The 144179-nt window shown below is 44.3% G+C and overlaps 3 protein-coding genes and 1 pseudogene across 5 annotated transcripts; 2 read left to right on the forward strand and 2 right to left on the reverse strand.

The window, feature by feature from the left end:
• The first annotated feature begins 26908 nt into the window (after positions 1 to 26908).
• LOC101417689 (ferritin light chain pseudogene) lies at positions 26909 to 27806 on the forward strand (annotated as a pseudogene).
• A 25364-nt stretch (positions 27807 to 53170) lies between these two features.
• Positions 53171 to 70591, reverse strand: ATPSCKMT (ATP synthase c subunit lysine N-methyltransferase). The gene is made up of 5 exons (XM_023583456.3): positions 70282 to 70591; positions 64793 to 65082; positions 62235 to 62372; positions 60903 to 60953; positions 53171 to 54024 (listed from the first exon to the last, which is right to left on the reverse strand). Exons 1-5 carry the CDS (start codon positions 70295 to 70297, stop codon positions 53818 to 53820), a joined length of 702 nt encoding a protein of 233 aa, XP_023439224.1. The 5' UTR covers positions 70298 to 70591; the 3' UTR covers positions 53171 to 53817.
• A 47-nt stretch (positions 70592 to 70638) lies between these two features.
• Positions 70639 to 86519, forward strand: CCT5 (chaperonin containing TCP1 subunit 5). The gene is made up of 11 exons (XM_004474419.5): positions 70639 to 70837; positions 75396 to 75456; positions 75820 to 75984; positions 77265 to 77463; positions 78886 to 79078; positions 79163 to 79312; positions 82085 to 82204; positions 82854 to 83039; positions 83609 to 83746; positions 84259 to 84439; positions 86160 to 86519. The coding sequence occupies exons 1-11, from the start codon at positions 70733 to 70735 to the stop codon at positions 86285 to 86287; spliced, it is 1626 nt and encodes a 541-aa protein (XP_004474476.1). The 5' UTR covers positions 70639 to 70732; the 3' UTR covers positions 86288 to 86519.
• A 15012-nt stretch (positions 86520 to 101531) lies between these two features.
• On the reverse strand, positions 101532 to 125569 carry CMBL (carboxymethylenebutenolidase homolog). 3 transcript variants are annotated; one of them, XM_004474420.4, is made up of 6 exons: positions 125380 to 125569; positions 112034 to 112269; positions 108720 to 108827; positions 105437 to 105579; positions 103670 to 103761; positions 101532 to 102239 (listed from the first exon to the last, which is right to left on the reverse strand). In XM_004474420.4, the coding sequence occupies exons 2-6, from the start codon at positions 112246 to 112248 to the stop codon at positions 102060 to 102062; spliced, it is 738 nt and encodes a 245-aa protein (XP_004474477.1). In that variant the 5' UTR covers positions 112249 to 112269; positions 125380 to 125569; the 3' UTR covers positions 101532 to 102059. The 3 variants fall into 3 exon arrangements, with proteins under 3 accessions (XP_004474477.1, XP_004474478.1, XP_012373435.1); XM_004474421.5 differs by lacking the exon at positions 125380 to 125569 and adding an exon at positions 120883 to 121016; XM_012517981.4 differs by lacking the exon at positions 108720 to 108827 and having other exon boundaries at positions 125380 to 125538.
• Positions 125570 to 144179: the final 18610 nt, after the last annotated feature.

Consider the following 144179-nt stretch of genomic DNA (forward strand, 5'->3'; position numbering starts at 1 on the left):
CTGTGTTGATTTTTATTGGGATTGCATTAAATCTATAGATCAGTTTGGGTAGGATAGACATCTTAAAGATGTTTAGTCTTCCCATCAATGAACAGGGAATATTCTTTCATTTTTGTAAGTTTTCTTTGATTTCCTTTAATGATATTGTGTAGATTTCTCTGTATAAGTCATTTACATCTTTAGTTAAATTTATTCCTAGGTATTTGACTCTCTTAGATGCTATTGTAAATGGGATTTTTTTCTTGATTTCCTCCTCAGATTGCTTATTATTGGTGTACAGAAATACTACTGATTTTTGTGCATTGATCTTATAACCTGTGACTTTATTGAACTCATTTATAAGCTCTAGAGGCTTTGTTGTAGATTTCTCAGGGTTTTCTATGTACAAGATCATGTTGTCTGTAAATAGTGAAATTTTTACTTCTTCCTTTCCAATTTGAATGTCTTTTATATCTTTTTCTTGCCTAAGTGCTTGAACAAGTACTTATAACACAATGTTAAATAGGAGTGGTGATAGTAGGCATCCTTGTCTTGTTCCCAGTCTTACCAGGAAAGTTTTTAGGACTTGACCATTGTATATGATGTTAGCTGTGGGTTTTTCATATATATCCCCTTTATCATGTTGAGAAAGTTTCCTTCTATTCCTATTCTTTGCAGTGTTGTAATCAGGAAAGGGTGCTATATTTTGTTGAATGCTTCTTCTGTAGAGATGACCATGTGATTTTTTTGTTTTGATCTGTTTATATGGTGTATTACATAGATTGATTTTCTTATGTTGAACCATCCTTACATTCCAGGGATGAAACCCACTTAGTCATGGTGTATAATTCATTTGATGTGTTGTTGAATATGATTAGCAAGTATTTTGCTGAGGACTTTAGCATCTAGTTTCATTAGAGAGATTGGCCTGTAATTTTCCTTTCTTGTGGCATCTTAGTTTAGCTGTGGTATAGGGTAATGTTGACATCATAAAATGAGTTAGGCAATGTTTCTTCTACTTCTATTTTTGGAAGAGTTTAAGCAGGATTGGTGTTAGTTATTTCTGGAATGTTTGGTAGAATTCACCTGTAAAGCCATCTGGTCCTGTGCTCTTCTTAGTTGGGAGGTTTTTGATGACTAATTCAATCTCGTTATTTGTGATTGGTCTGTTGAGTTCATCAATTTCTCTTTCATCAATGTCGGCTGCTTGTGTTTTCCTAGGAATTTGTCCATTTCCTCTAAATTATCCTTCCTGTTGGCATATAATTTTTAAAAGTATCCTCTTATGATACTCTTTATTTCTGTGGGGTTAGTAGTGATATCCCCTTCCTCATTTCTTATTTTGTGTATTTGCATCTTCTTTCTTTTTTTCTTTGTTAGTATAGCTAAGGGTTTCTCAATTTTATTGATCTTCTTGAAGAATGAGCTTTTGGTTTTGTTTATTTTTTCCAGTGCTTTTTTCTTTTCAATTTCATTTAGTTCTGCTCAAATCTTTGTTATTTTCCTACTTTCTACTTCCTTTGGTGTTAGTTTGTTGTTCTTTTACTAATTCCTCCAGGTGTGCAGTTAAAGTCTTTGATTTTAGCTCTTCTTTCTTTTTTGATATATGTATTTGTGGTTATGAATTTCCCTCTCAGTACAGTTTTTGCTGCATCCCATAGGTTTTGATATGTTGCATTGTCATTTTCATTCATTTCAAGGTTGTTACTGATTTCTTTTGTAATTTCCTCCTTTACCCCCTGTTTGTCTAAGAGTGTGTTGTTTAACTTCCATATCTTTGTGCCTAATCTGGTTCTCTGGCACTTCCTGATTTCCAGATTCATTCCATTTTCGTCAGAGAAATTACTTTGTATAATTTCAGTCTTTCTGAATTCATTGAGAGTTGTTCTGTGTCCTAGCATGTGGTCTATCTTGGAGAATGATCCATGTGCGTTCAAGAAGAAAGTATATCCCACTATGTTAGGGTGTAGTATTTTGTAGATGCCTATTAGGTCCAGATCCTCTAATGTATTATTCAAAGTCTTTGTTTCTTTATTGATTCTCTGTCAAGATGTTCTGTCTAATGGTGATAATGGCATATTAAAGTCCTCCACTATAATTTTAGAGGCATCTATTTCTCCACTTATTTTTCCCAGTGTTTGCCTCATGTATTTCAAGGTGCCCTGGTTAGGTGCACAAATGTTTATGATTGTTCTTTCTTCTTGAAAGATCACCCCTTTTTCTAATACATATTGTCTATCTTTGTCTCTTACAATAGTTTTGCATTTAAAGTCTATTTTGCCCAATATTAGTATAGCTACTCCCACCCTTTTTGGTTGTTGGCTTATAAAATTGTTTTACAGCCATTCACTTTCAACTTCCTTGAATCCCTAGGTCTAAGGTGGGTTTCTTACAGACAGTATATAAATGGGTCATATTTTCTTATCCATTCTACCAATCTGTGTCTCTTGACTGGTGAGTTTAATCCATTAACATTCAGTGTTATTACTGTCAAGGAATTACTTATATTAGACATATTTTCTTTCAGCTTATGTATGCCCTATGTTGTTTTTTGTTGTTGTTGTTTTGTTTTGTTTCTTATACTCTCCTCCAACTCTCTCTTCCCTGTTTTTTCCTTTCAACCTGCAGCACTTCCTTTAGTATTTCTTGAAGGACATGTTTCTTATTGGCATACTCTCTTAATTTCTGTTTATCTGTGAATATTTTTAATTAACCATCATTTTTTAATGCCAGCTTTGCTGGATAGAGAATTATTGACTGACAGTTTTTCCTTTTAGCACCTTAACTATGTCATACCACTGCCTTCTTGTCTCCATGGTTTCAGATGAGAGATCAGCATTTAATCTTATTGAGCTTCCCTTTTTCTCTTTTGCTGCTCTCAGTATTCTTTCTTTATCTTGAGCACTGGACAATTTGAGAAGTACATGTCTTGAAGTAGGCCTGTTGGGATTTATACTGTTTGAGTTGCGCTGTGCTTCCTGGACATGTACATGCATCTCCTTCATAGGGTTGGGAATTTTTCAGCTATTATTTCCTCCAATACTCCTTCTATCACCTTTCCCTTCTCTTCTTCCTCTAGGATGCTATAATGCGTATGTTTGTGCATTTTGTGTTGTCATTCAGATCCTTAAGTCCCCGTTGGATTTTTTCTATCTTTTTTACCATCTGTTTGATTTCAGATGTACTATCTTCCACATCACTAATTCTTTCCTCTGCCTGTTCCAATCTACTATTATGTGCTTCCAATGGTTTTTTTTTTATTTATCTCCTTCCCCTTTGAGGCTTGCTTACTGTCTGCTCTCTGTGTCCATTAGCTGCGTGTTCTTCTGTTTCTGCTTGTCTCCCTTTGTTGCATCATCTTGCTGCACTAGCTCTCTGTGGGCACCAGCCATCAGCTCTTTGTGGGCTCAGGCCGTCAACTCTCTGTGGGTATGGGCTGTCAGCTGTCCATGGGCATGGGCCATCTTACCTTCACAAGGAGGCCCTGGGACGCGAACCCAGGGCCTCCCATATGGTAGATGGGAACCCAATCGATTGAGCCACAGCCACTTCCCTCCAGTTTATTTTTGATGTCTTGGATTGTGTCTTTCATCACCATCACATCCATTATCTTTTTATGTATGTTTACAATTTCTTCAGTATGTTGTCCCAGTGTCTTCTTAATATCTTTAATCTCTCCCTTCACTTCATTAAATTGGTTCATGATAGTTGTTTGGATAGCTCTGCTTAGTTGTTCCATGTTCTGCATCACCTCCTGGTATTTATTTGTTCACTGGGTTGGGTCATGTCCTCCTGTTTCTTAGTATGGTTTATAATTTTTTATTGGTGCTTAGGTATCTCTTTATCTTGATGGGTTTATTCAGTTGATTAGTTTCTCACTCCACTCTGGGGTTTTATTTAGTTGCTCTTTGTGTGTTTGTGTTAAGTTTTCTCTTTGACACTTTGTTCCTCTTATTCTATTTCCTTGCTTTTGACTATGTTCACTTGAAAGAAAAAGATTAGGGCCAGAGAAAGGGAAAGTGGTAAGAAGAGAAGAAGGATAATAGTAATAATAACAGTAAAAGGTAGAAGAGGAGCCATATAAGACCTAGGAAAATGAATAATTAATTCATGTAAGAAGTGCAAAGGAATAAGAATTTTTAAAAGTGGGGTACAAACAATGAAAGGAAAAACTGAATAGAGAAAAATATCTAGAATGAATTAAAAGGCCAGAATAATAATAAAAGAGGGAAAGATAAAAGAAAAAAACAATAATAATGTTTAAAAAAGAAAGAAAACAGAGAATAGAGGAGATAGAAATAAAAATAAGAAAAATTGAAGATTAAACAAAGAGGGGGAATGTAAGATCAAAAACAGAAAGCAGAGGACAGGAAGATGAAGGAAAGAAAAGAAATAGTGTAGGTAGTCAAAATTGGTATACAAAAAAGGGGAACCAAAGGAAAGGTGAAGCAAAGCAAACAGGAAACAAGACAGCAGCACTAATTTTAAAAAACTGAGTGGGGAGAAAGGGCGGTGGGGAGAACAAAAAACAAACACTCAAGCAAGCAACCAAACAAAAACTTAGGATAAACAGCCTTCCCACTTAGGCTGCCAGTGTCCATCAATCAATTACCTTGCAGCCTGCCCTCTGCAGGTTTTGAATCAGGTTTTATCAAGTAAACTAAATTAAATTTTTTTAAAAGGAGCCTTTTTAAAGAAAAGTCGAGACCCAAGAGAAGCTAATACAAAAATACTGTCTTTGTGTTCCCTGTCCTAAAGTATCAGCTGGGTGTTTGATAACCCGGTAGATCACTACTCTAAGGAGAGACAGGAATCAAACCAGGGACCTCGAATATTCAAAGTGGAGACTCCTCCACTGAGCTAAGCTTTCTCCTTAGGTCAGTTAACTAGAGCGCTCCAGTCACTTTCCCTAGGGCAGATTTGACTCTTTGCAGTTGGGTAGATTCCTGCCGATTAGGAGCCTGTCTGTCCCTGCCCTCTTTCTATTCTTATTGCATTCTCTCCCAGGGCAGCAGGACGTGATAGCCTGTGTGATCAGATCCCTCCTCACCTCTCCTGGTCAGGTTGAGTCCCCTTCTCAAATTCAAATGGGACTCTGGTATCCGAAATCACTGCAGAGAAATGACTCTCAACCCTCTTTCAGACCTCCCCCTCCTCCCAGAGGACCCTAAATTGGCCCTTGGAAGGTCTTTAAGTGGCTTCCAACTGCCCACCTCCCTTAGAGGACTTGGAATTTTGATAGTTTTCAGCACAGGACCAGTCAACTGCCTGATTCCACCCTCTCCCAGCCTAAGTTCCTCCCTCCCTGGTCGGCTAGGTAAATGAGGCTGCTTGAGCAGATTCACCTCTCCTCTCTTCCTGGGGCCACCTCTTGTCTGTTGGTATGCTTCCTAAATTTGAAAGGGGGTCCAGGTAACCAAACCCACAGAACGGAAACCCCTCTCCTCCCTTCACCAAAACCCTCTTACACCTGGAGAACACTCCCTCCTGTTTGGTGGCTGGTAGGAGTCAGGGGTTCGCAGCAGCTTTTTGCCTTGAAGGTGGGGCTTTGCTCCCTGCTGTTTCCAGCCACTGGGGGTGGGAAACTCATGGTTTTCTCTTTTATGTCTTTATTCAGTTCCCTCCAGATTGATGCCCTGAAGCCTCCTGCTCTGTGGGTTCCCACTCATGCAGGATTTTGCCTCTTCTCAACCGTTTTTTGCAAGAGAGGTGGTGAATGCCATCTTGCTGGATCTCCTCAGTTGGCCTTTAGTGTATATAAAACTTAAAATAGATTTTCTTTTCTTCTAAAGCATTGGGTAGCCAGGTGACTTCACTGGAGAATTCTACCAAAAGCTTAAAGAAGAAATAAAACCAATCCTTCATAAACACTACCAAATAGTAGAAGAGGAAAGAACATTTCCCAGCTCATTCTTATATCAGAACCAAACAAAGACATCACAAGAAAAGAAAACCACAGACCAATATCCCTTGTGAGCACAGACACAAAATACTTCAACAAAATATAGCAAACTAAATCCAACAACATAAGAAAAGAATTATTCACCCTGACCAAGTGGGATTTGTCCCAGGAATGCAAGGGTGGTTCAACATAAGAAAATCAATCAATGTAATTCACCACACTATTGAAATAAGACACAGAACACACATGATCATCTCAACATATGCAGAAAAGGCATTTGGCAAGATCCGACATCATTTCATGATAACGACACTCAACAAACTAGGAATAGAAGAGAACATTCCTCATCCTGATAAAGTGCATCTACAAAAACTCCATTACTAACATCATAGTTAAGGGTGAAATACTGAAAGCTTTCTCCCTAAGATCAAGAGCAAGAAAAGGATGTCCGCTCTTCCCATTTCTATTCCACATTGTGCTAGAAGGTCTAGCCAGGCCAATCAGGCTAGAAAAAGAAATTAAAGGTATTCTTATCAGATGGCATGATCTTGAATATAAAAAATCCTAAGGCATCCACAACTCCTAGGAATAATAAAAGGGTTCAGCAAGATTGCAAGATACAAAATCAATATACAAAAATAAATTATATTTCTATATACTAGCCATGAACAATTTAAAAATGAAATTAAGAAAACAATTCCATATACAATATTATCAAAAAGAGTAAAATATGTAAGAATAAATGTGACAAAGGAAGTGCAAAACTTATGCTCTGAAAACTAAAAAACATTGCTGAAAGAAATTAAATATGGACTACAAATATGGAAAGACACCCATGTTCATAGATCAGAAGAATTAATACTTTTAGGATGGAAATACTCCACAAACTGTTCTACAGATTCAATAAAATCCCTACCAAAATCCAAGCTGTTTGTTTCAAAGAGATTCACAAGCCAATCCAAAAATTCCTATGGAAATGCAAGGACTCAGAATAGCCAAAATAACCTTGAAAAAGAAAAACAAAGTTGGAGGACACACACTTCCTGATTCAAAATTTACAAGGATACAGTAATCAAAATCGTGTGGTACTGGCTGAAGGATAGATATGTAGATTCGTGGAATAGAATTGAGAGTCCAAGAATAAATCTACACATTTATGGTCAATTGAATTTTGACAAGGTGCCAAGAGAATTCAGCAGGGAAAGAATAGTGTCTTCAACAAATGGTTCTGGGACAACTGGCTATCCACACGCAAAGGAATGAAATTGGAACCACAACTCACACAACATACAAAAGCTAACTCAAACTAGATCAAAGACCTAATGTAAGAGATTAAAACTATAAAACTCTTAAAAGAAAATGTAGGAATTAATCTTTGTGACCTTGGATTAGGCAATGGTTTCTCGGATATGACACTGCAAGCATAAGCAGTAAGATGAAACTAGATAAATTCGACTTCATGAGTATTAAAGACTTCTGTGCTTTTAAGGACAGTCACCAAGAAAGTGAAATGACAGTCCACAATATGGGAGAAAATATTTACAAATCATATAACTGATAAGGGTTTGTTATCCAGAATATAGAGAGAACTCTTAAAACTCAATAATAAAAAGATAAATAACACAGTTTTTCAAGTGGGCAAAGAATTTGAACAGACATTTCTCCAAAGAAGATACGTAAGTAGCCAATAAGCACATGAAGAGATTCTCAACATCATTAGTCATTAGGAAAAGGTAAGTCAAAGCCACAGTGAGGCACCTCTTCATATCTCCTAGAATGGCTATAATCAAAAAGTTAGACAAGAACAAGTTGGCAAGAATGTGGGACCCTCATATAGTACTGATAGGAAAGCAAATGGCACAGTCATTTTGGAAAACAGTTCCTCAAAAGTTATACTTAGGGAAACGGACTTTGGCCCAGTGGTTAGGGTGTCCGTCTACCACATGGGAGGTCCGCGGTTCAAACCCCGGGCCTCCTTGACCCGTGTGGAGCTGGCCCATGCACAGTGCTGATGCGCGCAAGGAGTGCCGTGCCACGCAAGGGTGTCCCCCGCGTGGGGGAGCCCCACGCGCAAGGAGTGCGCCCGTGAGGAAAGCCGCCCAGCGTGAAAAGAAAGTGCAGCCTGCCCAGGAATGGCGCCGCCCACACTTCCTGTACCGCTGACGACAACAGAAGCAGACAAAGAAACAAGACGCAGCAAATAGACACCAAGAACAGACAACCAGGGGAGGGGGGGAAATTAAATAAATAAATAAATCTTTTAAAAAAAAAAAAAAGTTATACTTAGAATTACTATATGAGCCAGCAATTCCACTGCTAGGTATATACCCAACAGAGTTAAAGATCTATGTTAACACAAAGGTTCATTAACTGATAAATGGATAAACAATTGTGTACTATACAGTGGAATATTATTCAGCCGTAAAAAGGAATGAAAAACTTAAAAAAAAAAAAAAACATAGGACTGTACAACACAAATAGTGAACCATAATGTAAATGATAGACTATAGTTAACAGTACAATTATAAAAATGTTATTTCAGGAATTCTAACAAACGTACCACACTAATGGAAAGTGTTAATAATTAGTATATGGACCTTAGTATTTTATGCATGATTTGTCTGTAACCCTATAGTTTCTCTAATAAAAAAAGAAATGGCATTCTGTTGCATGCTGCAACATGGAAGAATCTTGAAAACATTGTGCCAAGTGAGAGAAGCCAGACACAAAAAGCCATATATTGTGACTCCACTCATAGGAGATATCCAGAACAGACAAATCCATAGAGATAGAAAGTAGATTCATGGTTGCCAAAGGAGGAGGACGTGGGGAGAGAATGTTAAGTGACTGCTAATGGAGTTGGGGTTTATTTCTGGGGTATAGAAAAATATCTAGGAATTAGATAATAGTGATAATTGCACAATTTTGTGAATAGACCAAAAGTCACTGATAGGTACACATTTTTATAAAAATAACCAATGTCCTGTCAAAAAAGTACAAGTTCCTTTTAAAAAAAAAGCATCAGGTAAAATACTAAGACATGTAAATAATATGATTATGTCCAAAAAATTATATCCAAGGTCAATAGCAACTAAAGAAAGATGGTGGTGTTAAAAAACCATATTTTGCTTTGATCTATTTCCTTTAAACAGAGAAATAAATTTTATCATTACTTTTCTATACATATAGTGTTACTATAAAAATATGTTATACCGGGAAGTGGATGTGGCTCAATTGATAGCGCTTCCGCCTACCACATGGGAGGACCTGGGTTTGATCCCTGGGGCCTCCTGGTGAAAAAGAAGAAGAGAAAGCGTGCCTGCATGGCAAGCCAGTGCCCATGTGAGTGCCCGCGTGGTGAGCCAGTGCTCAGCTCAAGTGAGTCATGCAGGAAGATGATGTCACATCAAAAGAGAGACAAGGAGAGAGTCAAGGTGAAGCACAGCAGAGACCAGGAACTGAGGTGGCACAATTGACAGGGAACCTCTCTCCCTATCAGAGGTCTCCAGGATCAAATTCCGGTGAATTCTAGAGGAGAGAAAATGAGAAGAGAAGACAACAAAGACAGCAAAACAACAGGGTGAGAGGAGGGGAAGGGGAGAAAATAAATAAATAAAACAAATCTTAAAATATATATATATATATATGTTATAGCAAAGCCACCTTGAAAGGGCAATGGCTAATAAAATTATCAAAAATCACTGTCTTCCTTTTCATTTGGATAATCATAATAAAATATTCCACAATGGCTGTTTTCGACAGAAGGCAAATCACATTAAATCATTGATCATGCTCTGTTTTCACCCTCTCTTCAACATATTTTACATTTTTACAAAATATTTTGAACAACAAAGCTTAAATAAAGCACCAGCCATAGTTACAAACACTATTTCCTGCTCATAAGCTCTTTTCCTTGGCCTCAGCACTTCGCATCTGCTATTCATTGATTCACCAGAAATTCACCTTTGCCCCATTCAGAATACTGTGTGTATGTCTGTAGTGCATGTGTATGTTTAATTTTGGGGGAAAATGATGGCAAAGAGCTCATGGAAATAAGTATAATCTAATGTCATTAAAACGGGGATCGATCTTAAAAGATAATTATAGAGAAAAGTTGTAATTATCTCATAGCCTCAGATAAAATAAATCAATCTGCAAATCTAAAGGCCAATTTGCTGTTCTTTACCAAATGTCAATGAAAAAGACAAGAAGGGGTCCTTAAGGTTTAAAACACTGAAGGATAAAGTTTCTGTTAAGCCTAGCATAATTCTAGTGCCGATACTGTGGATCTGGTCATCGATTTTAGAGGGAACTGATCATATTGGATTTGAATTATAATCGTGAAATATATCAATTGCTATCTTAATAGATTTACTGATTAAAATACATTATAATGATAATGGTCATAATACCTTTCATATGAGAAGACTGTTTTTCAGAATTATTTCACTAATCCAAGGAGAAGTTGAGAGAAAACAGATAGTTATATCTTTATTTCACATATTGAACTAGAGAAATAGAAATGTCACCTGTTATTGCAAACATTTTTAAGAGTAGACCAAATTAGAGTGAGAATGAGCAAAGTAAATTAAACCATTTGGCCCTTATCATTTAGGAGCAAAAATTCCTACTCTAGATCAAAGGTTTTCCAAAAAAGGTTGAATGTGAACGTAACAGTAACAAAAATTATATAATCAACTCTATATCAAGACCTCACTTATCACAATTAATTCAAAGAGGATGAAAAACCTAGAAATATCTCTTTGAAATTACAGCAATAAAAAGATGGCGTTCCTGAAAATTTTAAGAAAAAGATGTTGTTCAGAAAGATCTCAGATTGTCGACAGGAGACAGGATACTTTGAAGGGAAAGGAGATAGCACCTCATAGCTATTTTTTCTCCATTTCAAGTATAGAGACAAAAAGAGCTTTATTCTGCCCCGGGAAATTTTCGCACAGGCTGGGTGAGAAGCAGAAGCAGCTCTCTCAGGACAGGGCAGCGCCGGGGATCAGCTGGAACTCAGCTGCCCCGTGCTCTCAGGAGCCCCACCACCTCTTTCCCCTTTTTTTTTTTTTTAAGATTTATTTCTATTTATTTCTTTCCCCTCCCCTCCCCCAGATGTCTGCTCACTGTGTCCATTTGCTATGTGTTCTTTTGTGTCCACTTGTATTCTTGTCAGTGGCACCAGGAATCTGTGTCTCTTTTCATTGGGCCATCTTGCTGCATCAGCTCTCCGTGTGTGCGGCGCCATTCCTGGACAGGCTGCACTTTCTTCGCTTGGGACGTCTCTCCTTGCAGGGTGCACTCTTTGCACGTGGGGCTCCCCTATGCAGAGGACACCCCTGCGTGGCACGGCACTCCTTGAGTGCATCAGCACTGTGCGTGGGCCAGCTCACCACACAGGCCAGGAGGCCCTGGGTTTGAACCCTGAACCTCCCATGTGGTAGGCAGACACTCTACCCATTGGGCCGAATCCACTTCCCTCTTTCCCCATTTTAAACTGCCACATGCTGGCAGCATCTCTCACGCTGGGAGGCCAAGTCTGGAGTCGGTCTGTGCCCTCCTGGCTCTCAGAGGAGATTGGAACCTCATCTGCTTCCTCCATAGCTACACACTTGTCGGCCAAGACCGGGGTCACTCCGGCCCAAGGCGCTTTCTGCCTTGGCTTTCTGCCCCAGACAAGCAAGCGATGGCTCCCGAGTGCCTGCTGGTCTCTTCAGATGTCCCTTGAGGACTGCCCTCCCTGAGCGACGTGGACATGGGTGTCAGGGGAGAACACTCCTGGTGTCCTTTTTCCAGGGTTTTTACGTGTAGCTTTAACTTGGTTAGATGAGGGTGCGGTGAGAAGGCAAGTTGCAGGGCTGGCAGCTGCCTTCTCTTTTCCTTAAAGGGAATAATGGGTAATTTGTCAAGAAAGCATTACTTTGGCGGGGAAGGGGGGGGTAAAAAAAAAAAATGGCATTGTCAATACTGTGTAACTTTCACCAGGCTCCACACTATTTTCATCATCTCAAACCAAAACTCATACCCATCTAGCAATAACGCCCCATTCCCACCTCCCCCACTCCCAGTGACCACTATTCTATTTTCTGTCTCTATGAATTTGCTTATTCTAAGTATTTTATTAAGAGAAAGCATACAGTATTCATCCTTTTGCAGCTGGCTTGTTTCATTCAACAGGATGTCTTCGAGGTTCACCCATCCCATAGCAGGTACCAGCACTCCACTTCTCTTGACGGCTGAATAAAATGCTATTGTATTTAGTTGATCCATCATCATCAGTTGATGGACACTTGGTTTGCTTCTACCTTTTGGCTATTGTGAATAATACTGTGATGAATATTGGTGTACAAGTATCTGTGTGAGTCCCTGCTTTCGATTCTATTGGGTATATCCCTAGGATTGGACTTGTATGTCGCTCTTGAGAAATCTAAAACCAGTCGAGTTTGTAACTGTATTAATTAAGGTATTACTTACCTTTGTAAGTAATATAGTCTCGTTGGAGGAAGGCACTGGGGGATGTTTTCTTTGTCTTTAGGATTTAATAGTTTTACTAGAAGATTATAGCCCCAAATCATTTCAGCCCATTGTCCCAGACACACTGTGCAACATTTCAATACTTCGGTTTAGTTTTTCTCTCATTTCCAGGAAGTTTTCTTAAGAAATTCTCTTAGTACAGTTTTAAGTATTATTTCTATTCTATTGTATTGTTTTTCTTCCTTTCAAAATAAAGTTTTGTTTCTTCTTCTTTCTTGAAATACAGTTTTAATATTAGTTTGGTTCCTTTTAGTTTAGTGGTCTTCTCTTCCCCCTCCTCCTTTCCTCTCCCTCCCTCTCCTCCTCCTACCTCCTCCTCTTCTTCTTCTCCCTCTTTTCTTCTGCTTCTGCTTCTACTTTCTCTTCTTCAGTTATACACATGTTCATCTTTTCCCTCTCTTCCAATTAAGCCACTTGCTATATAACTCTTTTTCCTACCGTATTTGTCTCATTTTCATTTTCTTGGTTGTTTTTTTCATCTTCCTCCAATACCTTTATGAACTTTTAAATATATTCTCCCTTGGGTGTCTTATAGTTTATTTTTCATTTACGAAGTGGTTTTGCCCTTTTAAAATTTTCTTTCCTTTTCTATCCTCTTCTCCCCAGAACCATCCTTCTCCAACACAATTTCTCCATCCCTGCTCACTTTCAAGCCTCCCCTTCCAGTCAGTCCTGTGAATTACCAGCCCCCAGACTGAGTGCAGTAGTTTCTCACTTAGTGCTGGAGTTTCTCGTTCAGTGGTACTTTGGTCTGTGCTGTCTCTAGAGCCTCTACACCCTCGCCTCTTTTCCATGCAGTCTTTTAGGACCCGCCTCCCTTCCTTCCACTCCTGTAGGACTCTAACCGTGGCTGAAATGCCAGCCGTAGTTTTGCTGGAATTCTGGTGTTTATTCACTAACGGGTAGTTTGAAGTGCTAGTCTCTGCCTCCTACTAACACTGAAGGTGTGGGTTGGATAGCAGTGATCTTAATTTTTTTAGACAAAATAGTGATTGGAGAATTCACATTCAGGTATTTACCACCACCCTATGTCCATGCACTGGTTCTTACCACATTTTAAAATATATTTGCATATATAAAATTTATAGTTATATTTACCATAAGTAATCAAACTAGTTTATGTAATTTTTTTTGCATTTGATTCTGTTAGCTTATTAATTCATAACATAATGGCTATGCATTTATAACATTCATAGTTTATAAATTTATGGCTTCACCTGATGTTTTACAATGTTCACACATTTTGTATTTGAAGGGTATTTAAAATGTAGTTCAGGGAAACGGATTTGGCTCAACAGATAGAGCATCCACCTACCACATGGGAGGCCCAGGGTTTAAACCCAGCTGGCCCACGCACAAGGCTAATGCGTACAAAGAGTGCCATGCCATGCAGGGGTGTCCCCCGCGTAGAGGAGCCCCACATGTAAGGAGTGCACTCCATAAGTAGAGCCGCCCAGCGCAAAAGAAAGTTCAGTCTGCCCAGGGTGACACCGCACACACGGAGAGCTGATGCAGCAAGATGATGCAACAAAAAGAGAAACAGAATTCTGGTGTCACTGACAAGAATACAAGTGGACACAGAAGAACACACAGCGAATGGACACAGAGAGCAGACAACTGGGGAGGAAGGAAGGGGGGAGAAATAAAAAATAAATCTTTAAAAAAATATGTAGGGAAGTGGATGTGGCTCAATCGATGAGCCCCCATCTACCATATGGGAGGCCCTGGGTTCCTGTCCCAGGGCCTCCTTGTGAAGGCAAGCTGGCCCATGTCCACGGAGAGGTGGCACAGCAAGATGACACAACAAGGGGAGACAAGCAGACACAGAAGAACGCGCAGCAAATGGTCAGAGAGAGCGGACAGCAAGCAAGCAGCAAGGTGGGGGGAAATAAAATAAATCTTTAAAAAATATATGTAATTTCATTGCTTTTTAGTAACCTTTTTATTGAAGTATTGCTTATGTACAAAAAGCACAAAACTCGTTAAGTATTCAACTGAGTAATATACCTATGTAACCAGCATCCAGATCAAGAAATAGAAACTTGTCAGCAACCCAGAAATCTCACTCATGCCAACCTCCAGCCACCACCCTCCCTGGAAGAGACTATGCAGCCTTGTATTATCATGGATTCGTTTTGCCTGATTTTGAACATGATAAAAATGGAATCATTCTGTGTGTATTATTTTGTTTCTGCCTTTTTTCCTCATATAATACTTATGGGAGTCTTTCTTGTGTTCGTGGGAGTCATTTTCATTGCATATACCAATAATTCATTCCTTATTATGGCTACAAGAGTAAGTGATCAATTATGCAAATATAAATGCTTATTTCATCTACTATTGATGGATATTTGGGATGTTTCCAGTTTGGAGCTATTAAAAATAATGCCATGAATATTCTTGTATGTGTTTTTTAGTAAACACATGTACACAGTTTGCTCCACTTCCTCGGAGCAGCCATGCTGAATCAGAAGGGATACGTCTGCTCAGCATTAAGCTGATACTACCAAACAGTTTTTCCAAAATGGTCATACCAAATTTATACTCCCATCAGCAGTTATTGAGAGTTCTAGAAGCCCTCTGTTTTTGGCCAACACTTCTTCATTTTATCTATTCAGGTGGATCTATACTAATATCTTATGATTTTAGTTTGCATTTTCCTATCAAATGATAAGGTTAAGTGCCTTTTCATATATTCATTGCCCATTTGCATATCCTCTTACTTAAATTGTCTGTTCAAGTGTTCTGTGCATCTTTTATTAGGTCATCAGTTTGTTTCTTACTGATTTGTAGGAATTCTTCATATAGTCTAGATATAAGTCATACATCATAAACAATTTCTCCTATGCTGTAGCCTGACTTTGTCTTAATGGTATATTTTAATAAAGAGAAGATCTTCATTTTAATGTAGTACAGTTTATTTTCCTTTATTGCTACCACAAAGTTAAAAAAAATATTCCCTATGTTTTCTTCTAGAAGGTTTAATATTTTATCTTTCACATTAATATCGATAATCCACATAAAACAGGTCTGGAGGGTCAAAGTTGGGGTCAAGATTCAGTTTTGCCATATGGGGATCAATTGTCCCAGTACCATTTACTAAAAACACCATTTTTTTCTCCACTGCATTGTCACTTTTTTTCATTAGTCAAGTAACTGTACATATGTGTCCTTGTTTCTGGATTTGCCTTCCTAATACTGTATTCTGTTGGTATAAACGTCCAGCTTGGTGATTCTTCAAGAAGGCTGTAGCGATTCCTAGCCATTTGTGTTTCCATATAAAATTTAGAATAAGTTTGGCAATTTCTACCAAAAAAATTTTTTCTGGGATATTGATTGACATTAAACTAAATCTATAATTAATTTGGGGAAAATTGACATTTTTACAATATTAAATCTTCCAAAGTAGGAATATCATATACCTCCATTTATTTAGATCTATAATTACTCTCAGTAATAATTTGTTTCTTTGTAGAGGCCTTGCACATCTGTTGTGTTGGATCTAGATCTGAGATTTGATGAATTTTTATTCTATAACAGATGGTATCAATTCTAAAATTTCATTTTCTGTTTGTTGCTGGGTAGATAGAAATACAATTGATTTTTTAATATTGATTGTGTTTACATGGACCTTGTAAAATTACATATTAATTCTAATATTGTATCTCTAAATGCTTTTTTATATTCTTTGTATGAAATCATGTTGTTTTGGAATTATGATAAGTTTATAGAATTATGACTGGGAATTATGTCTGCGAATAATGACAAACTGGGAATTATGACAAGCTTTTCAAACCTCATGCCTTTTTTCTTGCTTTGTACTGGCCAAAACACTGGTTGTATATTGTTGAGCAGAAGTAGAAATAGCATGCATTCTTGCGTCAATCCCAGTCTTAGGGAGATGCTTTCAATGTTTCACCATTAAATGTTTGCTATAGGGGTTTTTTTTTGTAGATACTCTTTATCAGACTAAGGAAGTTCCTGTCTATTCCTAGTTGCAAAGAGTTTTTGTTTTTTTTTTAAAGATTTATTTATTTATTTAATTTCGCCCCCTCCCCTGGTTGTCTGTTCTTGGTGTCTATTTGCTGCGTCTTGTTTCTTTGTCCACTTCTGTTGTCGTCAGCGGCACCGGAAGTGTGGGCGGCGCCATTCCTGGGCAGGCTGCTCTTTCTTTTCACGCTGGGCGGCTCTCCTCACGGGCGCACTCCTTGCGCGTGGGGCTCCCCCACGCGGGGGACACCCTTGCGTGGCACGGCACTCCTTGCGCGCATCAGCACTGCGCATGGCCAGCTCCACACGGGTCAAGGAGGCCCGGGGCTTGAACCGCGGACCTCCCATGTGGTAGACGGACGCCCTAACCACTGGGCCAAAGTCCGTTTCCCGCAAAGAGTTTTTTATCATAAGCTGGTGTTGAATTGTATCAAATGTCTGTTTTGCATCTACTGAGATTACTGTATAATCCCCCCTCCCTTTATTGTGTCACTGGGAGAATTACAGTGATTGGTTTTCAAGTGTTAAACCTTGCATTCCTGGAATCAACCCAACGTGATCATGATGTATTTTCCTCTTTATATGTCAGTGGAGTTAAGATTTATTATTTGTTTGAGATTATTGCATCTAGGTTCATGGGAGTGATTTTCCTTTCTTGTAAATATCCATGTCAGATTCTGGTATCAAATCTTATAGAAAGTACTGGGAAATGTTTTCCTTTTTGACACCCTGGGAGAATTCATATATGTTTGTTTAACATTAACATTTCAGGGCATAACTATTTCACTATGGGAATGTTCTGATGATCTATTGCTGCATAACAAACTACCTCACAACCCAGTGGCATAGAACAACTATTTTATTATGTCCATGATGATGTGGTCCAGGGATTTGGAAAAGATTTAGGCAGGCAGTTCACTGTGAGGCATGGAGCATCAACCGGGATAGTTGAGGTTGAAAGAGCCCCTTCCAAGGTGGTTTCTTCATGCAGACCTCCGGTGCCTCGGTGCTCACTGGCTTCCCTCCCTCTCTGTTTACCAGTTTGGCACCTCATTCTTCAGTGTCTCTGCCTGTGCTTACCTTCTCACAGCAAGGTGGGTTCATAACAGTCCCACTTCTTACCTGGTGACTGGCTTCCAAGAAGCAGGTAGTAGAAGCCGCCAGGCCAATTAAGAGCTGCACCTGGAAATGGCATGTATCAGTTCCACTGTATTCTGTTGGTCAAAGTAATTTCGGGGTCACACAGATTAAAGAGGGGGAAAAAAAACTCCACTTCTTTATGGGTGAGTGGAAAAGCGACGTGGCTGAAGAACATGTAGAGTGAGATTGTTGTGTTCATCTTTAGAAAATATAATCTGCCCCAAAGAAGACTTTTAATCACAGATTCCATTTATTTAATAAAGCTAGTTCTACTCAGTCTTCTATTTGTTCTTGTATCTATTTTGTTGAATTTTGTTTTCTGGGGATTGTGCCCATTTTATCCAATTTTTTCATAATATCCTCTTACTGTCTTCAGAAGTTTTGTAGGTTCTGTTTCATGCCTGATATTGACAATTTGTGCCTTCTCTTTTTATTTTTCTTTATCAGTCTTCATAGAGTCAGCACTGTCCAAAAGAACTTTCTGCAATGATGGAAGTGCTCTGTTTGTGCACTGTCTAAATGGTAACCACTAGCAACATGTGGCTGTCGAGCACTTGAAAGGTGGCTACTGCAACTGAAAACTGAATTTTTAAATGTATTAAATTTTTATTAATTTAGACCTAGTCACACGAGGATAGTGGTTACTATATTGAACAGTGCAGTTCTAGACATCTATCAATTTTATTCATTTTATAAAAACCAACTTTAAGCTTTATTTTCTCTATGTACATTTGTTTTCTATTTCATTGATTTCAGCTCTTATTTTATTATTTCATCCCGTCACCTGTCTTTGGGTTTAATTTACTATTGTTTTCTAATATCTTGAAACAGAGTCTGAGATTATTAACTTTCAGCCTTTTTCTCTTCTAGTACACATTTAAAGCAATAAATTTCTCACCAAGCAGAGCTTAGGCTTCATTCCACAAATTTTCACATTGTATTTTAATTATCTTTGGGTTCCAAATATTTTTCAAGTGCCATTGTGTTTCCTTCTTTGATCCTATGTGTTATTTAGAAGTGTATTCCTTACTTTCCAAACATTGGTGATTTGCTAGTTATCTTTTTGTTGTTGATGACTAGCTTAATTCACTGTAGTCAATGGAATTATTCTTCACTTGTTCATTAATTATAAATTAAGACATGCTTTATAGCTGAGCATATGGTCATTTTTGGCAAATGTTCCATGAACACTTTAAAATAATGTGTATTCTGCCACTGCTTTGTGAATTGACTGTTAATTGTGTTGTTTAGAGTTTTTATTTCCTTACTTATTTTTGGCCTGTTTTTTCTAACAGCTATCAAGAGAAGTGTATTAAAATCTCCATTTATGATTCTGTATATGTCTGCTGTTCTTTTTAGTCATATCAATTTTTCTGTATTCTGAAGCCATATAATCTAGTGCATAAAATTATAATTGCTATATCTTCCTAGTGGAATGGCCCTTCTATCATTATGAAATGTCCCTCTATCTTTAGTAATGCTCTTTTCTAAAAGTCTACTTTGATATTTGTATAGGTACACCAAGGAGGAATTTACTCTGTCATTCACAGAAATCTCCCTGCTTTGGTCTCTCTACTATCTGTTCTCCTGAAATTGACCTGCCTTCAAGGAGTCACATTGACTTAGTTTGCCAGGCTGCTATGACAAATACACACAATGGGTTGACTTGAAGAACAAGCCTTCATTGTCTCTCGGTTTTGAAGGCTAGAAGCACTACATCAAAATGTTGGCAGAGCTATGCTTTCTCCCTGAGTCAGTAGCCTCCTGGTGACAGTGGTCCTCCATCACATGACGATGTCCTGGGTCTCATCCCGTGGCCTTCTCTGACCTCTGGCTTCTCCTTATTAGGCCTCCAGTAATATGGATTAAGACCCACCTTGATTCAGTTTAGCCTCACATTAACTAATTATAACATCTTCAAAAGGTCCTCTTTACAAATGGGTTCACAGGAACCCATGGGAACATGGAGTAAGATGAAGATCATGTCTTGTGCTGGTGTACAGGATTCAGTCTACCACACACATAAATGAAATACGTGTTACATGCATGTAAGTTCTGAGGGAGACAGAGAAGCTTGCTCCTTTCCCTTGCAGTCACCAAGTTTTCCTCTCAGTCTACACTATCCCCTGATCTCTCTGGCCTTTGCTTTGTTCCCCAAATTCTAAAATCCAATCTCTACTGAGAGAGCCATTCACAATTAGCCCTTATTTCCACACTGAATGGGATGTTAGCAAGGACAAATTCAGAACAAAAATATAGTATTATTTCTCTATATCTAGATTGAATCGTGTTCCCCACAAAGACATGTTCAAGTCCTAATCCCTGGTCCCATGGATGTGGACTCATTTGTAAAAAGAAACTTTGAAGGTCTATTTGGATGAGGCAAAATTGAGTCAGGGTTTGGAAGCAGATGTGACTCAAGTAATTAGGCCTCCACCTACTATACGGGAGGAGGAGGACCCAGGTTCAATTCCTGGGGCCTCCTGGGGAAAAGAAGAAGAGAAAGCATGCCTGTGTGGTGAGCTGGTGCCCACATGGCAAGCCGAGTGCCCACGTGGTAAGCTGAGTGCCCATGTGAGTGCCCACATGGTGAGCCAGTGCCCATGCGGCAAGTCAGTGCTTGCACAGTAAGCCGAGTGCCCGCGTGAGCACCTGCTTGGCAAGACAAGTGCCCACATGGTAAGCCAGTGCCCGTGCAGCAAGCCAGTGCCTGCACAGTGAGCCAAGTGCCACGTGAGTGCCTGCATGGCAAGATGAGTGTCCACATGGTGAGCCAGTGCCTGCGTGGCAAGCCAGTGCCCACATGGTGAGCCGGGTGCCTGTGCAGTGAGCCGAGTACCCATGCGGTGAGCCAGTGCCTGCGCAAGTGAGTCACACAGCAAGATGATGAAGCAACAAAAAAGAGAGGTGAAGGGGAGAGTCAAGGTGAAGCACAGCAGAGACCAGGAACTGAGGTGGTGCAATTGACAAGAAAACTCTCTCCACAGCAGAGGTTCCCAGGATCAAATCCTGGTGAATCCTAGAGGAGAAAGACAAGAAGAGAAGACAAAAAGAAACAGATTCAGAAGATCATGCAGCAAATGGATACAGACAGCAAAAAAAAAAAAAAAACACAGCAGGGCAGGGAGGGGGAGGGGAAGAAAAAAAATTGAATCAGGGCATACTTCAATCTTATGACTGGAGTCCTTATAAGCGAATAAAATTTGGACATGGAAGTAGAAGCCAGAGGATCCAGAAAGAGACAGATCACCATATGATGAAGGCATGAAGTCACAAACAGAATGCTACAGTCTTCAGAGAAGGCATGGCAGGCCAATACCTTAATTTTGGACTTTTTTTTTTAAGATTTCTTTCTTTCTTTCTCTCCCCTTCCCTCCTCCCCCAACCCCCAATCCCGGTTGTCTGTTCTCTGTATCTATTTGCTGCATCTTCTTTGTCCACTTCTGTTGTTGTCAGCGGCATGGGAATCTGTGTTTCTTTTTGTTGCGTCATCTAGTTGTGTCAGCTCTCCGTGTGTGCAGCACCATTCCTGGACAGGCTGCACTTTCTTTCGTGCTGGGCAGCTCTCCTTACGGGGCGCAATCCTTGCGCGTGGGGCTCCCCTACACGTAGGACACCCCTGCATGGCACGGCACTCCTTGCACACATCAGCAATGTGCAAGGGCCAGCTCCACATGGGTCAAGGAGGCCCGAGGTTTGAACCGCGAACCTCCCATGTGGTAGATGGACGCCCTAACCACTGGTCCAAGTCCACTTCCCAATTTTTGGACTTTTAATCTCCAAAACTGTGAAACAATAAATTTTTCTTGTTTAAGCCAACCAGAGAGTGATATTATAGCTTCACACTATGTTATAATACTCTCTAAGAATTAAGACCTCTCTCAAGCTTCCTTTTCCACTGAGGGTGGCAGACTTCAGCTTATCAGTTCAGGGTAACTCAGACACTTGTAGTTTAAATTCAGTTTCTGGGTAAATACCAGTCACATCATAATCTCTCCCTTTTCCTTCTATAAATGCCTTTTTTTATGCCCAGAAAGGATTCTAATGTCCTGAGTGTTGAGAAGTAAACTTTTACATAATCCTGCATTCTTTGCTGTAAGACCTCTTGCTACTAAAAGCCTAAGTTTGTAACTCCAAAAGCAAAACTTTTCCTTAAAAAAATTTTTTTGCATATGCAAATAAAGAGATTGGTTTTCAAATCTAGTGTCTTCTGCTGTGTTTTATATATCCATTGAACTAATGAATTTGCTTCATAATCCTGAGCTGTGTCCACTCTCTGAAGCAATGAAGGTCTCTCTCTCCATGGGCAGAGGATCAAGGGGCAAAAAAGGAAAGGTGACAGGAAAACCATAGCATTGTTCTGCCCAGTTACTGCCCCTGTGTTATATCTATGCCTCCTTCACTGATAGGCTTAGTCCTGTAGGATTATGTCTAATTAGAGCTCTGCTTCCTGGATCACCTGATTGAAGAGAGGCTGGGAAGCACCGTAGGTAAGGAGTGGGTAAGAACTTAGACTAAATCTATGGTGTAGGGATGAGAAATTGGGCAATAAAGAGGAAGGCAAGGACAAATGCAAATCTAAGCCTTGTTCAAAGACAATGGCTAAGCTGGAAGCAAACTAATAAATCATGTCGACTTCTGACCACCATCCACTGTAGAAAACTTTTCTCTCTTGGATCTTTCTTCTGTTTTCCTTCTTCATCACCCTTGCAATTTAACTAACTACTCATTTTTCTTTCAGCAAATGTATACAAATTGCCTGCTATACTCAGGACATTTAGACTTTCTAAACTGCCAGTAGCAAAAATCCTTTATACATAGACAGTGTTACACAAATAATAAATTACTATCACATATTTCCATTATTTCACTTGATCTTTATAACCAGAGTTAGGCAAATTTCATTTGCCCAATTTAGAAGTGAAAAAATTAATGTCTAAGAGAATAAGTACCTTGTCTAAAGAGAAGTGGTAACTCAATACTCTTTCATGTATAAAACCAAAGTCTCAGATGTCACCTCTAAATCTTGCTTTGAGTTTTTCTTGACTTCCAAGGCCAAGAAGGTTGTTGACATTGAGTAAAATGGATTCCAAATACATTTACTCACATTAAACATAAATGGGCTGCTGATGAATCAACAGAACACCAAACATTAATATAGTGTTAATAATACATGGCAGCAGATAAAATGTGAAAGTACTTGGCTTTCACACATTGATCAAGAAAAAAAGAAGGTACATATCACAAATATCAGCAATGAAAGAGGGAACATCAGTATAGACCTACAAACAAAAGGATACTAAGGGATTATTACGAACTTATGTCCATAAATTTAAAAACTTAAAAATGGACAAATTCAACTTGGATAAAAATGGACAAATTCTGGCAGCGGACTTGGCCCAGTGGTTAGGGCGTCCGTCTACCACATGGGAGGTCTGCGGTTCAAACCCCGGGCCTCCTTGACCTGTGTGCAGCTGGCCCATGCGCAAGTGCTGATGCATGCAAGGAGTGCCCTGCCACGCAGGGGTGTCCCCCACATAGGGAAGCCCCACGCACAAGGAGTGTGCCCCGTAAGGAGAGCCGCCTAGCGGGAAAGAAAGTTTAACCTGCCCAGGAATGGTGCCACACACACGGAGAGCTGACACAACAAGATGATACAACAAAAAGAAACACAGATTCCAATGCCGCTGACAACAACAGAAGCCAACAAAGAAGACACAGCAAAGAGACACAGAGAACAGACAACCAGGGTGGGGGGTGGGGGGGAGAAGGGGAGAGAAATAAATAAATAAATCTTTAAAAAATAAAAAAAAGTGGACAAATTCCTTGTAACTCACAAACTCAGAGCTCACTCAAGAAGAAATAGATAAACTGACTAATCCTAAATCTATTAAAGAAATTGAATCATTGGATTTAAAAAAGCCTCCCAGAAAAAAAAAAAAAAGAGAAAAAGAGAAAGAAAAATTCCAGGTCCAAAGGCTTTGCTGGTGAATTCTACCTAATATTTAAGGAGGAAATAATACTATTTGTGTGTTCAAGTCTACACAAACTCTCCCAGAAAAGAGAAGGTAAGGGAACACTTTTGAACTTATTTTATGAGCTCAGCATTACCCTGATAGCCAAACCAAAGACATTATAAGAAAAGTAAACTCAATATCCCTCATGACTATAGACACAAAAATATCAGCAAAATATTAGCAAGCTGATTGAAGCAATTTTAAAAGGTATACTACATTACAACCAAATGCAGGCTATCCTAGAAAAACAAGGATAGTTCAACATGCAAAAATCAATTAATATAGGGGATTGGGTGAAGTTCAGTGGTTTGAGCACCTGCTTCCCATGAGTAAGGTCCCGGATTCAATCCCAGTACCTCCTTAAAAAAATAAATTAATATAATTTATCATATTAACAGAATATGATCATCATGACAAAAGCAGGAAAAGACATTACAAAAATCAACATCAATTCATAACTTTTTAAAATCTCAGCAAACTAGGAATATAAAGAAATATATTCAATCTGATAAAAAGCATGAACAAAAAAGCTACTGTTAGCATAATACTTAATGGTGAAAGACTAAATGCTCTATCGCTAATACAGAAAGAAGTCAAGGTGTCTACTTTCACTACTTGTATTCAACATCACAGAAGAGGTTTCAGCCACTACAACAAGGCAAGAAAAAATAGAGTGTAAATAATAGAAAGAAAGAAAACTATCCCTATTTGCAAACAAGAAGAGTATCCAAACAAAAACCAAAAAGAATCTACAAATGAGCTATTAGAATCAATAAGTGAGCCTAGTAAGATCATGGTCAATATATAAAAATCAATTATACCTCTATGTACTAGCAAAAAAAAACCAGCAATTGAAATTTTTTAAAGTAACATTTACAATAGCACCCAAAAATATGAACATATTTTGTTGGATCTTACTAGGCTTACTTATTGATTCTAATAGCTCATTTGTAGATCCTTTGGGGTTTTATTTGGATATCTTATTTTTGCAAAATGAATAGTTTTCTTTCTTCCCAACTTAATCTATAGATTTTATGCAAACCCTTCCAAAAATCTTGTAAACTTTTTGGAGACTTTGGCAAGCTGATTTTAGGAAGGCAAAGGGACAAGAATAGCCAAAACAATTTTTCAAAAGAACAAAGTTGAAGACTCAAGGTAGCAGTTTGATACAGTTATGAATTCCAAAAGTAGATATTGGATTATATTTGTAAACCGGTCTGTGTCTGGGCATGACTAAATTATGAGTAGGTCTTTGATTGGGCCATGTTAATAGGGCGTTGAGTCCCCACTCACCAAGGGGTGGGGACTCACAGATAAAAGACATGGCAAAGGACAGAGTTGGAGGTTTTTTGATGTTGGCGTTTGATGCTGACATCTTAAGCTGGAGCACCGGGAAGCAAGCACACAGAGGAAAGAGAAGCAAGTCCCAAGAAGAGAGGAACCCTGAGCCTGGAGATGAGCAAGCCCTGGGAAGAGAGGAACCCAGGAAGCCTGAACCCTCATAGACATTGATAGCCATCTTGCTCCAACAGGAAAAAGTAGACTTTGGGGAGGGAAGTAACCCATGCTTTATGGCCTGGTATATGTAAGCTCCTACCCCAAATAAATACCCTTTATAAAAGCCAGCAGAGTTCTGGTATTTTGCATCAGCACCTTTTTGACTGACTAATACACTCACCATCCAATTTTGAGACTTTCTTATAAAACTGCAGTACTTAATCCAGTATGGTATTGAAGAAAGCAGAGACACCTAGATCAATGGAACAAAATAGTCCAGAAATAGTCACGTATATTTGTTCAATTGATTTTCAACAAAGATGCAAAGGCAATTCAATGACTGTGGTGGCTTGGAGTTATCTACCCCCCAAGAAAAAAATATGTTCTTAATCTTAATACATTCCTGTGGGTGTGAACCTGTTTTAAATAGGACCTTTGATAAGGTTACTTCAGTTGAGATGTAGCCCAAATGAATTGGGGTGGGCTTTAATCGGGTTTCCTAGAGTCCTTCATAAGCAGAATTAAAGTCAGTCAGAGCGGAAGCCCCCGGGAGCAGCCAGAAGTTATGATAGAAGTCAACAGAATCCGGACGAGAAGGAAGAGTTCTTCTCTCTCTTCTTCAGCCAGCCACCTTCTCCTGAGGAATCTACTGAAAGTTTCATCATAGTTCCCAACTCACAGCCTGCCCTACGGAATTCAGACTTGCCAATTCCCATGGTCACATGAACCAGTTCCTATAATAAATCTTTTAATAGTTACATATTCATGTCTATATATATCCTGTCAGTTCCATTTTTCTGCTGAACCCTAACTAATGGGAAAAAAATTTGTTTATCAACGAATGATGCTGGAACCATTGGATAGCCATACACAAAGAAACAAACCTTGATCCATAGCTTACCCACAAACAAAAATTAACCTAAAATGGGTCATAGACCTAAATGTAAAACTATGCAATTTCTAAAAGTAAACACAGGAGAAAATCTGTGACCTTGGCAAAGATTTCTTAGATATGAAACCCAAAGTGCAATTCATACAAGACTGATAAAATTGGACTTCATCAAAATTTTAAACTTCTGCTTTGCAAAAGGCAGGTATGTGACTGAAAAGAAGAGACATAGACTGGGAGAAAATACTGACAAAGCACCAGTCTGATAAAGGACATGTGTCCTAAATATATAAGGGAGTATCAAAACTCAGTAACAAGTAAACGAACAACACAATTTTTTTTAAATGAGGAGATTTGAAAGGGCACTTCACCAAAGAAGATAAACATACAGCAAATGAGCATATGAAGAGATATGCAATATCATTAGTCATTAGAGGAACACAAAATGACACCATAAAAAAACATATACCAAGCTGTTAGGATTGGGAGGGGGAAACTGAGAAAACTAAAAGCTAGTGAGAACGAAGAGCATCTGGAAATCTCATACATTGGCAGCAGGAATGCAAATTGGTACAGGCACTGTTTGGCAGTTTCTTATAAAATTAACACACACTTACCGCACAACCCACAATCTTACTCCTAGGGATTTACCCAAGTTAAATAAAAACTTATGTTCACATACGCACACACAAAAAAATCCTGAGCAAATGTTTTCAGTAGCTTTATTCATAATCATCAAAAACTGGAAAAAAAATCCAAATAACTTTTCACTACTCAATAAATAGTCAAACTGAGGTAAATCCATGCAATGGAATTCTACTCAGCAAAAAAAAAAAAGAGGAATAAACGCATAACACACATTACACTAAGTGAAAGAAGCTGGGCTCAAAGAGCAACACCCTGTGTGACTTCATGTCTGTGACGTTCTATAAGAGGCAAAGCCGACAGCGCGCCTGGTTGTCCCGCGGATCTGTGTCTTGCTTCAACAGTGTTTGAACGGAACAGACCCGGGGACTCTTCCCCACACCCTCAGCTTTGACCACCTTGCAACTGCTTCTCCAGTTGCAACCTCTGGGACCAACTCCTCGGCCATCCCCCGCTGCCGGGACCAGCTAACACCGCTTTTTTGTGGTTAGCTCCTCATTGTCGACCAACCATGAACTCCCAGATCCGTCAGAATTATTCTGCCGACGTGGAGGCCTCTGTGAACCGCCTGGTCAACCTGCAGCTGCAGGCCTCCTACACCTACCTCTCTCTGGGCTACTATTTCGACCGGGACGATGTGGCCCTGAAGGGCGTGGACCACTTCTTCTGCGAGCTGGCGAAGGAGAAGCGGGAGGGCGCCCAGCATCTCTTGAAGATGCAAAACCAGCGTGGCGGCCGCGCTCTCTTCCAGGATGTGCAGAAGCCTTCCAAAGATGAGTGGGGCAATACCCTGGACGCCATGGAAGCTGCCCTTGTCCTGGAGAAGTCCCTGAACCAGGCCCTTTTGGATCTGCATGCCCTGGGATCTGCCAACACAGACCCCCATCTGTGTGACTTCCTGGAGACCCATTTCCTAGATGAGGAGGTGAAACTGATCAAAAAGATAGGCGACCACCTGACCAACCTCCGCAGGCTTGCTGGCCCGCAGGCCGGGCTGGGCAAGTATCTCTTTGAAAGGCTCACCCTCAAGCATGACTAGGAGCCTCCGGAGCCCCGAGGCTGTGGGGGAGGGCTCTATTCCCCCATCCAGGCTTCTGCCTGAGCCCCTCCAGCCAGGAGGCATCTTTCTAACTGCCATCTTGTAGCCCTCTAACAAGCCCTGAACCAAGTGTAAACAATAAAGCTTTTTGCAGCAAAAAAAAAAAAAAAAAAAAAGAGGCAAAGCCACAGGGATAGAAAACAGCAGTGATTGCCATGGGGTAGCAAGGGGGGAACAGTTGAGTACAAAGGATACAGGAACTTTGGAGAGGTAATGGGATTATTCTGTCTTGTGATAATGATTATGTGACTGTGTATTTTTCAAAATTCTTGGCACGGTACACTAAAAACAGTGAATTTTACTTTATGCAGATTATACCTCAATTTTTTTTAGTTGTGTGGCTTTCACATTCTCTCATCAACACTCAAATATTAGGTTAAAACAGTTCTGCATAGGAGTTACATAGGTTATAATCATTGGCCTATACTCTGAAGATATTTCTATTTCTTAGGCCAGAATATTGATTTTTCTGAACAAAGGGTTGAAAATTGAAAGAAAAATATGATTCAGTACATTTGGAAATTTTGAAACTTTTCCTGCCATGGGGAGAAAAATAACTGATTGTTCTTCATCATCTCCCTTCACACACAAATGGAGAAATAAAAACCTCTTTCTATTTTTAATTCTAGCAATAGTTCATTCTCTTTTGGAAAAAAATCCGTCGTAATCAGTCTGAATTATTCTCATGTTTGCTAGCAATTTGCAGGATTTCACTGATATTTATACAAATTATTTGAAATATTTGTTTGTTCATATCAGTCAAAACATGATCCACTGTGTTCTGGAGCAAAGTAATTCTTTCTGCATGGAAAAAAAATCAGAACCTTTCGTTTTAATGGAAACTCCTTATATAGGGTCAAAAACTCATGTCTTAAAAGGCCTCAAGTAAAAACCAACCTGGATAAATAATCACCAAACTACTGCATATACAAAATGCCCAAGTGTGAGCCAAATTGTAAAGCAGAAGAAAATGCAAAACCATCACGTACTTATCTCAGAGAACTGCTGAGCACTCAAGCTTTTCTCCTGTTTGCCGAAGTCCTAAGCGGGTGGAAATGTTTTCCTTTACTTACTGAAAACAAAAGTGATGCTGGATCAGCATGTAAGCTACGAAACAAATGCGGGCAAAATAAAAAAGACAAAAGGCTTCATTAGGGCATGAGCTTTGCCATCAAAAAGAAACCTGCATTCCGAAAAATAAAAATGTGAAAGGAGAGCCTGTGCCCCTTTTCTTCAAGGGCAGAGAGAGCACACAGAACAGGCTGGAGCGCAAAGGACCAAAGATGTGAGAGAGGGGCAGCAAAGAGCTAGGACACTGTCATCACGAGGAAGGACAGAGCCAGCCCAGCCCACCACTGGGTGGGAAACTATTAAATAAAAAGAATCTCTGAAGTTGTCAGTGAAGAAAAACTAAACGCAGAAACATGTGGCAAATATGACATCCGCTGCTCTATATTTGGAACCACCACCCCCAAAATACCCAAAATGCTTTATTCTAACTGATGTTATCAATGAAAAGTTGTTAGTAGAGGGACACGTTCTCTCAATTAGAGAGAAAACTTTTTCATTGAAACTTCCTAATTTAGCCTAATTTGTTCAGGAAGAAACCAACACTGGTAGATTTCCACAGTTATAAAAAGCAAGAGAAAGTTTAAAAGAACAGAACAGATAGGAAAAGGTGATTCCAACTCTTTTTATTTAATCTGTAGAGAGGGGGCCACGCTGGATAACTGCTCTAAATGAATGCAGTCCCCGAGCACATTTGGATGAAACGTTGTCCAGGAAACGGAGAGACTGGGGAGTAAGGCACCAAACCACTCCTGGGTAGTTGGAGAGATGGTGACACTTAGGAGCCAGGGGTCCACGCTGGTGTGCAAACCCTGTTCTAAGTCTTGCAGCAGTGCTCAGAGATGTATTCACCAAATGCAATGAATGTCTCATGATGATGGAGGAGATTGTTGTTATGGGGGGAGGAGTGGGGTGAGGGGGGTGGAGGGTATATGGGAACTTCATATTTTTTTAATGTAATATTAACAAAATAAATAAAGACAAAAAAAAAAAGGTGAGGAAGGTCAATTCTGGAAACTACAGGCAAAAGAGGGCTTGACCAAAAATGTTTAATTTTAAATATGTAAAAAGAGAGAGCTTGACGTTAATCTCGGGCAAGAGGCAGTCCTGAAATGTCTGTGCATGCCTGCCAAAAGGACGCAGAAACCACGGGACGCAGTGTGGATTTACTGGGAACAAATTGCCAGCTTTGTTATGTTTTGGGTACATAGGTCTGGGGTAAAGGGAAAACATGGTGTAGCTGGATTTCCTTCAGTGAGACATTTGGTCGACTTACCCTTCACTCATCCATTTAGCCAGCACATTTTTATGGGCTGCCTGTGATGCACCAGGCACTGCTCTCTGTCCTGCCCACCGGAGCTGACCTGCTGGGCCTGGGGATAAATTCGGTGGGCGGGGAGGGCTGGAGAGCCAGGTGTCAGCTGTATTATGAAGACGATTCTACCAGGGCTACCTTTCCAGTGGTGAACCGCTGGTCCCTGCAGCACTGGCGCAGGAGCTCTGGAGCCACAAGAGAACATTTTAGAGGGGGCTTGGTGGTTTGTTTAGAGTCTATAATCCTAAAGGTTCCATTTGTGTGAATCACTGCTATCAGTCTACCCAGTATGTCCTTTTTTAGACAATATAAAAAACAGAAGTATCCGACTTTTAGCTTGCTGTCAGAATCTGGAATGGGGCATAACCAGTTTTAAAGTTAGCCTCAAACTTTCAGAGAAGGCAAGTGAGAAGGCTGAAGGGCAAGGCCAGAGGGAGGGAGGCTGACCAGGACGGAAGCCTCAGGGGCCAGAGCCCGGAGGAGGGGGAGGAGAGGGGAGGCGTCCCTGAGGGAAGAAGCCCTGCTCCTAACTCACTTTCCCCCTCACGCCTCCTCCTTATCTTTCAACCTCTTAAAAGTTTCAGTTCTTAAAAGCTGCTGCCCTAATTCTCACAAATCATGTGTTGCTCTCTTTCCATTTTATTATCGGGGAAAAGGGGGAAAGGCTTGGGGTTCAAAAATTCAAGAACTGACAGAATGTAACCAATCGAAATCACTGAAATCCAGTTCTCCATCAAGTTTATCACTGACTACAGAGGGAGTTGCCTTGAAATTCCCCTGCTCTCAACTTTCTAGAGCATTACTTACCAATGTATATTGTCAGCTGCGCAACGTATTTCAGCCCCACACCACCTCCAAGTTTCCATCCCTTCTTTGTGTATTTTTTAAAATGGCATCTCATGGATGAATTGAAATTTATCTTCTTGTACATGGAAATTTATATGCAAAAAACTACAAAACACTGCTAGAAGAATCAAAGAAGACCTAAATAAATGGAAGGGCATTCTGCCTTATGAATTGGAAGACCAAATGTGGTTAAGATGCCAATTCCATCCAAAGCAATCTATAGTTTCAAAGCAAACCCAATCAAAATTTGCAGGATTTTACTTGGAAACTCATGTTCTTCAGTGTGACAGAGTTGAACTCAGTTGTGGTTTCCCTACACATGGCTCTTCTGCCCCTTCTATTTGAACCGATAGTTAGCGGTAGAATTGATAGGTGTATGTCCAAGAGACTTAAATTTTTGGGTTGTCCATGTGCCAGCTGGGCCCTGAAACTCAACAGAGTTGCAGCCTCTACTCTCCAGTTCATTGGACTCACCCAGGACAACTAACAAGGAGATGATGTTGGACAACGACCATCCCAAGGAGCAGAGAGAGGCTACAAGTGCAAGAAGATAGCCCCATCCCTCTGTCCCATGGGATCTAAGGCTCCTCTCAATTACAGGTGGAGTGGGCATCACCATCCCAGAATCCTCAGGATTGGGGAATGAACAATGGACTAGAGTAGACTTACTCTTATTACTATAGACTTATTGTGATTCTAGCAATGGGAGAACTTTTATGATTCATGTGGAGGCAGTGGCTCTTGGAGGTTCTGAGGGGAGAGAGAGGGAAAAACAGGTATAATATGGGGACATTTTCAGAACTTGGGAACTGTCCTGAATGACACTGCAATGACAGATACAGACCATCATATATCTTGTCATGACTTACAAAATTGTGCGGGAGAGAGTGTAAACTACAATGTAAACTATAATCACACTTAATGGAAATGCTCCAAAATGTGTTCATCAATGGTAACAAATGTACCACACTAATGAAGGATGTTGCTAATGTGGGAAAATGTGGCAGGGGTAGGGAGCGAGGCATGTGGGAATCCCCAATTTTTTTTTATGTAACATTTATGTAATCTAAACTTTTTTCAAAAAATTAAAAATATATTTTAAAAATTTGCAGGATTTGACTGAGCCAGGACTATAAAACTCCTAGAAGGAAACATAGGGAAACAACTTCAGGACATTACGCTAGGCAATGGTTTCTTAGACTTTATACCTGAAGCACAAGCACCAAAAGAAAAAATGAAATAGATGAATTGGACTTCATCAAAATTAAAAACTTTATATATAAAAGGACTTGATCATTGGAAAGTGGATTTGGCTCAATGAATAGAGCATCTGCCTACCATATGGCAGGTTCAGGGTTCAAACCCAGGGCCTCCTGACCCGTGTTGTGAGCTGGCCCATGTGCAGAGCTGATGCACACAAGGAGTGCCCTGCCATGCAGGGGTGTCCCCCATATAGGAGCCCCACACGCAAGGAGTGCGCCCTGCAAGGAGATCTGCCCTGCGTGACAAAGTGCAGCCTGACCAAGAATGGCACCACACACACACAGAGCTGATGCAGCAAGATGCTGCAACAAAAAGAGACACAGATTCTGGTGCTGCTGACAAGAATGCAAGCAGACACAGCAGAACACACAGTGAATGGACACAGAGAGCAGACAATGGGGTGGGGGTGGGGGTGGGAGTGGGAGTGGGGGAGAGAAATAAATTTAAAAAAATAAATCTTTTTTCAAAAAAAGAAGATATACAAATGGCCATACACACATGAAAAGATGCTCAACATCATTAGCTCTTAGGGAAATGCAAATCAAAACCACAATGAGATACCATTTTACACTCACTAGAATGGCTATCATTAAAAAAGCAGAAAATAAAAAACGTTGGAGAGGATGTACAGAAATTGGAACACTCACTCATTGCTGGTGCGAATGTAAAATGCTGCAGCCTCTGTAGAAAACAGTTTGGTGGTTCCTCAGAAAGTTAAGTATAGAATTACTATACAACCCAGCAGTCTCACTTCTAGGGATATACCCAAAAGAATGGAAAGTAAGGACTTAAACAGATATTCGCACACTGATAGACATAGTGACATTATTCACAATTGCCAAAAGATGCACACAACCCGTGTCCATCAACCGCTGAATGGATAAATAAAATGTGGTACACAATGGAATATTATTCAGCCATAAAAAGGAATGAAGTCCTGATACATGTGACAACACAGATATACCTTGAAGACATCATGTTGAGTGAAATAAGTCAGACAGAAAAGGACAAATATTGTATGACCTCACTGACATGAAATAGAATGAGCAAGAAACTAGTACACAGGGTACCAGGGGCTGGGGTGGGGGGAGGGAGTGGAGAGCTGACTCCTCATTGGTAAAGAGTTTCTGTTGGGGTGATGGAGAGATCTTGGTAATGGGTGGTGGTGATGATAGCAAAGCGTTGTGAATAGAATTAAGAGCACTAAATGACATATTTGAATGTGATTACAAGGGGAAATTTACCTTGTATATATGCTACAGAAAAAAAGTTATTTTTAAAGGGAAGTGGTTGTGGCTCAAGTGATAGGGCCTCTGCCTACCACATGGGAGGACCCGGGTTCGATCCCTGGGGCCTCCTGGTGAAAAAGAAGAAGAAAAACCATGCCTGTGTGGTGAGCCAAGTGCCCGCATGGTGAGCCGGGTGCCCGCGCAAGTGAATGATGCAGCAAGGTGATGGTGCAACAAGAGAGATGACGGAGGGGAGAGTCAAGGTGAAGTGCAGCAGAGACCAGGGACTGAGGCGGCTCAGTTGACAGGGAACCTCTTTTCACATCAGAGGTCCCCAGGATGGAATCCCAGTGAAGCCTAGAAGAGGAAGACAGAGGAGAAGACAAAAAGAGAAATAGATACAGAAGATCACACAGTGAATGGACAGAGACAGCAAAAACAGCAGGGCAGGGGGACGGGGAAAATTAATTAATTAATTAATTAACCTTTAAAAAAAGCTATAGGACTCTACAACACAAGCAGTGAACCCCAATGTAAACAAGAGACTACAGTTAATAGTATAATTATGATAATATTATTTCATCAGTTGCAAAAAAGTTGCCACGCTAAGGCAAAGCATTAACATATGGTAAATGGGAACTCTTGGTTTCCTAAGTGATTTTTTTCATAAACCTGCAACTTCTCTAAAAAAAAATAAATGTGAAAAAAAGAAAAAGAAGTGACACCTTAGGTGAACTACTTTTGCTTATTACATATGAACTTTTAAAATTAACTTTGCATTGAAAAGTCCTATACGTACACATGGCAAAATGCGAAGAATATTAAAAATATACGAGCACTGAGGTCCCAATCTTCACCACCCTTCCCAGGGGCAAACACCAGTTTCTTGTCTGTTTTTGTTCCTTATCCGTTCAGATTATTTCTGGCAGGATATGGAAGTGTTGTGGGGTGTGGGTGTGTGTACACGCGTATTTGAGCTCATGCAGTCCGTTTCTGCATAAATATAAGCAATCATCAGACTGCTGTGCTCCTTGTTTCCACACATGACAACAGGCTGCTCTGACACAGCCCCCATAGCTGTCCCTCCAAGGTGCTCACCCACCAGGGTGCACGGGAGAGTGATGTCAGAACAACCTGGAGCTTTCGTTGATTGGTGTGCGATTTTGCCCCCACCAGAGTAGCCTAGCTGGAACTGGGAGAGCAGAGTTGTAAGTTTAAGCAGGAAAGGAAGCGGCTCTCAACCCGGGCCCCTTCCAGCTGTCCCGTAAGACAGCGTCAACCGCGTGGTGCACCTCCCCAGAGCGGGCACCCAGGCTGGGTTCCAGGGGCATCAGGTTCTGTGCTGTTGTCCCCGAGGCCGGCGTTCCCCCGCTGTGGTCTCTGGAAGTTTTTATTGTCCCCGGGGCAGACTCCAGCTCCGCAAAGCTGCTTGCCCGGGTGCCAAGGACCGTTTCTGATAATGCTCTGGTAATGGTGTGCACCTGCTCTGAGTGGTCGATCACCCCCCCTGTATATCCCGTAAGGTCAGCGGCGTTTAATGTGCATGGTGAAGCAGAGAAGCCTGGATCCTGGAAATCCTGCAGGTCTCAGTTCATGTTGCTCTGCCTCAGTCTTCTTCACAGCTGCGCCATATGGGTATACTAAGAAGAACTTAACTAGGACCTCACTAGTCTTCAGTGGCACATTTAAGATGGGTCCGGTTACTTACTGCTGAAAAACATTGCCGCTTTTAACTTGGTAAACTTGTACTTTGAAAACAAAAAATTTTTTTTCAAACATAGGTGTGTTTGCCCTCACCTGCCTTTAGGTGGGGTAGAGTGGAAGGCGAGGGGTAATTCCATTCAGCTTAGAGGACATTACTTCATATACCCATTTCCAAAGAGGTAGAACGATTCTGGAAAATCTGCTGCTTTACCCTGCTCTCAGGCTTAGGCTTTGACGTTGAGGACCACGCCCTCCTACCAAAAAAAAGTTAAATTAGCTCCGAGGGTCATGAACCCCGAGCCTGGGAGTGCCTCCTTGATCATTAATACCTAAGCTAAGTGGTAGATGGATGGATTCCGGAGCAAGAAGCGGTTTCCCGGGCCCACGCAGGCGGTGAAACAGGGGACAGAGTGTGAGCACTGGTGTCCCGCAGGCGTCACCAGATGGTTTCTCTCCATGAATTACTCTCCAAATGCCTCTGTTTACCCAACCGAGAGGCAGCCTAGCTAGACCGCTGTCACCGTGAGAACTAGAAACAGTGTATGCCAAAGGCCGAGGACCCAGCAGGTCAGGGGCAGCTTCTTAGCGCAGGCACCTCATCATGCTGACGCTGGCTGTGCTTTACCACCACGTGGTCTCTTGACCCCATCGTGTTTCCCACGAGAAACCCTGCAAAGCCATGTTGACAGCCAGCACGGTCAGACCACACCCCTCAAATGCACCCACCACTTTGGGATATATGTGGAGTTTTGTGAAATTATTCTGACGGTTGGATTGATTTTTATAAAAAATAGTTTTGCTGCCTGGTTTTTTCTCCTTCACTATTACAGAGAACTACCTTGCTTCCTCTCGCCCATCCTTGAATTAAACCTAGTGATCAGTGAGCTCTAGTTTTGTCAATTCTTCTTAGATAATGGGTACACCATAATATTAAATTAGAAAAATAAGACATCTAATTTCCCTCCCCTGTAACAGTTATACGACCTTTTTGTTCATGTTCAATTTGCTCCAGTCCATTGAGTCACTAGTGCACCAATTCCAATATAATCATAATGTGTAATTTTCACAGGAGCACCTCATTCTAAGGAATCAGGTGCTCTGCCTAAGAGGATTCCCAGATGACTCGAGTTTTCTATTTGACCGCAGAAACTTTATTGTGTTATTTAAATTTATCTAAAATATCCATGTATCCATTTAAAGATGTGGCCTGTACCGCCGCTGGGAATGAGGTCCTTCTGCTTGGTACCTGCTGTGACAAGTAGTATTTTCATTCATCATAAAATCACCTAGTTCATGAACGGTGTGTGTTGTGGGTTGAATTGTGCTCTTCCTCCCCAAAATGACCTAACCTTCCAACCCGTGAGTGTGACCCTATATGGAAATAAGATCTTGGAAGATGTTTTTAGTTAAGATAAAGGGGTCCCTAATCCAATAGGATTGGTGTCTTTATAAGAAGGGAGGGATTAGACAGACGACAGACAGGGAACTGAAGGCCATGACTCAGCAGCGGCAGAGAATGCCACAGGTTGCCAGCCGGCCACTGCCAGAAGCCAAGGGCGCAGCTAGAACTGCTTGTCCCCCACAGACAGCCGTCACCTTGATTTCAGGCTTCCCCTCCGGACCAAGAGAGAATATGGTTCTGCTGTTTGAAGGCTCCCGGTCTGTGTGTCCCAGCAACTAAGGCAGTGTGTTTCAAGGCACAGGGTACTCAGTCTAATCGGAGGAGGCGGCAGGCTGAGGACACAGCAGCACTCTGCGGGGACTTGGCCCCGGCTGTGCCGCTGGTGCCTCACCAGGCTGGCGGGCGGGCTGGGGGCAGGGGCTGGGTGGCGCGAGCCCCTCACCCCGCACGGCGGTGGCCCTGCTCCCTGAACTGCAGCCTTGGCTCAGGACTCCACTCTTATTCTCTCATCACTCTCATGTTCCCCTGGCCTCAGCCTGGAAGGGAACTTCCACTTCGAAGTCCCCAGTCTGTATCCTAATTTATAGTCTCAAGATGGAATCTGAGCAGCCGTCCTATCTCTTTATGTCCAGCCACTTTGTTGGCCAACCCGTGGATAGCCTTTGGGTCCGATGCTATTGTGGGTTGAACTCTGTCCCCCTAAAAGATATACTGAAGTCCAAACCCCCAATAGCTGTGAATGGGACCTCGTTTTAGAAATAGGCCCTGCAGATGGAATCAAGTTAAAATGAGGTCATCCTGGGTTCGGGTGAGCCCTCATCGAATGACTGGCGTCCTCGAGAGAAGAGGGACAACTGGACCCATCAGCACGTGGAGAGGCCACGTAGCGATAGATGCGGAGATTGGCCTTGTGCTGCCACACACCGCGGAACGCCAAGGACGGCCAGCAATCGCCGGAAGCTGGGAAGAAGCGATGAAGGCACCTTCCCTGCAGGTTTCAGAGCGTGCGTGGCCCTGGCCACACCTGGGTCTCCGCCTCTGGCCTCCAGAACTGTGAGACAATGAATATCTCTTGCTGTAAGCCTGCCAGGGTGTTTCTGGTACCCTCTCATGGCAGCTCTAGGAAACCACGACACTGCTCCAGCCCATTCCGGGGGGGCGGGGTCTTCTGGTCCTCCTAGACCTGCTCCAGGCAGGGCGATGGGCGGGGCGGCGTCCCTTACTAGGGGGCCAGGCGCCAGGAGAGGCCTGCGTCCCACCAAGAGCAGCCCTCTGGTTCCAGTCGGCTTTTGGTGAGCACAGTCACATTCCCACTAACTACGCCCTCCGGGATTTTGTCGATTCTGAAGCCTAACTTTCTTCTTTGAACAGTCACCCTTCTTGACTGGAGTTCCAGTACAGTTTCTCTTCATTCATCAGCTTCCCAATATTTTGGCTACTTGGTGGGGTTTTTTTGGGGAGGGTAGGGAGAGCCACAGCCTCCTCGTGTCTGGAGGGATGCTCGGTTTTGTTGCAGTTGTAGAAACACCTTTGTCACTGAGGACTGCTTTAATGCTTTACAGATCCACGGAGGTCTGGCTTGGAAGGAGGCAAGAGACCCAGCTGAGACTGGAGAGGTCTCACCATCTGAGGTCATGTTAGGACTCCCCACCTCCTCATGGATGGATCCCTTCTACAACATCCCCACCAAGTGGCTGTCCAGCCTCTGCTCAGATCGCTCCAGTGACAAGGATCTCTACATCCAGAGGCAACGCATTCCCACCTTAAATGACTATTAAAACTGTCCTTCATAGTGAGCTTAAACTTCCTCCTCCCTTAGCCTCCACGCAGTGAGCCTGGTTCACACTACGGAGCTGATCAGAACAGAGGCAAGCCAGGGTGAGAGACCCTGGGCTCTAAGGGAGATGACAGCAACTCCAGTACTGTACCCCCCCCCCCAAAAAAAGGAGGTTAAAACTGGAGACAGGAACACCTCCCTGAGGGACAGAAGGGGCTACAGTACCCAGAAAGCTCTGGCACATGGTAATGGTATTAGTAAGGGAAAACAGAACAGATAGGGTATATAAACATACTTTTGTAAATATTAAGAAATGTATTAGAGGAATTGGCTCGTGGGACCATGGGGAATTAGCAAGTCTGAATTCTGTAGGGTAAGCTATAAGTAGAAAGCACAATGAAGAAGATGACCACTTCCCCAAGAGAAGCCACAAGTTGGGAACTCCAGTGAAGGTGATGATGAACCCCCAGGAAAAGCTGGAGAGAGAAAACCTTCCTCCTCTTCTCTCACTGACTGCTAAAATCCCCAGTTCTCCCTGTAAGGCTTCCAACTGACCGGATGAGGAGACACCCCTCATTACTGAGGGCGATCTCCTTTGTTGCTTGTAGATGCAATCACCTGACTAATGATTGAAATCCTTCTACAAAATTCCCTCACAGTAACAACTGGACACCACAGCCTAACCAAGTTGAACCAAGTTGACACCATAACCTAACATCACGATGATGTTCACCATTCCTTTTCCTTTCTTCCTCTGTTTGGCAACCCTTCGAATACTTGAAAATACCCATCATGTTTCCTCTAAAGCTTCTCTCATCAAGGTAAACATCCACAAGGTCTTTAATCTTAGAATGTGTTTCAAAGATCCTCTACCGTCAGAACTCATTCTCATTTATCAATGTGGTTTCTTCTGCTCCTTTTTCTATTTCTAGTTTTGCCTATCATCCATCTTAAACACTCTTAAATTGAGAATAAACTATCCAAAGCCATCCTCTGCATGAGCCAGATGGGAAGGCCCAGAGGAGCCCCTCCCAGGGAGCTGCCCCTGGTGCTAGCTGCACCCCCAGCATCAAGCAGAGGGGACAGGGGAAGTTCTGTGGGCTGTCCGTCAGATGGTTCACCTGCTTCCTGGCCAGGTCACAGGCGAGTCCTCTTCAAGCCCGGCCCCTCTCAGCTCCCTTTCGCCATGAGAGTCAAGGCACCACTGGCTAGAGCCAGGGCAACCCTGGCGAGTGCTGGGCGTGGCGATCCTGCCTGCCAAGGGCGTGTGAAGATCACTTCTTCCCACTGTTTCCCTAATTCCTTTCTGAGCTCTCCTGTAAAACCCCGTGGGGTACAGGATAGGGCTGAGGCTCTGCTCTTACCCACCCTTGTCCCCAAGAATAGGATGCTTTCCCCAGGTGGCTCGTGTCCCCCAGGGGCTAGTGGATCATGGTGAAGGCCAAGTCCAAATCCCCAGCCCCCTGACTTGGTAAGATCCTCTCCAGAGGAGGCCCCGCCCCGCGAGCTCTCCATGCTCTGACTCCAGACAAACCCTCCAGCCTTGCTAGAAGGTGCTGCTCCTCCAGTCCTCCCGCTCGAGTGGGCTCCCAGGTGCCTGCCAAGCCACAGTGCCGGGAGCTGCCTGAGCCCACTCAGCCTTAAGCGACGTGGGACATTACTTCACACGAGGAGCTCAGTGACAGGCCGGCTGAGGAGCAGACACTTCCTTGCCAACAGAAGCATATTTTTTCAAGTGTTAGGCATCAGTGGCAGGAAGGTGGGCCCAGAATTGTGGTGACCCCATCCCCCCTGGCCATGGGTGTCGGGGTGAGAGGTGGGCAGGTGACCCAGTTCCCGCCCATGATGTTTGAGGGGGAGTCTCCTGCGAGCTTTGGGAAAGGATGTGCCAACAGGAGCTGCTTGAGGAGAACGTCTCCTTCCTGTCTTTGTAAGGCTACGTGAGGCCACATGCCTGGAGTTTAACAGCATTTTGCAACCACAAGGGGAAAAGTGTGAGGACAAAAGCCAGGATGCTGAGGATGGAAGAAACGTCACTGAACTCCTCCCGTGAAGAGGTCGCCACAGGTGGGAGAAGACACACTATGAGCACCGTAGCCAAACGGGAGGGAAGAAGGCAGGACTCCTGACGTGTCAGCCGGGGGGCCGAAGGCCTGGCTGAGAGGAAGTGGCTGTTCCGGAGGCTCCGCGTCTCCTAGGCACGTGCCAGAAGGTGGTGTCCTAGCCCGGGCTGACCACCTTCCTGGGAAGGACTGGGAGGAACACAGGAGTCTACTTACACCGCAGAGGCCCACCCGAGCCTTACCCCTTGGTAGTGCGCCGTGCCTCGTCGCCAGCAGCGCTCCGCCAGGATGACCAGCATCGTCGGGCCTCCCAGCGCCCTCGGGCCTCTGAGCCGGGCCGCCTGCCCAGGAAGGTGGTCAGCGGGGCTGAGTGAAGAACACGCCTCCAGCGGGTGCTCAGCAGACCCCAGGCCTCCAGAGCACTCACTTCCTCACAGCCGGGTCTTTCATACCTGAATGTTTAAGCTTTTCTTTTTTAAACTTTAAATTTGATCATGTCAGCATTCACCCGATTTCAGTCTGTACCCATGCACGAATGCTATTTGACATGTGACATAGTAGCTCTCATCCCATTGTATCAAGTGTAAATTTGATGAATGTTCTTAACCTACTGAACTGATAAAAATTCAAACCAGCCAGTTGCAGAGACCCCAATACCCATATAAGAACATTTTTATTGTACAGTTTATTTAACAAGGCACAATTTCAAAAAGCAATTAGGGACTAGAAAGACACAGAACTCTTTCCCCCAGAAAAATAATAGAGGACAGGCTGAAACAGCCTAGAAAAATACCTTTTAGGGTTCAGGACACAGGCGAAGGCTGGACACCGCCCAGAGAGGAGGGACAAAGGAAGGAGATCGTGGGGACAGAACTGAGGTGAAACCATCGGCTGTGGCTGCTGCTGCCGGCACCCTCCCCTGCACTAGACACGTTAGAATCCTCAGGCCTCCGGGCCTGCTGCTACAGTCGAAGGGGGCTCCAGAGATCTCCCCTCAGGAAAGGGGGAAGAGAGGGCCACAGCCTAAGGCTGCCTCAGCGTTAGACCCACAGATTTGGTCTGCTGTGTCCCACGAACCCTTCCATACCGTGGAAGGGCCACACTTTTGCTCAGGGAGCTAGCACAGGACTGGAGAAATCTGACCCTCACAACCTCCCTCTCTTCTAGCTGGGACTAATCGTTGAGGACGTCCCCAGAAAGGGGAGAGAGTGACAGCCTAAGGCTGACTCAGCTTTTTTTAATATCTATATGTTTTTTTAAAATTTCTCTCCCCTTCCCCCCCTCCTCAATTCCATTGTCTGCTCTGTGTCCATTCACTGCGTGTTGTTCTGTGTCCGCCTGTATCCTTACCAGAGGCACCAGGAATCCGTATCTCTTTTTGTTGCGTCTCTTGCTGCATCAGCTCTCCGTGTGTGCGGCACCATTCCTGGGGAGGCTGCACTTTTTTCATGCTGGGTGGCTCTCCTTACAGGGCGCAATCCTTGCGCGTGGGGTTTCCCTACACAGGGGACACCTCTGTGTGGCAGGGCACTCCTTGCCCACATCAGCTCTGCACATGGGCCAGCCCACTACACAGGTCAGGAGGCCCTGGGTTTGAGCCCTGGACCTCCCATGTGGTGGGCAGACGCTCTATCAGTTCAGCCAAATCCACTTCCCTGACTCAGCTTTTGACTCACAGATTTGGTCTGCTGTGTCCCAGGAGCCCTTCCAGGCTGAGTGAGGCTGCACCATTGTTTGCCTTGAGAGCCAGCAAGGGGCTAAAGATACAGGACCCTCCCAATCTCCTTCTCTACTAACTGGGACTGTTTGTTGAGGACTCAGAGGGGAGTGGGAATATTTTCTAGCCGGGAAAAGAGGGGGCTGCCAGAGAAAGCCGGAGACTGTTCCAGAGAAAATTTGAATTTCAAGGCTCCTAGCATCCAGACAGGAAGCTCTATGACATTGATCCCTTCTGTGTTGCAACAAATACACTCTGACCAGGCGGTGAACTGAGAGCTGCCAAAGAGTGCCATCTGCTGGCACACCAAAGAAATGCAAGCAAAAAAAAAAAAAACTAAAAACTAAAAATTAGTAGATTTTTCCTGGCCTCTATAGCTTCCCTCCCAAGGCCCTAGGAAGCATGTCTACAACCAATTACTGGGTCCAGTGCCCAGTTTCTAGGAACCAGCAGGGACAATCCTAACAATCCAGGTCAAGGCAAGAATCAAAAAGCAGTGGTAACAGAAAGCCTCCTGCTACTAAATCCCTAAAAAAGGGAAAGAAATTGAGCATCTGAGTAAATTACATCCTAATCAGATGCCTAGATATCAGCAAAAAATTATGAGCCATACTAAGAAAATAGAAGACATGGTCCAAGAAAACAAATATATCAAAGCCCCAGAAGAGACACAGAACTTGGAAGAACTAATCAGCAAACTATGCACAAATTTCCAAAATCAAACTAATGAGTTGGAAGACAATATGGGTAAAGAAATAAATGACATCAAGAAGACACTGTGCAAGCAAAAAGAAGAATTTGAAATCTTGAACAGAAAAGTAACAGAGCTCATGGGAATGAAAGACACAACAGGTAAGATAAAAAAACAATTAGAGGGAAGCGGACTTGGTCCAGTGGAGAGGGCATCCGCCTACCACATGAGAGGTCTGCAGTTCAAACCCAGGGCGTCCTTGACCCATGTGGAGCTGGCCCACGTGCAGCGCTGATGTGCGCAAGGAGTGCCCTGCCACGCAGGGGTGCCCCCAGCGTAGGGGAGCCCCAAGCGCAAGGAGTGCAACCCATAAGGAGAGCCGCCCGGCGTGAAAGAAAGTGCAGCTTGCCCAGGAATGGCGCTGCACACACGGAGAGCTGATGCATCAAGATGATGCAACAAAAAGAAACAGATTCCCATGCCACTGACAACAACAGAAGTGGACAAAGAAGAACACACAGCAAAATGGACACAGAGAATAGACAACTGGGGGGGGGAAGGGGAGAGAAATAAATTTAAAAAATGAATCTTTAAAAAAAAAATTAGAGGCATACAACAGCAGATTCGAAATGATAGAAGAAAGAATAAGTGATACCAAAGATAGAACGGCTAAATTTGAAGAGAGAAAAGAATGGAAAAAGTTGAGCAGGGGCTCAGACAGTTGAATGACAACATGAAACACAAAAACATTTGTGTATTGGGGGTTCCAGAAGGAGAAGAGAAGGGAGAAGAGACAGAAAGAGTATTTGAAGAAATAATAGCTGAAATTTCCCAACTCTCAAAAAGAAATGAACTTACATGTCCAAGAAGCGCACCGTACCACAATCAGGATCAATCGAAACAGACCTACTCTAAGATATATACTATTCAGAATGTCAAAGATAAAGACAAAATTCTCAGATAGCAAGGGAGAAGCAAACCATCATGTACAAAGGGCATCCAGTAAGATTTAGTGCAGATTTCCCTTCAGAAACCATGGAAGCGAGAAGAGAGTGGTACGATACAATTAGGATATTGAAAGAGAAAAACTGACAGTCAAGATTCTTTATTCAGTAAAACTATCCTTCAAATATGAAGGTGAGTATAAAATATTCACAAAGAAACAGAAACTAAGAGAGTTTGCAAAATATTAAAGGAAGTCTTAGAACCTGAAAGGAAAAAACAGGAGAGAGAGGCTTGGAAGAGAGTATAGAAGAAAGAATAGGGAAGCAGATGTGGCTCAAGTGATAGTGCTTCTGCCTACCATATGGGAAGACCCAGGTATGATCCCTGGGGCTTCCTGGTGAAAAAGAAGAAGAGAAAGCATACCTGTGTGGGAAGCCAATGCCCACACGGCAAGCCAGTGACCATGTGGCAAGCTGAGTGCCCACACGGTGAGCCAGTGCCTGGCAAGTGAGTCAGGAAGCAAGATGATACAACAAAAGAGAGACAAAGGGGAGAGTCAAGGCGAAATGCAGTAGAAACCAGGAACTGAGATGGCACAGCTGACAGGGAACCTCTCTCCACATCAGAGGTCCCCAGCATCAAATCCCAGTGAATTCTAGAGGAGTAAAAGTGAAAAAGGCAAAAAGAAACAGATACAGAAGATCACACAGAAAAAAATGGACACAGACAGCAAAAACAGCAGGGCGGGAGAAAGGGAAAAATAAAAATAAATCTTTTTAAAAAAGAAAGAAAGAAGAGCAGAAAAGATAACAAAAAGAATAAACAGACAAAAATAGGATATAACATATGAAAACTGAAGGATAAAATGGTGGAAGTAGTGTATTTACAGTAATATCATCAACTACGAATGGATTAAACTCCCCAATCAAAAGATATGGGCTGACAGAATGGGTAAAAAAAAACAAGAGCTATCTACATGCTGCTTACAAGAAACTCACCTTAGACCCAGGGATACAAAACAGCTGAAAGGGAAAGGTTGGAATAAGATACTCCACACGAATAGTAACCAAAAAGAACAGGGGTAGCGATACTACTATCAGACAAAACAGACTTTAAATGCAAACAGAAGGTCATTATATATTAATAAAAGGGACAATTCACCAGAAAGATATAACCATCATAAATATCTATGCACCTAATCAGGATGCTCCAAAATACATGAAACTAACTCTGGGAAAACTGAAGGGAGAAATAGACATCTCTACAATAATCACTGGAGACTTCAACACCTCGCTCACATCATTAGATAGAACATCTAGACAGAAGATCAACAAGGAAACAGAGAACTTGACCAGTATGATAATGACTTAGACCTAACAGATGTATACAGAACACTGTGTACAAATTCAGCAGGTTATACATTCTTCTCAAGTACCCGTGGATCTTTCTTCAGGATAGACTCATGTTAGGGCACAATGCAGCTCTCAATAAATATAAAAATATTGAAATTATACAAAGCACCTTCTCAGATCATAATGGAATAAAACTAGAAATAAATAATAGACAGGAAAAAATAAATTTGCAAATGTGTGGAGGCTGAACAACACCCTCCTAAATAATCAGTGTGTCAAAGAATAAATTGCATGAATGTCCCATGATGATAGAGGAGGTTGTTGTTATGGGAGGAGTAGGGTGAGGAGGGTGGGGGGTATATGGGGACCTCATATTTTTTTAATATAACATTTAAAAAAAAAAAGACCAAAAAAATCAGAATAATTGCAAATGAAAAAGAGAGCAAAACTTATCAAAACTTACGGGATACAGCAAAGGCAATCTTGAAGGGAAATTTATAGCCCTAAATGCCTACATTAAAAAAGAAGAACTAAACTCAAAGATTTAATTGAACAACTACAGAAACTAGAAAAAGAAGAGCAAACCAATCCCAAAGCAAGCAAAAGGAAAGAAGTAATAAATATTAGAGCAGAAATAAATGAAATTGAGAACAAAGAGAGAAAAAAAATAAACAAAACCAAAAGTTGTTTCAAGATCAATAAAACTGACAAACTCTTAGCTAGAGTAACAAAGAAATTAACAGAGAGGATGCAAATAAATACAATCAGAAATGAAAGAGGGTAAGTTACAACTGACTCCACAGAAATAAAAAGAATCATAAGAGGATATTATGAGAAACATTAAGCCAACAAACTAGACAACCTAGATGAAATGGACAAATTCCTAGAAATACACAACCAACCTAGGACAAATTCCTAGAAATACACAACTGACGCTACAAGAAATATAAGAACTTAACAAACCAATCACATTTAAAGAGACTGAGGAAAGCAGACTTGGTTCAACGGAAAGAGCATCCACCTACCACATGGGAGGTCCACAATTCAAACCCAGGGCCTCCTTGACCCGTGTGGAGCTGGCCCACGCACACTGCTGATGCGCGCAAGGAGTGCCGTGCCATGCAGGGATGTCCCCTGCGTACGGGAGCCCCACACACAAGGAATGTGCCCCATAAGGAGAGCCACCCAGAGTGAAAGAAAGTTCAGCCTGCCCAGGAGTGGCGCCACACACATGGAGGGCTGACACAGCAAGATGACACAATAAAAAGAGCCACAGATTGCTGGTGCCTCTAACAATAATAGAAGCGGACAGAGAAGAACACACAGCGAATGGACACAGAGAACAGACAATTGAGGTGGGGAGGAGGAGGGGGAGAGAAATAAATAAAAAATAAATCTTAAAAAAAAAAAATGAGATTGAATCCATCATCAAAAACCTCCCAGCAAAGAAAAGTCCAGGACCATCTGGTGAATCCTACCAAGTATTTCAAAAAGAATTAACACCAATTCTGTTTAAACTCTTCCAAAAAATTGAAGAGGGAAAATTACCCAACACATTTTAAGAAGCCAACATAACCTTAATAACAAAGCCAGATAAAGATACTACAAGAAAAGAAAATTACAGACCAATCTGTCTAATTATACACAGATGCAAAAATTCTCAACAAAATACTTGCAAATCGAATCCAACAGCATATCAAAAGACTTATACATCACAACCAAATGGGGTTTATTCCTGGTATGCAAGGCTGGGTTAACATAAGAAAATCAATCAACATAATATGCCACATTAACAAACTGAAGGAAAATAAAAACACATAATTCTTAATCAACACAGAAAAGGCATTCAACAAAATCCAGCATCCCTTTTTGATAAAAAACACTTCAGAAGATAGGAAAAGAAAGAAAAATTCCTCAATACAATAAAAGGCATATAATGAAAAACCTATAGTCAACATCATATTTAATGGGGAAAGGTGGAAAGCTTTCCCTCTAAGATTGAGAACAAGACAAGGATGCCCACTGTCACCACTGGTATTCAATATTGTACTAGAAGTTCTAGCTAGGGCAATTAGGCAAGAAAAAAACAAAATTTTAAGGCATCCAAATAGGAAAAGAGGAAGTAAAACACTGTAGATGACATGATCCTATACTTAGAAAATTCTGAAGTATCCATGACAAAGCTACTTGAGTTAATAAATGAGTTCAGCAAAGTGGCAGGATACAGATCAACACACAAAAACCAGTAATTTTCTTGTACACTAGTACTGAACAATCTGAGGAGGAAATCAGGGGGAAAATTCCATTTTCAATAACAACAAAAAGACCCAAATACCTAGGAATTAATTTAACCAAAGAGGTATAGGACCTATATGCAGAAAACTACAAAACAGTGTTAAAAGAAATTTTAAAAGACCCAAACAAATGGAAAGACATTCCATGTTCATAGATTGGAAGAATAAATATTGAGAAGATGTCAATCTTACCCAAACTGATTTATAGATTTAATGCAATACCAATCAAAATCCCAACAGCCTATTTTACAGAATTAGAAAAAGCAATTACCAAATTCATTTGGAAGGGAAAGTGCACCCGAATACCTAAAAGCATTCTAAAAAAGAAGAGAGACATGGGAAGAATTTCACTGCCTTGAAACATATGATACCTTGAAACATATTACAAAGTGACAGTGGTCAAAACAGCATGGTACTGGCATAAAGATAGACACATCAATCCATGGAATAGAACTGAGAATCCAGAAATAAACCCTCACCTATACAGTCAACTTGTTTTTAACAAACCTATCAAGTTAATGTTAATGGGACAAAACAGTCTCAACAAATGGTGCTGGGACAACTGGGTATCTATAACCAAAAGAATGAAAGAGGACCTCTATTCACTCCCTATACAAGAATCAACTCAAAATGGATCAGACCTAAATATAAAAGCCAGGACCATAAAACTAGTGGAAGAAAATGTAGGGAAACATCTTTAAGACCTTGTAATAGGGGTTGGTTTCTTGAACTACCCAAAGCATGTCAACAAAAGAAAAAATAGATAAATGTGACCTCCTCAAAATTCAACACTTTTGCACCACACAGGACTTTGTCAAAAGGGTGAAAAGGCAGCCAACTCAATGGGAAATAATATTTGGAAATCACATATCTGATAAGGGTTTAATATTCAGGATATATAAAGAGATTTTACAACTCAACAATAAAAGACAAACAATCCAATTAAAAAATGGGCAAAACACTTCAATATATATTTGTCCAAAGAAGAAATGCAAATGGTAAAAAAAACACATGAAGAAATGCTCAAACATCATTAATGATTAGGGAAATGTAAATCAAAACTACAATGAGATATCATTTCACACCTATCAGACGGCCACTATTAAAAAGACAGAAAATTACACGTGTTGGAGAGAATGTGGAGAGATAGGAACACTTATTCACTGTTGGTGGGAATGCAGAATGGTACAGCTACTGTGGAGGACTGTTTGGCAGTTCCTAAAGGAGTTGAATACAGACTTGCCATGTGACCCTGCAACACCACTAGTGGGTATGTATCTAAAAGAACTGAAAGCAGCAACACGAACAGGCATCTGCATACCTATGTTCATAACAACATTATTCGCAATTGCCAAAAGTTGAATACAACCCACGTGTCCATCAACAGATTAATGGATAAATAACTGTGGTGTATTCACACAATGGAATATTATGCAGCTATAAGAAGAAATGAAGTCATAAAGCATATGACAACATGGATGAACCTGGAGGACATTGAGTGAAGCAAGCCAGACACAAAAGGACAAATACTGTATGACTGCATTACTATGAACAAAATATATTGTGTAACATATTGTATGATTCAAAAGAAAAAATTCATGTGTATCCAGTACATCTAATTGAGAAATGTATGTTTTTATTCAACTGTGTTCTTTACAGTTTTTGTTTATATTTTCAATTACTTAAATGTACAAAATAAAGTTTAAAACAAAAAAGTAATTAAGTATCTTGCAGACTCTTATGAGTCACAATACTTCTGGGAAACAGTCTGTTTTACTCTGAAGTTGTAGAACCAAGACATCCCCCACCCACCCCCAAAAAAGTGAAGTTATACATGACTCAGCAGATAGTTTGATCCCTCTGCAAAGCCACCAGGAACACATCTAGAAAATTACTGGATACATCCAGGGCTATATAAAACCCTGCCTCTGCCCACCACTATTTCATGGGAAGGAGCTACGACGGGTGCCTCTCCAAGGGGCAGAGCCAAATGGCAGGACTGGCTAGACTGGAGGTGACAGGGGAGGCAGGCACCGAGGACTGCCCTCCCACCAAAATGGCACAGCACAGGAGAGGAGTCCTTCTCCACAAGGAAATCAGGGGCTATTGGGAGGACAGATGGTGAGCAGCCGAAACCCTGATGATTGTTCCACACACCCTCTCCCCTCACCCCAAACTCAATCCATTATACTCTACAATACTACACTGTTTATTTCTTTCAGGAAATTTACACAAAAATCTGCTCACCTCTTTGTCTGACTCCCCTTCTAGAATATAAATTCCATGAGACTGAAGATCTAGTCACTACTGAATACATGGAGCTGATTATACAGTACACACTCAATAAATATTGGCTGATGAATGAATAAATGAGGCCCTGGTTATTTTTTATTTAAATAAAAATCATCAAATTGATATTTTTATCAACTGAGTTAAAGATACAAACCATCTTATTTATCAAATCTCCATAATAGTTTGGTATTTTGGCTACAGGTACATGACTGGGCATTCACTTCATTTCTGAGAGAAGCAGGAATTATGTGAGCCGCCATCCAATATTAATTTTCCAATATATGAAGCTTGTCTACTCACATTCAAAAGGTTTTCCTTAACTCTTTTATCTAAATCAGTCAAGTCTATTCTCATAAATGAGAAATATTAAATAAATGGCTGCTTCCATAAAAACATAACTAGCAGAAATGATCTGCAACTTCTGTGAATAAGCTTTCCTTTAATGTCTAAAATAATAAAACACCATTTTTATTTACAGACCACAGACTACATGCCATTAGTCTTACAAAATGACCCCAGTCCCCTGTTCAATGTATGATATCCCAATGAAAGGGACATTCAGAAAACCAAGGCTCGGAGAGGGCAAGTCCCTTGTTCAGAGCCACCTGCTGATGAAGCAGAGGTTTAAACCCAGGTCTGTCATATTCCAGAGCTCAAGACTGTTTATTTTACTACGAAATCATTACCAATTACTGTACTACATCATGTTGCTTCTCTGCACACTATATTTCATCAAATCTAAAACACTTCAATTGCAGTTGATGTACAATTAAAAATGCTACCAATTAAAGTTATAAAATACCAATTGGAAGGTGCATCACAATTTCATAAATGTTAGGATGTATATACACACGTACATATACATCTTAGAGTCAATAAAATAAGGAATTCCACTGGCCTTGGAACAGATTAATCCTATTAAACATTATAAAATACAAATACCTTTCTTTATAATACAAAATTAATTTTGCCATGAAGTACAGAGAGATAAATCTTCAGTATGAATAAGCTGTAGGAAAATGCAAACCTTTGCAAACACATGACCTCTTGAAAAATTGTTTCCTTCCTATAAAAATCCCAACAGCCTTTTTTGCAGAAATAGAAAGGCCAATTATCAAATTTATTTGGAAGGGTAAGAAGCCCTGAATAGCCAAAAATGTCTTTAAAAAGAACAAAGTTGGAGGACTCTCACTTTCCAGCTTTAAAATATATTACTTACAGTGGTAAAAACAACATGGTACTAGCATAAAGACAGACAGATTGGCCAATGGAACTAAATCAAGAGCTCAGAAAAAGACCCTCACATCTACAGTCAAGTGATTTTTGACAAGGCTTGCCCAGCTGGGCAAGAACAGTCTATTCAACAAATTGTGCAGGTAGAACTTGATAGCATATCCAAAAGTAACAAAGAGGACCCCTATCTCACACCTTATACAAAAATTAATTCAAAATGCATCAAGGACCTAAATTTAAAAGTGACAACCGGGAAACGGACTTTGGCCCAGTGGTTAGGGCGTCCGTCTACCATATGGGAGGTCCGCAGTTCAAACCCCGGCCTCCTTGACCAGTGTGGAGCTGGCCATGCGCAGTGCTGATGCGCGCAAGGAGTGCCGTGCCACGCAAGGGTGTCCCCCACGTGGGGGAGTCCCACGCACAAGGAGTGCGCCCGTGAGGAAAGCCGCCCAGCGTGAAAAGAAAGAGCAGCCTGCCCAGGAATGGCGCCGCCCACACTTCCCGTGCCGCTGACAACAACAGAAGCGGACAAAGAAAGAAGACGCAGCAAATAGACACACCAAGAACAGACAATCAGGGGAGGGGGGGGGATTAAATAAATAAATAAATCTTTAAAAAAAAAATAAAAGTGACAACCATAAAAATTCTAGAAGAGGGAAGCAGATGTGACTCAAGCAATTGAGCTCCCGCCTACCACATGGGAAATCCCAGATTTGGTTCCTGGTGCCTCCTAAAGAAGACAAGCAAATTGGCACAATGGGCTGCCACAGCGAGCTGACACAACAAGATGGTGCAACAAGAGACACAAAGAGGAAACACAATGAGAGAACAAAGCAGGGAGCGGAGGTGGCTCAAGTGACTGAGCGCCTGTCTCCCACATGAAAGGTCCCAGGTTCAGTTCCTGATGCCTCCTAATGGAAAGCAGACACAGAGAGCACAGAGCAAATGGACACAGAGAGCAGAGAGCAGTGAGTTCAAACAAGAAGCAGGGGGAGTAAATAAATAAATCTTTAAAAAAATGAACTTTCAGAAGAAAATATAGGAAAACAAGATCTTGTGGTAGGCAATAGTTTCTTAAACCTTACACCCAAAGCATGAACAACAAATGAAAAAATAGATAAATAAGACCCCTCAAAATTCAATTGTTATGGAGTTAATAATTACAATGGGAAGCGGGAAGCGGACTTGGCCTAATGGATAGGGCATCTGACTACCACATGGGAGCTACACGGTTCAAACCCCGGCCCTCTTTGACCCATGTGCAGCTGGCCTGTGCGCAGTGCTAATGTGCACAGGGAGTGCCCTGCCACGCAGGGGTGTCCCCCACATAGGGGAGCCCCATGAGCAAGAAGTGCACCCCATAAGGAGAACCTCTCAGCACGAAGGAAAATGCAGCTTGCCAGGAATGGCACTGCGCACACGGAGAGCTGACACAGTAAAATGACGCAACAAAAAGAAACAGATTCCTGGTGCTGCTGCTAAGGATAGAAGCAGTCACAGAAGAACACACAGCAAATGGACACAGAGAGCAGACAATGGGGGGGGGAGAGAATAAATAAAAAATAAATCTTTAAAAAAAAAATTAGAATATAGGTCACCAGAAAATAGAATGAGGGTAAAGAATGGAAAGCGGAGGGTTAACCTGTATAGAATTGGTAAAAAGTTTGTTTGTAAATCTTTGGAAATGAATAGAAATGGTTAAAGCACATCACAATATACGACAGTGGTTGAAAGGGAAAGTCTAAGGACATGTATATTACTAGAAGGAAAGCTAAGAAGTGTAACACGGAACTGTATAACACAGTGAAACCTCATGTGAAATACAAATATGGGTAATATTGCATATTTAAGATTGTTTTTACAAAATATAAATACAAATAAACTTGAGAGACAGAAATAGAAGAGCAGCTATGTATGGCAGGGGAAGCATAGAGAAATTCAGGTGATGAATTTTTTAGCCTTTTTATTATTACTAGAATAATGAAAATGCTCCAATTATGACTTTACTGATAAATGCACAACTATGTGATTATACCAAATATTAATATCATTGATTGTACACTCTGGATGGATTTGTACTTTATTAACATGTATCAATAAAATTGATGTTAAAAAAAATTGTTTCTTTTCATCTGTGGCATTGAACCAAATTCTTTACAAATGTGCAGAGTTGTTGATATGCTTCTCACCCATCAGCACGACCATCACTTACTCATATTTTCACACATTCAAGCACAAGAACGGACATTAAGCACATTTTTTTAGAATATAACATGAAAAGAGATTTTTTTTTTTAAGATTTATTTATTTAATTAATTTCCCCCCCTCCCCTGGTTGTCTGTTCTCTGTGTCTATTTGCTGCGTCTTGTTTCTTTGTCCGCTTCTGTTGTCATTAGCGGCACGGGAAGTGTGGGCGGCGCCATTCCTGGGCAGGCTGCACTTTCTTTCGCGCTGGGCGGCTCGTCTTACAGGGCGCACTCCTTGCGCATGGGGCTCCCCTACGCAGGGGACACCCTTGCGTGGCAGGGCACTCCTTGCGCGCGTCAGCACTGCGCATGGCCAGCTCCACACGGGTCAAGGAGGCCGAGGGTTTGAACCGCGGACCTCCCATGTGGTAGACGGACGCCCTAACCACTGGGCCAAGTCCGTTTCCCAAGAGATTTTAAATCTACATGTTTTTCTTTTTATTTGCTTTCCTCCAAAATTAAGGAAAACAAGGAGCATGTGTAGCTCAGTGGTTGGGTGCCTGCCTCCCATGTACAAGGTCCTGAGTTCAATCCCTGGCACCTCCTAAAAATATATATATATATATAAAGGAAAGCACTGTCTCATTCCATACCAAGGATAATTGTACTCTCTCGGTAAAGACATAGACAGAAGTCTCTATAAATCAAAGCCCACCAACACTTTAGAGAAACACTCTCGGAAAGTTCATGTGCGAGCGGCCAACTGGGAACGCTCCACTCTGCCTGGTCTCCATCTGCTTCCTCCAAAGGTGCCCACGTCATAGGCCCACACGGTGTCTATCCCCTCCCCAGTGACGTGGGCTGGGATCCAGCATGGGAAAGGGAACCGGCAAGCAATGACTCTGGCGTCCTGGCCAAGCTCGAGCTCAAGTTTCCTCTCCAGCAGCGGCATCTGCGGAGGAGAACAGGCATCGTGTGAGTGAGTAGCAAGCTCGGGGATTTCACTGCAGGGCCCAGCTACCAGACAATCCATTAAAAGGCGGAAGACACATTAGCAGCAGTTATCCGAACACCGTATCATATCAGTTATAAAATATGCCCCATTTAGCAGGTGCAGGTCACAGATTTTTGGTTTTTCAACTAAAATAATGTGGCAGCAATTAAAATGAGAAACAGCTTTAAATTATTTGCCTACCCGAACACTTAAAATCCACCTTAGCTCATCTATTCTAAGATATATTTTTCCACATTTTTAACACCTCTGAAATTTTCAAGTGATGCTGTCCTGGAATTTTAATTGACAACTCTCTCTTTCTCAATAGCAACAATGTACCCTAAAATTAATAGCATTGTAAATACAACAAAATATGAGACAATGAAAAAATACACATTCTACCAATTTGCAGCAATACTTAGAATATTTCATAATTTTTAAAGTGTATCCAAAATATACTGATAATGAATTTCTTGGTAGTCAACCTTACTTTTAAAAGGTAAAATCGTGATTTATCACTATTTTATCATTTTATTACCAATCTACAAATGAAAAGTTATGTTGATATTGTCATTAAACAAATTAACTGCTTAAAAATTTATCTTCGTGCCCTAAAAATATATGACCACCTTCCCATCCTAAAAATCTTTTTTCCACTTTTTTTTAGTGTGTTATTTTGAAATAATTTCAGATTTACAGAAAAGTTGCAAGTCCTGTATACCATTACAAAGGTTCACCAATTTTTGACATTTTGTCACCTTTGTTTCATCATTTTTGCTCTCCCTCTCGCTGAACATTTTTTCTAAAGCTTTGAGAACAGATTGCATATTACATACCCCTTTATACTTCAGTGTGTATTTTTAAGAAAAAGAATAGCTTCTTACACAACTACAGCAAAGTTATCATTCTGGAAATTTAGCCTTGTGTTCCAAAAATAACTCCAACACATTGCAAATTTTTTTAAAGATTTATTTTATTTATTTCTCCCCCCTCCACCCCTATCTGCTCTTTGTGCCCATTCGCTGTGTGTTCTTGTGTCTGCTTCTATGCTCATTAGGCAGCTCCGGGAACCAATCCTGGTACCTTCCAGAGTGGGAGAGAGGCGATCATTCTCTTGCACCACCTCAGCTCCCTGATCTGCTACATCTCTTGTCATCTCTCCTATGTCTCCTTTTGTTGCGTCACCTTGCTGTGCCAGCTCTCCGCTTGGGCCAGCATTCCTGCGCGGGGGAGCACTCCTGCGCAGGGGGGCACTCCTACACAGGGCAGTATTCCACAGTGGCCAGCACTCTGCGTGGAGCCAGCTTGCTTTCACCAGGAGGCCCTGGGCATCGAACTCTAGATGGGAGCCCAACTGCTTGAGCCACACCTGCTTCCCGCATTTCAATTTTGTCAACTGTCCCAGTGAAGTTAGTCATAACAGTTTTTCCCGAGGATAGGACCCAGTCCAGGATCCCATACTGCATTTAGCTGGGATGTTTCTTTGGTCTCCCTGAATCTGGAATGGTCCCTCCACCTGCCTTTGCCTTTCGTGACACCACCATGTTTTTAAGACCACGGGCCAGCTGTTCCCCCGAATGGCCCTCTCTCTGGTTCCTCTGATGTCCCCTCGTGACTTTGGCAGTGTTCCACAGTCACGGGCCCCTCCTTCTGTCCCTCGAGGTGACGCTAGTTTGACCACTAGATTTTGGTGGTGTCAGGGTTCTCCACAGAATAGTTGTCCTTTCTAAATTAGTAATTCATGGGGAGACACCTTGAGACAATGTACATACTCTGTCCATCATCACGCTGACCCTCCCTAGGTGTAAGAGTCACTGGTCATTCTGGCCCAAGACAATTTTCACTATGATTGCTGTAAAGTGATGATTCTGGCTGTATTAATGAGCATTCTATAAGAAGAACTTTCTCTTTCTCCTTATCTATTTTACTGTTACAGAAAGTATGAACTCCTGGGTTCTTATTTCATTCCATGGGTCACAATCCATCACTGTCCTCCCCTCCTCTATTCTGATGCACAAATTGTCCCAATTTGCCTCTGGGAGCTGCTTGGAGCTTGTCCATCTGCCTTTGACTGGCCCCGTGTCGTGGCTCACATGATGTTCCAGGCTTCTGCACCTGCTGTTCCACAGCCTGAGGATAGGTCATTTCTCAGATTCCTGGTTCCTCTTAGTAGGGACCAATATTTACAAACCAAGATCAGCGCAAAAAAAAGAGAAAATATACCCTTTAAACCAGGACAAACAAATCAATAGGGCCTTTATGGAGATTTCATTCCTGACCTCTAACTTTTAACAGTGGTTTGCAACTCTGACTAGAGTGAGCCAAGATTCTAATTCTTCATTAGAATCAATACCAAGATAACAGAAAAAGAATAAATGCCATCATGGATGGAATATTTCTATCCTTTAAACAGCCAGTAAAATGATTTTTTTTTAAGTTTTGTTCCTTGAGGGAAAAATTAAAGAAGCAAAAAAAAGATGATCTTTTGGTATTTTTCCAAAATATCAGAGGTGTCTTATGGTAATTTTCTTCATAAAAAGGATCATTGTAAACTTATTCACATTACTATTACTCTTTTCTCTTTTATAGTTTCCTTTATTCCCAAATGACTGTCATATGCTAAGTTAAGATAAACCTAAAAATGAAAGAAGCCATTTCAATCATGACAAATTAACTGACTAAATTACACATAAATATGCAATGAATCTAATTCTTGATATCATACACAAAGAGAAGCAGTGATGTGTCATGTCTGTCTAATGGAATTCAAAGTTATTCACACAATCATAGGTTTGAAAGTGACACGAACTCATCAGACTCTAATTATATCTTCAAAACTTTAAACCTAAATGGAAGTAAGGCATAAGGCCGGCTAGCCCTGCCCATCAGCACCTTGGAGCCACTTGATCGCTGCCCCCACATGAAACACCTGCTTCACGCGGCAGCTCAGGCAACTCCCTCCCCAGGACTGGAGGCTCTGAGCCCCTGAGGGTGACCCCTCACCACCCAGACATCCTGATGGGACCAGGGCTCAGGCCTTGGAGCGCTGCTCTCCACCACCTGCGCTTGCTCCCTGGCTGAGGTCAGCCCACTCGTGGCTCGACACACCACCTGCGTGCAGGTGCCTGGCAGCTCTGCCGCCCTCCGGAACCCCAGACTCTTTGCGCGCAGCCAGCTTGGCATGGCCACTGGGGGGTCTCACACACATCTCAAACCTACATCCATGCCCACCCCGAGGCCCCATGTCCCACCTCCCCACAACCCCATCCCCCCATGGGCTCTGCCTGCACTTTCCCAGCTCAGGCAACGGCAACTCCAAACGTGAGCTGCTCAGGCTGAAACCCTGGGTGGCCCTGGACCCCTCCCTTCCTCTCACACCCACACTCGCTGCCAGCCAGTCCTGCCGGTGCTCTCTTCAGAATATACCCGAGGCTGCCCGTCTCTCACCACCCACCCGTGCCCCAGGCAGGCACCACTCTGCCCCTGGAGCCCTACCTGGGCTCCTACCTGGCACCCGGCTTCTCATCTTGTCTCCACACAGCAGCCAGGGCAGTGCTCTTAAGGCCCAGTAGGCTCCTCCTTGCAGACTCAAGAGCCCCCAACTCAGAGGAAACGCCAAAGGCCTCCCAAGGGCCTGGTGGCCCCGACGCGAAGCCCCTCTGACCTCACCCCGCCCCACTCCCTTCACACACCTGCTCCCCGCATGCCCACCTCCCTGCTGCTCCTCGCCCCCGACACTCCCCACTCAGCACCGTCCCAACTGTGCTCCTCTGCCCAGACACCCGTCCCCAGACCAGCCTCCAGCCCGCGCCCTGAGCGCCCCATGTCGCCTCCTCAGCAATCCTCCCTCTGCCCACTACTGTAGAAAGCTGCAACCATGACCATCCTGGGCTCACTGTCCTTTGCTCCACCACCCTTATCCCCTTCTACTGTACTGCATATTTTATGCTCGTGTTTCATTTCAGGGCTGCGCTTCCTACTAGCCAGAGGTGCCTCGGGGCAGGCGTTTTCCTAATTTGGTCGCTAAAGTATTCTAGGTGATCCGAAGATGCCCGCCAGGTAATGGGCACTGAATAAATATTTATTGAGTGAATGAAGGATCAATGATTACACCAAGAATCATTTTTTTAATCAGAACATGGTCATGCTATTTTCATTTCATTCATAACAGAATATATAACTAAAATTAAATGTCTTTGAAGCTGAGAAACTGAATAGCCCACTGAGAAAAGTGCAAATAATGGGTATATCCAGCTATATTCATCTGATCGGCCGTTCATTCAGCAGTCACTGGGTGATCACCCTGTGCCAGGCGCCGCTGGGGCTGGAGGCCTGACAGGGAAAAGGCAAGGCCCGTCCCAGCCCTGAGCTTCCCACACAGGACACACAACCAACACGGTCAGGGCCGTGATGCAGAGAAAAGTAAACGAACTCATTAGAGGGGACAGGAAAGGGGCCACGGACGTGGAAATTAGGGGGCTGGCACTCACCTCATTGGCAACCAGGCAGTCCACAGCCAACAATACCTAGCCACGGGCGGTCACAGCGTGCGCCCAAACTCAGCCTCTGGGTGAGGGGCCTGCAGTCAGAGCGTGGAACGTGTCCCCAGACTCTGGACAGGAACTCAGTGAAGCCCAGAGACCAAGAGATGACAAAGAGTTGGAGTGCAGCCAGCCCGGGGGACAGGCTGGAGGTCGGCAGGGGCCACCATGCCAGGCCTCAGAGTCGCAGGGAAGTTTGTGACCTTCTCCTTCAAAGCAGCAGGAGGTCGCAGAAGGATTTAAACAGGGACAGGACTGACGTGCTCTGCATTCCAAAAAGATGCGCTTGTTGTACAAATGTTAACCATGGCTCTCTACTATGCTAGCGCTGACTTCCAGGCCCAAGAGCGAGTCCCCGTCCCTATTACCTGAGCGATATACCTGGGGTGAAATGTTAGAGCACTGTGAACTCCAAGCTACAACCGCAAAGGGCTGTGGAGAGAAGCAGGGGATTTGAGACACCAGCACTCCCTATCTCTAAAGCTCTCTGTGGCCCCTCCTGGCTCCCTAGGTTACCTAGGGGTGCCTCAGCTACCACGGGAAATGCTTCATGTCAAGCTGACTTTGCGGAGCCACTAGCCAAGGCCGGAATGTTGACCAGTGCCAGAGAATGGAAATGCGCTTTAATGGAAGAACGGCGTGGCGGGCCCAGGCAGGGGAAAGGGGCACCTCTCTGAGGGCCGGCGGGCTCCCTGCCAAGCTGTGAGCACCTTCACCCCCTCCTCCCTGCCTCCACCGAGGCTTCATGAAGGGTGAAGGCAGGAGGTCCCCAAGCTGAAGTTCGGCCTTCCAGACAAACAGAGCTATTTGCACCCCAAATCCGTCCACTTCTCTCATGATGAGTTCAGGTATTTCAACTGTTCCCCTTCTTCTTGGGAACACTGAAATACCACAAGTTCCTTCCTCTGTGTTCAGAAGAATGGAAAACAATTGCAAAGGCATTCATCAAAATAATAGGACCCTTATTTCCCCTGAGTGAACAGCTCCAAAAGTTGAAGCTGCTACAAAACATGACAAGGCACCAGGAGTTGGCAGTTTATGAAGCAAAGGACGCTGCTGCCCCCTACTGGGATAGAGCAGCTGCGGCGCCACAAATCCAAGGCTCTGTCGCATCCCACATCTCAGGACAGGATATAATTCCCAGGAAATATAAACTTTGTATTTTTATGAAGCATGGATTTCAAATTAAAATTATATACTCCAAAATGTTAACTATTCCATTCTTGAAGGAAAGTCAAAACATCAGAAGTACCTAACCATCAAAACCCCTATCAGTTATTTGATTCCCATAAAGTTGCTTAAAATGATTGCCTCTTTCCATGTCTATAAAAAAAAGTACAGACATCCAAGTTTCATCTTAATTTTAATCTTAATAAGAATTACAAACACATAGAATCCTGTCACTTTCAAAAATATTTAGCAAAAGCCCTTCTAATTTGACTTAAAAAATAAAAGAATGTGGCATTACATTGGGAATAAATTTTTGAAGCATTGAAACATCTTACACAAAAATGAAGGTATGAATAAGTGAAAAAGTCTATTTTTCTTCCTTTTTTAAATTAAAACCATATCAGTTACTTCTAACTAGCATTTCAGAGAACATTCAATTACCAAGATTAGCATGGCAACAATTAAAAGCCATGGAGAAGGAAAACGGATTTCCTTCTATGGTCTGTAAACCAGTAATTACAGTAAAGGCATCCCATCATGATCATCTTTCCAAAGGCTAAAGAAGATCGTTTTCAATACAATGCTGTAGCATTTTCACTTGTGAAAGAACATAGGCAAAGTTCAATACTCAGTTCTTCGCAAATCAGTCAACTGCGGTAAATTGAAACTAGTCAACGCTCATCTGCCCTGAAAATTATCTTACTGCAAAACCTTAAGAACGATCAATTCAAAGGGAACATCCCATTAGCTTTCCCAAGCGATTTCAATGGGATGGAAGTGAGCGACCATGACAATTTCTAACTACATTAGACACTGGGACCTCATAGAGCAGTTATCAAGCTGGAATTTTTAAGGCTGAGCTAGATAATTGAGATTTTTATCTGAAGCAAAAGTTGAAAATTATGATTGACTCTCCTTTATGACTAAATTTTTAAGGCCCTAAAGCATGATCTTGTATTTTATTAAGCCAATGAACTGAAATCCAATGTTTCCTCAAAATCTCTAGGATACTGTCATTTTATACACCAGTAAGCAGACCACGAAGTTGTGGCACATTAGAGCTGGAAAGGGCTTTAGACATAACCGAATAACAAACAAAGAAGAAGCAGAAAAGCCCATACTCACCATCTGCGGCACCCCAAAAATAACAACATTTGTGTACCCTGAAAAAGTAACCTAGACAAAGGAAGAAAACAATTTGTAGATTAATTTTAACAAGCCAAACACTAAACTTAACTTTTTTAGGAGGTACCGGGCATTGAACCCAGGACCTCATACACGGGAAGCAGCTTAACTTTTGTTTGAGCTGCATCCGCTTCCCTCAGCTTAACTTTTGTTTCACGGAAATGAGTAGCACGTTCCCATTTTGTAAAACAGGTTTTTACAACCTCCTACAAAGAATGGCCCTCCTTAAGATTTCCATGTTCATGCTTTCATGCACGTCAGTTCAACCCATGGCAGTTTTCCAAATGCCTCATAGTTACCTCACCCCATCCCCATGGCGACTCCATGCAAGGCAGCCCCCAGGGTCCTGTCAGGAAAGATCAGGGGCTCACCGACAAGCGGGCCTGAGCCTGCGGCACCCGGGCCCTCGGGCATCTTGTTCCACTCTACTCTCCTGCATCCCAAACCAGCTCACCGAGAACTTGAGGAAATCTGGAGCCACCCATGCTTTTATGTTGCACCATCCTTACAATTCTAATCCCCTCCTTTTTTCGAAAATACCATGCAGAAAATGCCATAAAATAGTCTTTAGTTAAAAAACTGGGGGAAAGTGCTTTGCCAGTCAAAACTCTTATTGCCCAATAAAAGCCTCATTTACTCTACAGAGACATTTATTTATACATAGAGGAGATGAAAAACAATGCAAGCAAAACTCAAGTAAGTTTTTATAAGTTGCTGATGACAGTATTACAACAGAAAATTTTCATTTAAGAAAAAGCATGTAATGGAGCATTCTTAAAGGAAAATTACAGGGCATTTTTTTATTGTATAAATAAATTTGAGAAGTATCTTATACGGACAGCACAGTTGGCTGATTCTTTCTTTTCTGTACCAACCATTCTGTCTCTCTCTAAACACACTCATGCAGAAAAGTCTAACATTTACCAAGAACGAAGCTCACAAGCTAAAGCCTAAATTACAATTTATGAAATTACCAAATGGGACAAAATCTCATTTCAAAATAAACAAAAAAGAGAATTTTTTAATTTAGTAAATACATTCTTAGACTTCACAAAACCACACATGTGGTAAACATTAGGCTCCTATTTCTAAAATAGAGATAATTTGTGAAGTCTATTAATTTAAAATGTATTCACATGTCATTAAGCTGAAATAGTCACTTGAATCTTAATCATTTTTCCTTTAGTATATTTTCCACTTTTCAGGTATGCTAATTATGAATAATAAAATCTTCAGTTGGGTTTTTCTAGGAACGTTACTAGATTTACCTACCTTCCACAAATCTGAAATATAAAATTTGGCAGACTTGTGTACACCTTCTTGCCATGCACGGTATCTGGAGTACCAAACAAGCCATGGATTTAATTCATAACCAACAGCTGTGAATCCTTCCTTCGCAGCTGCTATCACCTGTATAAAGAGGTCAATACTTTTTTAAAAGGGCATCTCTAAAAGTTATGTAGCTGTGCAGACAAGATAATGGCCAACCCATTTAAATTTAGTTTTCTCATTTTTGTCAAAGATTTCACCTCAAGTATCAGAACAGATCGTCTAACTTGCTTTATGCAACTGCATAAATAACTCTGGATAAAGCAAACCCCTGCACAGTCTGACAAAAAATTGCCAAAACTCTGCATAGCTCCCCCATCAGTGGGATGGCATAGCAGTGGGTAAAATGAAAACACCTGGAAGAACTGTTCTGTGAACAATAATGTGCAATAAAAAAAAACCTTCCAGTAAAGAATATGCCATTAATTACACATCATTTCCTTAGTACTTAAAGATTGACCACTCAAAATTCAAACCTTAGTAAAAGTCAAACAAGTTAGACTACTTCTCAGTACATATCCAAAAGAATTGCAAAGAACGACTCAGACACTCAAATGCCAGCATTCTTAGCAGCATTACCCAGTGGTTACCCATAATCCAACAATAGGCAAATGGATGAACACAATGTGGCAGGCACATACCAAGGAATGTTATTCGGCCACAAAAAGGGATGAAGTTCTGACATATGTGACAGCATGGATGAACCTTGAATATATGTTGAGTGAAATACATCAGACACAAAAGGGCAAATATTGTATGATCTCACTTACATGAAAATACTCAAATATGCCGATTCACAGAGACAGAAAGTAGAGCACAGTTTTCCAGGGGTGGGAGAAGGGGGAATGAGGCTCTAATGCATAAAGAGTACAGGGTTTCTGTTGGGGTTATGGGAATGTTCTGGTAACTTATGGTGGGGAGGGGAGCACAAAATGTGAATGTGATTAATCCTACTGAAGTGTACGCCTAGGAGTAGCTGAAATGGGAAATTCTATGTTGTATAAGTTTCCACAATTTAAACTTATAAAAGAGGGCAAGACTAAATAGACGAAGACCATTAAATGCAATACATGATCCTGGATCTAATATGAAATAATTGGGATACAGACTGTGCTTAACGTGGTTCTTTAAGTGAATCTCCCTCTCTTTAGGAAATATACCTGGAGGTGTTAAGTATACAAGGAGCATGATGTATATGAACTACTCTTTAGACGATGGGTGGAGGGAGACAGAGAGGGGGGGAAAGGGAGAAAGGATAGATAGAATGACATGGCATATGCGGTTGATCTGGGTATCCGGGTGGAGGGTATGTTGGAGTTCTCTGTATGGATTTTGTACTATTTTTGCAACTGTCCTTTAAGTTGAAAAAAAATTTTTTTAATCAAACCAAGTGAGAATCAAGCCAGCTTGGTTCCCATCAGCCTCTGTGACGTGGAGAAGGCAGATGGGCTGGTTCTGGGGTCTCTACACTCATTTTGCTTTGCCCAGCACATTCCAAGGAGTGCCCCTGGAATGAGCTGTTCACCTAAGGTACATTTCCCAAATAACTACAGTGTCACCCCTTTAAGAAGGAAACCATTTTCTTAGAAATAAGGATACCATTCAAATAGTTAAAACACCCAGATCTGAATTTTAAAACTTCCTCCTGATTATTACATATTATGTATTTCTTAAAATCAAACACCAATCACTTCTTCAGCATGTTCCAATTACTTGAGGTCAACATGAACTCGCAGGGGCTTTGTCCGCAGGGGCTGGGTGGAGGAGTTGCAGCCCTGCTGCTCTCTACATGGAATGCGTCCAGAACACTACCTGCTCCCAGTTTTCCTGTCTTTTTAGGGTTGTTCAGCTCCTCCCACTTCTGTCACCCATATTGCTTTCCTCATTTTTTGGGTCATCCTCAAGATGGAGCCTGAGGATAGTGCCAACCTTGCTTGCAGAAGGACACGTGCCAGCCAGCGGTTTGTGTGTTTATTTCTAGGTTCCCTGCTGCGGTCAAAGTTAATTGAGGTTGTTAAAAGATTATACTTTGGGTGTGGGGGTTAATATACTGGCTCTTCCCCGCTTTAACTCTATATTACTCCAAGGGAAATTATTCCTTATGCATATAAATCATAGGTAAATGCTGAAGCAAACACCTATAGTGCAAAAATATAAAATAGTGAAACTCAAGGACTTAGCAGTTTCTTCCAATTATGTTCCCTAGTTATGCTCCCAAGTATCTTAACAGACAATTTGATTATTACCAACTAATTATACTTTTTTACTTGGCGTATCTACAGAGTACTTTCTCCTTTAAGAAAAAATTAAAACAGAAAAATAAACTCTAAGCCCATGCAGGGGGTTTGAGAGCTCAGCAAAACAAAGACAAAATTAAATGGCTCCTTTTTTTAAACTCTCCAACTCAGCAAGTCTTTGCAAAAGGTTCCCAAGAAATGTTCAGCAGAGACTTTAACAATAATTCTGGTTCCCAACCATAACCATGCTGTAGGATCACTCACTATACGTCCGTCGCCACTGCCAATGTCCACCACGGAGCCTCTTCGGCAGCGCAACATTGTCATCACATTTTCAATCTGCTTGGGAGTTGCAGGGACAAAAGGCAAACAAATTTTTCGGAGGGCTGGTATTATAAACGGTGTGGCTACAGCATACACGGCCACGAGGGACCCACCAACAATCCCAGTAAACAAGAACCCCCATTTTCGTTTCTTCAAACTGCTGGCTTCAAACCTCGTAGGCAGAACAGTTCCTAACTGACTTTCTTCTTCAAGTGCTTCCAGGGGTGAACCTAGAATGAAGGAAAGCACCAAATCTAAAATTCAAGACAGTATTTTCTTTCCTACAATCCTAACTGACAAACTAATGCTTTCTAAAGGATAATTTAGCTGAAAATTACATTACAAATGTAGGATTCCATAATGAGTTCTAAATCCCATTAGCAAAATTAAAGTATTATGGGGGAAATTATTCAATGTTAATGGAAGACTAAAATCTTGTCTGAATTTTTTTTTGCGTCTCTTGGAGTCATTTTTAGAAAAAAACATATTCAAACCTATTTGGTAATTTATGAATTCAATATCCATTAGTACAAGTTTTAAACATGAACTCGATATTTTTATGGTTTACAACAAAGCCCCATAAATAAGCATGAAAATGTCAAATTATTACCTAATTTCAAACTAGATAAAAAGATTCCACATCAAAATTGATCTGGCATCAATCGTCCAGTTGCTTAAATAGAGTTTTGAAATACCAGAGGAGATGCAAATCAGATTTGGCCAACAACCTTAAATAAGTACGCTAAAAAAAGATTCTTAAAGCAGATTCAAAAAGAACAAAATAATTTCATTACTCCCCCGAACACTGAATAAAGCAAACAAATCCCCACCATTGATTACGGAGAAATCCATGGTACCTTAAGCATCCACATCTTGAGTTCTAACCTTTAAAACACTTAAATGGAATCTCAAGTTTTAAGGAACTTTTGAAATTTATAAATTATGAGCACAACACAGGAGGTGCTTTGGATTAAATCACGTTCCCCCAAGAAGTTGTAACCTCCAGTCATGTGGATCTGTAAATAGGATCTTCAAAGATCCTGTCAGCTTAGGTGAGACCAAACTGAATCCAGGTGGGCCTTAAATCCAGTATGACCAGAGTCCTTAGAAACTGAGGAAGATTGGACAGAGTCAGCTGGAGACAGACAACCAGGAGACAGGGGCAGGGGTTGAGTCCTGGATGCCTGCAAGGCACACCAAAAGGCTAGAGACTTCCAGCCTCCAAGACTGACAGCTGATAATTGCCTGTCGACCCTGGCAGACTCACACAGGATCTGAAGGCAGAGGCTCTGGAGCCAGCCCAGGTTTGCTCCCCAGCTCTCCACTTTACTAACAGGTGACCCCGAGTCCCTTCACTCCTCTGAACCTCGGTTTCTTCATCTGCAAAGTAGGGATTATCAGGGGATTGTCATGAGCATTAAATGAGTAGAGGCAGGGATAGTGTTTATCCCGGTGCTGTGCGCGTTGCTGTTACTGTTATTTGGATACAACCAGCTGTTCCCACAAGGAATATGATGGTCCCTGCCCTGGAGGAGCTCATGGTCTAGCTGAGCAGGTAAGACCAAAAACACATGAATCCACAGGAAACGGGGAAGGGCAACAGAGGCTCGTCATTTGCAGACATTATAGTTCATAATTTCATTATCAATAAGCCATTCAAAAGGCCCATGGCATTAGTTTCCTATTGTTAATGTAAGAAAGTACCACAAGCTTACTGGCTTAAAACAACCCAAATTTATGATCGTATTAGTTCTGGAGGTCAGAAATCTAAGCTGGATTGGCAGGTCCACGTTCCTTCTGGGGCTCTAGCAGAAAATCGTTCTTTGCCTTCTCCAGCTCCCAGAGGTGGTCCACATTCCTTGGCTCATGGCCCTGCCTCATATCAACCTCTGCTTCTACCATCCCATCTCCTTATCTGACTTTTCTGCCTCCCTCCATCAGAAGGATTTTTGGGTTTATACCACCTGGATAACCTCAACTCAAAATCCCTAATTTATCACACGACCAAGGTAACTTTTGCTATGGAAGGCAACATACTCACATGCTCCAAGGATTAGGCCATGGACATCTTTGGGGGGCCATTATTCTGCCCACCACACCCATGACGTATAAAAATATCTTAACCGCGATTAGGAATAATCTGAATACATGACACACCAAAAGCTAGCACACAGTAGTGGGTCACTGCTCCAGGACAGCTGACCAACCACCAGACCCTGCTCAATGTGGTTCTGTTTATCTGGACCCCCGGGGCCTCCTAAAGTGAAGTTTTAAAACTAGTTTCTTAATGGAAAACCAACTCCCTGATGAGGGAGGTACAATAAAAGTAAAGTTCAAGAAGGTGACGGTGTTTGATAGAAAGCAAAAGCTTTCTAGGCATTTTCAGTCATATGTGTTAGCATTGTAGAGGAACTTACATGCTATAATAGTAGACACGCATTTGATTATTTTGTTTTAAATCAAGGGACATTTGTCATGCCTTGTATAAAATTATTCTGTGGGCATTCCAACTGTACAGAGCAGTGGTTAAGAGGATTTGAGTTACATAGTTCTGGTGTATCAGAACTTAACCAGTTGTGTAACATTAGGCAAGTAGTTGCTAAAGCTCAGTTTCCTCGCCTGTAAGATTTGAAAATAATACCTCTCTCATAGGGTTTTTGGGACAGTTAAATATATAACGCGTATAAAGCACCTGGTCCATGCCCAAGAAAATAAATGATGTCTCCTGGCTGCTATTTTTATTCTCAATGGTGTCATTTTTACTAAAAATCAAGCAAGCAACCAAGGCATAAGGTGACAGCACTGTATTATAGGTAGAAGTGCAGTGCACAAAAAAATATAAATAAAAGCAAACTGAACACCATCAGAAAGGAAAGCCCTAGGGGCATGGCCAAGAGGGCCATGAAGTTGGAGGCCACTCACCGATACCTACGAGACCACAGGCAGCACAGGTGAGTGTTCAGACCATCTGGGCTCTCATACTACCTCTGAAATTCTATCCTTTCTAACATTCTCTAAGGTCAGCATACACCTGTGGACAGTTGATCGGACAAACTCATAAGTCAGTCAAACCAAATTCTATTTCACCTGTGTAGATGTGCACCCTTCAACCCAACAACCAAAGTATGGTCTTTCAAGGGACAGGTGGGTGAGTTGAGGTAGATACAAGGCAGGTTGTAAGAAATGCTGATGTTTATGAAATGCTGTGGGACTATGGGAGTAGGTGGAGGAAAAATTGATCCCAGCAATGGGACCAGTAAGGTTTGGACAGAAAAGAGTTTGTAAAAGGGGATTTCCAGAAGAAAGCCTTAAAACCAAGGTACAAAGTATCTTGCTAAACAGAGTAGGAAGGCACTATGGGGGCTTGAAATGCCACGTTGAGTGTGTATTTGATTCTACATGCATGGGGACAAAACTTTCCGAGCAATGTCACTACAACATACGTTTTTAAGAAAGGCAACACCAGAAGCAGCTCCTTGACAAAATCCCTGAACTTCCTTCATTTTTATGCCTGCAAATGTCTCAAACAGCACAAAGATTTCTAAGATAAGATCCATGCCCATTACCTGACCTTTTCAAAATATTGCTTTATAAATCCAGTATATGACTACGTTACCTCCATTCAATTAAAAAAATAAGGAAGTATTGATTTTTATGCGTGAAAACCAGTTCCCAAAGACTCAAAACAAAAATCGACTGTTTCTACAAACTGTAAATCCTTGGGATTTGTTCAGATTCACCAAAGACTTACTTGCTGTGACATAAATAAATGGCAATGGATATCACATGTGCTCTCCAGAACACTGAGCCATTCTGTCAAGATAAATTCTGTAGCCTGGCTATTTCTGTTGAGCACTTGGGTTGAGTTGGTCCTTCAAAGTAAATAACTGGACTATGTTAACTTCTAATCCACTGTCTTCAGTCTCTGTCTAGTTAGTGACTTCTGGTACTGGCTTAAGACCTCAATTTTCAGGACAGCTTTGGGTCAGCTAAAGCTAGTCAATGTCTAAACAGTACAAAAGGCCATCCAGGGTACTTATCCAAGTACAAGTCAGGAAAGAGGTAGAGAAAAAAAGAATGGGCCTGTTTGAAATCATGAGCTGCCAGATGTCACAATTTAAGCAGGTAGGGTTTGGTCTAAATTTGAATGTCACAATATCTAGGGATCCGGTCATTATGTACTTGCACATGTATGATAAATGAAAACCTGCTTCAATATACAACTTTATGGCCCTTGAGACTTTCTCACATGCTACGTCCTTTTGATATATAGTATCTATTGATATTTGGAAAACTTTTTTTCAGTGTTTTAACAGAAGTCACATGAACTGCATTAGAGGACAACGTTAGCCATTTTCTACACTTCACAACCACCCCACTAGCCACATGAATTGCACAATTTGCTATTTTGGATGAGGAAATCTGCAAAGCTGAGGTGAAGGGAGATCTGACTCCAAAATCTAAAATGTCCTTGGAGTATCACTTGAAGTCCAGGGAGTAAAGTCAATCAGGGATGGATCACTAATCATCCAATGACAACCCTGGTTCTTGACCTTCTATTTCTAGCCAGGATAAAATGCTCTAAGTCATGCATTAACTCAACACTTATTGAATACCTAAAAAAGGTTGGGACTAACACAACAGGGGTTGTGCCCTGTTCTCACGGCAGTTGGAGCGAAGGGAGGCTGGAAACCACTAAAAAAGTAAAGCCTAATAAAATGTGCTTCAGGGCTCTGCAGGCCAACAAAGTAGAATAAGGGATTTAGAGGACGTGGAACTATTTAGTCGGGATGGCCAGGGAAGATGTTCCTGAGGTAGCACAGCATAGGGGTAAGGAGAGACCCACTCTGGCGCTAGGCTGTGCCGCTTGGCCTCTTACTGGCCGTACAATCTTGTGCAAATCACTCTACCACTTACACAAAATAGGAATTTAGAAACTTTCAAGACGGTGCTTGCTACAGAACAGACTTTCCCCTTAAGCCTAATAGCAGCATTATAAAGTAGGTTACTATTGTTGTTATGGCCAATTTACAGACAAGGAAACTGTGGTACAAAACGGTTAAGTAGTAAGTATCCTCTCCAATCAAAAACACACAGCTAAAATTTGGCAGGGCTGGGATTCCACCCCAGGCGGTGTGGCTCCGGGTCCCATCTCAAGGACTGTGTTCAAGGCAGTTCCCGGCAGATCCACGGCCCCGGCACCCGGGCAGCGCCGCGAAGGGCACGGAGCGCCTCCTCCCAGCCGAGAGCAGCCTCCGCGTGGCCCGCCGCGCCGCCGCTCCCACTCCCGCCCGCATCCACCCACGGGCTGGCTCGAGGGCGGAGACCGCGTCCGACCACCAGTCCCACAGCCAACGCGCACAGCCCCGAGGCCCGGCCAGCACCCCTACCCCGCCGCCGGCAGGCCCCACCACGCCATGCGGCCTCACCTCCTCCTCCCGCCATCGCGAGATTTCCGGCAGTTTAAAAAAAAAAAAAAAAAGACGGAAGTGGATTCTACCATCTTTTCGGGCCCAGGGGAGTGAATGGGGGGGGTAAAGGACTCCTTTAAATAGACCCCTCGTTGAGACCCACTATTCAGAAACTCCCAATTGTATCGATTTAGGAAATGTCGAAATTCTGTCTACTCTTGGCCTATGCTTTCTACAAGGTCCCTTCCTTGTCCTGTCCATTCAGTTCCCGGAGATAGAAGTTTCCGAAAGTAAGCTGTTTCCAGAAGCTACTGTCTGGCGCTAAACTACTCTCGGTTGAAAAATAAGTCTCATGAGTACCGTACTGCGCATGCGTGCGCCCTTGCACCCTCCCGCGAGAGGAATCCGTGTTCGCGGTTCCTGAGTTGGTCTCCGCCGGTTGCGGAGCAGTAACTCCTGCTGCTGCATCATGGCGTCCGTGGGGACCCTCGCCTTCGACGAATATGGGCGCCCTTTCCTCATCATCAAGGATCAGGACCGCAAGTCTCGTCTTATGGGCCTTGAGGCCCTCAAGGTAACAGGTTCGGGACTCTTGCGGTGGGATGAGGGGAGGTGGCCGAATCCGGTGACTCTGCGCCTGCGCAAGCTTGGGAGCGGTCCTGCCATGTGCTCCCGGAAAGGCCGAGAAATCTCCCTCTCCGGAGGCTGTCCGGGTTGTGTTGCCTCGTGCACCCTGCTTCCTGAGCTCGGGAGAGGCCAATATGAGCGTCTTGTCGCGAGTGGGGGGTTAGGTGCAGCTGCGAGCGCCTTTCGGCGTGCGGTAGGGCGGCCTCGAGCCTGTGCGGTGAGCCCGGGGCAGCCGCGGGCCAGGGTCCTGCGGTCGTTTCGTCCCCCCTAGCAGTCATGCCGTTCGGTGAGATGTCGCAAGAAATTATGCGGCCCCCTGTCACTGCCGCTTAGCACTTCAGTTGGTGTCCCTGCAGCAGCGCGGAGAGAGATGGCCTTTCCTTTACTTTGTCAGTTGGCAAATATTTGGCTATTTATCAAGTATTTTATGTTTGAGTGCCCTTATGCGTGGTGTGTACCTGGGCGCAAAGTCGTAAAAGTAGAAATAGGTATAACTTTAGGGAAGAAAATACTATCGCCGGAACGGAAAATGAATACCGGTAACCATAATACGAGGCAATGTGTGAGCAGAATCAGCCGTTATGGAAAGGGACACGGATAAGAGTTGGAGGGAACCTTTCAAACTTTTGTTAGCAGGTGGCATTTGATCTGGGATGGGATACGGGTTTTGAAAGTATGGGGGAGGGGTAGCTTTCCGGGGAGAGCAAACGGTAAAAGCAGAGACTCTTGGGCAGAAAAACGCATGACAAATTTGTGCAGTGGACGAGCAATTCGGGTTTTAGTGGAGCACAGTCTGCTTTGTTGTAATAGTTCCCAAATGTGGAAACTCAAGCCCCACATTGGAATCTCCCCTGGGAGCAGGATAGCCGTTTAGGGGCTTTTTGAGCAGAATCACAGTTGAAATAGAACCGAGTGAGAACAGTGTTTGGGGTGGATTGAAGGGAATGAGGAAGATCAAAGGAGTTAAACCACCACAGGAGTTGAAATGAGAAAGGAAGAGCCATCTGGACACAAACATTGCCTGGGAAAATGCAGGGGAAGGGACACCTCTGAGTTCCCCTCAGTTAAAGATTGCACAAGGCTTCTTTATGTCAAGAGGTCTGAGGTGTCCCTGTTCTTTTAGTGTCTTGGAGTTTTACTTGAGCCAGTTTAGAAACAATCCACCTCTCCCACGTACGTTTGAATTAAGACCTACACAACTTCTGAGCCTTGGTTCCTCAGTGGGAGGTTCATACAGCTCTGTCAGGCTGAGGACGAGAGTTAAATGAGGTAGCTCCAGGAGTGGCCACCCAGTGCCCTTCCTAGTAAGTACTCAGTGTTTTTGATTTTCCTCTAGGAAAAAAAATTTCCAGCCACTCATATTGTTACATACTCAGTTTCATTTCCCTTTCAGAGTGATGGGAGAAAGTAACATTCAAGGTGTACACCCAGTGTAACAGTGGAACAAAAACCACCATGCTAGCTACTTTACCTGCATTATTTCATGTGATGCTCACCCTCTGAGATTGGTCATATTTTAGAGTTGGAAACAGGGTCATGATTCAGGTCACCTTGTGTCTTAGTCCAAAGCCTGCTGTCTAGAGCAGGGGTTCTCAGCATTGGCACTAGTAACGTTTGGGGCCAGATAACTGTGTGTGGGGGAGCTGTTCTTTGTAGGAGCTGGCCATCATCCCTGGCCTCAACCCTCTCTGCCAGAAGCAGCCTCTTTCCCTTTGTGACAACCCACATCTCCAGACACTGCCAGGTGGCCCTGGGAGACAAAGAAAAATATCACCCTGGTTGAGATGCACTGGTCTAGAGTAAATCATTTTCCTGTGATCCCTGTACTTTAGAAAGTTTCTTATCAATCAAAGTTTGTTTTTCCAGGATTGACAGTATTTTCACAGATCTAATGAGTTTCATGTCTTTTGTAACCTGCCAGATGGGGTAACCAGGGAAGGCGTCGGGAAGCTGGGCATTTGAACTGTGCTGTGAAAGGTGGTCGGGACTTTCCAGGGCATGGTGGACTTCCGTAGGACACATTTGGGGAACAAGCAGTTGACCATCCTCACTAGAAGGAAGTGAGGTCTCAGATGGTGGAGGGCTTTGAAGAAAAAGCTGGAGCTATTTGGACTTGAGTAGTTACAGCTTTGGGACTAGTAAGCGACACGTGTGAGGAAGATGGATTGGTTAACTGAATGTAGGGTGGACCTGGTTGGTGGGGGTGGGATAAGAGACCCTGGGATCCTGTTGGTGCTGGGACCTGGGTTAGGTAGTGGCAACTGTAATAGAAAGGAAACGGGCTGAACTGCCTGTAGAAGAGGAGGGAGGGATGTTTTCAAGCTTCAGCTACCTAGTATTTTGGTACCATTGACCCAAAAAGGCAAGTGGGGGCCAGGATGTTCAAGTGGAGATGGTTGTATCTGCTGTCCCCGGAGTGCCAAGAGCTTCTGCACTGCAAATTACCAGGCCTGTCCATATGTGGCACCAGGTCTGTTTCTTTTCCTGGACTGTAAAAGTCTGGCTTGTCTGAACATGGTAATGGCCTGCTCTGGGGCATACTTGAGTACAGAGGCTCAGTGGTTTAGGGATGTGTACTTGATCCTGGCCTCAGAGAACTTGCAGTTAATTCAGAGGGATGGGACCTAAATACATGGAAAGTCAGGAATGCCGTAAGCTAGGACCTGGGCACTTTGTTAGGTGAGGGTTACAGTTCTTCCTTGTCATGTGGAGCCTTAAAGGTAATAATGTATTTGTTGACAGTATCTAGTTGTTCACAATTAACTTAATATTATTTTTGTCTTAAAACTGCAAGCAGTCACAATTCTATAAATACACTTTAAAAAATACTGACATGTACACCTTAAAAAGGCAAATGATGTTAGTAAACTTTGATTTAAAATGCAGGGGAGGGAAGCAGATGTGACTCAAGTAGTTGGGCACTTGCATACCGCATAGGAGTCCCAGGTTCGGTTCCCAGTGCCTCCTAAAGAGACGAGCAAGACAGCAGGCTGGCACTGCAAGATGATGCAATGAAGAGACACAACAAGAAAACACAGTGAGAGATATAACAAGCAGGGAGCAGAGCTGGCTCAAGCGATTGGGCAACTCCCTCCCACATGGGAAGTCCTGGGTTCGGTGCCTCCTAAAAAGAAGATGAGCACACAACAGACAGATGCAGAACAGACACCGAGTGCAAACAAATGAAATCTTTTTTGAAAAAAAGTGCAGGAGAGCAGATGTGGTTCAAGCAGTTGAGCGCCTCCTTCCCCCATGGGATGTCCCCGGTTCGTTACCCAGTGTCTCCTGAAAAAAAACAAACAACAAGCAAAACAAATGAAAAAACCAACTCAGCAGAGCCCATGTGGCTCAGTGATTGAGCACCAGCTTCCCATATACGAAGTCCCAGGCTCAATCCTTGGTCCCTGTACCTCAAAAAAAAAAAAAAAAAGTGCAGGCATTTCTTGGTTTAAGGGGGAATTGTGTTCTAAAAGTCTAACTGGGGGCCTGATGTGGCTCGGTGGTTGAGCGCCAGCTCCAGCATACAAGGTCCTAGGTTAGATCCCCAGCCCCAGTACCTCAAAAAAAAAAAAGTGAAAGTCTATATATAACTCAAACAATGAGAACAGATTCCTAGGCCAACCAACAAAATGCTAAAATTTAGTCCATGCTGTAATTGAATCACGGTACCTAATATGTACACACCTTTTTGGAAGTACAGAACCAGAAGAAAAGGGAAAACAAAATTTTCTTCCACTTTCCTGAGCAGCAAAGTAAAATCTATTTTGGTATCTCCCCTATTTGCCAAATTTCCTGCATCCTTCCCCTCTGACTTTTATTTTCTCTTTAAAAAATAATTTATACCTGCCACTTAGTTTAGTAGCTAGATGTAAATAGGGGGGGGGAATACCATTTAATTTAATATCTATGGCAGCCACTTATCTCCTTAAGATTTCAGAGATTTTTGGGGAGGACCACTTGCTAACTTTGATCTGTAATTATTGGAATTACAAGTTGTGCAAAAAGTTTCAGACCAGGTGGGGGGAGATTTTTAGGGCAAGAGAATAAGCAGGGTAAGACCAGCTGGTATGCCAGATTTTATGCACACTCAAGATGAGTTCTTCCAAATACTTAACTGCTTTTTAGAACTTTACTTCTTTTAAAACCCAATTTTCTTAAACACTTTGACAAGCAAGGGCAACCCTCCAGTGTGTGAGTTATTTGTTAGCTCAACCATGTGAAGCCGAAATTTCTGTAGTAAACCATAGTTTAAAGGTGAAGGGCAGTGTCCGTTTATGGTTGGATGTTTATTCACGTGGCGTTAAATGTTTTGGGATGGCCTTGCAAGGACTCTGAGGTCAGACTGTCCTAAGCTGTAAAGTGGGGCTGATAAGAGGACCTACCTGGGGGATATGTTAGGATTAAATGAAGTAACACAGCATTTGGTTCCATAATCATAAGCTGTGTGCTTATAACTTTTGAAATTATGCATAAATTGAATATTCACTTTTTCTCTTTTATTTTAGTCTCACATAATGGCCGCAAAGGCTGTAGCAAATACAATGAGAACATCACTTGGACCAAATGGTAAGGATCTACTCTTCTTTGTTTTTTAAAAAAATTTAAATCATAAAATAATCAGTACTACCTCATTACAGAAAGTTGGGAAATGGAGGAGGAGGGGCATCCTTCTAAACACAGCGTGTGTGGGGGGGGCTTTAAACCTGATTATAATTGTGTACAATTTTAGATGAGGTTTTGTTTTCCCCTTAACATCATCTTTAGTGGATATTATAATTTAGCAATGCTCCATACTCTTTTTGCCACTTCTGTTATTAGCCATTTAGGTTTTTTCAGTGTTTTGCTTTATGTTAACCAATTTAGAAATCTGTTTTTGCTGATAACCCATTTTTTTCCCTGGAGATGTTCTAAATGTGATTTTTTTTTAAGGGCTTGATAAGATGATGGTGGACAAAGATGGTGATGTCACTGTGACCAATGATGGGGCCACCATTTTGAGCATGATGGATGTTGATCATCAGATTGCCAAGCTGATGGTCGAACTCTCCAAGTCTCAGGACGATGAAATTGGAGATGGAACCACGGGAGTGGTCGGTAAGAAAAGGCAAAATACTATTTTCTTACTAAGAGGTATTATTGAAATTCATCAGACTAATGTGCCGGCCAAGAATGTTTATCCCAAATCAAGTCATGGGGCGACAGCCAGACAAGTCCAGGTTGAAGGGCGCACTTCAACGCAAAACAAGTGACACAGACTCTTCAAAACTGTCATGATAGGAAAGGAAGGGGAATGGCTGGGAAATTTTTCTAGAATAAAGATGCAAAAGAGAACTGACACCCAGCTATAAAATACATGGCATGATTGGATGCTGGGTATTTAGGACAAATGGAGAATTTACTGATTATGTAATAGTGTTTGAATAATGTTGTGTTTCTTGAGTGTGATAATTATGTTGAAGTTATGTAGAAGAATGATCTTGTCATAAGATATGTACGACAGACTAGGGGTACAATTTCATGATTTCTACAACTAATTCTCCAATAGTTGAGCAGAAAAAGTGTGAATATGTATAGATACAGCACATGTGGCAAATGTTAAAGAGCAAATAAGTTCATTTTACTGTGGCAGCTTCCCTGACGGTTTGAAATGTTTCAAATGGGAAAAACTTGGAAGAGATATCTTTTGGATTACCTTTTCTGCAGATGATTTTCAAATCCATTTATTCAACATGTTTATTCAGTGCTTCAGTGGGCCAGGCACTGTTCTGGGTGTGTGTGGGATGCAGCAGTACTCAAAGCAAACAATTCCCACCTTTGTGGAGCTTGGAGCTAAGACAGGGATTTCTAATCCTCTTATCACCAGGGTGAATTTTCACTTAATAGAATAACCAACCCAGGAAACTTAATCGTTTTCCCCTTGTAAAAATGTTGTTTTTTTCATTCTACTGTTCGGTGACATTAAGAATGTAGCTAAACATCCTTCTACAAAGGGGAGACCTGTTAGCTGCCTTTAAATATTAGGAAGAGCTATATATTTTGTAGAAGTTTGGTTTTTTTTGGCTTTGGGGTATAAAACCAGAGCCGAAGGGAGGAATTGCTTTTGGGAGGGGGCGGGGAACTGACTTTGCTTCCACACAAAGAATTTTCCCATTGACACCATCTAGCAGGGGAGGGAGGTTCCTTTTTTAAAATCTTTCTTTGGGGGAATTGGACTCCTGCCTTATTAGATTAGATGGCCTTGGCTTGTAAGGTGACTTCCAGCTTATTTCTGGGACCTTCCTGTTTTCAAGGTATAGCATTCTCATTTGTGTTGATTCTCCTTAAAAATAAAGATTCAGCGTTTTCCTCACCTGGTTCTGGTGTCTCGTTTGCAGTCCTGGCGGGAGCCCTCTTAGAAGAGGCTGAGCAGTTGCTGGACCGTGGCATTCACCCCATCAGAATAGCCGACGGCTACGAGCAGGCCGCCCGCATCGCCATCGAGCACCTAGACAAGATCAGCGATAGCGTCCTCGTGGACATGAAGGACACAGAGCCCCTCATCCAGACGGCGAAGACCACACTGGGCTCCAAAGTGTACGTTCACAGTGTGGGGGTTAGCAGTTGTGGAGGAGGCGGGCCTCGCTTGCTTCTTCCTGTCACCGGTGGTTTCATCTCAGTTGAGCTTTTTTCCTGTTTTTGATTTTCTGATTTTGCTTTGTTATTTTTTGTTTTGTTTTATTTGTTTTTGTTGTTTTGGGTTTTTTTTAATTGATAATTACTTTTGTTTATTGAATATTTTACATGCATTGTATTAATATTTTACCTGCATTGTTTCTTTTAAACGTCATAAAAATACAAGAAGTAAGGGTCAGAACTAAGACTCAAACCTTAATCTCTCTAACATTGAAGTCTCAGGACTTAACTATATATATCGCCTCTAAATTGCTTTGTTTTTAATATAGGTAAATACAGTCTACTTCAAGACTGTATTAATTGTTGGAACACTTCTTTCTTCCATTTCTTTCCTAAGAAGCCTTGGGTGGAGGGAAGGGACATGAGGCATACTTTTTATTCATTCACAAAGCAAATTAATGGTCCAACACTTAATTTAATGCAAAGAGGCATCTAGAAATTGACTTCAATAGGGTGTTTTCAACAATTAATAGCTACTATTTGCCAGACCTGCTGCCTAGTTTGGGGGCACAAAAGTGAATAAGATACCATTCTTGCCCCCTAGAGATGCAAAGCAGCCTCAGCCAAGGGGCCCACTTACTTTGCACTTTTGCAAGAAATAAATGTCTGTCGTCATAATGAAGCATAAAATTCCAGTGTAAGATGCTTTGTTATACCATTGTTTTAATTGGTAACATTTTCATTGTTTTATGTGGTGGCTTTAACAAAAGGGAGGGGTGGTCGTCTCAACTCAGGCAGGTCGGAGGAAAGCACCTGAAATGTCTGTCTCTGTAGCCTTCTCTCCCAGACCCCACAGCAGCCTCTGACAGCAGAGAAGCATGGGTGGTACCGGGTGTCCCCTCTGGTTACAGGTCCAGACCAAGGCTGGCCCCCAAGGAATTGCTGTTGGTGGCGTGCGGGGCTGCCACACATGAGGGTGATCTTTCTCATGGAGGGAAATCATGCATTTACCCGAAATCCACGGATACTGCGTTTTAAGTTGGCCCTGTTCTATTAATATTTGCAAGCCTTTCTAAAACCCAAGTATGTATAGGTCAGAAAGTCATCCAATAATGGCTAGGTATATTACAACAAAGCAAAACCTTCTGCATCACCTTGGGATATTAGCAACACCTTTAGCTTAATGGTTATGTTTTCTAGGTGACTTCAGATTTCAAGTGCTGTAATTCAAGTGCTAAATAAATTTATCACCTGGTTTTTTAAAATCAAAAGTAAAGTCATCAAACTAATATATTTGAGTTACATTTGCTGTGATAAAATGTGCTCTGCTTTGGTGGCAATAATGTTTACATGAACATGAAAGGTTCAGTGGTGTTTTCCTAGGGTTAACAGCTGTCACCGACAAATGGCCGAGATTGCTGTGAATGCAGTCCTCACTGTGGCAGATATGCAGAGGAGGGACGTTGACTTTGAGCTCATCAAAGTAGAAGGCAAAGTGGGAGGGAGACTGGAGGACACTAAGCTTATTAAGGGTGTCATCGTGGATAAGGATTTCAGTCACCCACAAATGCCAAAAGTAAGTGATTGTCTTTCACGGCTTCAAACCATTTGTTTAATTCTTTAAATCCACCGATGACAGTGTTTTCATTTTCACACACAGAAAGTGGAAGATGCAAAGATTGCAATTCTCACGTGTCCATTTGAACCACCTAAACCAAAAACGAAGCATAAGCTCGATGTGACCTCTGTAGAAGATTATAAGGCCCTTCAGAAATATGAAAAGGAAAAGTTTGAAGAGATGATTCAACAGGTAAGTCTTCCTGTGTGGTTCACACTTGTAGTTAGCTGTAGTGACTAGGAGCAAGTACCTGTGGCTTTAGCCTGTATAGTATCTTGATACTTCATCATGTCGCCACAAATAATATATTGCTTAGCGGTGTTAGTTTTCTTTTCTTTACTCTTAAAAATAATGACCACAAAAAACACGGAAAACACACGTCAAATGGCTTAGACGGGTATAAAGGGGGGAGTACGTTTGCCCAAAACACCTCCTCTGAAAGTGGTAATTCTGGCAGTTGACACACTTCCCTTCAGCTGTACTTTTGGTTTCCCATATTGCTGTCCTGGCGCAGACTGGTAAGGTCAAGGTTTAGGAAACTTTATTAATGCTTACACAACATTTAAGGCCTTTTAATACAACTGTTAGATAAACTCTGGAATTAAACCAGAATGTATTCATAGTAATCCTAGTTCTTCGCTCAAACGTGAAAGTCCTATTTTACGAACACTTCCTTTTATTCTCATCCTGCTAATATCCTACGGGCAGACATTCTCTGATGTAGCAGTCCTCTCTGGGCACTGTCCTTGGGAATTAAAGCACCAATATTTAGGAATATGTGAACAAGAGCAGTGATGAGAGCATTTGTCGTTAGTAACTGGCAACAGTTCTGATGCCTTCACTGAAGGGGTTGAGTTCATTTGTGCATCTGTGGTCATTTCTTTGTCTCTACTATAGACCAGGCAGTACCATAGGGTCAGAAATTCTCCTGTAAAGCAAAACTGTTCCTCTTGAGGCAGAGCCTAAGGGGGGGATTGCTGTCATAGACATTGGCCAGAGAAGGTGCCTTTAAGCAGACACCTAAGGGAAGTGGGAGCAGTGTATTGGGTGAGGAATGCCCCGCGTCTAGGCGGGGTGCAGTGGCAAGATGTACAAAGGCGTTGGGGAGTTGGAATGTGCAGCTGGGACTTTGTTAAAGCCCACGCTCTTGCTAGCAGGTGGCACAGGCAGTGCTGGCCAGGGGCGCTGGAGGGATGAGGTGGCTGAGCATCGAGGAGCTGCAAAGTCAGGGGTGTTGCTGGGTGGTCTTCATAGAGTTGCAGGTGGCTCTGAGGGGCAGGAACAGCCCCTTTCCTGTTTGCCACCATTTGAGGAGCACTTGTAGTCACAGAATGGCTTTCAGGGGACAGCCAGGGTTGTTTTGGGTTTTTGTGGGGTTTTCTTTAAGATTTTTTTTTAAATCTCTCCCCGCCCCCCTGTTGTCTGCGCTCTCTGTTCGCTGTGTTTTCTCCTGTGTCCGCTTGTGTGTTCTTGTCAGCGGCATGGGGAATCTTTGTCTGTTTTTGTCGCGTCATCTTGCTGTGTCACCTCTCCGTGTGTACAGCGCCATTCCTGGGCAGGCTGCACTTTTTTCACATGGGGCAGCTCTCCCTACAGGGCATGCTCCTTGCACATGGGGCTCCTTGCACATGGGGCTCCTTGCACTGTGCAGGGCTCACCCCTGTGTGGCAGGGCACTCTTTGCACCCATCAGCATTGCGCGTGGGCCAGCTCACCACATGGGTCAGGAGGCTCTGGATTTGAACCTTGGACCTCATATGGTAGGCAAATGCCCTATCCGTTGAGCCAAATCCGCTTCCCAGCCAGGGTTTCTTTACACCAGGGTGGGACAGGAGCCACAAGGAGGGGTGTGCTGTTAGTGGGCTGTGTTGCAGAGGGTGTGGAGAGGAGCGGCGTTTGAGAGCCAGCTGGTATGGGCGATCTGGAGGCCAGCGCAGGGACAGGCACTGACACTTGTGGGGCATAGTGCAGTTGTCAAAAGGTGAACTCTGAGGGAGGGGTGGGCAGTGAGTTCAGATCCTCTTAGACAAGCCACTTGGTCATTTGCGAACAAGGGAAAGAGTGCTTCTTACCTGACACAAAGTTTGTCTATCTCTTGACCACAAAGTGTTGTCCACTCATATGAAAACAGTAAGTTGCCAAGTTATGTGTGGCACATGATCCTGTTATTGCAAAACACATACGTATGAAACCACTTCATACACATTTGTGCCCACATGGTGGTTTGCTTCACTCTGGCAGTGGGGTTCACAATGCATTACTGATGGTGATTTTATTTAAAAAAAGATTGTAGTTTTTCAAGCATAGTTTTAAAAAGTGGGGTGACTACCGTTGATATTTGGTCAAAATTTAGAATTGACAACACAGTAGATATTTGTATTTTTCCTTCCCTTTTTCATGCCTTTGGAGATTTTGCTTTGTTTGTTTTTTTTAAGATTTATTTATTCTCCCCCCTCCCCCCATTGCCTGTTCTGTGTCCGTTCTCTGTGTGTTCTTCTGCATCTGCTTGTATTCTCATCAGGTGGCACTGGGGAGAACCCTGTCTCTTTTTGTTGCGTCGTCTTGCTGCATCAGCTCTCAGTGTGTGTGGCACCACTTGGGCGTGCTGCGATTTCACACGGGGCGGCCCTCCTTGCTCAGGGACCACTCCTTGCGCATGGAGCACCGTTACGCAGGGGCAACCCTGCTTGGCCAGCACTCCTTGCATGCAGTTGCACTGCACATGGGGCAGCTTACCACACAAACCAGGAGGCCCTGGGTATCGAACCTTTGGACCTCCTATATGGTAGGCGGACACTCCATCCAGTGAGCCGCATCCGATTTCCTTGCTTTGTTTTTAATGCTAGTATCTTATAATCCCAAATGTGCATCTGGCCTTTTTTTCAGCTGTTGTTTTTTACAAACATGATTGCACCAAGAATAAATCCTGCATTTGTTAACATGATTGTGGTGTTTTCCCCCACAGATTAAAGAAACTGGTGCTAACCTAGCTATTTGCCAGTGGGGCTTTGATGATGAAGCAAATCATTTACTTCTTCAGAATAATTTGCCTGCAGTTCGCTGGGTTGGAGGACCTGAAATTGAGGTAGGAACTTCCACATGAAGAGACTTCTGCACTTAGGAACTGAGCTTCTAGTGCTTTCTGTGTATTTAGGGGTTGTTTTGATAGTGCTTGCCTTGAATCACACATTGTGCCAAAACTCCATGGATTAGAGGATCATGGGTAGGAAAGAGAAAGTGCTAGAATCCTTTGTCTCACTAACAAGGCTCCGTTTGAGTCTTCGGAATTTTGGAATGCTTTTGGCATCTCAGTCCTGTGAGTAGTTCTCTAAGGCAAGGGAACTACTGTACCCCTGACCTGCATGCTTCGTTGGTTTTCCCCACAGCATTGCAGGGAGCAGGGGGTGCCTGTTCACTGCAAGAGACAAGGATGCCCAGGAGGCTGGGGTGCGATCAGGGCCACACAGGAGCCCAGGCTCCGATTCGGAGGCACGGTCGGGAAATGGGGAGGGTTCAGGGCGATAGAGCCAGGCAGCACCCAACGCCACACTCCTCAGAACTTTAATTTCATAAGACTTTTTGGGTTGAACTTGAAGTTTTTCGGCCAGAGTAGGGCAGCAGTTCTAGTGAACCACCTTCGTAGACTGTTGAGTTTAGCTCATTCCTGGTCCAAGTTTGGAAGTTTGCTGTTCAACAACGTTCTCCTTGTCCTTCTCCCTGACCCATTCCATTAGTTGATTGCCATTGCAACTGGAGGTCGGATTGTACCACGGTTCTCAGAACTCACAGCTGAGAAGTTGGGATTTGCCGGGCTTGTAAAAGAGATCTCATTCGGGACAACTAAAGATAAAATGCTGGTCATCGAGCAGTGTAAGAACTCCAGGGCTGTCACCATCTTCATTCGAGGAGGAAACAAGATGGTGAGAATGCAATCACCCGTTTATTCTGACTCCGGGATGTAATTGGGCTCTGTCCATAAAGTATTTATAAGCTGAGACACAGTTACCGTAAGGAAAACTGAATCTGCTTTTTTTTAATATTATACAGTAAAATTACTGGAAGCCATGTTAGATTGTTGTTTTTAGAAGGCACATTTGCCTTTCTGCCATCCCTCAGGTAGAGGTAGTGAATCCCAGTAAACAACTCTTGGTGGTCTCTCCATTCTTCAGGAATGGATTTTGAACACGTGGTGGTGAGCGAGTCATTGGGAGGGTCTGTGTGTGGATTTTATTTGATTCCCCTGCTTGATAGTGTGTCTTAGAGTGAGTCACATTCCAGGTTTTTTGAACTACATGGTGAGGAGGAAAGGCGTGAAAAAACTATAACTCATAACCAAGGCTGTCTAAATACTAGAGAACAATCTCTACTTTTTATTTTAACAAAGTGGGTTCGGTTTGAGCTGTTAGCAGGGGCTCCTACACAAAAGCGTTCTTAGACTCAGCCAGAGGTGCCGGGCGTTCGTCTAAACTGGCTGAGCTGTTCCCCCTAGATCATCGAGGAAGCCAAGCGATCCCTCCACGATGCTCTGTGTGTCATCCGGAACCTCATTCGTGACAACCGTGTTGTGTATGGAGGTGGCGCTGCTGAGATCTCGTGTGCTTTGGCAGTTAGCCAAGAGGCAGATAAGGTAAAATAAGGTGCAGGCTGAGGAAAGGCTCTGGTGCCTGCCGGCATGCGGCATGCGGTGGCGATGCTGTGGGCTGGGTGCTCTCCTCCCAGGGAGGGCCGGCACTGAGAGCGGTGCAGGACTCAGGCGCTCACTCTCAGCTGATGCTCGTGCCCATGCCTGCGGGTTCAGGTGTCCAGAAACTGACATTTCTCAGCCTTTCTCAACCATCCAACTTTGACAATGATAAAGAAAATCTGTCTTTTAATGTTATTTGAAACACAAAATTGATTAAGTATTATTTAGTAACTAAAAATAAAGCAGTCAGAGCTGCTTTGTTCTCAGACTTCTCAAATGTATACCTCCCCCCCCTTACTCTGTAGGGACATTTTAACACTCTGGTAGATGAAAACTAGTCACGAAAGCCTACAGTTCCTGAGCTCATCACAGCTTAGCTTTTCAGAGTATATGAGAGAGAGTTATGTTTCCAAATTGCTGCTGCTCTTCCGCTGAGTGCACCTGCCCCCCTGCAGTGCCCAACCTTGGAGCAGTACGCCATGAGAGCCTTCGCCGACGCCTTGGAAGTCATCCCCATGGCCCTTTCTGAGAACAGCGGCATGAATCCCATCGAGACCATGACCAAAGTCCGAGCCAGACAAGTGAAGGAGGAGAACCCTGCTCTTGGTATTGACTGTTTGCATAAAGGCACAAATGGTGAGGCACTCGGCTGTGATTCTTGGTGTGGGCCTCTGTCTTTGACTTAAATCGAGTAAGGTCCCTTACTGTGAGGCTTCTGTCCTTTTAAATGCTTGACCACATTTTAGGTATTCAAGTCTTGAAATTTGGAGTCCAGGGGTTAACTGGATTGCAGTTCCTAGCAACGTAAAGCTAGTCTTCGTAATGTTAAACTACCATGTACTGATTCTGTCAAAAACAACTTGTTTTTTAATCTCTGGCTTTAGAAAGTAAGTTTTTCACCCATGGGCATTAAAGTGGATTCTGGATTAGTGGCATTGTTTTAGTTTGCCAAAGGGTTGCCAGTGCAAGGTACCCAAAATTTATCTGGGGTAAAAGGTTACAGTTCTAAGGCCATGGAAAGTCAAAACCGAGGCACCATGGGAGATGCTTTCTCATCACAGTCAGCTACTGTTGATCCTGGTGTGTTGACATGATAAAGCAGGATGGTGGCTGATCTGCTGAGGTCGCAGCCTTCCCCTCTAGGCCCACCCTTTGCTCTTGAGCTGCTCTTTGGGTCCAGCCTCTTGGGCCTTCATGCCTAAGCAGTCCTGTAGGCCTGTCTTTCCTGGCATAGGGTTTGTTTCCTTCTGAGCCTCCTGATTCAGTATCTTCTGTTCCGCTCTCTTCCCAAGTTTGACTGTAAGCTAACAGTCAAATGGCTCTTCTCTCCTTGCGGCCTCACCTTTCAATCACATGGCTGGAACGTAAATAGCAGAACTCAGTCTTCCTTTGTCTGTCTGAGTGTCTGTTTATATCAGACCAGGCGGGGCAGGGACTCAACCTGTGTCATCCCCACTGGCATAGTCAAATCAGAAGCCTTAAAAGCAATCTTATCGGGTAATCTAATCAGACAGCTCAGCTGAATTTGATATAATCAGAGGGTGTGGCACCCAGGGGAATAGATTAGTTTACAAACATCTTTGTTTTTTTTTTGGGAATACTGCCACAGACATGTCACATGACACATCAGAAATGACTTTTTAATTGACATTTAAGTCACAGTTTTTTCTGTGGTTGTACTTAGCAAATTGTGGAGTAGTTTACAAATGTAATATTTACTAATTTCTGTAACCATTTTATGTTCTTAGCTGGTGAAAAGGTACTAGAGCCTTAGCTGCTTGGTACCAGTAACTCCTGCACTGATTGGAGCCATATCTGGGGTTCTGTAACCTGTCCTGGCTTCAGAACCTGACAGTTTGTGTTTCTGTATAGAAGACTGGGTATATTCTGTGATTTCACAGTCACATCCCAAGCATTTCAGTAATAGCAGCGACTCGTTGTCACTTAAATATTTTCTAACTTAAAAACCTGATTTAACTAAGCCTTAGTATTCTAGGTCATTCTTGGGAAGTATTTTCTAATTTGTGTACAATCACATTTCACTCTGTGCAAAGGGACTTTCACGTCAGGGCTTGGCTGCTTTGTGTGGTGGGCTGCCATAGAAAGCCTGCCCCTTCCAGCCAGTCACTGAAGAGACACACACCCTCTCCCCCAACAGCTGTCTGTTAACTAGGTTCAAATCCAAATATCCTTGGAAATAATCAGATTATATTCATTTGAATATATACCTGAGACGCTGCTTGACCTCCAACAATTTGTTTCTTAAGTTTTGCTGTGGTTCCATAAATTGGAGCAAGTTAATCTTAAATAGTACATGTACTGTTGTAGGATAACCAATTTATTTATCCTTTTTCAGATATGAAGCACCAACATGTCATAGAAACCTTGATTGGCAAGAAGCAACAGATATCTCTTGCAACACAAATGGTTAGAATGATTTTGAAGATTGATGACATCCGTAAACCTGGAGAATCTGAAGAATAAAGACAAAATTTAGAATAAATGTAGTCATAAGCTCCACTACTGTGATTAAATAAAGGGATGTCTTGTGATGCATCTACAGCTATTTATTATTATTTACTTTTTCAGACATTGTAGATGCTGTAATAAAAATAGCTGTTTGGTAACTATAGTTTCACTTGTTCAAAGACGTAATCCTAGAGATACTGTCTCATTGAGTTTTTGTATTTGTCATATTAAAGGGATCTTTAAACAACCTTTATCTTTTACTCAAGTTTAAGAAACATTCATTGTAACATGAATCAAATGCTGTCTTAACAGAGTTTTTCAAAGTAAGCTGTAGAAACTATTTTAATAGCTATGAACATTGAGTTTGTTTAAATATGTATGTTAGCATTGAGGGGAATGAGGGCATGGTGCTATTGAATTCACACTTGTCTACAGGAATGGATCCTTTGGTCGTAGAGATCCTAGTATTCCCACCCACAAATTACGGCATGTATTTAGTGCTATTACTGGGCCACACCAACGTATTCTAGAATATTACTACAGTGCCAGCGAGACCAGCATGAAAATTTCAGTCTTCTCATAGTCCTCTTGGCTTTATTTTGGTCCTTGCCTACCCCGAACACAAGGCAGAACCTGAGTGAGCAGAGATTCCCCGTACATCCCACAGACTCAAGGAGAGCAAGTCAGAACCTAGTTGGTATGTTCTTATCCCCAGGACAAGGTAAGTGGAGGTCAGAGTCAATTGTAGGAAATAAGGGAGAAATGGATCGCCTTGTGCATTAGCCAAAGGGACGGTGATTCAAAATACCAGAAGCATGTTGGCCTTTATAAAGGGTATCTATTTGGGGTAGGAGCTTACAGACAACAGGCGGTAAAGCATAAGTTCCCTCACCAGTCTATTTGGAGTAGGATAGCTGCCGACATCTGCAAGGGTTCAGGCTTTCTGGGTTCCTATATTCCTGGGGCTTGCTTTCCTCTGGGTTCAAGGTTCCTTTCTCCCTGGGGCTGGCTTCTGTTTCCTCTGGCCAGCTCTTAAGCCTCAAAACTCCAACATCAGAAACCCTCGACTCTGTTGCCGTGCCTTTTTTCTGTGAGTCTCCACCCTAATCATAACTCAGTAATGCCCAGATATGGAGCAGATTACAAGCATAATCCTGTATTTCTTTTTGGAATGCATCAGTAATACTAAACTGCACACATGTTGGAGCAAGATGGCTGTCAAGGTCTGCAAGGGTTCAGGCTTCCTGGGTTCCTCTCTTCCCAGGTCTTGCTTTCTGGGCTCAGGCCGTTTGTTTCCTCCACAAGGTCAGCTGTAGACTATGAGGCTCTCTAGGCTTTACCCCTCCACAAGGTTGGCTATAATCTTATCGGGTGAATGGCTCTGTCTCCAGGGTTTCTGCTGTGTGTAAGGAGCCATCTCTAATCCTTTGTCCTGGCTCAGGGCTTCTCTTCCCAGGGCTTCTCTTTCCTCTCTCTGCTTACTTCCTGGGGTTCCAGCTCAAGACTCCAGCATCAAACTCCAACATTAAAAAATCTTTCCAACTTTGTCATTTGCCATGCCATTTATCTGTGAGTCCCCACCCACCAAGGGGCAGGGACTCAGTGCCCTACTGATATAGCCCAACCAAAGCCCTAATCATAATTTAATCATGCCCAGGTACAGGCCCGGTTACAAACAACCCAATATTTTTGGAATTCGTAACTATCAAACTGCTACACCTTAGGAGAAATGCCTTGGAATTTCCAGGTATAGATAAGATGTATTGAGTCACTTCTACTTATTAAAATAGTACTAGCTAATGGTGTCATGCCCCGAGTCAAGTACCTGGCCTTGTAAGAACTTAACCTGGTTTGTCTCAATTCCCATGTCCCTGTACAGTACTTATTCACATCTAACAGGCAAGTTAAAATAATTTACCAGCATCTCCTGGCCAGTGAACAGCAGAGCCCAGTCTAACTCAGGCAGAGTTGCCCTCATCCCTAATTCCACTGCCCTGTTCTGCCCACTTTACTCAGGTATGGTTCTTTAGCTTTTCTAAAAGAATGTGTTTCTTTTGAGAATCATGATAGAAGTTCACTTTAATGCCACCAAGAGAGTGGGTTTGCCAGTAGCTCTCAAGTTCCTTAGAATTAGGAAACAGGGAAGTAGATGTGGCTCAAGTGATAAGGCTTTGCCTACCTACTGGAGATTTAGGCCCAAAGGGTATCAGGAATAAAAGAGAAAATGGAGAATGAAAGAGAAAGAGCTGGGATCAGGGGGTCTTCGGGTAGAGACTCATCAGACAACTTTATTGTTTACAAGGGGATCTATACCCCAATCTACATAACAAGCAGCAACATGCAGTTAACTATCAGCATTACTCATAGTTTAAGGAATTTAAAACATCTCTCAAGGTACAAAGTCTAAGTGTACCATTTACTACAAAAGGTATGTGCTCATCTTTCAGCCTTTAACAGTCATCCTGTTTGTCTGGAACTCTTAATTACTGCGTTCCTTAGTTGCAAGTGTAGCCATGGAAACAGCGCGTCTCTCCTTGCAAGACCACTGTGCCTCAGTTTCCAACACCTACCATATGGAAGGACCCAGGTTCAATCCCTGGGGTCCCCTGGTGAAAAGAACGCACCTGCGCAGCAAGCCGGTGCCCACGTAGCAAGCCGAGTGCCTGTGCAGTGAACCAAGTACACATAGGTGAGCCAGTGCCCATGCAAGTGAGTCACCCAGCAAGATGATGCAACAAAAGAGACAAATGGGGAGTCAAGATGAAGTGCAGCAGAGACCAGGAACTGAGGTGGCACAATTGACAGGGAACCTCTCCACATGAGAGGTCTCCAGGATGTAATCCCAGTGAATCCTAGAGGAGAAAGACAAGAAGACAAAAAGAAATAGATACAGAATATCACACAGCGAATGGACACAGCAAAAACAGAAGGGTGGGGGAGGGAGAGGGGAAAAAAAAAAAAAAGAATTAGGGAATGGTGATTCTTCCTGTCTAATTTGGCATCGGTGATGGGTGTGTTTCAGGGTTGCCTTGTCAGGGGTCCCTGGGCACAGAGCAGTGTTAACTGTTGGGTTGTTTTGTCTCCAAGCAATGTATACAGTCCCTCCCTAAACAAGTATCCTGTGGTGGTAAGAATAAGTGCTAATATTCTTCCTATTATCAGTGTGTTTCTGGAACATCACAGTTAAGTATTAAAAGCTCCAAACCAGTAATACTGAGTTTACAACCTAGTATATGTTTCTTCATAAAATGGATTGTGAAATAGCACTCTTACCCTTTTTATTACTACTACATCCATAATATGATAGTACATAGTAAGATCTAACCAGAACATATCTATAGTCCAAGTTTAGAATCAAGGCATGCACAAGCCCACTTAGATAAATATCTCCAACTTTGTTGTTTGGATGAGATAACCTACAAGGACTGATTCTAATCTGCAAAGGATATCTAGCAACTTTCTTTGGATCAGAGTCTTAACCTGAAGGGATCTGTGGTTGTATCAGAAGACACTAAACCACTCTCTACCCCTTTCAAAAATGAACTTCACTAACATTCCTGGCAACTTCCATGGTTGAGAAATGATGCAGCCAACACAGAAAAACTTGGAGATGTTGTCTAATGAGTTTATTTCATCAAAAGCGTATCTTCAAGGTAACCCATTAACTTCTTACCAATAAGTTCTATGTCATTTGTTGTTGTTGTTTAATTAGAAATCACTTGTTAAATCACATCTCTTCCTTTTTTTTTTTTAACAAGGTACAAGATTGACCCAGGACCTCATACATGGAAAGCAGGCACTCAACCACTGAGCTACACCTGCTCCACTGTTCCTCCACTTTATTTTTTTTTTGTCTTTATTCATTTTTTTAATATTACATCCAAACAATATGAGGAGGTCCCCATATACCCCCTTACCCCCGTCACCCCACTCCTCCCCCCATAGCAACATTCTCCTCCATCATCATGAGACATTCATTGCATTTGGTGAGTACATCTCTGAGCATCGGTGCACCTCATGGTCAATGGTCCACATCATAGCCCACACTCTCCCACAGTCCACCCAGTGGGCCATGGGAGGACCTACAATGTCCAGGAAATTGTCCCTGCGTCACCACCCAGGACAACTCCAAGTCCCGAAAACGCCTCCACATCTCATCTCTTCCTCGCATTCCCCACACCCAGCAGCCACCATGGCCACTTTCTCCACACCAATGCCACATTTTCTTCGATTACTAATCACAATAGTTCATGAATAGAATATCAGTAAGTCCACTCTAATCCATATTCTATTCCTCCATCCTGTGGACCTTGGATTGGTTGTGTCCACGCCACATCTATGTCAAGAGGGGGCTTAGATTCCATGTTCCTCCACTTTAGGTGGCCTCATCTTCCCCTCTTTGGTGTTGACATAGAAATAGACTCCCAGGGAAGACCATTTCACCTTTTGGTTCACAATTCCTGCACTGAAACTGAACACACCCTAAAACACAAATGCCTCTAGGGCCGAGAGGCCCTTGTGTCTGTTACACGTGACTGATTGCGGGAATCCTTTCTTCCTCCTCTAATCTTGGTGAAACAGCACCACTGAAGGGTTGGGAGTTGGGAGAGGTAGGGTATGGGAACAAACTACTTGCAAGCACGGAGAAGTGCTCCCCTTAGCGGTGCACCTGTGCACGATGCAGGTGATCTGAAGCCCCAGAAAAGGTACCAAAGACACACGGCTACTTAGAAAACATTGACAGCGAGTCCTTCAGAGAAAGGAAACTGGTGAGGACTTGATGACAGCAGTCCCGGTTTATCGAGCAGTTGCTGTGTGCTTAGTGCCGTCCAGAAGGCTGGCTTTAAAAGCAGTTCTTTCCAACGTGCGCGAGAGACCCACGGGGGTCCCCCAGACCTCTTCAAGTGGCCCACTGAGGTCGAAGGTATTTTCATACTAACGCTAGAAGGTCATTCGCCGTCTTCACTGTGTTAACATTTACACTCACGTAGCGATGGGTAAAACTGCTGGCGTCTTAGCATGAGTCTGGCTAAAGTGCCCTGGAAATTATAAAAAATCATTGTATTTTGAGGATGGAAACAATGTGAATTATGTTAGCACAGCATTAAGTCTCAACCCTTGAGCACACTGTCGGAGGTTGAATCTTGTTCCCCACAAGAGGCACATTCGGGTCCCAACCTCGGTCCTGGGGCCTGAACCCACTTGTAAATAGCCCCTTTGAAGACAGCAGTCAAGGAGTGCCCGTGCTGAATGAGGGCGGGCCTGAGCAAAGATGCCACTACGGCATGGCCACGAGACAGAACAGCCACGGCACCCCAAAGGCAGTGAGCCAGCCAGGAGATACCGACCCTGGGAGGAAGAAAGCGTTCCAGCCTCTGAAGCAATGTCCTGGGTTTTTTGTTTGTTTGTTTGTTTTTTAATTTTTTTATTCATTTTGTAAAAATATTACATTCAAAAAATATGAGGTCACATTCAACTCCACCACCCCCGCCCCACCACTCCCCCCCCCCCCCCCCCCCCAGCAATACTCTCTCCCATCATCATGACATATCCATTGCATTTGGTAAGTATATCTCTGGGCATCTCTGCACCCCATAGTCAATGGTCCACATCATAGCCCATACTCTCCCACGTTCCATCCAGTGGGCCCTGGGAGGATCTACAATGTCCCGTAGTTGTCCGTGAAGCACCACCCAGGACAACTCCAAGTCCTGAAAACGCCTCCACATCTCATCTCTTCCTCCCATTCCCTGCACCCATCAGCCACCATGGCCACTTTTCCCACACCAATGCCATATATTCTCTGTGGACCTTGGATTGGTTGTGTCCATTGCACATCTATGTCAAGAGGAGGCTTAGATTCCACATGGATACTGGATGCAATGCAATGTCCTGTTAAGCCAACCCGTTGTGCGGTATTTGTTTCAGCAGCTGAGAAACTAATACGCACACCTTTTTGTACTGTGTGAGAAAACAGAAGGTTATGCACTAAGCACTTCCACATAACACATGGTTTTAAGCTGAACTAGCCACTGAGGATGGAATTCCATGTTTACTTTCAAGAACGACTGGCAAACTAGTTCTATGGATTTGGGTCTATGACAGCCATTTCCTGAAAAATGAATAAAATAAGCTAGTCATTTCCAGGAGTGCTGATAGCATTTACTGCCAATGGTAAAACTTTGAATTTTCAAGCTAAACTTGGAATTTTTGAGAATTTGTATCCATCATGAGTTAGACAGCTTCCCAAGTTTCTTCTGATGAGATTTGTGGCGATTTAAAGATTTGGAGGTTTGTTTGGTTTTTTGGAAAATAAATTTTCTGTAAAAAAAAAATTAGGTTAATATTTATGTAATATGTTCATTTTTTAAAAATATTTTTAAATTTTTTTAGTTTTTATTTTTAATGCATTGTCAATGGGAAGCAGATATGGCTCAAGCAGTTGGGCACCTGCCTCCCACATGGGAGGTCCTGGGTTCAGCTCCTGGTGCCTCCTAAAGAAGATAAGTTGACACAACAAGCAGGGAGCAGATGTGGCTTAAGCGGTTGGGCACCTGCCTCCCATGGGGGAGGTCCCAGGTTCGGTTCCCTGTGCCTCCTACAAAGCAGACAAGCAGACATAGCACGCAGACAAGCGGACACAGCAAGCAATGAGCAGACACAGTGACCAGACCATAAGCAGAAAGATGAGGGAGCCATCTCGGGGTAGGAAATAAACAAATGTCAGAGGATAGGTAGCAGATGTGGCTCAAGCAGTTGAGCACCCACCTCCCACATGGGAGGTTCCAGATTGGGATCCTGGTGTCTCCTAAAGAAGACAAACAAACAACAAGCAGACATAGAGAAAAAAGAGCAGACGAGAAAAAACAATGAGCAAAAAACAGTGAGCAAACAAGGAAAAACAAATGAGCAGGGAACAGATGTGGCTAAAGCAGTGAGTGCCTACTTTCCACATGAGAGATCCCAGGTTCAGTTCCCAGTGCCTCCTAAAGAAAAAAAACAAAACAGACAATGAGCAGACAACAAGCAAAAACAACAAGCAGACAACGAGCAAACATGAGGGAGTCAAGTTGGGGGGAGGGGGCGGGTGATGGCAATGGATATAATCCACAACAAGATCTTTTTGGAGTACTCCATAGTTTTTCAGAATATAAAGGGATACTGAAACTGAACCGTTGGAGAACCACGGTACTAGCACTTTTAATCGTTGTATTAATAGTAACCCTATAAGGTAGATCATATCATACCCAATTCGCAAATGAAGAAACTTGAAGAAAAACTTCTTCCACCCTCAACCCCTACATCCTGGACTCAGAATCTAGGGGCTTTGTTGGTTACCCATGAACAAAAAGGCAAAATGGCAGTGTAAGCCAGTGTCATGAATATCTAACCAAGTGCTTCAAAACTGTTTCCTTCCACTTTTCACTTAAATTGTGTTCCTTTTGTGCCTTAATAAGTGTGAAAGCCTTTTTGCATGTACCATCAGTTATTTATTGGGATCCAGAAGGAGGAGTCCCTAACTTGGGTGGTAGTTAGATGGGTGAGGGTATAATTAGGAAATAGCTCAAGTGTGACTCTTTAAACAAGTCCACTATTAGAAAAAAGAGACTGTTTATGAGCAACAAATGAGGGGCATGAATGGTCTGGGGAAAGAATTACGAAGTAATTCATTCAACATAGGAATCCTTTACATGGCAAATATTGCATTTAAATTTTAAAAAACCAAACACTTCATTTATATTCAGATGAAAATCATATCTATAGTGTAAAGTGAGATAAAAGGCATACTACTTTAAAATAAAAACAAAATTAAAAAATAATGGAAAACAAAAAAGAAAAAATATATTAAAAAACAAAAAATATAAACACACAAAAAAAGATACACCACTTTATAACTGAATTTTTCTTATCTTTTTTCCATTATTGCAAAACCTGTTAACCATACGTAGACTTGAGAGATAGCAGCTGGACCTGTTTCAAGACAACGTCACCATGCCTTTCCCCAGCTTAAAACCCGTTAATAGCTTCCCATTGGCCTGGCATAAAATGGAACATCTCTACTGTAGTTGACAAAGAAGGCCCCAGGGAAGCAGATTTGGCTCAATGGATAGAATGTCCACCTACCACATGGGAGGTCCAGGGTTCAAACCCAGGGCCTCCTGACCCGTATGGTGAGCTGGCCCATGCACAGTGCTGATGCACGCAAGGAGTGCTGTGCCACGCAGGGGCGTCCCCCATGTAGGGGAGCCCCACGCGCAAGGAGTGCACCCTGCAAAGAGAGCCGCTCTGCATGAAAAAAGTGCAGCCTGCCCAGGAGTGGCGCCGCACACACAGAGAGCTGACGCAGCAAGGTGACGCAACGGAAAAGAGACAGTTTCCCAGTGCTGTTGACAAGAATCCAAGTGGTCACAGAAGAACACATAGCAAATGGACACAGAGAGCAGACAACTGGAGAGCGGGGAGAGGGGAGAGAAATAAATAAAAAACAATTAAAAAAAAAAGAAGGCCCCAGCCCTTACCCCTCGCCCAGCTCATCCTGGGCCCCTCTCCCCAGGACCCCTACCCACCCCACTCCCAGCTCCATCACCTTCTCCTGTGCTTTTTGCCTCTGGGCCTCTTCCCCTGGCTGACACCTCGTTCTCCAGGTCTCAGTTGGAATGTCCCTTCCTCAGGAAGCTTTCCCATGGTTGGGGTCCTGGGTCGAATGTTCCCTAGAACCTTGTATAATCCTTTCATCCAAGTCTGCTCCCACTTCTGAGGGTCCTTTAGTATCTATTGCCAACAGCCTATAAACCTCCTGCAAGCAGGTTCCAGTTTTTCCTCAAGGCCCAGCGTATAATAAACATTTGTTGACAAGTAGATGAATAAATTAAGAAGTGTGATATAAAGGAGGAAGTGGTTACTGTCACAGAGACCCTGCATAATTTGAATGCACCATCCCTTCTTGAATAAACTGCTTCCGGCTTTACCCAGTAAATATTTTGAATAGAAGGAACTGAAAATCTGCACCTGGCAAGACTTCTTATTTAGCACATGATCTAGACTCTGACTTCAAAGATGTACTTGAAGCTAGCAGGGTCAACTCTCAAACTATGCTCCCACTTAGAGACCTCCTGGCAGCCCGTCCACCCTGACCACCTTGTGGCAGGCAAAATTCTAAAGATGCCCTCTCCAAGACTCCCATGGCCTGGTTACTCAAACACCAAGCTGGGTACTGCTGGGAAGGACCTTGGCAGAAGTAACTAAGGTTAGTAATCAGCTGACCTGAAGAGAGGGAGATGATCTGGGTGGGCCCAGTGTTCTCACATGAGCCCTGTATTAGTCGGCCAAAGCAGGTGCTGATGCAAATTACCAAAAAAAAATCTGTTGGCTTTTATAAAGAGTATTTATTTGGGGTAGAAGCTTACAGTTATCAGGCCATAAAGCATAAGTTACTTCCCTCACCAAAGTCTGTAGCCACTTGTTGGAGCAAGATGGCTGCCGACATCTGCAAGGATTCAGCCTCCCTCTTCTTCTTAAGGCTCTGTGGTCCCAGCTCCTTCCAATCTCAGTTGCAGGCTGGGGTAAGTCTCGTCTCTCTCTTGGGGCTCATTTCTCTCCAGGTTCTGCTGTTTTGGTCTCGCCACAAGGTCAGCTGTAGATTATCAGGCTCTCTCTCCTCCCGGGGCCTCTGTCTATGAAGCTGTTTCTGTTCCTCTGTGATCTTCTCCTGTGTATTTACTTCATGGGGTTCCAGCATCAAAAAACTCTCCTCTGCCATGTGGTTTTCTCTGTGGATCCCGCCTACTAAGGGGGCAGGGACTCAACATCCTACTGACGTGGCCCAATCAAAACCGTGATCATAGTTTAATCAAGTAAAAGTGAAACCTCTGAGGTTAATACACTCTAATATGCCAAGAGGAACAGACCAGTTTACAAACATAATCCAATATCTGTTTTTGGAATTCATAAACAATATCAAACTGCCACAAGCCCTTAAACAAAAGAGGAGGCTGGAGAGCTGCGGCAGAAGGGGAGGCCAGAGGGATGGCAGCGTGAGGAGCTGACGCCCTGGCCCTCAGGTATAGGGGCCACAGGCAAGGACGAAAAAGGGGTCTCTGAGAGCTAAAGGCAGACCCCAGCTTCCAGCCAGCGAGGAGCCCAGCCCCACCACAAGGAACAGAATTCTGCCCCAGAAGGGAATGCCCACGAAGGGATTTCTTCCCAAAGCCTCCCAATGGGAACCTAGCTGATTGACACCTGGATTTCAGTCTTGTGAACCCCAGAGCAGAGCAACCAGTGGAGCCACGCTGGGTTTTTGACCTTACAGAACTATGAGAAAATAAATTTGTGTTACCTTAAGCCACTCAATTTGTGGTCATTTGTTGCAGCGGCGTTTTACTTTCTAAAGGCTACCAATGCAATATACCAGGAATGGGTTGGCTTTCATAATGGGAATGGACTAGGTTAACAGCTTAGCGTTCCAAGGCCAGGAGAGCATCCAAATTGGGGCATCGTTCAAGATGCGCGCTCCCCGCCGTGCAGCTGGGGGCGAACAGGCACACGGCCGGCCTCGTCATCTGAAGAAGCTTCTTGATCACAGCTGGGCGGGGCCCACGCAGGCCACTTGTCTCCCCCTCTCCTCCAGCCTCGACTCTTCAGCTTCCAGCAGCTCCCAGGGCCAAGGCTCCCGGGGCCTCTTCCCCTGCCTCTGTGCTCCGCTGAGTCCAGCCTCTGGCCTCGGGACATCTCCTTCTGTCTCTGAGGCTTTTTGTGTGTGTCTTTTTTGGTTTTTGTCTGTGGCTTTTTTAGTCCTCTGTTTATAAAGGACTCCAGTAAGAGGACTCAGACCCACGCTGAGGTAGGTCACATCTTAGGTAAGGATCCTACTTACCACGGGTCCACACCGCAGGACCGGCTAACTTGAAGGACACACTTTTCTGGGGTCCATACAGCTTCGAACCATCCCAAGTGGCAATAGGAAACAAATGTGCTCTGGTCTTGCCTCCGTGGAAGAGCCATCTCCTCCTGCTAGCCCTTGGAGTCCATCTCCTCCCAAGTTTGACTCCTCAAATTCCCCATCTCATGATGGCAGATGGCGCTGCTGGCCACGTGCAGCTCTCCTTCTGGGCACATGGTAGGACTGCACTTCCGGCCTCCCGGTGGTTGGGTGGGGCCATGGGACTAGCTCAGGTCAATGAGCCGCGAGAAGCGTCATTTCCAGGCTGGACATCTCCTTGCCGTTGCCGCACCACCCAGGGCTGGCAACATGCAGTATCCAAGATGGAGGCTGCTCCTTCCACGGGGTCCCCAGAGATAATGATGGGGACACCCTGCCAAAACGCAGTGGACACGGAGCACAAGTGACGGTCAGAGCTCTTTGTTGGTTTAAGCTCCTGAGAACTGGGGCTCATCCTGCCTGGTACAACCCCTTCACTACACCAACCACCTCCCCTGCTCGCTTAGCTCCTTCCTTCAAGCATCTCATAAAACACAAAAAGAAAAAGAAAACAAAAAACAAAGCCTCTCAGTCTTGTGTCCCCCTCCGGCTGCGCCCTTCCCGGATGCTCCTTTTCGTTGCCTCCAGCCTCCTGGAGAGCCGTCCAGTCCAGTCTCGCCTTGCCCATACTGTGGTTTGGCCTCCTGACCAGCCCTTCATGGAAACGCTCTTGCTGAATCCCCGTTGGCTTCTATTGCTAAACCCCATGGACTTTTCTCCCTTCTGTTTGTATTTTCAATTTTTTCCCTTCTTTTTGAAACTGCCCATGGCGTGGCAGTTCCGCTTGCTCCCCTGCTTCCGTCGTCCCCCCCAGGGGTTTGACAGATGCATTCACAAAGCACGAGGACCGGGCGCTGCTCGGCCCTTGGGCTAAGCTCCGGAGCAGAAGATACGACTAATTATCGACCACCACTGCCCAAGAGCAAGGCGAGCGGATAACACTTCACACGGGACACTGTATGTATCTCCCCCTGCTCCTGCACCCGCCAACTTCCCTCACTTTATAGACTTAACACTGAGAAAACTGAGGGTCAGGGGGTTCTGTAAATTGGCCAAGCCCACAGTTAGCTGAATATGGTGGGCGTGGATGCCAAGCCCCGAGCTCTGTGCCTCTGAGGCCATCCTGTCCTGCCTCCCGGCGTTCTCGCCTACATTCTTTCCTCATTCCACACACGGTCCCCCAAATGTACAGGTCCAGGGATGGCCGAGTCTCCTGCCCCTTCTTCATGGCCAACCAAAGCCAAGTCTGTCCTGGGAGGGAATGTGCCCAGCCCCGGGGGTGAGTCAAGGTGGCCCCAGCCAGGGCCACCTCACGTCCTTGAGCTGAGGCTCACCTGCTCAGCCTCTTTCATGGCACATAAGGGAAGTCAGCTGGGGACTGGGGTTTCCCTCCCTACAAAAAGAGAGACACAGGAGAGGGCCCCTCCCTCCGTTCCTGCATTGCCCAGTGTTTTGTCTGGCTCTGGGGCCCAACATGCGATCCCGAGAAAGGGGGGCACCCACCCAGGGTCCCGACGTCATTAAGGCCCAAGCCACCCTTGGATCCATTTGAGGGGTGTTGAAAGAGATGGCCAAATCTCGTCAGTCACAAGAGGAAGTTCTACCAAGTCGCTGCAAGCTCTGAATTAGTGGGTGCTGATCCATTAGGGAAATACAGGCTCAGGTTCCTGCGTGCCTCTGGCCACATGTAGTAGTCAGCCAAAGGGGTGCTGATGTGAAAACCAGAGATTGGTTGGTTTTTATAAAGGGTGTTTATTTGGGTTAGGAGCTTACAGATACCAGGCCATAAAGCATAAGTTACTTCCCTCATCACAGTCTATTTGGAGCAAGATGGCTGCCAACGTCTGCGAGGGTTCAGGCTTCCTGGGTTCAACGTTCCTGGGGCTTGCTTCTCTCTGGGTTCAAGTTTCCTTCCTTCCTGGGGCTGGCTTCTCTTTCCTCTGGGAGCTTACTTGTTGGGGCTCCAGCTTAAGTCTTCAGCATCCAACTCCAACATCAGAAAAACCCTCAGCTCTGTTCTTTGCCAACGCCCTAATGATAACTCAGTCATGCCCAGGTACAGATCAGATTACAGCATAATCCAATATTTCTTTTTGGACTTCATCAATTATATCAAATGGCTGCACCACATGTTCACTGACTGATCAATAGACACGACCTTGTTTTATGTGTGTTTCTGTTTTAAAAACACCTTATTTACTATCTTTTGCCAATTCATTAACGTTGACTCCACGGCCCCCGGCCCTCGAACCCCTGCTACGCAAAGCGCAACGACGCAGGTGCTTTCTGGTAAGGCACATGCCGCCTTCCTGTGCTGAGGGACAGGCAGCCCCAGCGCCAGGCTCGGACGCCGACCCCGTGCGTGGATAATGCGGGGCGGCTGCAGTTACCTGTCGATGTTCTCTTAGCCACGGTCAGTCGGGTTTTCTGTTACTTGTAGTCCAAGAAAGTCTAATGGGTAACTCCAGACCAGACCAAAAATGAACAAACTCCTCTCCGCCCAGCCCTGCCTCCCGCCCGCTCCTCCCTGTCCTGGTCGCCTCCGAGCAGGGACGTGAACTGCCCCGTGCGCCCCTTCCCGGCCAGCTCTGCCGGGTCACTGGCCGTCCTAAGGCTCTGCCCCTGTCCCCTCGGCTCACCTGCTGCCCCTGCTTTGAGGCAGTCCCCCGTGGCCACGCAGGGCGGTCACCGTCACCGAGGCACCCAGCCTCGTCTTCCTAAAGGGTAAAGGCCACCTCGTACTTGAACGACCCGCGGCCTCCTGCTGAAGCAAGCTGAGAAGACAGGGAATGAACAGACGCAACTGGAACCTGGCGAAAGTCCACGTGGACATCAGTAACCCCCAGGATCCTGCTATCCAGAACAAAGGCTTCTTCTAGGAGCAAGGAAAAGCCCCGGATGTTCCCTAGGGATGTTCCCTAGGGATTTTATCATTAGTCCTCGTTAAGGGATTGATGGGTGGGGTAATCAAATCAAAACAGCAGACAGCTGGAACCCCCTCCCCTGCCATTAGCAAAGGGGTGGAATAATTAACAGTTTATAAAGCCAGGCACAGGCTCTAGCCCTGCTCTTTTGCCTGGAGACCCGTTCTGTCCTCTGTGCATCGCCCTCACCATTTTTCCTCTGTCCTGTGGCCATGCAAGTAAACCTGGAACTTATCATCTATAATGGGGAATTTTTTAGCTTGTAAATCAGCCCTCTTTATCCCTTTTCACCCCCTTCCTCTCTTCCTGGGACCCCTGCTCTGTTATTTTCTGTTATTTTCTCCCATTTCTCGTCCCTCCCTACCTGAATAAATTACTGGCCTAACTCACCCGGCATGCTCTTGAAATTCATTTCTGCAGCATAGCCAAGAACCTAGACAAGATCTGGTAACACTGCTGCTCACACAGAGAGCCACCCTGGACCTCTGCAGGACCCGCTCCTGGGACGTCGGCTGCCCGGGGGGGATGGAGGGAAAGGGGAGAGGCTGTGCTCCCCGTCTTCCCAGATGTGGGACCATGATGCAAAACCCGAGGTTCAGAGCGCTTATGTCACTTGTCCAAAGTTGCACATATACAGCTAGGGTCTTAAGTTTCCAGGCTGCTGTGATGAACAACAGGAATGTATCGTCTCATGGTTCAGAGGCTGGAAGAAGTCCAAAACCCAGAGGCCAGTTAGGCTTGCTTCCTCCAGCGCGCACGCTCTGGAGCTGGCTGCCGGCAGTCCTGGAGCCCCCTCCTTGGCTCACACCTCTGCCTCCCTCCCCGTGGCGTGGTCCTCTCCTTCCTACCTTCTAACTCCAGGGATCCCTTAGGCCTCCAGCAATGCGGAGTGAGACCTAACCTGGCTCAGCCAGCCACAACTGACCTAAAACTAACTTACCTAAAACCAGGACCTTCCAAAGGTCCTGCTACAATGGGCTCACACCCACAGGGACACAGATTCAGATCAAGAACCCGTGTGCAGGATACACAGCGAATGGACACAGAGAGCAGAGAACAGCGGGAGTAGGGGTGGGGGAGAAATAAATAAAATAGATCTTAAAAAGCACGTGTTTGTTGGGGTACATACTTCAATCTACCACCCCTGGAAAGTGCGGGTACAGGGGAAAGTGAAGGGACACTGATGCTTTCCCACTTCACCCTCCCACCACCACTCGAACACAGCAGAGATTCTGGAGGCAGCCCCAGCCCTTGGAACCCAAAAATGACGGCGGTGGGAAAATCACTGCCTGGGAGACAGCGGGATGGGAACGCCAATCCGTCGTTTCCTTTTAGCTTTAAAAAAAAAAGCCACAAATTCAAAAATCAAAAAATAAGTTTATTAGCGTACCGCAGAACCCTAATTCAGTCTCAGTACTGCTCCTGTTGCAATATATGAACATGACAAACTCAGCTCCAATAAGACAACGGTAAATGTCTAAAGAGGAGGGGCTCCGTCTTCCTGGGTTTGCAGTTCATGCTCATTGCAGCTCTGCCGTGTTCATCATTTTAAACGGTGGATTCGAGTCAAGATCAGGAAGGCCAGAGCCAGGCTGTGGGGAGATTTTACTGATAGTTGTGACATTATTCTATCAGTCAACCTCTGCAAAGACTGACCTATTAATTTATTTTATATTTTTAAGCATTTAAATGTAAATGTTAAAATGAATTTACATCATTTCATACCTGATCATTTCCTAGTGCATCTGTGTTTCAGATGAAATCATGAATTTTAGGATTCCTTGATCTATTTTATATAAAGTGAAAATTAAGTCAAACAATTCATGTGGTTAGAAGCACATTTTCCAATGAAAGCTCTCTTGAGAAACCTTGTCCTTGGCCACTGCTAAACGTACTTGTTCAGCCACTCAATCAGATTCCTCCTCGCCTCCTCAACATACGGCTTGTCTGCAGGGGAACAATCTTCTCTCTTTCGGTGCACAAAGCCATGCGTTTGCCCAGAAAATGTTTTAACCTGATATTCAACTTTGCAGTGTTCTTTCAACTTCTGGGTCAGCAGAGAGACCTGTTATGCAAAAGATTTCATGACGATATTATTTCAACTCCTTAATAGCTGTCCACTCTCCAAATCATCTACAAATGTTCATAAAAGAGATCTAACCTCAATGCCTTAAATTGTAAGCCCGTTCCATAGCTCCCCTGGATTTTCCGATGGTTAATTTTATTACGAACACAGTTCTTACCTCTGGCAAAGGAGAAAACTCATAGTAATATAATCATGATATAACACCAATTATTTGAAATCACTCATATGAATGCAATACAATAGATTAATAACAACTGTCATTTCTAAGCAACAGCTTTTGCACCACAACTGTCTTCGGTTCTGTTCTTATCACCTCACCGGACTTAGTGTGGCAGAGACGGAAGAGCACCTGGTAACTCGTGGGTTACACACGCAGGCAGCAGGCGGTGCCTGTTTCTACGCCAGCAGCCTGGCCAGGCCCATGTCACCACCTTGGCATGTGGGGTAGAGTGTGCCACGGCTCTTAGCTGTTGGGGGAGTTACAAATCCCACTCTGTGGTCCCTGGTATCACCACCTTTAGATTTTTTTAAAACTGTGATAAGATACTAAAACATAAAATTTGCATTTTAGCCATTTTTAAGTGTACGACTCAGTGGCATCATTCAAAATTCATTCACAATGTTGTGCAACCATCACCACTATCGATACCCAAAACGTCTCATGACCCCAGAAACTCCCCATCCTTCCCACCCCTAATCTGAGTTCTAGCTCTATAAATTTGCCTATTCTGGAAATTTCAGGCAATTGAAAACACATTATTTCACTCAGCATGTTTTCAAGGTTCATCCACGTTGTGGCATGTTTCAGAACTCCTTTTTTTTTTTTAGGACTGAATACTTTCCCACTGTATACATCGACCACATTTTTGCTTATCCCATCACCTGTTGACAGGCCCTCGGGTTTCTTCCACCTTTGGCTACTGTGAATAATGCAGCTATGAACGCTGGTGCACAAGAACCTGAGTCCCCGTTTCCAATGATTTGGGGTATAAATCCAAAAGTGGAATTGCTAGGTCATATGACCATTCTATGTTCAACTTTTTAAGGAAGAGCCAAAATGTTTTCCACATGAGCTGCATTATTTTAAGTTCTCAGTAATAATGCACAAGAGTTCCAACTCTCCAACATCCTCACTGACACGTATTACTTAACAAAATAATAATAATACTTCCATGTGTATTTCCTAAAAACAAGGACATTCACTTATGAAACCACATTAAGTACAATTACCAAGTTCAAGAAATTTAACATTGACATAAAGCTTACAGTCTATAATCCAATTTTTATCTGTAGAATTTTAATCCTGGAAAATATCCATAACAACAAAAGAATGCTTTAGGACTTTTCCCCCAAAATGTCATATCATGTGATTAAATATACAAATGAGAAGAGGAAAAATGCCAACTTACTTGCTCAAGAGAAATCACTGCATCATTTTCAGCAAAAATAAACAACGTGGGGTTCTTTAAACTGTAAATGTCTTCAAAATCCTTGACAATGCCTGAAGAGTGGGGACAAGGACATTGGGAGAATGATTTAGACACACACCCTAGAGAGACACGAGAATCAGATATGATTTTTCAAAGTAAAATATACACTTTTGGTTTTCTGCTTATTCTTTTTTATAGCAATTCCAGAGAAGTGGTCTAGACAGTCTAAAACAGAATGTTATTTAACCAGTGCTTCCTAGGACACACTTTAGCAAGAGTGATAGGAACGCAGCCTTTAAATAATGAAAGGGTACCGTGGAGGCGGCTCGTATGTAAAGACTCAGGCGTGGAAAATGCTCCTTCTTGACATGTGCCTTAGTTTACAGCAATCACTTTCTAATCAGGACCACCCGACCCCTGCTGTTCTCCTAGAAGTTTCTCACTGTCTACTCAATCTCCACAGGTTCAGCCTGGTTCTATCTGTGCTCAGAAGAGACCACGGGTGTGAAATCGCCAGGAGAGGCACCTGGTCTTAAGAGAACATCCGGAAAACCTCATTTTCATCCTTCAGCTCAGAATTTTAGACCTTTAGTTGAACTTTAGGAAAATCTGTTCTGCTTGACCTGGGGTTTCTATGAGAAAATAAGTAAAAGCTCTGCAGTATCCTTTTGAAGATAAGATGAGAAGATAGGCAGCACAGCAAGGCTAAGAACAATGGGCTAGCCTTGCCTCCCCTATCACTCTTTTCTAGGAGGCAGGGGGCCACGGGAATGATGGCTACGTGCTCTGCCTAACTGACAAAAGCCACGTTACATGGCCCGAGTCCTGCCCAGCATGTACTGCACAACAGCAGCCAGATGGTGGCGCCAGCGAGATAGCCCCAGGGATGCCTGGGGCAAATGCACACACAGGCAGGCTGCCTGCCAGCCCCAGGGCAGCAGGGGCAACTGGAGATTTACTGAGTTTATTTCCTTTTGTGCAGGTAAATATTTAAAGACTTTTATTAACTGCTAAAAGTAAGTGAAAATACCACAGCAAGGAACCTTTAAGCCAAATAAAAATCATCACCGTGATCTTACGCTGGCTAATTATGAAAGACAGTCCTACTTTTTTGTGCATCTCCCTTTTCTGGGAACCTCTTTTTGGTCTGAATGTTTCTGTATCGTGAACTTGGTGTGCAGTTTCTATAGAGCGAGAGAAAGTTCTTATTCCATCACTAGGATATCTGAAGTCGGTTGTGTTTTGGCTGAATTGTATGTGTTGCTACTTACATTTCAAAGTGAGTTTTTTTTTCTTTCTTTCCTTCTTTCTTGTGTGTGTGTGTGTGTGTGCGCGCGCGCGCATGTGCGGCTGAGGACAATTTCTATCTTGGAAAAGTATTTTCATAGATGTTGCTCACTAAACTATGGCTCGAGTGTAATCAATCACCCAGAGAGAAATTCAAATTAGCCATATCCCCTTCATGTTAGGTGAAAACAATGAGACCGCAGGCCGGGTGACTTTCCCCAAGTCACACTGTGGGGACCCAGACCGCCGCAGCCCGGTGGCCTCCTCTGCTAACTGCACTGCAAACCGTCACCTCTACTTTCAGGGTTTAGAAGCAAATTTCCTTAAGATGGGCATCTCTGCACTACTGGGTTGGCTGGTGCACCCAGGACCCTTAACTCCTGGGAAAGGAGGTTTGGGGTAATTGTGACTATCCATTCCCCCGTTTGCCTGGGGTAAAAATGCACACGGCCAATTTACCATAGACGGACACGCCTGCCCGGAATTCCGAGTATTTCGTCATCACGTGATGGACGGCTACGCCACCCCAGCAGAACCCCACGACGCCGACTTTCTGGGCATGGCACTGTTGCTTCAGATACTTCAAGACGGCATCTATCTCCCTAGAACAGAAATAGAGGTGATCAAAGAATCGAGAGTTATCTTGTGGACAGACGCGAAGGGCCCGGGGTGGCCGGGGCCCCGCAGAAGCAGCAGTGCGGGGTCGGCGGCTGTGATCTGCGGTCCCCAGAGCTCCAGCCTGGCCATCTCCTGCCTGAGATGCATCACTCCCGAGTCAACGCCCCAAAGTGCTGCAGGAAAGCTCTTCGCCAAGCACATCTGACCTGCTCCAGGCCCGGGGAAAAGCCGAGCCACAGCCTTGCTGGGCCGCAGGATGAAGGTCCAACTGCCAGGCGCGGCTGGAGGCCTGGTGCCAGCAGCTGGCCTCTCGGGCGCCCCGGGCCCCCATCTGCCCTCTGGAGAGGCACCGGCCAGGATAACGGGCAGGTCCCCAAATGCCGTCTGCCCGTCACCCCCAACCTTGGCATGGCTCATCTCCTCCCACACCCAAAGAGCGGAGCAAGTATTCAGAAAGCAGCGGGGCTCTTTAAGTCAAAAGGGGACCCAGGACAGCGGCCCTCATCTTGCAAATGGTACACGGGTCCCAAAGTACGTTTGCAAATTGGTCGTCTGGAGCTCAGAACGCAGTTGAAGTAGAAGCACCAGAGGTAGGGCTGCAAGGCCAGCTCAGAAAGGCGTGTTGGGGCTGACAGGGAAGAAATGCTGCACACTGTTAATATTTTAAAAAAGGAGAAAGCAATGCTTTGGCAGCTCCTTTTTCTTCTAATATCATCATAAATAATTGAGCACTTTTAAACATAGCATACCACTCCACGTGCAAGTACTTTTTTCACAATTTAGAGTGGTGGTAATCAAGGAACCCTATAAAATAAAAATGAATAAGCAATAGCATTAGAATTTTGGCTTTTTAAGTTGTCCCGAGTGCCCTCATCTAAGGAACCACTGCCCTCTTGTTGCGGCAACAGGGAGGAACAGGGCGTTCCTATAAAAACCATTTAACAAACTTGAGTGAACTTTGGTTTCTGCTTTTGTTGTTCCAGGTCTGTTCCTGCTTTTCTGGGAACACTGCGTGTAGCTTTGGATGGACCAACCAGCCTCATGTGCTTTGGGGCTCTGCCTTCAGTTCCCGGGTGAGTACATGATTGAGGTGTGGCCAATCAGAGCACAACAATCTCCTGGCCATGACGACTGGTCCAAGGATAGACCTGTGACCCCATCATAACTAAGGGGGCAAAATGAGACTTGTGCTGGGATGCTGGAGAGAAGCTAATGGGAGGCTGGAGCTGCTGCAGCCATCCTGACACCCAGAGGAGCTGAACTGAAGGCTTTCTGGGGGCAGCACCCCCAGCAGGAGCTAAGTCCCCGAGTCCGAAGGGGGGTCTGGGCAGACGTCCCCGTGTCCACTAGGCTGTCTCCTCTGCTCTGACTCAGGTGGAGTTGACGCTAAAACACCTGGCCTGGTCTCCTGCTTGCAGGACCCTGAGAGTAAGACTATTTTCACGGTCCCAGGTACCTGGGCTAGAGGCCTGGGCCAAGCTGGGAGGCCCACGGGTGGCCGACATCCCCTCCCCCTGGCTAGGACCGCACAGAGGCCCGAGGGGGCCACAGGCCTGGACGCCTGCCCGAGCCCTGAACACTGCTGTTCTGTGCTGACCCCCCAGAGAACGTGACCAGGATACAAGAGATGGGGGTCCCTGAGCCCCAAATGAGCACGGGGGGATGAGGCAGGCTGCGGGGACAGGAGACGGCCGGCAGCAGGGGCCTCTGCCCCGGGAGAGCTGGGACGGGCTGGGCAGGGGCACTGCCCAGGGCCCACCAGCCCAGGAGCCCGAGGGCGAGCAGCCCGAGGCAGCTCTGCTGGGCAGGGATGGGCAGGCCCTTCTGGTGGGAGAAGGGAGAGGGCCGTCCTCGGGGCAGGGGGCCGCTTCATCGGGCTGTGTCATGGGTTGACCTGTGTCCCCCAAAAAGAGATGTTGTGGTCATAACCCCTGATTCCAGCGAATGTGGCCTTATTTAGCAAAAGGGTCCCTGCACAGGTCACCCCAGAGGAGGGGGGGCCCTTAGCCAGACAGGACTGTGTCCTTATGGAAGGGGAGATGGTCACGTGAAGTGGGGCGCAGAGGTGGGGGTGCTGCCGCTGCAAGCCGAGGGGCGCCCAGGGCTGCTGGCAAATGCCTGAAGCCGGAAGAGGCTGGCAAGGTGTCTCCCCCACGGACTTCAGAGGGATTTTGGGGCTTTCGGCCTCCAGAAGTACGTGATAGTACGTTTCTGTTGTTCTAAGCCACAAAGTTTGGGGTACTTTCTTCCAGCAGCCCTGGGAAGCTGAGGCAGGCTGCAGCTTATCAAACATGAGGCCGGCGGTGATGAATCTTGGGACGCGTGTGTCATGGCGAAAGGAGGTCAGGAGATGGGAAAGGAGAGCATTAGGAAGGACCAAGCGCCCAGAGGAGCGCACGGCTGGTGCTCCTTCCCCTGGGCTCAGCTTTTCTGTGCAGCAGGAGGCTGGCTTTAGAGAACATTCCTGGCCTCTCCTCTGTCCCACCCTTGCTTACTCCTCCAGACAGAAGAAAAGGCTAGCAGATCTGCAGCTGACAGCTTTGGTCCTTGGGTCTAGACCCGGCTGGGCCAATCCAGACAAAGCTGGGAGCCTGGAGGTTCGGCCCGCTTTTCATCCCAGTGCTCTGTGGGCCCTCGCAAGCCTGCAGTCCTAGTCAGGTGGGGCTGCTCTAGAGCCCTAAAGTCCCCCTGGGGGAGAGGGAAGGGCTAAGTTCTAGGATGGGGGAGGGCAGTGACCTCCTGGGCCTCAGCTCCAAAGACCGACCTCTAACCAGCTGAGCCCTAAAGGGGCTAGCACATGACCCGGTTTCTTTCCTCTGCCCTTTTCAACTGGTTCTGCAGTTGTCAAGGAAAATGAGCACTGCTTGCAGCTTCCACAAAAGCTCCTCTTACCATCGTGGCCCGAGGAGTTTCCCACACGGGCAAGCAAAGCCTGCCGGGGCGAGCAGGCGTGCTCGCTGGCTCCGAAGCTTCCGGTTAGTAAATCATGCTAAATGGAGTCCTCGTCCCTTTACCCCTCAGGAAGGAGCCACCGAAGCAGGCCCCCTCCCCTCCAGTTCCTTCTCGCCCCCATGCCCTGGGTGGCCCCACAAACGCGGCCGCAGCCCCGCCCACCGCCACTCACTTATCCACCGTCCTGGCGTTGCGCGTTTTCACCCACTCGGGGAAGGCGGCCCAGTCGTAAGAGGGATGCCACGGCGGCTGCCCCGTGAAGAAGTCTGGGACGATGGTCCTGCAAAACAGGGGCTGGGTGAGCCGGCTGCTCGCCTTCCCCAGGAGTGAAGACACCTGCCAGGCCGGGGACTCGGGCAAGCCCGAGAGGGAAGGTGAGGACCCCGAGGGCAGCTCTGGTCCCGGCAGAGACCCCGATGGGTGCCAGGCCAGGCGGCTCGGGTTCCACAAGGGCAGGTGCACTGCCCCCCAGGACCGCTGCCCCCCAGGAGTTGCCGCTCCCAGCCAGCCCCAGGGGGAGGGAAGGACAGGGGTGGCCTTTCCCTTCAGGCTCAGGTCAGAGGGCACCTGGCCAGGCACGTCCAGTCACCATGACCAAGCAATTTTCCCCGCACCCCCACTCGGGCTGCCAGGCCCAGGCTAGGGCAGGCTGCCAAAGGGGCCCCAGGCGGAAGTGCTGTTCGGGGTGACGGAAGAGTTTTGGTCATGGTTGGTGGGATGGTAACATCACATTGTCACTGACTTCTACATCTGAATGGGGACAGAAGGGGGAATCTTAGGTTGTATGTACGTTATGAGAAAAAATTTAAAAGAACAGGACTGTACAAGAGGGTGACCCCTCACGTAAACTGTGGCTAACAGTCCAGGTATAACACTCTCCTCTCCTCGTGTGTCAAAAAGGCGCCACAGTCATGTCAGCATCGCTAGGAGGAGGGGTATGTGGGAACTGTAGTTTCCTCACGATTCTTCTGTAAACCTACAGAGACTGCCATGGCTGGAGGGGGCACGACCCCTCCCGCAGGGAGGAAAGACACAGAAACGTGGGTCAGAAAGCTTAGGCCTTGCCAAGTCCTTGAGCTGTGAGCCTCACCCTCATATTCTTTTTTAGATTTTTTTTAAATTTTTTAATTTTTTCCCTCTCCACCCTGCTGTTTTTGCAGTTTGTGTCCATTTGCCGTGTGAGCTTCTGTATCTATTTCTCTCTTATTTTTGGTCTTCTCTAGGCTTCAGAGGGATTTGATCCTGGGGACCTCTGATGTGGACAGTTCCCCGTTAGTGGCGCCACCTCAGTTCCTGGTCTCTGCTGTGCTTCACCTTGACTCTCCCCTTCATCTCTCTCTCTCTCTTTTTTTTTTGTGCATCATAATCTTGCTGCATGACTCACCTGTGCGGGCACTGGCTCACTGCGCAGGCACTGGCTCACCACACAGGCACTCAACTTGCCACGCGGGCACTGGCCCGCTGTGCAGGCACACTTTCTCTTCTTGTTTTTCACCAGGAGGCCCCAGGGATCGGACCTGGGTCCTCCCTTATGGTAGGTGGAGGCCTTATCACTTGAGCCACATCCGCTTCTCTCATCCTCATATCCTTGACTTCCCAAAGGGGACGAGCACCCTGCCCTGCTCTGAGGCTCGATGGAGGGTAGAAGGCGCTGCAGCGTGTGAGAGGCTCTGCCAGCCCGAGCGCCCTCGTCCTCACCGTTGACGCTCCGGCTCCAGGGACGGGCCGCTGGAAAAGCGCGGCAGGCCAGCACGCCCGTCCACCCGCCGGGCCGTCTTGACCCTGGCTCCCAAGGCTGCAAAATGGGCACAATGACAGGCCGCCCTCTGGGGGACGGGGAGCAGCCAGGGCCACTGTAACAGTGGTGCCTCCCAGCACACAGGGCAGAAACTGTCAGGATGGGTCGCTAGTCCTGCCGGGCTTGCCCCAGAAAGCTAAGGGCCTCATCTTCCACAGGAAATCTGGGGACACGAAAAAGGGGGAAATTAAGGTAAAGCCATTTCCCCCATTTTTTCATTCAACACAGTTCACAATGAGCTGCACTGCACTGGGCGCACCGCCTTTACAGCAGTTTCTCTTCGCAGCGCAACAAAGTACGTGTGTCCTTTCACCTCTTCTTTTATTTTTAAAGATTGATTTATTTATTTCTACCCCCACCCCCCGCCCCAGTTGTCTGTTCTCTGTGTCTATTTGCTGCATGTTCTTCTTCGTTTTTTTATTTTATTTTTTTAAAAATTTATTTATTTATTTCTCTCCCCTTCCTCCCCCACCCCGATTGTCTGTTCTCTATATCTATCTGCTGCATTTTCTTCGTTGTCCCCTTCTGTTGTTGTCAGTGGCATGGGAATCTGTGTTTCTTTTTGTTGCGTGATCTTGTCCCTTTTTTGTTGCTTCATCGTGTTGTGTCAGCTCTCCGTGTGTGCAGCGCCATTCCTGGGCAGGCTGCACTCCCTTTCGCGCTGGGCAGCTCTCCTTACGGGGCGCACTCCTTGCACGTGGGGCTCCCCTACGCGGGGGACACTCCTGCGTGGCACGGCACCCCTTGCGCGCATCAGCACTGCGCATGGGCCAGCTCCACACGGGACAAGGAGGCCCAGGTTTGAACCGCGGACCCCCCACGTTGTAGACAGACGCCCTAACCACTGGGCCAAGTCCGCCTCCCCCTTTCACTTCTTAGCTTCTCTCTTTTAACTGTTACTGTGGTAACATCCACACAACACAAAACTTCCCACTTGAACCCTTTTCACGTGCACAATTCAGTGGTATTAGTCACAGTCACAACGCGGTGCTGCCATCACAACATCCATGACCAAAATGTTTTCAAGGCCCCGAGGAGAATCTCTGCACCATCAAGCAATTCGCACCTCATTCCTGCGCCCTGCCCCAGCCCCTGGTAACCAGAAACCCACGTTCTGTCCCCACGGATTCGCCTAGTCTGGTATTTCTTATCTGTGAGATCACACAATATTTGTCCTTTTGTGTTTGCCATGATGTTTCCAAGGCTCATCCATGTCGAATTACGTATCAGAACTTCAATCCTTTTTACGGCAGAAAATTATTCCCTTGTATGGAGAGACCACGTTTTGTTTGTCCACTCACCTGCTGATGGACGTGTGAGTTACTTCTGCCTTGATGGCTACTGTGGATAATGTCTAGCTTCTCTATTTAAGAAAGCGAAGGAAATCCAAGTGGTGAACCAAAAGATCCAGGGCTTGCTTGGTTTTATCCTTTCTGAAGCGTGAAAGGAAGAAAAGGTCCCTGTTCCCCTGGGGGAAGCTTTTATCTTTTAACCACCAGGGGCAAAGCCGAGAGCAACCAGATAAGAGCCCTCTCCCAAGGCGTGGATGGTGGCTTGGTCTGAATAAGGCATCGGCTCTGGGAGGAGAGTGAGTTCTCCCTGTGCCAATACTAGAACCCAGTCTAATAACAAGACAGACCACGGGAATGGCCGTGAGCTTAAGGAGAGGAACAGAATGCGATACGTACGTGTATCCGTTTCCTGTGATCATGTCAGCAATATACCTGGTATTTGACAACTGCCAGCCGAAAATGTCATGAATGACAATCACAGCCTTGCCGGTGTCAACAGGAGGTTTGCTGACATACGCCTGGATGTGTTCGACTTGAACTTCACGCCCCATCCCTCCATACTCGAGCTTATGGCCGATGTCACAAGGACGAGGATCAGCTTCGTTGGCCATTGTGGATATTCAAGTGTTGAGCTACAGAGAGAACACATCAAACACTGAACGGTGCAAATCTAAAGACTGCAAATAGAAAGTAAGCTAAAATCAAGAGTAGAGGGAAAAAATAACTTTAACTACCCCCATTTGTCAAATGAAATACAAATCTGGATTTGGTAAAGAACAGACAATTGGAAAGATTATAATGGGAAAGGCGCTACTGCAATAGATCTGCAGATGCCTCAAAAGATGGGCAAAAAGGATTTTTCTTTTATAGAGAGAAAAGAACCGGGTGTGGGGAAGTGGGGATGGTAGACCTGAGAACATTTTCTAGGAGTGTCCTTACAGTTCTAGAGTGTGTGGAAAGAAGCTTAACCAAAGGCTGGTTAACAAGTATTTTCTTCCAGTTGCTCAGTGGAGACAAGCAGTTCAGCTGATCTCTGATGAGACAAAGGATGGGGATTTGGAGGGGCTGTGGCCAGCCTTACCCCCTGTAAACAAGGAGGGATCTGTGAGTTGCAACCAGGTCATCACACGGGAAGGGCGGTTTTTCCCAGTAGGCTGGTTTCCAGAACACAACAAGTTGGGGGATTTCTAAACCTAAGCTCTTTCCAGAAACACAGGCTTTGAGTAAAATTTAATATTGTCACATTGTACTTATTATGTAAGAAATCAATAGTTACTTCAGGGAAGTGGACTTGGCCCAGTGGTTAGGGCGTCTGCCTACCACGTGGGAGGTCCGCGGTTCAAACCCTGGGCCTCCTTGACCCGTGTGGAGCTGGCCCATGCGCAATGCTGATGCGCGCAAGGAGTGTCCTGCCCTGCAGGGGTGTCCCCTGCATAGGGGAGCCCACGCGCAAGGAGTGCGCCCCATAAGAAGAGCCGCCCAGCGTGAAAGAACGTGCAGCCTGCCCAAGAACGGCGCCACACACACAGAGGGCTGATGCAGCAAGATGACCACGACAAAAAGAAACACAGATTCCTGGTGCCGCTGATAAAAATAGAAGCGGTCATAGAAGAACACACAGCAAAAGGACACAGACAGCAGACAACTGGGGGCAGGGAAGGGAGAGAAATTTTTTTTTAAAAGGCTCCCATAAGAAAACAATTTCCAAAGTTATGCCACTTGTGGTTATGAAGCCCCAAATGTACACTCTCCACACGGGATAGGAATACCCAGGCTGAGAAATAAGCATAACTGAACCTGGACTAATGAAACTCCTGGGGTGCTGGCAGAAGAAATGCAAATCTACCTTATAGCAACACTTCAACAAATCCAGCCAAAAATGAAAAATACCCTAGGGAAAAGGAGCTCAATAAACACACACAAGGAAGGAAACCACAATAAATGATAGTCAGCAGATAAAACAAACAGGAAAATAGAAATCATAAGAACAACGCAAGGGGGGAAATTAAAAACAGGCAGATTTTAAAAGAACCAAATAGAATATAAAGAAATAAAAAATGTCATTGAAATTACAAGTTCAATGGACTGAGTTGAAGAGTGATTAGACACAGATGGAGAAAAAACTAGTGAATTAGAAGATAAGATAGTAGTGTATAAAGAAATAACCCAGAATTCTGGAAGGAAGAAAAATATGAAGAGAGATCACAATACACAGCAGGCAAAAGGATAACAAACGTTAAGGGGGAAGACTTCTTCCCTACTCCTGGCGGAAGGCAATCCATTCGTGTTACATGTGGCATTCTTTCATCCCTCTACTCCCTGCCCTCACTAGAAGTAGGGTGACTTATCTCAGTGGTAAATTAGGAAGAATAAATTGGTGTGCCCCACACTTCTTTGCCTTGAGACTGACATGCTAAAAAGCATGTAGCTTCTCATCTGCTCCTCTTTGATGTCTAATTTGTTTGGGATCCTTTCATAGCACGTGTGGAAGGAACAAAGATGCCTGCCCCAGTACAAGACTGCCTTCATTAGTTGAAAAAGTCTACCTAATTCTGGAGTTTTGATCAAATAGAAAGCCAAAGAGAAGAAAAAAGAAGAAAATAAAAAACCTATAACTCAAGGAAAACTAATCAATAAAAAGGAATGATTTAACAATAAAATAAAACAGTGTCTCAAATGAAAAAGATGACTAAATAAAGATTTTCTCTTTAAAAATCATAAGAAATCAGTATGAACTTTACACCAATAAATTTGAAAAGTGGAAAAATAACAAATTGGAAGAATAGGAAAAAAAAGAATAGTTCCTAACTATTTTATATCGCTAACTTCAAAAATAAATGTGAAAGAGGAAAAGGTGGTGAGACAGCTCTAGATTAAAAAAAACTACAGAAAAATGAAGCCAGCTGCAATGTGTAAACCTTGACTAGATCCTACTTCAAAACTAAGAATAGCTGTAAAAGACATTTGGGGGACAAATGGAGATATGAATATGGATGATAGATGACATTATGACTTTTTATTAGTTTTCTAAGGTACAATTAAGTGTGATATAGTGGTTATGTGGGATAATGTTCTTATTTTTAGATGTGTGCCCAAGTACTGAGAGATAAAGTGTCATAACATCTGCAATTCAGCTTCAAATGGTTCATAAGTTTTGTGCATACTTGCACCTGAACATAAATATGGATACAAAAAGCAATTACAACTTGTCAACAGTTGTTGAATCTAGATGTTCAAAACATAAGTGTTCATCATACTGCTCTTCCAATTTTTCTATATTTGAAACTTTTCATAATGGAAAGCTAGAAAGGGGTGCAACCAGAGAGAGTCACCAATTAAAAATAATTCAGATGTAAATGTCAACTCAGAGTAAATAAAATCTGGCTAGGTCTTGGATACTGTTTTTGTTTTTGTTTTTTAGGAGATACCGGAGATTGAACCCAGGATCTCATACATGGGAAGCAGGAGCTCAACCACTGAGCTACATCTGTTCCCCAATGAGAGTTGGGGTTTTGCTTGTTTGTTTTTAGGAGGTACATGGGAAGCAGGCACTCAACCACTACATCCACTCCCTTGGATACTGTGCTAATTTCCTTGGCTGCTCAAGCAAATGCCATACAATGCGTTGGTTTAAACAATGGGGATTTATTGGCTCACAGTTCTGAGGTAAGGAGAAGACTACATCAAGCTATCGCCAAGGTGATGCTTTCTCCCCAAACACTGCGTACATCTGGGGCTGTCTGCTGGCGATCCTTGGTCCTTAACTTTTTTGTCACATGGCAATGCACGTGGTGGCATCTCCTGGTCTCTCCCTTCTCATCTGTGGACTTCAGCTTCTGACTGCTCCCTCTGTGGCTTTCTCTTTCTGTGTGCATGTCATTCTGCTTCGAAAGGACTCCAGTAAAAGAATTAAGACCCATCCTGATTGAGGCGGGCCACACCTTAACTGAAGTCACCTAAGCAGAAGATCCTACTTACAATGGGTTTGTACCTAAAGGAATGGACTAAGCCTAAGAAACATGTTTTTCTGGAGCCACAGCTCCAAACATCCACAGATACCAAGACTGAACAAGGAGAAGATGAGAATGAAAAAGTACATGAACCCTTACTTTATGAATTTAGGTACAAAAACCCTAACTGAAATATTAGCACACTAAATTTTACAATATATTTTAAAATATATATATATCTTGACTATCAGGAATGCAAAGATGATTTAATATTAGAAAAATCTATAAATGTAATCCATCATATTAAGAGAGTAAAGGAGTGAATCCATGTTATTATCTCATTAGATACACTAAAGAAGCATTTTGATAAAATCCAACAGCTATTCAGGATAAGGAAAAAAAAATTCTAGGGAAACGGACTTGGCCCAGTGGTTAGGGCGTCCGTCTACCACATGGGAGGTCCGCGGTTCAAACCCTGGGGCTCCTTGACCCGTGTGGAGCTGGCCCATGTGCAGTGCTGATGCGTGCAAGGAGTGCCCTGCCACGCAGTGGTGTCCCCTGCATAGGGGAGCCCCACTCACAAGGAGTGCACCCCGTAAGGAGAGCTGCCTGGCGGGAAAGAAAGTGCAGCCTGCCCAGGAATGGCGCCACCCACATGGAGAGCTGACACAACAAGATGACGCACAATAAGAGACACAGATTCCCATGCCGCTGACAACAACAGAAGTGGACAAAGAAACAAGACCCAGCAAATAGACATAGAGAACAGACAACCGGGGTGGGGGGGAGGGGAGAGAAATAAATAAATAAATCTTTAAAAAAAAAAAACTCAACCCAATAAAAGCTATACTGAATCCCTATAGCAAGCACCATTCTTTTTAAAGCCAGGAAGAAGCCAAGGATACCACCTACGACGACTCCTGTTCTACCTGGAACCAAGGGCCCCCTCAGCATAAGACAACAAGTCAAAGAAATACAAGTTATAAGAATTAGACAGGAAGACATAAAATTATCATTATCCCTTGACCATATAATTAGCTCTATAGAAGCTTCAAGAGTACAGAAAAATGACTAGAACTATTGAGAGAGTCTAGTAAGGCTGTTCCATATGAAAATATACAAAAATCAATAGCAAACTCATGTAGCAGTAACAGTATTAGAAAATATAACCTATAAATGGTATCGCTTATAACAGCAACATTTGTTAGGTAGGAATAAAGCTGACAATAGCTGGGTGTAGCAGTCTACTATGGTTATGAATTCCAAATATAGATATTGGACTATAGTTGTAATCTGGTCTATTACTGGGTGTGACTGAGTTATTGGACTATATTTGTAACCTGGTCTATTACTGGGTGTGACTGAGTTATGATTAGGGCTTTGACTGGGCCACATCATTAGGGCATCGAGTCCCCACCCCTTGGTGGGGGGGAACTCACAGATAAAAGACATGGCAAAGGACAGAGTTGGAGCTTTTCATGTGAGGGTTTTTGATGTTGGAGTTTTGATGTTGAAGTTTGACGCTGAAGACTTAAGCTGGAGCCCCCCGGGGAAAGAGACAGCCATTTTCCTGATAGTCTACAGTTGACCTTGTGGAGAGAGACCAAGCCTAGAGAGCCTCATAGTCTACAGCTGACCATGTGGAGAAAACAGGAGCTGATCCCAGAGGAACCCAGAAAGCCTGAACCCTCACAGCCATCGGCAGCCACCTTGCTCCAACATGTGAAAATAGACTTTGGTGAGCCATCTTGCTCCAACACGTGAGAATAACTTATGCTTTATGGCCTACCTACCCCACATATATACCCTTTATAAAAACCAACCTATTTCTGGTATTTTGCATTAGCATCCCTTTGGCTGACTAATACAACTTCTTTCCTGAACTTCTGTCTTGTTATCCATCTGTCCACTCAGCTTTTTCTCTTGGATGTCTAATAGACACGTCTAACTTAATATGCCCCAAACTGAGGTCCTGGTCTCCTGAAACCTGTTCTTTCCACATCTTCCCTACTCATAAACACACCCCATCCTTGCAGACGCTCAGTCCCCAAACCTTGTCATCATACCAGCTCCTCATTTTGTCTTATACCCCATAAAAGCAATCTGTCAGCCAAACCACCTGGCTTTACCTTGACCGTCACCCCTGCGCCATGACCATCCCCGGGTCAGCTACTTCCTCTCTTGGCAGGATTACTGCACTGGCCGCATGACAATCTATTCTCAAAGCAGTGCCTTGGATGATTTTAAAATAAGGGCAAATAAGGCGGCTCCTCGTCAGAACCCTCCAATGGCTTCCCTCTTACACCAAGGAAAAGCCAAATTCTTGCAATAAGGCCCTGGTAACCCTCTCACCCTGTGTCCCACCAGGCTTCCCACCCTTGCTCTTCCTGTCTGCTGCTCCTAAAGCCTGCCAGGCATGCTCCTGCCCCAGGGCCTTTGCAGCTGCTCTTCCTTCTGCTTGGACCACACACGTGCTCCACTGCCACAGCACTCCAGCCCTCACCCTCTTCAGGTCTTTGCTCAAATGTCACCTTTTCCATACATTTAAAATTGCAACCCCACTCTCTACCCCCCAACACTCTCTGGTCCCCTTCTCTGCTCTATTTTTCTTAGCACTAATTACCATCTGAAATGCTCTGTATTTTGCATATGGTTATTTTTTTTCACCCCCTTAGAATGTAAGCTCCAGGAAGCCAGAGTTTGTTGTGTTTTGTTTTTTTTTTAATTAGTTTTGTGCTCTGCTATTTCACCAGAACCTGCAACAGTATTTGTCATAGTGTTGGTTCCCAATAAATATTTGCTGAATAAATGAATTGCTATGCATGACTCTGTTTCTAGAATATGTGCTCTGCTCCATTGGCTCGCTTCTCTGTCCTTCCAACAATACTACACTGTTTTAAAGGTTTGTAATGGATTTTATTGTCTGGTAACACAATATTCCCCTCTTTAACTTTTTTCATTTATCTTACTCTTTCTCTTTTATACACATGAACAAAAATATAGGTGGGTGGGTGCCTTGCGGGGCCAGAGCTTGTGGGCACTCCCTATCTGCAGCAAAGTGAGAGTGGAAGAGGAAGTTTGAGGGGAGAGAAGTGGGAAAAGGGTAAACCAGGGAAAGCAGCCGCAAGAGTTGCCCGGGCGTTAAAGGGGCAGCTGGCCAGCTAGGCCGAGTTCCCCCAGGCCCGTTCGGCAGTGGGTTTGCAGGTGCAGAAGCAGCAGAACGACGGAGGCAAACAAGATGGGGCTTTGCCAGGTCAGACAGGGAGGGGCACTGTGCAGCCACGTGACAAGGATGGGCTGGCGAATCAAGGGGCAGGAGGTGCAAGACTGAGGGCTCCAGGGGAAAACGAAAATCACAGCAGATCCCAACACGCCCATCAATCATATTAGAAAGCTATGCAGGAAAAGCAAAATGACACTGTTAGAAGGAAAAAGGGAAAAGACCTTTTTTCTGAGTCTCCGAGTAAGGGCAGAATCTCCTAAATTAGACCCCCAAAACACATAAACCATAAAGGAAATGATTAATAAAAAAGCAAGATGCATTTTACATATTGCAGACTGACATAAAGTTTGTTAACACCGAGTGACCGCACACAGATAAGGAAAGGGGAACTACTGAAGAAGGTGTCAGCTGATTCAAACTCTGGAAAGCACTCTGGCAAGATCTACCAAAGTTAAAGATGAAGACAGCCTGCACCCCAGAAAGCCCACAAGTGCATGTCATCGCTGGGGAAATTCACCCGTGAGCATGGGGTGGACGTCAAAGAATGTTCTTGCCAGCACTAACTGTGATAAAAACAATTGTTCACCATCTAATTGGGCATTGTGGCAGCGTGGAGCTATGCACCCCTGAAAAACATTTTCTTAGACTTGCTCCATTCCTTTGGGTGGAAACTCATCAAAGGAACCTTTTGATGAGGTTACTTTGGTTAAGGTGTGGCCCAGCTGAGTCGGGATGGATTTAATCCTATTACAGAAGGCCTGACAGGGAAGCTGAAAGTGACCAGAACCCAGAAGAGAAGGGAGAGACCCGAGGAGGTCGCCACATGCACTGCCATGTGACAGAGGAGCCCTGGGCCAAGAATCACCGACACCGACTCCACAGTCTTCTGGGAGAAAGTATCTCCTTGATAACGCCTTGATCTGGCCAGCATCTGGCCTCCAAGCTGTGAGCATTGTTCAAGCCAACCCATTGCCTGGTATTTGTTTTGGCAGTGAGGAAACTAAACCAGTCATCCGTTTGATAACTGTGATTTATTCACTGTGGCAGAAGGTATCACCCCAGTTTAGACATTAATCCATGTTCTTGTGGGTGTGAACCCATCGTACATAGGACCTCTTGAAGATGTTATCTTTAAAGTATGGCCCAGTTGAATGAGGTTGGGTCTTAATCCAAATGACTGGAAGCCCTACAAAGAGGAGAAACCAAAAGTCAGTGGAAACCAAAAAGAGTGAGAGAGGAAAGAACATCGCCACGTGAACGGAGCAGAGCTGTAAGCAGGGAACCCCAAGGGGTGCCGGAAGCCAGCAACAGAGCACTAGTGTCTGGGAGAAAGCATGCCTTGCCGACTCCTTGACTCTGGACTTTGGAGCCAATAAATGCATGTTGTCAGGCCAACTCATTGTGTGGTATGTGTGACAGCAGCCTGGCAAACGATGACATTCACAGAAGGAACATTACAGAGGTGAATGGACCACATCCATGTTTATCCATATGGTAAATCTCAAAAACATAATCCTAGCTAAAAAGCCAACTGCATTTTTGAGGCTAAGTAAAACTAAAACTAAACCAAGAAAAACTAAGTAAAGAACCCCACAATTCAAGACATTCTGTTAACAAGTACACTATAGTAAAAGTATAACGCATGGGAAAGAAACACACCAACCTGAGCGCAGTGGTTACTGGAAAGGGCCAGAGGGGAAGGGATGGAGATTCCCGACTTAAATCTTATTCTTGACACTTTATTTCCTTAGGATTTTTTATCTGAAGTACATAGGACAATGTGTTCCTATCTTTTAAATCTGGGTGACGTGAATATGGGTGACTGACATTATTTCTTGTACTTTCCCAAATTTTCTATTTCACATTTAGAAATAACAAATTCTAAGGAGAAAGTAATCGCTAGCGATCCGATGGAAGGAAATTTTACCCTACTTTTCAGGTTTTGTTTTCACAAGCTACATTTTTCGCCTGTTCATTGTGAGTGGCATCGCAGCCACCTGTTATCAATAGCTGGCATTTTCATGCCCTGCTGTGCTATTTCCTGAGAACCAATTCCAGGAATGATTTCTTACCTGGGCTCACCTAAGAGGGTGTGGGGACCACAGAAATTCCTGGCCGTTCCCAGGCGCCTCTGATCTGACTCTCTTTCCTTGGTCTTCAATTGACATCTTCTTTCCAAAAGGAGTGTTTACAGCCCAGAGGCACCCAAGAGCCCCCCCACACAGTGGACTGGCCAGGACGGGGGTGGCGCTTGTGGCAGCTGGACTCCGGCCCAGTCCCTGCACGCGGGCGCAGCAGCTGGCCAGGCCTCAGGGTCCCCGGCCAAGTCCCCTGTGCCCAGGGAGGGCGGTGCTTCCACTGCCCACGCCCCCTGGTGGGTGCCAGAGAGAGCTCGGGACGCACTCAGCCCCCTACCGACTGACCATGCTGTAAGGTGCCAAGAGACAAGCTAAGGGCCAGGGACACTGTAGCCACCCAGGGCACCACGGGCTTCGGGGAGAAGGTATCGCCTGATGATGTCTTGATTTGGGCTTTTCCTAACCTTGAAACCATAAGTGAGTAACGGTTTAAACCCCAAAATAAAAAAGTCAGGATGCACCTTTCAGGATTTTGGTCGGTTTTGCTTTTATTTTCAAAATCACACATTCGTTAAAAAGGTAATTTTTTTTAAAAAAAGTAAAACCAAGGAAAAGTCAAAACAGCGCAAATTTATATGGAGTGAAAGATGTTGAGATGAAATTGCAAAGGGAGACAAAACTGATTTTGCCACAGAAGGAGGAGAGGAAGTCGATTAAATCTCTACCACAAAGGAGAGAATTAATAAATCGACTGCTATCAACTTCCAGAGTTCCAAAGTAGACCAAACACGATGAACATGCCAGAATCAGACAGTCCAGGAGGCTGGGCTACAGCTGATGCATACTTTTCCACCAACACCAACATTTTTTTCTACATGTTAGGGGGTCATTTGTTGTGATAATCAAGTTTCTGCTTCCTGCTGTCCAGCGGAGGGATCTGCTTCTGCTTCAGAGTTTCACACGGCGCCTCGCGGGGCCCTCATTAAGTGTGTTTCAAGGACGGCTTTTGGGGATTTATGGCAGCTGTGCTTGGGAATACACCAAGCCAGCCCAAGAGCCACAGTCTCTTCTGGGAAGCGTCTAGAAGTTAGGACACTTTTCACGGTGCCACGGATTGCCACATCCTCCTGCAGACAGTACCTGGAGGGGCAGGTTCTTTGCCAATGACCACACTGGCAAGCATCACCAAGCACATGATTCCCCCACAGCACTGACACAAGGTGCCACTATAGTCACAGAGTGGCTTATGGCCCCTCAGCCCTGCCTGATACGGGAATAGAGTTAAACGACTCCACAAAACTACAAGTCAAGATCCAAGGGATCACTGGTGAGGATTTGATTTGCAAATTCCCAGGGTCTCCCACCCACTTCTCAGGAACGTCATGAAGCATTCCTTTATTCCTCATGAAGTTGTGCTTCTTGGCTTCTTTTTTTTCTTTTAAGGAGGTACCAGGGATTGAACCCGGGACCTTGTACATGGCAAGCAGGCACTCAACCACTGAGCTATACCCACTCCCTTTGACTTCTTTTTTGAACCATTTGTGACATCTGCCTTGTTCCCTCTTTATTAGTTTAAAAAAAAAAATCTTTAACAAATGTTCATTTTTATATCAGTGTAAGAGTCATGATTTTACCTTCCTTTGAAAATCATCTTTGAACAGTGTAAATGAACAACTTTCCCATTCTCCCACTGAACGTCAGTGTTGGGGACTGAATCACGATCCCATAAAAGACAAATTCAAGTCTTAGCCCAGGTGCCTGTGGCTGTGAAGCCATTTGCAAATAGGACCTTCGAAGATGTTGTTATTAGTTAAGGTGTGGGTTCATTTGTGAGTAGGATCTTCGAAGATCCTATTTGGATGAGCCCGAAGGCTCTGGGCCTTACTCCTTATGACTGAAGTTCTTATAAGGCAGAGGAAATTGGGACTCAGTCAAAGGGAGGCAAAATTGCCAGAACGGCAGGTGGCCATCACCAGAAGCCTATGGACTCCGAGAGACAGTGTGGCCTTGCCGACGTCTTGACTTTGGACGTCTAGCCTCCGAACAGTGAGCCAATAAAACCTTGTGGTTTAAGCCAACTAATGTGTGGTATTTGTCGTATAAGCTCTAGCAAACTAAGGCAGTCAGAAAGGAGAGAAATGGGTGTACAGTATTGTTGAGTGCCGGCTTTCCTGCTGTCCTAACCCAAGGATTTATACAACTCAGAAGTCAGACTTCTCCACATGACAAAATTATAGAAAATAGTCTTTGATGAGCCAAAGCAATTGGTATGCATGGCACTGTAACAAGCAAAGAAGTCTACCAATAAACTGTTGGAGTTTTAAATAGAAACCAATGGGCAAACACAACAGGGATTCAGAGCAAAAGGAAATGCTTGAAGATAATACAGGAAAGTGGTGTTTATTGGGGCAGGCAGAACAATTAAAAGGAAAACAGTGTTTATCCTTTATGGGTTAAACACTGTAGGACCTTGCTTGGCAACTGATTTTTCAATCTTGCAAGGGGGAAGGCTGGGCTACTACTTATCCTTAAATTATTCTATATACCTCAATGCCCCCAAATAATTTGCTTTTCAGCAGTCACACCTGTATTTTGTGTACGGAATATGGTTCGGATAGTGTTGGTGGGAAAGGCAGGTGTGATGAGCACCCGTTGACTTCCTGGCTGTTCCTCAAACATGCCAGTCCCACCTTGTGTCTGACCTTTGGTCTGTTACCTCAGCTGGAATCGCTCATCTCCAGTTATCTCCAGGGCCCATCATGATCTTATTTTTAAACGGGCTTTGAAAATACAATCATAACAGCAGGGTGGCAATACCCATCCTGCAGATGAACACAAATTGTTGTACCCAACGTTAGCAAGGCCTGGGTGAAGCTGACACCTTGTATTAGTCAGCCAAAGGGGTGCTGATGTAAAATACCAGAAATCGGTTGGTTTTCATAAAGGGTATTTATTTGGGGTAGGAGCTTACAGATCCTAGGCCATAAAGCATAAGTTACTTCCCTCACCAAAGTGTATTTCCACGTGTTGGAGCAAGATGGTTCAGGCTTCCTGGGTTCCTCCCATCCTCAGGCTTCTCTCTGGGTTCAGGGTTCCTCTCTTCCCAGGGCTTGCTTCTTCCTGGGCTCAGGGTTCCTCTCTTCCTGGGGCTTGCTTCTGTTTCCTCTGTAAGTTTACTTCCTGGGGCTCCAGCTTAAGGCTTCAGTATCAAACGCCAAGATCAAAACTCCAACATCAAAAGCCCTCAACTCTGCCCTTTGCCATGTCTTTCACCTATGAGTCCCCACCCACCAAGGGGTAAGGACTTAATGCCCTACTGGCACAAGAAGTTTACATAATTACTTCATCAAGTAAACCTATGAATCTGATACAATGTAATATGCCCAGAGGAAAAGATCAGTTTACAAACATAATCCAATATTTCTTTTTGGAATTCATCAATAATATTAAACTGCTACACACCTCTACCTCCCAACTGCCCCTGGCTGGTGGGTGGGTAAACTGTACAATCTCTCTTGGCAATACATACCCAGCACACAGGGTGCCACATGCCTGGACTCTGCACCTCCTCTCTTAACAAGCCGGCCTACGGAAATATTTGTCTGGACTCTGCACCTCCTCTCTTAACAAGCCGGCCTATGGAAATATTGCCAGATGCTCACAGTGATTTTGATGCAAATATGCTTATATTTCCATATTTTGATATCAGTAAAACCTATATAACCAGAGAACAGTCTTTTCAACAAATAGTGCTGGGAAAACTACATATCCACATGCAAAAGACCCCTACCTCACACCATATACAAACATTAACTCAAAACGGCTCAAAAATCTAAATATAAGAGCAAATGTCATAAAACTCTTTTAAGAAGACAGGGGAAATATCTTCTTCTCATTCCCCATCGTTCCCAACATTCACCTTCTCATTAGGCACTGAGTTCTTAGACTTTATACTAAAAGCATAAGCAACAAAAGAGAATGTGGATAAACCAGACTTCATCAAAACTTTAAACCGTCGCGCATAAAATGGCATTATCAAGAAGGGGAAAGCGCTTCTGTTCTAGGGGATGAGAAAATGTTAGTAATGAAGGAGGTGGCAGTAACACAACATAGTAAAAATAATTAATGCCCCTGAACTGTACACTGAAAAATTAATAAAATAGAAATTTTTATTACATATTAGGTACTATAAAATAAGAAAAAAACTATATAACCCACACATCCCACCTCAGGAAAATACTTAAAGTATGTAATGCCATGGAGGAAGGGCAGCGTGCTAAGTGGAAACAGAGAGTGCCAGTCTACTCGCAGTGTGCCCCCAGCTAGGGTGGTTTTTTAATGTATTGCTGAGCACCCGCAGGAAGTGCCGCGGCCGCGGAAGGGCCTGCCCGCCGGCTGCGCTGCGCGCGCGCTTCGTAATAAGGGCAGGGGGGGCGGGGGTTCACGGCCGGCTCGGGCCCCCTGGCCGGCCGGGCCCCGGGCGGCACCTACCTCGTCCCGCAGTCTGCGCGCTCGCCACCCGCGCCGTGCGGCCTCCTCCCGCGCCGGGGCCGCGAGCGCCGGGAAGAGCACGCGGAGGGCGCCCGCGGAGGGGGGGCCGGCAGGGCGGGGGCACCCGCGTCCCAGGAGCAGCAGCGCCGGCCTGCCCGGGGCGCTGGAGTCCCAGACCCTCCGCTGCCAGCGGGCGGGGCGAGGCGGGGCGAGGCGGGGCGAGGAGGGGGGAGGGGAGGAGGAAGGTGGGGGAAGGGGGACGGTGGGGGAGGGAGACAGTGGGGCAGGCAGAGGCCCTGGAATTGAAGAGGTGCCCAGCTCCTGGGCCTGTGGCCCCTCTCTTATAAATCAAAATGAGGCTGTAGTTCAGAGACTTTTTAAAATTGATATTGTATCAAGCTGCCACACACACTGCCATCTCCATGTATTTTGTGGGGTTATCTGAGGTTATGAGAACGCCCCCACTGGGTACAGAATTTGAAGAAAGGAAAAGGGGAAGAAGTACAGATAAGGTAAATGAGTGAGCTCAGCGAGAGGGAGAGCAGCTCCTGGCATGTAATCAGGGATGTAATCAGAACCTGGGGCCGGTGACACGTTTGTTTAGACGCGTCTCATTTCAAAATGTGGGACATTCAGACTGAGGGTGGCCTTCTCCTTAAGAAATCTTTTATTTAGAGATGGCAAATCAAGAATGTAGAAAGAGGGGAAGCAGATGTGACTCAAGCGACTGGGCTCCTGTCTAACACAGAGGAGGTCCGGGGTTTGATTCCTGGGGCCTCCTGGTGAGGACAAGCTGGCCTGCGGGGAGAGCTGGCGCAGCAGGATGACTCAACAAAAAGAGACGCAGAGGAGAGACCATAAGAGACGCAGCAGACTGGGGAGCTGAGGTGGCGCAAGAGACTGAGCTCTCCGCCCTGGAAGGTCCCAGGATTGGTTCCTGGAACCGCCCAAAGAGAAGACAAGCAGTCACAGAACACATGGTGAATGGACACAGAGAGCAGATAGCAAGCACAAAATAATGTGCGTGGCGTGGGATAAATAAATCTTTAATTTAAAAAAATGTCAACAGATGATGGGGGTAAGGCTGGTGATACTTGGACATTTTCATGGGGAGGAGAGGGCCCAGAGCCTGAAGGAGGAGGCAGCAGGCCTCTACCCAGGGGCTCTTTTGGAGAAATATATTGGGAGGGCTTGGGAAGCAGCTCTGCCTTACTCTGTCTGGCTCCTCCTCCTCCCCCTGGGAGGCAGGTTAAGCTGGAAGCTTTGCCTGTTTGCCTGAGCACCCGATGAACCACGACATAAAGTATGGGTTTTGGTTAATCCCCAGGACACAAAGACATTTGTGGCTGCAGAGGGAAAGGGATCCTGGTGGCCCATGGAGCATGTATTAAGAACCTTTGGGGAAGCGGACGTGGCTCAACTGATAGAGCGTTCACCTACCATATAGGAGGTCCAGGGTTCGAACCCAGGGACTCCTGGCCTGTGTGGTGAGCTGGCCCACACGCTGTGCTGCCGTGCACAAGGAGTGCCCTGCCACGCAGCGGTGTCCCCCGCATAGGGGAGCCCATAGTACAAGGAGTGCGCCCCACCAGGAGAGCCGCCCTATGCGAAAAAAAACGTGCAGCCTGCCCAGGAGTGGGGCTGCACACACAGAGAGTTGACGCAGCAAGATGACACAACAAAAAAAGACACAGATTCCCGGTGCGACTGAGAATGGAATGGAACACAAAAGAACACACAGCGAATGGACACAAAGAGCAGATGGGGGGGAGGGGGAGTAAAGGGGAGAGAAATAAATAAATCCTTTAAAAAAAGAACCTCTAATCCTTCAAGAGAAGGTCTGGAGAAGGCTCAGTCATTTGGGAGAAGGATTGGGCTTTTCAAGTCATTAGTTTTGGACCATTGAGAGAAATTTGGATGATAACATGATTTTTCAACTTCACTGTGAAGGAGCAAGCTAAGCTTTTGTGGAAAGATGCAGCGGCTGGTGGATGTTACACCGTGGAGATGCAAGGTGGCCTGCCTGGCACTTGCCACCTGCTACCTGTCTTCCATGCCGTGCTCGTGAGGAGGACATGCCCTGTCCAGGACCTGGGCACAGCCAGGCCGAGGGCTTCTGGGAGACATTAGAGGGGACGAGGCCCTAAGGGAGCGAGGCCCTGGGCGGTAGTTGCCGGAATTCTGCCATCTCCCAAGCCTGCAGGAGGTTCCTGGTGGCCTGTTCAGAGGAGTCAGGGTACCTGTGGGAGGTGGAGCTCCCCCTGGAGCTTGGAGCCAGCGAGGAGTCAGCATCTGGCTTAAGATTTAGCTTCCACAGTCAAGCCTCCCCTACTCATGCCCGGGAGATTCAAAGGAGGACGTGCGTGGTTGGGGCAGGGTCCCCAGATTGCTGGTCCTAGACACTCCAGTCGAGGAGGGAGCAACGAGTGGGGCAGAACTGAAACACCCAAAGGCTGGTGAGGATTGTGGCGCAAAGGAAGGGGTAGGGGCAGCCTGGCCTGTGAGGCCCAGGGGTGCTGGCCAGGGGCCTGCTAGGCCAGGCCGGGGGCGAAGGAGGCCAGGAGGACAGCGGCAGGCACGGTGGCAGCACCCGTGGCCAGCTCGTAGCTCCCCGGGGGGGCAGGCCCGGGCCAGCCTGTGCCAGGAGCTCTGGCTGCCTTGCCTTGTTCATAACCTTTGAGGGGGCCATGACCGCACAGCCACCCCCACAGGCTGGTTGTGGGGGGCTTAGATAACAAAACGTCTGAGAAAACGCTTCTTTGAGCATGGAGAGCTATGCAGGTGCAAGTAATTGTTTTCCCAGGGGAATTGCTGGCAGGTCCGGAAGATTTCAGAAGCTTGTTCCTTAAACCTAGTGTGGTTTCTGTTATTTATGGTAAACTTGCAGACTGCCCTGGAGCCACTTGAATGTGTTTCTAAATATACCTGGTTCCGTAGTAGGTCAGTTAGCTCTGAGAAAGGGCCAGGCCTGTTTCGTTTGGTGCTGCAGAAACCCTTTCCGTGGTTGCCAGTGCCAGGCCTGTTGTAAATGTGTGAGCCCAGAGACCAAAGAGGTTTCTGTGGAGACACAGGACACATATCTTTTCTAGGGCGGCTTCAGCCAGTGCCCTGTGGGCAGGGCAGGCTCGGCAGGGAACGCCGTGTGCCTCCCATTTATAACCCACCTGGGGCCCAAGAGGCCCTCGCCCGGATGCCAAGCTGGCTTCAAGAGCTCAGGCGTCAGCTAATTTAGATGAGAAGTCACTGGACAGGAATTTGGGCTGATGGCCCTTCTGGCACATTGGTGGCCTCGAGTGGAAAGGCTTGTGGCAATAAAGGTAAAAATTAAAAATTAAAAAAATATTAGCCTACCTTGAACGTGACACCCAGCCTTCCTCTTTAATACCTGCAGAGCCCTGAAACATTCCCAGGGTTCTCAAATACCTGCTCCTAAGCATCACTACTTTTTATTAACATTGTATATAACTCTGTACTTTGCCACAATGTACAAGCCTAGTATTAAATTTATACATGTACTTAAAAGTAATTTTTTAAAGTGATAGCCTCTCCCGCTTCAGTCTCAATTGGTGAAGTTGAGCTGTAGATTTCAATTTTATAAGAGACAGTCTTATGTTATGAAATACAACTTGGGTGCAGCATTGCAGCATTCAAAAACAGTTTATTCCCACCACTGTTGGTCCATATATCTTCCTTTAACTATCGCTCAGAGCCTCCTACAGTGAACTCAGCGTCCAACCTCGCCCCTACCACCTGGGCCAGGCTGGACTCTCCAGGCGCTCTGCCCCCTTTCTCCTGCAGGTTTCCCACTTTGGGGAGAGGGCGTCCCCTCCCTCTTTCCTTTTAGGCAAATCCTCTTCAGTTATTAGAACTTTTCTCCATGAAGCCTGCTTTTTTTTTTTTTTTAAGATTTCTTTCTTTCTTTCTCTCCGCACCCCCCCCACCAGTTGTCTGCTCTCTGTGTCCATTTGCTGTGCACTCTTCTGTGACCACTTCTATCCTTATCAGTGGCATCAGGAATCTGTGTTTCTTTTTGTTGTATCATCTTGTTGTGTCAGCTCTCCATGTGGGCGGTGCCATTCCTGGGCAGGCTGCACTTTCCTTCGCGCTGGGTGGCTCTCCTTACGGAGCTCACTCCTTGTGCTTGGGGGTGTCCCCTGCGTGGCAGGGCACTCCTTGCGCGCATCAGCGCTGCACATGGGTCAGCTCCACACGGGTCAAGGAGGCCTGGGATTTGAACCGCGGACCTCCCATGTAGTAGACAGACGCCCTAACCACTGGGCCAAGTCCGCTTCCCCCTCCATGGCCTGCTTGACTGCTCCAACCCTTTTGGCACTCCCACATCCCCATTCCTAAAAAAAGATTCCTTTGGTAACTTGAACTACAAACTGGTCACTTGATCATGTGCCACCATCTAATCGTTGAAGGCCTTGTTTTTACAAATGTAATGCAATCTGAATTTTCTCAAGACAGAGGCTGTGAATACTTTGCCCTTTAGATGCCAAAACTCAGTTTCTGGCTGCTTCTTATCCTGGTCTCTTTCAAATACCCCAAATGTCCCTGTACTTTGGACTCAATTTCTTTGACTGCAAAACAAGGGGATTGGCTTAGATTTGATCTCAAATTTTAGAATCCCCCAGAGGGCTGGATCCCACCTGCAGCATTTCTGATTCAGGAGGTCCAAGATGGACTCTGAGAATTTGCATTTCTGACAAATCTCCAGGTGACCCTGGTGCTTCTGGTCCAAGAACCCCGCTTTGAGAACCACTGACCAGAATCACAGGTTATCAATATACCTAGGGCACTTGTCAAATTCAGGTGTCTACAGGCAGGGCTGCCAGCTCATTTGGCACCCTGCCAGTGGGCCCTCCTTTGGAATTTATGCTCCCCAGTGTGACAGAATTGGACTCAGTTATGGTTTTCCCTACACATGGCTCTTCTGACCCTTCTATTTGAACCTGTAGTTAGTACTAGAGTTGATAGGGGTATGTCCAAGAGACTGCAATCTTTGGGCTTTCCATGTGAAGTTGGGCCCTGAATCTCAATAGAGTTGCAACTCCTACTCTCCAGTTCACTGGACTCACCCAGGACAACTAACAAGGAGATGGTGATGGACAACAACCATCTCAAAGAACAGAGAGAGTCTATAACTGCAAACAAGATAGTTCCATACATCTGCCCCATGGGATCTAAGCCCCGCCTCAATTAGAGGTGGAGTGAGCAGCACCATCCCAGAATCCTCAGGACTGGGGAATGAATGATGAACTAGAGTAGACATACTGTTATTCTACTATAGAGTTATGGTAATTCTAGCAATGGAAGAACTTTTATCATTGATGTGGAGGCAGTGGCCGCTGGAGGTTCTGAGGGGAGGGAGAGGGGAAAAATAAGTGTAATATGGGGACATTTTCAGGACATTGGAACTGTCCTGAATGACATTGCAGTGACAGATACAGACCATCATATATCTTGTCATAACTTACAAAATTGCATGGAAGAGAGCTTAAACTATAATGTAAACTATAATCCACACTTAGTGGCAATATTCCAATGTGTTCATCAATTGTTAATGTGGGAAAGTGTGGGAGGGGTAGCGAGTGGGGCATATGGGAATCCCTGTTTTTTTTATTGTCTTTTTTTTTTTTAAAGATCGATAGATCACACAAAAACCCTACATTTTTTATGTAACATTTATATAATCTAAGTATCTTTTTAAAAAATTAAAAATATATACTTCTAAAAAAAAGTTCAGATGTCCTGGACCCAGGCCTAGTGAACCAGAATAATCGGGGATGGAACTGGGGTGTGTGTATTTCTAAAAAGCTGCCTGGGTGATTCTATGATGGACCAAATCTGGGACCCACTGAACTAGATAACCTGTATGGGCCTTGTCGGCCCAACCCTGCCATGTCGTTTTGTTAGAGGTTTAGCAAGAAAGGTCTGACGGGATGCGGGTGGGCTCAAGACCCCATTCCTCATCAGAGGGGAACTCATATTGAGGAGGGGTCCCCCTTCGCCCAGGAAATGTGGGGGTGGGTGGAGGGGCCACATGCGAATCCCTCAATGGCAGTTACCAGGACACCAGTCAGGGTTGAGTTCAACCAGAGAAGCAGAACCAGGAGATACATACACATGCGTATGCATATATGCATCCTTACCTGTATACACACACCTCTCCATTTATACATACATGTACAGATACATGTACAGATGCACACACACAGGTACATAGACACACAGGCTCAGGCGTATCCATATTGTGGTAGGGCACCGTCCCAGCACAGCCTGCCACCTTACCCTGCCGCCCACAAATATACCCCTTGCTCGGGACTGTGTTGGCCTGACTCCCAGGACAGGCTGCTAAACCCGGGCTGACTCCCTTCTCAGAAGTGCATGAAGGTAAAACCCATCCCCTAGCAGGTAGTGGCCGGTGGCACATTCGGTCCCCCTTTGCCCCGAGCATGTGACCATTCCCCTAAGACACTCAGACTGGCTCTAAAGTATGTCTATTACTTTATGTCTATATCTGTTCCCTGGCAGGGAGGGAATGACAGTCTTCCACTAGGACCCAAGAAGACAAGACTTTTTAAAGTCTTTCCACCACCCCTTTCATGACGTTGGGGGCGGGCCCCAGCTGTTTGCTGTTCTGATTGGTTGCCCCACCTGTCAGTTCTAAGGGGCCAGTGAGGGTATCTGGTCCTTTCCCTTTCCTTCCAAAAGAGAGTCTTCTGGCCAGGGTCCCATGAGATCCCTCAGGCGGTTTGGGGGCAGATCTCGAGGCCATGTTGTCTGCCAGCCTCCCTGCCTTCCCCCTTTCACCCTCCTAAGCTGCCTCAGGACCTCGGTGACAAGACAACTGGCAGCATCCACGGTCCTTCCTCTCCGAGCTGAACTCACACACCTGGCCAGGAGTCTGAGAAGCTGAAGGAAGATCCAGAAGGAAGATGGGGAGACTGCAGCGCCATTACAGGCCCAGCCGCTGCTCGGTACCCAGGAGGGCCAGCGGGCCAGCGACCACACTAAATGGCCACTTCCTTCCCCCGCTCCTGGAGGGAGCCCCACTTGCCTCCCACTCTAACAGGAAACAGCCACGAAAGGAGCATTCTGGGAAATGTAGTTCCGCCCAGCCACGGGGCGCCCACTACAGAGCCGTCTCATGTTGGGGGACACTCTTCATTCCTGTCTCCCCACTGCAAGGCATGATCCCACTAGAGCTACAGGGCGGATGGTCAAACAGAACCCTTCGAAGTGCAGTCTGAAACATCTGTAATTAAATTATTGCCCTGCCTTAAGATTTCCACCAAATAATGCCTAGGTAATTTTTTAACATCTGGATAATTAAGAGAAGTCAACCAAGTGTGATTAACCAGAGCAAATTGAAAGCTAACCAGAAATACAAATTCTTGATTCCATTCTAAAATGCAGAAACTGCTGGCAACACCCACAACGGCAGTTTTTCAGCTTCCACAATTTTAGTTCCAAACTCTACTAGAGAATTCATCACACAAGTGAATATTTAACCTGGGCTGTTAAAAAAAAAAACACACCACAAAAAACAAAAAGCTATATTCTTACAGAAACTCAATATTTGCAAGAGAATGCTTGGGTCCCTGAGCTTCCAAATAAAGAGATATGACTCAGCAGTAACTGCTGGTTACCTCTCCTAGGTTGTTTCAGTTTTCCTTATAAAATAAGACACTAATTCCAGGAACTGAAGGAGCCCAAGCTGAATAAAACAAAACAAGTACAAAGTTAAACAGGACTGCTGATGCTGCAAAAATCCCTGCGATTAACACCGACCTTGAAAGGTCAGGAAAAGTAATTTAAAGAATTCTTCCACTAAAGAAACTTTGGAATAAAATCAGGAAAAGTGGCAACGTATTTCAGAACATCTCAAAATAATACCTGCGAACATATTCCAGTCCAACTGTTACCATTATGCAGAGACATGTTGTTGACTGAGCCCCATTCCACCTCCTTAGAATGCAGGTAAGCAGTCAGCTGGGAAAGCTGGGGAAGCAAGGTCAGAGACCTGGGTAGAAAGGAAAGTAGCTGGTTTCTAGAAGGTTCTTGGACCAGTGGAGAGCTTTACAGGCAGAAAATCTAAATAAGCTTTTTTTTTTTTACTTTTTAATATTAAAATTTACAAATATATAGAAAAATAGAAAGCAGAGTACAATAAACTCCCATATACCTTGGACCTAGATATAATTATTGTTAATAATTTGTCAAATTTACATGATCAGTTTTTTTTGGCTAATATGTAAAGTCAAGTATAGACATGACTTTTCTCCACTAAATAATTTTGTGGTAGTCAGTCTCCAAGATGGTCCCTGATGCTTCCTGCCTCTGGGAAGTCCCCTCCTACCATGTGGCATATGGTAGAAGGGATGGCCTGTCACTTCTGGTATTAGATTATTAAAGATATCACAATTTCCACCACAGGCTCTCTTGTTCTCGCTCTCGCCATCTCTCTGATCACTTACTCTGTGTTAAGCCAGCTACCGTGTCATGGGTAGCCCTATGGAGGGGCCACTGTGGCCAGGAACCAAGGACTCTTTCCAAAAACCTTGACCAGGGCCATCTTGGATCCTCTTGACTCCAGCAAGTTTCAGATAACCGCAGCCCAGCTCCATGGTCACCCCCTATCTTCATTTACCAGGCTGCAATCACAAATACCGAGCAATGAGCTGCTTAACAGCAGGAATTTATTGGCTCATGTTTCAGAGGCTGGAAGGCTTCCTTCTTCCCAGGATCGGTAGCATTTCGGCTGCCCAGCAATCCCTGGGTTCCTTGGTCTTCCTGTTACATGGCGATGTCCTCTTCTTTCTCTTCTGGGTTCTGTTGATTCCAGCTCCTGGCTTTCCTCCATGGTTTTCTCTATCTCTGAATTTCTTCTGCTTATCAAGGACCCAGTAATTGGAATAAGGCCCATCTTCATTCAAACGTACCACACCCTAATTAAAACAACATCTTCAAGAGATCACATTTACAATGGACTCACACCCACAGGAATGCAGACTAAGACCAAGAACATGTGTTTTCAGGGTGCAAAATTCACCCTTCCACAACTTCTGAGGCTGAACCAGAACCACCAGCTGACTCCCCCCATTCCTGACCCTCACCAATTGTGTGAAATCCTAAGTGTTTTTTGTTGTAAATCGCTATATTTGGGGGTAACTTGCCATACAGCCATAGATTAGTAATTCACTTAAATATATCTATACTTTTCCTTTAGAACCACAATGCCATTATCACACCTAATAAAATGAACAATAACTCCTTAATATCATCTAATATATAGATCATCTCATTTCAGTCTCTTCAAAAATGTCTTTACAATGGGTTGTTGGAAAACAGGATCCAAATCAGGTCCACCTATTGCATTTCATTTTAGGTAATTCAAGTCTCTTTTCAAATTAGAACTTTCAAAAGGTAAATACATGAGTCTCATGTAAAGTAACTAGTGTTGAATATTTATTTGACTCATTAACGAGGAAAGGAGAAGGATGGCTAAGCTGGGTAAAAGACACTTTGTAAGACTGAGTATATATAGGCACTGAAAATTGCTAGGTTAGATTTTAAAACTGGTTAATGACCTCTAAGATGATAAAACTGCAACCACTGTGGTTATTTTTGCTACCAGGCAGAAATCATTTGCATCTATACCAGACACAATTCATCTCAATTGCTATTAGATAAGAATCATTTGCATCACTCTCAGTTTTGGACATTTTATCATCTACCCTCACAGAGTTTTAAATAATTAATGTTAAATACTTAATTTGAAATGAAAGTGCAAACCAATAGAGTGTGACACAATACCCAGTATGAGGTTGAAAGGACATTAGAATCCTTTTTCTATTCCCAAATTTTCATTATTTTTCCCCTACCCTATTTTAATCTAGAATAGTCTCCCTACCCTTTTACTGATCTATTTTTTAAGACACTAGGTCTGTTATCCTGAAAAATGGCCTACATTCTGGATTTGTCTGCTGGCTTCCCCCTAGTGTATTCAATCAAATGTGATTTTTATGTCAAGACCTAGTTGCTAAAAATAATACCACATTTTATTAAATGAACAAAATGCTTTTTGTGTGTAAGCAGAATTTATTAAATCGATATGGGATATTAAAATGACATGTTATTCATATATTCATTTTATTTTATTTATTATTTAAATTTATTTCTCTCCCCTCCCCCCCATTGTGTGCTCTCTTGTGTCCATTCACTGTGTGTTCTTCTGTGTCTGCTTGCATTCTCGGCAGCACCAGGAATGTGTCTCTTTTTTGTTGCATCATCTTGCTGCGTCAGCTCTCCATGTGTGCGGCATCACCCTTGGGCAGGCTGCGCTTTTTTTGCGCAGGGTGGCTCTCCTTGCAGGTGCACTCCTTGTGCATGGGGCACAGCACTCCTTGCACATGGCAGCACTGCATGTGGGCCAGCTCACCACACAGGCCAGGAGGCCCTGTGTTCGAACCCTGGACCTCCTATATGGTAGGTGGACACTCTACCAATTGAGCCACATCTGCTTCCCCATATATTCATTTTAGCATTTACTTCAAATTATAAGACTTAAGATTCCCTTTGGGTCCTCTAAAGTAGAGGTTCTGGGCTTCTTTTTTTCATATACATATTTTTCATATATTTTTTTGTTAGAGCAGTTGTAGGTTTATAGAAAAACCATGCAGAAAATGTAGAGTTCCCATACACCCCACACACAGTTTTCCCTATTATCATTTCACATTACCTTTGTTACAATTGGGTATTATAATAATTAACCTATTAACTATAGTCTGTAGTTTACATTAGGGTTTACTCTTAGTATTAGGCAGTTCTATGAGTTTTTAATTTTTTTATTCTGGTAACATATATACAACCTAAAATTTCCCATTTTAACCACTTTCAAACATACAGAGTGGTGATTACATTCATGGCATGTGCCACCATCACCACCATCCTTACCAAACTTTTCCATCACACCAAAGAGAATCCCTGTACCAACTACACTTTGACTCCCCGTTCTTCACCCCAACCCTAGACCCCAGTAGCCTGTATTCTAGTTTCTGACTCTATGAATTTGCTTAGTCTAATTATTTCGTATCAGTGAGTTTACTCAACATTTCCTGTTACGGTCTGGCTTATTTCATTCAATGTGATGTCTTTAAGGCTCATCCACGATGTTGAATATGCGGGCTCGTTTTTGAAAGAGTACTCTGGAGGTCTTCATTTGACTGTTAATCTCAACCCAAATTCTCCCCACCTTCTCTTCCAGGAGGCCTCAAGTGCTTCAAGGGTAGAAGCTTCATTCGGGTGGCTTTCTCTGAAGTACTGGGCTAGAGGCTAGAGGGGGCTGTCCTTCCCCATCTCCACACCCGAGCCCTCTTCCTTCTTAGACTTTCACTTAAGGTACTGGATTTCTTTTTGTAATATCTCTGTGTGACATTAATTTCTTTTTTTTTTAAAGATTTATTTTATTTTTTTCTCTCCCCTTCCCCCCACCCCACCCCCATTGTCTGCTCTCTGTGTCCATTTGCTTTGTGTCTTTCTACATCCACTTGCATTATCTGGCGGCACTGGGAAACTGCATCTCTTTTTTGTTGTGTCATCTTGCTGTGTCAGCTCTCTGTAGGTGCAGCACCACTCCTGGGTGGGCTGAGCTTTTTCACACGGGGTGGCCCTCCTTGTGGGACACACTCCTTGAGCTTAGGGCACCCCTATGTGGGCCACTCCAGCATGACACGACACTCCTTGCGTGTGGCAGCACTGCATGCGGGCCAGCTTACCACACAGTTGTGACACTAATTTCTGATCTGTTCTGCTTCTCCTCCCATAAGTCTCTAACTTCACTTTGTGCCTCGTTTAACAAAGGGAACCCCACAACCACACCAGTTATTATATCTAACCTCTGATATATTTGTCTACTATGATACCTGTTTTTTATTTTCCCAACTTTTTATTTTGAAAACTTTAAAAAATATAAAAAGTCAAAAATTAGTACACTAAACATCTGTTTACACTCCATTGAGGAGCAACAAGTGTTAAGCCCACAGGAAGCAGCCAGAAGCCGGAAGTCAATGGGACCCAGAAGAGAACGGGAGAAGGCACTGCCATGGGCATGGCCGTGATGGAAAAGCCGGGGAACCGCAGAGACTGCCGGTCAGCAGAAGGAACCAGCCTCGGAAGGAAGCAAGCCTTCTGCCTTCTAGCCTCAGGCAGCGGGAGCCAATGAAGCCCTGGTGTCAAGCCAACCCACTGTATGGTATTTGTTTTGAACACTGAATCCTAGGGGAAATAACGGGTTCGTTTCCTGCGATGCTCTCGTCATAGCATTTTCATCAAGTAAATCAATACATAACCTTGTTTTATGCATGTTTCTGTTTAAAGACACCTTATTTAATATACAGAGTGTTGATTTTTTTAAAGATTTATTTTATTTATTTCTCCCCACCCACTCATTGTTTGCACTTGCTGTGTTTGTTCATTTTGTTTCCTTAGGAGGAACTGGGAACCGAACCCAGGACCTCCAATGTGGGAGGGAGGTGCTTAATCGCTTGAGCCACTTCTGCTCCCTGATTGTTGTGTCTCTCATTAAGTTTTCCTCATGTCTCTTGTTGCGTCATCTTGTTGTGTCACCTTGCAATGCCTACCCATCATGCCAGCTTGCTGTCTTCTTCAGGAGGCACTGGGGGAAGCAGATTTGGCCCAACGGTAGGGCGTCCACCTACCACATGGGAGGTCCAAGGTTCAAACCCAGGGCCTCCTGACCCATGTGGTGAGCTGGCCCATGTGCAGTGCTGATGCATGCAAGGAGTGCCATGCCATGCAGGGGTGTCCCCTGCATAGGGGAGCCCCACGTGCAAGGAGTGCGCCCCATAAGGAGAGCTGCCCAGAGTGAAAAAAGTGCAGCCTGCCCAGGAGTGGTGCTGCACACATGCAGAGCTGATGCAGCAAGATGATGCAATAAAAAGAGACACAGATTCTGGGTGCCGTTGACAAGCATACAAGTGGACACAAAAGAACACACAGCGAATGGACACAGAGAGGAGACAACTGGGGAGGGGGGGAAGAAGGGGAGAGAAATAAATAAAAAATAAATCTTTGAGGGAAAAAAAAGCACTGGGAGCTGAACCAGGGACCTCCCATGTGGTAGGCAGGAGCTCAGTTACTTCAACCACATCCACTACCCAGAGTATTGATTCTTTAACATTGAACTCACTGCCAGCAGCACCATAACTCATGCCAAAAGGAAGCAAATCTAACACATCTATCTTCTCCATAAGGCACAACACAGCTTCTTTTTTTTTTTTAACCCCTGAGATGACTCCCTCAACTGTTTGCTCATTGTTTTTGCTCATTGTCTGTTCATTGTCTATTTGTTTCTTCTTTAGAAGACACCAGGAAATCAAACCTGGGACCTCCCATGTGGGAGGTGGGAGCCCAACTGCCCGAGCCACATCTGATCCCACAACACAGCTTTTGCACTTAGGAACACTAGACAGCACTGCAGCACTATGCTTGGAGACCATTTTAAACAGTGAAATACCCACCAAAAAAGCACAAAAATCTAAACCGTGGTCCTAAATATACTGCGAAAGTTCATTTGTTTACAGTATAAGAGCTGAGACAAGAGGGCAGAATGTCTGTATTAGTCAAGAGTCTCTAGGGAAACAAAAATGACAGGATTTATATTATGAGATTTACTACAGGAATTGGCAAATCCAAATCCCATAGGGCGGGCAGCAAGCTGGACATCCTGATGACGCGTTCAGTGAATTCCCTGGGAGAAACTGGCTGGCTGAAGTAGAGATCAAGCCTTTTTCTTTCAGACTGCTGAAATCACCTGCTCACCCAGTAAAGCCCTTTAAGGCCTTCAGCTGATGGAATGAGACTTCTATGGTTGCCGAAGGCAATCTCCTTTGTTAATAGTAGATGTAATCAGCCATAGATGCAATCAATTAATTATTTAAATCCACAAAACACACTCTCAGAAACAATCAGACCAGAGCTTGCTTGACCAAACAACTTTACAGCATAATCTAGTCCAGTTAAGCTTCACAGGGTGGCTTTGTTTGACCTCAGTTGGAACGTGCAGGTAGGGCAATTCAAATTTTTTTCTTCCCCTCCCTCTCCCCTTTCCCCATCCCCCTCCACCCACCCTGCTGTTTTTGCTGTGTCCATTCACTGTGTGATCTTCTGTGTCTATTTCTTTTTGCCTTCTCTTCTCATTTTCCCCTCTAGGTTTCATTGGGATTTAATCCTAGGGACCTCCAATGTGGAGAGAGGTTCCCTGTCACTTGTGCCACCTCAGGTCCTAGTTTCTGTTGCGTCTCCCCTTGACTCTCCCATTCGTCTTTTTTTTTGTTGCATCATCATCTTGCTGCATGGCTCTCCACATGGGCACTGGCTCTCCACGCAGGCACTTGGTCACTGTGCAGACATTTGGCTTGCTGCACAGATTGCCACATGGGCACTGGCTTACCGCACAGGCACGCCTTTACCAGGGCCTGGGGGATTGAACCTGGGTCCTCCCATACGGTAGATGGAAGCCCAATCACTTGAGCCACATCTGCTTCCCCAATTCCAATTTTTTACTGCTCTGCACATGTTCACAAAAAACAAACAAACAGAAAACACAGGGAAAGCACCACAAATATTCATTTTGTAGGTGTGAATCTTTGCAAGAAGGCAAATTTGGAAATATGGACTCTGCAAATAATGAGGATGGACTGTAGTTTAGGATCCTGTTTTAGTTTTCTGGGCTGCTCAAGCAAATACCATGAAATGGGTTAAGTAATGGGAATTTAATGGCCCATGGTTTTGAGGTCAGGAAAAAAGTCCAGATCAAGGCAGAATCTTCTCCCTGAAGACTGTGGCGTTCTGGGGCTGGGGATCCTTGGTCCTTAGCCTGTCACATGGCAGTGCACGTGGTGGCATCTCCTGGTCTCTCTCTTCTCTTCTGGGTTCTGTGGATGTTCAGCTTCTGGGTCCTTCCTTTGTGACTTTCCTCTGAATTCCATTCTGCTCATAAAGAACTTCAGTGGTAGGACGAAGACCCATCTTGACTGAGTTGGGCCACACCATAATGGAAGTAACCTCATCAAAAGGTCCTGCTTCCAGTGGGTTCACACCCACAGGAATGGATTAAGTGTAAGGACATGTTTTTCTGGGGTACATCCAGTCCCAAACCACCACAGATCCCCGTTAAAGTCGAAGGGGTTTGAATTAAACAGCATAACTGGCGGTGTCTCCATGTGTATAACTGCAGGGTAGAAGGGGGTTCGACATGGCTGCATTAAAGTCGAGGGAGGTTGAATTAAGCAGGGTACCTGGAGGTATGTCCCTGTGTATAACTGCAGGGTAGAAAGGGTTCGGCAAGACTACAGGGCTGTGAGACTCATCACAGATGCCTGCAGCCCCAGAACTCAGGCTTGGCTGAGTGTCTGCAATTAATTGGAATGACTATTCTCTCTCCTGGTTAAATAAATATCTTTCAGTCTGGGAGGTTTTATAATTATGTAAACATTTATTTCATTACATTACATTACATTACTATATTAACAAGAAACTTATTAAGTAGGATATTCACATATTTGGTATTTTATGTTCTTGAAATAATAGAATTTGGCCTATCAAAGGGTCAGTCTTGTAACAGCAATTTAAAATGTGTAATTGATGAAGAAGGACAACCACCACACCATGGAGCCTAGAGTGATTACAACTGAAAATGGGAGGATTGCATCCAGCATCCAGATGGAATCTGAGCCTCCTCTTGACATAGAGGTGCAATGGACACAACCAATCCAATGTCCACTTAGAAGAGGTGGCATTGGATTGGGAAAAGTGGACATAATGGACAAAGGGTATGGGGAAAGGCAGGAAGAGATGAGAGGTGGAGGCGTCTTCGGGACATGGAGCTGCCCTGGATGGTGCTTCAGAGGTAATCACCGGACATTGTAAATCCTCACAGGGCCCACTTGATGGAATAGAGGAGAGTATGGGCCATGATGTGAACCAATGTATATGAGGTGCAGAGGTGCCCAAAAATGTACTTACCAAATCCAATGGATGTGTCATGATGATGGGAACGAGTGTTGTTGGGGGGGGGGGAGAGGGGGGGTGGGGGGGTGGGGTTGAATGGGACCTCACATATATATTTTTAATGTAATATTATTACAAAGTCAATAAAAAATAAAAAAATTAAAAAAATAAATAAATAAAAAATAAAATGTGTAATTGAATAAATATTTTAAACTTGTGATTTGAAGATGAAGTCTTATTAAGTTTACTTATCATTGAAATGTTTAAGAGAATTTAGGTTTCCCTTCCCTTGAATATTTAATTCATTAGATTTCCTACAATTATTTAGTAGTGAGGAAATGTTTTTTGTATGTTTGTTTGTTAATTCAGACAATTAAAATGCTTAAAAAGGAAATCAGTTACACTGACTTTATAAATGCATTTAAAAAGATTTGAAGATGGTTAATTAAGTTTTCAAACAGGACCAAGTATTATCCAAAGAACTCTTATAACTTATGGCTAAAATTTGCTAGTCTTAGGAGAAAACTGAGATTGGTAACCTAAACATTGATAACTAATGAAAGAACAATGATTTAGGATTTATAAATTTCAAATACTGCAAAGTCAAAGGGAAAGCCTAAAATAAACAACTGGATAGCCCTTTCTGTACACAAAAGTTTTCCTCAAAACACCAAAAACCTTATATCAAAAAATCCATGCCACCCTTTGTCCATTTCTGCCTATATCTTGAATACTTTCTCAGATTCATTTAAAATACATCAAGGCGGCAGACTTGGCCCTGTGGTTAGGGCATCCGTCTACCACATGGGAGGTCCGCAGTTCAAACCCCCAGCCTCCTTGACCCATGTGCAGCTGGCCCATGCGCAGTGCTGATGCGCACAAGGAGTGCCGTGCCACACAGTGGTGTCCCCCATGTAGGGGAGCCCCATGTGCAAGGAGTGCGCCCTGTAAGTAGAGCTGCCCAGCTCAAAAGAAAGTGCAGCCTGCCCAGGAGTGGTGCCGCACACACTGAGAGCTGACACAGCAAGATGATGCAACAACAACAAAAAGAGACACAGATTCCCGTGCTGCTGACAACAACAGAAGTGGACAAAGAAGAAGACGCAGCAAATAGACACAGAGAACAGATAACTGGGGCAGGGGGCGGGGAGAGAAATAAATAAATAAATCTTTAAAAATAAATAAATAAATGCATCAAGTTTTTTGTTTTTATTTCTACCCTGTCTTCGACTCATGTGTAAAATTGCCCTGCTCTGAATAACCATGTGTCAGTTTGATATTATTTATGAATTCCAAAAAGACATATAGATTATATTCATAAACTGGCCTGTTTCTCCTGGTGTGATAATCCTTTGATTATATTAGATTCAGCTGATAAAATTTCAGTCTGATAAAATTATGTTACGATTAGGGCTTTGATTCAACAACATCATTAGATTGTGACTCAGTGTTGAGTCTCAGCCCCCTTGGCGGTCTGATAAAACAGACTCTCACGTGAAAGTAGATACGCAGTGTATCAGTCAGCCAAATACTAGATACACAGTGCATTATTCAGCCAAATACCAGAAATCAGGCTTCTTTTTCCTGGGCTCAGGGTTTCTCTCTTCCTGGAGCTTGCTTCTGTTTCCTCTGTGAGCTTACTTCTCAGGGCTCCAGTTTAAGGCTTCAGCATCAAACTCCAACATCAAAACTCCAATGTCAATAACCCTTAACTCTGTGCTTTGCCATGCCTTCTATCTGTGAGTCCCCACCCATCAAGGCATGGGGACTCAATGCCCTGCTGGCACAAGAGGCTTACCTGATTACTTAATCAAGTAAACCTCTGAATCCAATATAATCTCATATGCCCAGAGGAAAAGATCAGTTTACAAACATAATCCAATATTTCTTTTTGGAATTCCTCAATAATATCAAAGTGTTACACACAGAGAAGAAGAACACAGAAGAAGAGAGACAGATCATTAGATATGGCAGAGGCCCGGGGAAGAGAGCTGAACCTGATAGTCCACAAGTGACCTTGTGAAGAGAACAGAACAGCTGAGCCTAGAAAGAAATGAGCCCCAGGGAGAGAGACAAGTCTTATGCCAACCTACAGCTGAGATCAGAAGAAGCTGGAACCATGGAGCCTTAAGAGAAAGGAGGAGGGCTGAATCCTCACAGATATCACCTGCCATCTTACTTTAATACGTGGCAACAGACTTTGGGAGAGGAAGTAACCTCTTCTGCTACCTTGAGTTGGCCTCTTTAGGGTCTTGTGACTATGAGCTTCCACCCCAAATAAATGCCCTTTATAAAAGCCAACGGAGTTCTGGTACTTTGCATCAGCACCTCTTTGGCTGACTAATACACACCATTTACTTTTTTAAAAAAATGTTATTAAAGTTTATTTTTAGAGCAGTTGTAGGTTTACAGAAAAATCATGTTCCCAGAGTTCCCATACACACTCCACACATGCAGTTTTCCCTATTATTACCATTTTGCGTTAGTCTAATACTTTTGCTACCATTTTTTTTTTTTAATTTATTTAATTCCCCCCCCTCCCCTGGTTGCCTGTTCTTGGTGTCTATTCGCTGCGTCTTGTTTCTTTGTCCGCTTCTGCTGTCGTCAGCGGCACAGGAAGTGTGAGCGGCGCCATTCCTGGGCCTGCTGCTCTTTCTTTTCAACGCTGGGCGGCTCTCCTCACGGGCGCACTCCTTGTGCGTGGGGCTCCCCCACGCGGGGACACCCTTGCGTGGCAAGGCACTCCTTGCGCGCATCGGCAC

The sequence above is a fragment of the Dasypus novemcinctus genome, chromosome 2 (assembly GCF_030445035.2).
Source record: "Dasypus novemcinctus isolate mDasNov1 chromosome 2, mDasNov1.1.hap2, whole genome shotgun sequence".
Taxonomy (NCBI): Eukaryota; Metazoa; Chordata; class Mammalia; order Cingulata; family Dasypodidae; genus Dasypus; species Dasypus novemcinctus.

What these genes read in the sequence shown, in the direction of transcription:
- ATPSCKMT (XM_023583456.3), bottom strand. An exon ending in GCAGTGGCGACGGACGTATA is followed by an intron (nt 62,373 to 64,792) that starts GTGAGTGATCCT and finishes CTCTTTATACAG; the next exon opens with GTGATAGCAGCTGCGAAGGA. An exon ending in ATATTTCAGATTTGTGGAAG is followed by an intron (nt 60,954 to 62,234) that starts GTAGGTAAATCT and finishes TCCTTTGTCTAG; the next exon opens with GTTACTTTTTCAGGGTACAC.
- CCT5 (XM_004474419.5), top strand. Translation starts at nt 70,733, where the DNA reads ATGGCGTCCGTGGGGACCCTCGCCTTCGACGAATATGGGCGCCCTTTC. An exon ending in ACCACACTGGGCTCCAAAGT is followed by an intron (nt 77,464 to 78,885) that starts GTACGTTCACAG and finishes GTGTTTTCCTAG; the next exon opens with GGTTAACAGCTGTCACCGAC. An exon ending in TTGGAGGACCTGAAATTGAG is followed by an intron (nt 82,205 to 82,853) that starts GTAGGAACTTCC and finishes CCATTCCATTAG; the next exon opens with TTGATTGCCATTGCAACTGG.
- CMBL (XM_004474420.4), bottom strand. Translation starts at nt 112,248, where the DNA reads ATGGCCAACGAAGCTGATCCTCGTCCTTGTGACATCGGCCATAAGCTC. An exon ending in ATCACAGGAAACGGATACAC is followed by an intron (nt 108,828 to 112,033) that starts GTACGTATCGCA and finishes CCTGTTTTGCAG; the next exon opens with GACCATCGTCCCAGACTTCT. An exon ending in GGCAGGCGTGTCCGTCTATG is followed by an intron (nt 103,762 to 105,436) that starts GTAAATTGGCCG and finishes CCCACTCTTCAG; the next exon opens with GCATTGTCAAGGATTTTGAA.